At 34.9% G+C, this 144,179-nt stretch overlaps 7 protein-coding genes and 1 non-coding gene across 9 annotated transcripts; 3 read left to right on the top strand and 5 right to left on the bottom strand.

Moving 5' to 3' along the window:
* Positions 1-44,162: 44,162 nt before the first annotated feature.
* On the bottom strand, positions 44,163-45,206 carry LOC107940758 (uncharacterized). Its single transcript, XM_016874206.2, has one exon. It carries the CDS (start codon positions 45,024-45,026, stop codon positions 44,544-44,546), a length of 483 nt encoding a protein of 160 aa, XP_016729695.1. The 5' UTR covers positions 45,027-45,206; the 3' UTR covers positions 44,163-44,543.
* A 6,507-nt stretch (positions 45,207-51,713) lies between these two features.
* Positions 51,714-54,855, top strand: LOC107940757 (uncharacterized). The gene is made up of 2 exons (XM_016874205.2): positions 51,714-53,582; positions 53,716-54,855. The coding sequence occupies exons 1-2, from the start codon at positions 53,552-53,554 to the stop codon at positions 54,054-54,056; spliced, it is 372 nt and encodes a 123-aa protein (XP_016729694.1). The 5' UTR covers positions 51,714-53,551; the 3' UTR covers positions 54,057-54,855.
* A 137-nt stretch (positions 54,856-54,992) lies between these two features.
* On the bottom strand, positions 54,993-57,470 carry LOC107940753 (uncharacterized). The gene is made up of 2 exons (XM_016874201.2): positions 56,968-57,470; positions 54,993-55,397 (listed from the first exon to the last, which is right to left on the bottom strand). The coding sequence occupies exons 1-2, from the start codon at positions 57,145-57,147 to the stop codon at positions 55,224-55,226; spliced, it is 354 nt and encodes a 117-aa protein (XP_016729690.1). The 5' UTR covers positions 57,148-57,470; the 3' UTR covers positions 54,993-55,223.
* Positions 57,471-58,314: 844 nt separating this feature from the next.
* On the bottom strand, positions 58,315-66,859 carry LOC107907691 (aminoacylase-1). Its single transcript, XM_041095580.1, has 6 exons — positions 66,259-66,859; positions 65,929-66,191; positions 60,277-60,468; positions 59,380-59,517; positions 58,842-59,081; positions 58,315-58,738 (listed from the first exon to the last, which is right to left on the bottom strand). The coding sequence occupies exons 1-6, from the start codon at positions 66,857-66,859 to the stop codon at positions 58,625-58,627; spliced, it is 1,548 nt and encodes a 515-aa protein (XP_040951514.1). The 3' UTR covers positions 58,315-58,624.
* Positions 66,860-69,104: 2,245 nt separating this feature from the next.
* On the top strand, positions 69,105-70,609 carry LOC107940756 (uncharacterized). The gene is made up of 2 exons (XM_016874204.2): positions 69,105-69,642; positions 70,271-70,609. Exons 1-2 carry the CDS (start codon positions 69,272-69,274, stop codon positions 70,518-70,520), a joined length of 621 nt encoding a protein of 206 aa, XP_016729693.1. The 5' UTR covers positions 69,105-69,271; the 3' UTR covers positions 70,521-70,609.
* A 1,906-nt stretch (positions 70,610-72,515) lies between these two features.
* Positions 72,516-73,720, bottom strand: LOC107940754 (pentatricopeptide repeat-containing protein At1g62350). The gene is made up of 2 exons (XM_016874202.2): positions 73,319-73,720; positions 72,516-73,095 (listed from the first exon to the last, which is right to left on the bottom strand). Exons 1-2 carry the CDS (start codon positions 73,652-73,654, stop codon positions 72,667-72,669), a joined length of 765 nt encoding a protein of 254 aa, XP_016729691.1. The 5' UTR covers positions 73,655-73,720; the 3' UTR covers positions 72,516-72,666.
* Positions 73,721-91,737: 18,017 nt separating this feature from the next.
* Positions 91,738-100,764, top strand: LOC107940755 (brefeldin A-inhibited guanine nucleotide-exchange protein 1). Of its 2 annotated transcripts, XM_016874203.2 has the most exons (11): positions 91,738-92,974; positions 93,844-94,161; positions 94,713-95,046; positions 95,259-95,684; positions 95,944-96,236; positions 96,711-96,984; positions 97,314-97,816; positions 97,974-98,295; positions 98,380-98,740; positions 99,208-99,869; positions 99,976-100,764. In XM_016874203.2, exons 1-11 carry the CDS (start codon positions 91,926-91,928, stop codon positions 100,582-100,584), a joined length of 5,151 nt encoding a protein of 1,716 aa, XP_016729692.1. In that variant the 5' UTR covers positions 91,738-91,925; the 3' UTR covers positions 100,585-100,764. The 2 variants fall into 2 exon arrangements, with proteins under 2 accessions (XP_016729692.1, XP_040957530.1); XM_041101596.1 differs by lacking the exon at positions 91,738-92,974 and having other exon boundaries at positions 93,980-94,161; positions 94,703-95,046.
* Positions 100,765-142,781: 42,017 nt separating this feature from the next.
* Positions 142,782-142,887, bottom strand: LOC121225569 (small nucleolar RNA R71). Its single transcript, XR_005923427.1, has one exon. It is a non-coding gene; the product is annotated as a small nucleolar RNA R71 (small nucleolar RNA).
* Positions 142,888-144,179: the final 1,292 nt, after the last annotated feature.

Raw genomic sequence — 144,179 nt, 5'->3', positions numbered from 1 at the left:
TATGAGATATGTGTAAGTATACTAACAATGTTGCTGTTTGATGCTTATACAAGTGTCAAACTGTTGATTGAATGGTAATATATTTATTTATATGATGCATTGAATCGGTAAGTATTTAAATTTTTTTAGTGATCTATAAATGGTAGTAATGCTCCGAAACCCTGTTCTAGCAGCAGATACGGGTTAGGGGTGTTACATTTTGTGGTATCAGAGCTATGGTTTAGTCGGTTCTCGGACCAAACGTAGTATATGTGAAGTCTAAAAACACATGTCATTATAATATGTGATAATGTGATATCTCTCGACTCTGATGAGATTTGTTTTATTTATAGAAAGAGATGTTTTTCAACCAAGCTAATTCCGATAATGTTAAAAGCGATACTCAAGTATATGAGTAGAAAGTTGATTATGATGAATCGGTATAAAAAAATGGTATGAATAAATGTTTTATAATACATGTCGATGATGAATATGATGCTATATGTATTATTAAAAGCAAATGATATTACTACATGAAATATTGTGCTGATGACTAAATTACAAAATATATAAAACTAATATATGAAGTACATGATAAGGATTATTAGAGAATTATGAATGAATAGTGAATTTTGAAATATATTACATGTATCGAAGATACAGAAGATATAAGTATATGAATTATTGGTACAATGATTAAATTGTAAAGCACGTAAAAGTATCATGCGAAAGGTGTAAAAATGATATGCACGCATGAAATAATTTGCCCAAGTAGGCAAGATTAGAACTACTAGTATATTAATGGACCTCAGCATGCTTTCTGATTATTAGCACATTCAGCACATTTGTACTTTCTATATAGCACTTCAGTGTTCTCTGTTTAATAGTGCATAATAATGCACCTCTATATAAGTCCCATATATCCGAAGTGTTCTATCTAGTCTACTGGGCCTCTGCTAAGTAAAAAGTAAACAATTTTCATTACGAGGTAAAGGATTATCTCTGAGTAAAAATGTTAGTTATGATGAAGTAGAACTCGTAAAAGTACGAATAAATGTTTTATATTACTTGAGAATGATAAATGTTATATGAGTAAATATATGACAATTAAATTATGAGACTTTACGATCTATACCCCTTTACTAGTACAATTATATGCAATGAAATTCATGAGATTTATATTGATTAAGTTCAGAAGCGGAAAGTGAAAAGCTCAATGGTTGAACAATTGATAATGCAGTCGGAACTGATAATGAGTTAATAAGTAAAGATGGGTTCTGAATAAAAATATCAGATTTTTCTTAAACTAGTTGAGATATACAGTATCACTGTTAAAGAAAGAAGTTATTTATGGGAAAATCGATTTATTTAAATATGGTATTTACAGAATAGTTAACTGAAAATTTCTTTCGAAGTAGTTTTTTTGAGTGAAGTAAATGATGTGAAATTATTGATGACTATACTAGTCAATAGATTGGTGAATAGATTACAAAAATATTTGAATATAGTCGTTATAATTGGGTATATTATAGTAAATTTTTGGGATTTTATATTGGTATCATATATATACTGATATTTTCAGAGGCATATGGAACTGTTCATGTTTGGATGCTATAATCAATATATGAAAAGGTTGGATAAATATGCTAATAGACAGAAATTATCGCAAGTCTGATTGATTCACAAGTGGTACTACTCTATCTTTCTTTGGTTTTTCAAGCCAATATATGTGATAGAACACTTAATAATAAGATTTATATGATATTATTTTCTATTTCTGTTGGTAGAAGCTCTGAAAGGTAAATGTGAAATATTGTATTCAAAATAAATTATGAAATGAAAAGATAGAGAATGGATATAAATGATAAACAGGGTAAATATGTATAGAAAGAAACTATAGAATTATAGAAATAATGAAATTCATGATCAAAAGAAAACAAGGAAATTTCGAGGACGAAATTTATTTTAAGGGGGAGAGAAATCTAATACCCCGAAAATTTTTACAGTAAAATATTATCCGTGATTTAGTAAAATAAGGAAATAAAGTGACAAAAAGGGAATTTTTGAGTGATGTCAATATTGAGAAGTATATTATGATATATTAATTCAAGAAAGGACTAAATTGCAAAGATGAGAAAAGTCTTGTTGCACAAGAGTAAATACTCAAAATTTAAGGGGTTGAAGTGTAAAGATAAAAAAAGTTGAAGGACTAATGGTGCAAATATTTTAAGGGTGGAATGATCTAGAAACCAAGAAAAATTGATGAATTAGGACCAAATTGAATAGGTAAAAAAATTATGAGGGACTAAATAGTAATTTTACCAAATTAAGTGATGACTCAAGGATGGAATTCTAAAAGATCATGAAGGGCAAAATGGTCAATTAGTAAGAGAGAGAATTCTAGAATGTAATGATTATGTTGATGATATTTTAAATTAATTAATTAGATAAATATTATTTTATTAATATTTTATGAGATGTTTATTATTATTATATTATTATTTATTTAGTATAAAAGGAAGGAAAGATGAAGAATTATCAACACATTTCCTTTCCCATGCAAACTAACGTAAGATAAGAAGAAGAAAAGAAGTTTGCTTTCTTTACAATTTAGTCCTTCCACCAAAAATTTATTATTTTCACCTAAAAATTGAAAGAATTTCCATAGCCATCAAGAGAGAAAGATAGCAAGGAGATGATGGGGAGCAAGAATATCAAGTTGGATTCAAGAAATCGAAGCTGGAGGAGAGAGAAAAATCAAGTTAAAGATTGAAGTCAATAAGAAAAGGTAAGTACATCAAGATTTCAATATGTTTTTAAGTTTGTTATTATTGATAAAGCATGGAAATAATGTTATAGTAGAGTTTTCTTACATAAGGTCCTATGTTCTTGATATGTTAGTGAAGAAAAAATAAGAGAAAGTTATGAGAAATGGTGTAGAAAAAGAAAATAAGGATGTTATAACATGGTAATTAATATCTTGTACTAAAACAGTTTTGGACAGCAGCAGTAGTCTAACTTTGAAAAATCATAAAAAATTGTAGAAATATAATTATAGGATGAATAAAATATGAAATTAAATCTTATTAAGTATAGTTTCTTGTAGAAGAAATTATGTAAGCAATGGAATTCTAAATCATGAGATATGATGAATTTTGTGAGACAAGGTCAGATTGATTTCGGGTTCCCCTGTTCTGAATTTGTAAAATCATAAAAAAATTGGATAAAAATAATTAGGGGCTTAAATTTATATGTTTAGAATCCTTAATGAGTCTATTTTCAATAGAAACAAATATGAACATCATTCGAATTCTGTACAAGGAGATAATTAATTTTTAGTGAAGAAGGGTCACAACTGTCAGACAGCATAATAGGGGTAAATTTAAAGAATAAACTGTACTTATTGATTAAACCAAAAATTCTGAAAATTTTATGGTAAGAATATATATTAGTATAGTTTCAGGGAAAATTAGCGGATCTTGATTTGGAGTCCTATAGCTCCAGATATAAACAATTTAGTGACTATGACACAGATGGACAGCTTGAATATTCATAAAAGTAAATAATAAAGATTATAGATAATGTTACTTACAAGTGTGCTACATACATCAAGGATGTGGAATGGAGAGGAGGAGGAGGAAAACATATATGAATATTCATTAAGCATGGCTAATTTGCATATTTTAGGCTTAGGGACTAAATTGAATAAAAGTAAAACTTTATGGGTAATTTTGTAAAGATGTCAGAAATGACGAAATTGCATGAAATGGATTATTTTATTATTTAAATTAAAAAATTGAATGAAATTATTAATTTAGTTCAAGATCGGGGGGGGAAACATGTTTTAGGGATTAAATTGAAAAGTGTTGAAATTATGGAAAATTCTAATATTTTATAGAATTCATGGACTGTTATCAATATATATGAGGACAATAGCTGGAAATAAGGATTAAATTGCAAGAATTCTATTTTCCTGACCCTAAGGATGAAATCGTCATTAATTAAAAGTTTAAGGGTAAAATGGTAATTTTGCCTAGAGCATTAATTAAATGCATTAGAAGATGAAATGAATGAAAATGATGATCAAATTTATTTATAAAGATCCGGACGACTCAAATATGAGACTTGATCGTGGAAAAGAAAAAATATCGGATTAATGAAATTATAAACACAAACAAGCAATGAGGTAAGTTTGTGTAACTTGAATTGTATTTTAAATACTTGAAATATGTGGTTATGTGATGAAAATATGATTTGAATGTTCAATTCATGATATTTGATGAAATATTGATAATACTCGATATAAATTGAAAATAAATCCTAGTTGAATGGAAAGAAAAATTCGATGGATCTCTGAAAAGGAATTGACGGTAAAAAGGATCTAGCCTGGACGGGTGATCCTATTCTGATATAGCCCTCCTGAAGAATACGTGTAAAATGGATTTAGCCCGGACGGGTAATCTGAATTAGGGTCTGAATTTAGCCTGGACTGGTAATTCAGATCGAAGCTCATTAGAGTAATTGTCGTTGCAGGGGATTTAGCCTGGACTGGTAATCCCACTGTAAGGATGAGGTTCGCGGGAGTGTGCTCTCTGATATGAAATGTGTAAGACCATGGTTGAAAGACACCATGGCAGCCTGATATGAAATGTGTAAGACCATGGTTGAAAGATATCATGGCAACCTGATATGAAATGTGTAAGACCATGGTTGAAAGATACCATGGCAACGTGATATGAAATGAATAAGACCATAGTTGAAAGACACTATGGCAACATAACAGAAAATGAGTAAGACCATAGTTGAAAGACACTATGGCATCATGTCAAAGATAAATAAGACCCTGGATGGGAGACGCTCTAACATCTGTTGAACAATTGATATTCAGGTAATATGTATCAGATGACGAATGGTTATATGAAATAATTATGAAGATAGATAAATGAAATAAGTATAAGTACAGGGAATATAATTTATGTTAAGTTTGATATAAGCTATTACCGGAATAAATATACATAAAATATATGGAAATGATGGAGCATGAAATATTGATATAATGAAATGAATGATATATGCTTATGAAGAAACGGTTAGAGCATGATATGTTTCATGACATGTACATATATGATTATCTTTGATATGTTGATACAAGGAAATTATGTAAGTTGAGACTATTATTAAACTCGAGTGCGATATGTCAAGAAAATAGATATATCAATGTTGAATTTATATGAGATATGTGCAAGTATACTAACAATGTTTCTGTTTGATGCTTATACAAGTGTCAAACTATTGATTGAATGGTAATATATTTATTTATATGATGCATTGAATCGGTAAGTATTTAAATTTTTTTAGTGATCTGTAAATGGTAGTAATGCTCCGAAACCCTGTTCTGGCAGCGGATACGGGTTAGGGGTGTTACAGTCCTTACATGGGCTGGGTTGTGTATTGATGCAAGAAGGTCGAGTTGTAGCTTATGCTTTGAGGCAATTGAAGCCACATGAGAAAAACTATCCGACCCATGATCTCGAATTAGCTGCCATCGTATTTGCTTTGAAAATATGGCGACACTACTTATTTGGAGAGAAGTGTCATATATATTCGGATCACAAAAGCCTCAAATATTTGATGACTTAAAGAGATTTGAATCTGAGACAAAGACGTTGGCTTGAATTGTTGAAAGATTACGAGCTTGTCATTGACTATCACCCGGGAAAGGCTAACGTGGTTGCCGATGCTTTAAGTCGTAAGTCACTGTTTACTTTGCGAGCGATGAATGTACACTTGTCCATTTCATCCGATAATTGTTAGTAGCAGAATTAAAAGCCAAACCGTTATTGATTCATCAATTATGTGACATCCCTAATTTGACCCTAGTCGAGATGTGGTTTCGGGACCACAAAATCGAGTTATAAAATTTATTAAATATTAAAATTCATATCTACTATGTGTGATAGTGCATGTGTGAAATTTTGATGCTTAAATTTTGTTAGTTGAATGTGAATTTTAGTCAAAGGGCTTATGTGAGACATTTGTGAAATAGGTTAGGTAAATATAAAGTGATCTGTTAATGCATGTATTAAAAAATATGGACTTGCATGTCAAAATACCCATTTTTGGGATAGTGGCCGGTCATGATATTGTTTTATATATAATATTTATTTTTGATTTAACATTTTATATTACAAATGAATTAATAAATAAAAAGGAGATATTAGATAATAGTTAGTGGGAGGAGAAACCAAAGTTGGTTCATCCTTGTCCTCCATTGCCGTAGCTTAAAGTGAGGGAGAAGAAAGTTTTGTTGTTTGATTTTTGGCTTAGATGATGGCTAGAATGAGGTATGTATTGAATAATTCTTGAAAATTTATGCATAATTGAGATGATTAGTTCAAATTTTACTTATCCCATAGATTAAACTTAGGTTTTTGAGGTTGGAAATTCGGTCAATAAGCTTGAAACTCATAGTAGATACTTTTTTTTTGTGACATTAAATGGTTGGTTATATATTGACTTATTAGCTTTGAAAGTTGAATGACATTGGTTAATTTGTTCATGTGGGTATTCGGCCTTGTGAATGTTATGGAATAAGTTTCAATTATGTACATATGTGATTTTTGAATAATCGGTCATTTATCTAGTATATGTATAAATGGTAAATTGTTTTTAACTTGAAAGTTGAGATTAGTGTATTTAAAGAGAGTTTTCGAATGTGGTCCTTGAAGATGTTTTAATGAATAAAATGTGTAGTTGAGTTATAACATTCGGTTAAGGATTAAGAGTTCTAGCAAGTTGGTATAATGTATAGTTGTAAATCGCCTTGTATTTGACGTTTTTTAAGGATAGGAAACGGCTAATTAAGATGTTGTTGGATAAAATTCTAGTTAGGTTATGTTAAAGCATTCGGCATTTCTTATAGTATTGTATACGAGAGTGGGAAAAGATTAGTAATTATTCTAAGTGAGTTATGATCTTAATAGGAGCAAAATAGAATCGGCTATAATTATGATGGAGTGATTCGGTCATTGTTTGGCATAGGTGAAACCATTATGAAATTGCTACTTTGATCTTGGAATGAAAATTTTAAATGGAGGTTAAATTTGTTTGGTTAGGGCCGAATAGGGTTTATAAGTTAATGGTATGCTATATATATAGTTAAATTTGTGTATATGAAAACGTGGTAAGTAATGTGAATTTTTGTTTGTGCATGCGAATTAGGTATTGGTATAATAAGCATAAAAGTTAGTCATGGCATATTTTATAAACATATTATGCATTGAAGTTATATGATTGTCAAATGTGACTATTAAAGAAGTAATGTTGAATAAGTAATTAAACAAATTCATTTGTTTTAATTAAGCTCATGAGAAAAGAGGATCTAAATCAGATAAGGGAAAGGAGAAAGCAATCGAGTAGCCTATCCGCAGTTGTTCAAATAAATCCGAGGTAAGTCTTTGAGTAATGGAACTTAGCTTAAGATTTGATAAACGATGATATATATTTATATGAACATAATAAATAAAATGTGACCTAATGGTTCTACTTGAATTACATATTGAAATAAATAAGTTTCTAGCATATAAGTTTAGTTATAATGAAGAATGATATGGAATACGGGTAAAGATGGGACTATGAATTGGTGTAATTATCTATAGTAAAATGATAAGGAATAAGTTACTTCTATGAGCCTTAGCCGATTGGTTATTAGAAAAGTGATATTTAAATTATGATTTGTATTTGATAATAAGAAGTACTTATATATGATGATATGTTTTAAACTCAAATGGCAAGTTCTTAAGTGTTTGGACTTGGAAATTTAAGAGCAAATTGTAATAATCTGCTCAGGACAACAGCAGTAGCGTGATTTTTGAAAATCACCATAAATTGTTGGAGTGGAATTAGAGACTGAATAAAATATGTAATCAAAGATCAATGAGTGTAGTTTCTTATAAAATAAACAGTGCAAGCAAAGGAATTTCCTATAGAGAGATATTTAAAGTCGTGTGTGACAGTGTCAGAATAAATCTGAAATCCCCTGTTCTGTTTTTAGAAAATCATTATAAATAGTACAAAAATTTTTATAAGATAAAATTTATATTCTTAGACTCCTTAATGAGTCTAGTTTCAAATGAAATAAACAAGAACATATTTTGAAATCTGTACAATAAGAAATTTGATTCGTAGTGAAGAGTGGTCAGTATAGTCAAACAGTGAAATAGGGGAAACTTTAAGAAAATTCTGGTTTTGATTGGCCAAACCAAAAATCCTGAAAATTTTATGGATAGAAGATATATGAGTCTATTTTCGGGGAAAAATTACAGCACTTCATTTGGAGTTTCGTATCTCCAGTTACAAATAATTTAATGATTGTTGCTCAAGAAAACAGCTTGTAGTGAATTTGTGATTTTGTTGTAAACATTGATGAAACTAATTGAGTTGCTTATAAGCTATTGCTGAATTGATATACAAGATAAATATATAGGTGGTGAGGCCAAAATGGCTAAAATATAAATGTGTGCAAGTTATCCGAATGGCTATTTTATAAACGTAAGCAATGTATATGTAATATGTGTTGATAGTTTTATAAATTGAAGGTGTGGTGACTTATATGTTGTTTAGCCGAATGGTTGTCGTGAGAAGAATGTAAGTCATGTGTGTATTTTCTTATTTAGTTGAAAGTTTATTGAAAGGGATATATATATGTATATATAAATATGTGTTAAAGTCGAATGCTATTATGACATGAAGTTAAGGTACATGCTATACGCTTATATTCGAATGAGGTTAATGAATTACAATGGTGATAGTTTGTGTGAAATGTGGTAACATGTGATTAAATATACATGGAATTTGGAAAGTATCCGGGTTAAGACTCGCTGACTGCGTGATGTGGCCTAATGGCTCTTGTGAAATGAGACTAGCTATATTAAGATACGAATAAGTTCGATGAAGTGATACCTTATTAATGTTTTTCCGTGTTGGAAAAATCGAAGGTATGTGAATTGATGTGTATACAACTTTGTGAATCAACTACGATGATATATCCGGGCTTAAAGTCCCGCAGGCTTGGTACTGGTAACTGGATTCGGATTTTTTTTAAAACCTAGCAGGCTATGGCTAAGTGCCTTGAATTATTTCAAACCGAAGACCATTTGTATATCTTTAAGATAATGATTTAATTAGTTTCATAAAAAATTACTAATTTGAGTTGTATTCGGCAGGATGTGCAAATACAAGGTATGGATTGCGTTTGGTCATTTATGTATATGTGATAAGGAATATGTTTGGTCCTTTATATACGTATACGAAACTTTAATACTTGTCATGATTTGATTATTTGAAATATTAATGTGAATATGAACTAAAGAACTAAGCTCCTAAATACATATATACAATTATGTATGTGCACGAAATGAGTGCATATGATTAAGTGGTTAGAGGTATTGAAAGATTGAATTGGTAATTGGTAACTATGGAAACGGTAAGTGTACAAAGGTTAAGTATATGGTAAGTGATACTTACTTGCTATGTGAACTCGATTTCGTTTGTATTACAAATGTACTTGGGGAATCACTTATGAGATGGTTATAAGTTATATTCAACGAGTATTGACTCTATCAAATTGTTTATGTAAGATGAAAACATGAATATGTGCTTCCAAATATGGAAACTGAATGTGATTATAGTGTTATGTTTTAGTTCAACTGATTAAACTAAAAGTAGCATTGATGTTTTTAAATGCGAAGGGGTATATACTCTTAAATTTGGATGAAATAGATGAATTACATGTGCATACATAGGGTTTAATCTATTTGACCGAATGGTGATATATCTTGACATTTCAAAACGTGATTTGTGTAAGGCCTAATCTTAAGCGACTTAGTAATAAATCAACAATTACGGATGATCAGCACATTAAGTTGGCCAGGTATGTATTATGTACTTGTGTAGGCTTATTAAGCCCATCGAGACTTTACTTGGATTTTGTGTAAGTTATAAATGTATTTAATCCAGCAAAGTTAATTGTTTTACTTAAGACTTACTAAGCCTTGAAAGCTTACTCTGTTGTTACGTTTCTCTGTTTTATAGATTATCAAATTTGGCCTTTGCTCGGGGATCGTCAACAACTCGTCACACTATCACTATCCACTGTTTGGTACTGCTATGTTTTGGATTATTTTATGGCATGTATAGAATAAACTAGTAGCGGAATAATATTCTAGTTAATGTATATAAGCCATGCGAAAATAACATCTTTTGAATGTGTACTTATAGAAGTTTAATTTTATCCCTGGCTGTATTTAGCATTTATCTAAATGAATGATCTTTATTTCAAGAAAAAAAAGTAAAAAAAAATTTACTGTTCTGACATGAGTTACAAGTTTGGTAATACCCCTTTCCTATTCCGACAAAGGTTACGGGATAGGGGTGTTACAAATTATGTGAAACTCAGAAAGTCAATGATGAATTGGTTGCTAAACGAGCTGAATGCGTTTCGAATGTGGATTCAGAGTTTCAAATTGACGATAATGATTGTTTGAGGTTTAGAAGTCAATTGTGTGTTCCAAGAAATTCGGAACTTATTTCGATGATTTTGAGCGAGGCTCATACAAGCTGAATGTTAGTTCACCCGGGTAGTATAAAAATGTACAACGATCTAAAACGTCAGTATTGGTGGCATGGTATGAAACGAGACATTTCAGACTTTGTCTCGAAATGTTTGATATGTCAACAAGTGAAAGCGGAACATCAAGTGCCTTCGGGTTTACTTCAGCCGATCATGATTCCCGAGTGGAAGTGGGATCGAGTCACGATGGATTTTGTGTCTGGGTTACCTTTGTCACCGAGCAAGAAAGATGCGATATGGGTTGTTGTAGATAGATTGACTAAATCAGCTCATTTCATTCCTGTACATATGGATTTCTCACTTGATAAGCTAGCTGAGTTGTATGTTTCTCAGATTGTCAGATTACACGGGGTACCCGTTTCAATTGTGTCAGATGGAGACCCAAGATTCACATCGCGATTTTGGAAGAAATTGAAAGAAGTATTAGGTACTAAGTTGCATTTTAGCACCGCTTTTCATCCCCAGACCGATGGTCAATCCGAGCGGATAATTCAGACACTCGAGGATATGTTGAGATGTTGCATCCTTGAGTTTAGTGGTTCATGGGAACGATATTTGCCTTTGATTGAATTCGCTTACAACAATAGTTTTCAATCAAGCATTAAGATGGCACCTTACGAGGCTTTGTACGGTCGTAAATGTCGTACACCGTTGTTTTGGACTGAGCTTAGCGAAAGTAAAATCTTCGGGGTTGATTTGATTAAAGATGCTGAGCAGAAAGTAAAAGTGATTCGTGAAAGTCTAAAAGCAGCTTCAGATCGTCAGAAGTCGTAAAAGTGATCCGTGAAAGTCTAAAAGCAGCTTCAGATCATCAGAAGTCGTATGCGGATTTAAAATGAAAAGACATTGAATATCAGGTCGGAGACAAAGTGTTTCTTAAAGTTTTACCTTGGAAAAAAGTGCTAACATTTGGCCGTAAGGGCAAATTGAGTCCGAGATTCATCGAGCTGTTTGAAATATTCGAACGACTTGGGCCGGTCGCATACAGATTGATTTTACCCCCTGAGCTTGAAAAGATTCACAACGTTTTTCATGTTTCGATGCTTAGACGTTATAGATCCGATCCATCGCATATAATTAATCCATCTGAAGTTGAGATTCGATCTAATTTGAGTTACGAAGAAGAACCGGTTCGTATTTTGGCTCGTGAAGTAAAAGAACTACGAAATAATAAAATCTCATTAGTGAAGGTACTGTGGCTTAAGCATGGGGTTGAAGAAGCTACTTGGGAACTTGAAGACTCTATGAAAGATCGATATCCTAACTTATTCGCTGGTAAGATTTTTGGGGACGAAAATTCCTTATGTGGGGGAGAGTTGTGACAACCCTAATTTGACCCTAGTCGAAAAGTGGTTTCGGGACCACAAAACCGAGTCATAAAAATAATTAACCGTTATATTCTATGCTTATTGTATGTGTAAATGCATGTGTGAAAGTTTCATGCTTTAATTTTGTCATTTGTATGTGAAATTTACTAAATAGGACTTATGTGAGACAATTGTGAAATGTGATAGGTTAATTTTAAAGTAGTCTATTAATGCATGTTATAAAAAGGATGGACTTGCATGTCAAATATTCATTTTTTATGTAGTGGCCGGCCATGATGATGTTTTATATAGAATATATGTATTATTTATTAGTTAAATGGCTTTATATTTTATAATATTAATAAAAAATAAGAGAAAAAGGGGTGATGAAAACAAAGTTTCATCTTTGTTCTTCTTGGCCGAATTGAAAGAAAGAAAATGGGGCAAGACTTTCGGTCATTTTAAGCTTGAGGAAGGTTAGTAAATTATGTTAGTTTTTGAAAATTTAAGCTTGTTTTAAGTTAATTAGTTAGTTTCATACTTAGCCCATGTCAAAACTTTGAAATTTGGGTGATGATTTGAGCATTCAGTTTTGGTTGATAAGGGAGGGGATTGGATTATTGTCTTTATGTTTTGATGAAGAATTGTTGAAGAGAAAAGTTTGAGTTAGTTAAGGTTATAAATTGGTAATACTCATATGTATAATAGCCGAACATGGATTTGCTTAATGACTTGAACAAATGCCGTTTGGGTGTTTTGAAATGAATAAATTAGATGTTTGATCATCTAAGGGTTCGGCATTGTGCATGATTTTTAAGAGTATGATTTTGAATAATATGAGTATTGGAATGTGAGTAATGTTATGCATAGGTAAAATTATTATGTTCGGCTTTGGTAGTATATATGTATAATTAATCCATTTTGCTAATAATATATAAGGTGATAAATAATAAGATTATTGATGACTTGTGTTTTATGACATTCGGCCAAAGGTCTTATGTGCTAGCAAATTCGATATAAATGTTTAAGTATTATGCATTTTATATTTGATGTCTTGATGAATAAGTAGTGGTTTATTGAAGTGAAAAAGTTAAATTTTGAGTTTTAGTTAAGCATGTGCATTCGGTATTTCTTAATTAACATTAGAGATGAGTGCATGAAATCGACATGTGTATTTGTGAAAATGTTGAATGTGAACTTGAATAATGATTTGAGCATGATGTGTTGTATTGAGATTATGCTTAAGTGAAATTATAGATATATGTAATGAAATTGATTGGTGATATACATGTTTAAATAATATGAATGCAAAGAGTTGTGAAAAAGTAAATTGTAGTAAATCTGCTCGGGACTGCAGCTGTAACGTGAATTTGGAAAAGTCACCATAAATTGTGGGAGTGGAGTTAGAAGCTGAATAAATTATGTAATTAAATCTTAATGAGTCTAGTTTCAAATGAAATCAACGAGAACATATTTTGACTTCTGTACAATTAGAAATTTGATTCGATGTAAAGGGTGGTTAGATTAGTCAAACAGTGAAACAGGGGAAACTTTAAGAAAAATATGGTATTGATTGGCCAAACTAAAAATTCTAAAAATTTTAAGGATAAAATATATATGAGTCTATTTTCAGGGAAATTTTACGGAAATTGATTTGGAGTTTCGTAGCTCCAGTTATAAATAATTTAGTGACTGTTGCTCAGGAAGACAGCTTATTGTGAATTTGGGATTTTGTGGTAAACATTGATAAAAAAATTTGTTAATGAGTTGCTTAATGTTTTCTTACAAACTTACTATGATCTATATGTGTGAAAGTCGAATATATATTATATTCCTGAAGTAATGCTTGAATAGTCGAATAATGACTAGTTTAAAATTTTTGAATTTAAGCTCAAGAGCAAAGGGGATCAAAGTTGGATAGGGGAAAAGAGAAAGTAATTGAGTAGCCTTTCCGTAACCGTTCAAGTATATCCGAGGTAAGTTTTGAGTAGTCACCTTTAGTATATAATTGATGATGCTTTGATATGTATATATATTAGATGAATTGTGACCTTTTGGTTCTACTTGAATTAAGTTGTGTGATAAATAATTTATGTATATGACTTATAGTCGAATGGTCACAATGGGTTAAGCTTGAATGATGAAATGGATATGTAATATTTATGTATGACTTTTGAACCGAAATGTAAATGATGGTGTTCATATGGAGCTTATATCCGAATGTAGCAAATGACTACTAATGTGATATGTTGAATGAGATGTGTTGATATATGATTAAATATGCATGATATTTGATGTGTATCCGGGCTTAAAGACCCGCAGGCTATATGCTGGAATTATATCCGGGTTATATCCCGCAGGCTTCGTGCTGGTAATATATCCGGTTTAAATCCCGCAGGCTTCGTGCTGGTATTATATCCGGGTTAAAGTCCCTGCAGGCCTAGTGCTGGTATTATATCTGAACTTAAAGTCCCGCAGGTTTTGTGCTGGTGACTAGATTCGGGTTTTAAACCTAGCAGGCTTAACGCCAGTGATTCGAGTAAGATTATGAATTCAAAAGTTCGAGGTAAACTACTATTGATTATGTATGATACATTATGATATTCAGGTACGTATTAGGTACTCGTATGTGAATTGATTTTTTTTAAAGTGAATTATTAGTATCAAAGAATGATATATGTGTGTGAAGATTATTATATCTACGAATAAGAGCATGACCTATTCGGTCGATGTCTGTCATTACAGGAAAGTATGTAACTTAAATTAATTGTATGAGCTATAAAGTAAAGTAAAGTATGTGCTGAAATTTCTTTGTGTATTTATATATTTATATACATATATATTCGGCCGATTGTACTTGTGTATATTCGGCCAAGTGATTTGTAATTAGAATATTCGTTTTGTGATACTAAATGCTCGTTATAAATGACAAGTTTTAATTGTTTGAATTGCTTAAAACTTACTAAGCCTTGAAAGCTTACTCTGTTCTTTATTTCTCAATTTTATAGATTGTTGATTTTGGCCATCGACTCGGGGATCGTCAGCAGTTCATCACACTATCGATCATTTTGGTACTATTATATTTTGGAGTTGATGTGGCATGTATAGGTTAGACTGTTGGGAACGATATTTTGTAAATGTAAATATTTAGCCATACGAATATGGCATATGATCTTGAATGTTTGTATAGTTTTCAGCTTGATTTTGGATTGTGTTTAATGTCTATATGAATGTGATAATTAAATGTTTAGTTCGGTAATACCTCTTAACCTTAATCCGTCGATTGGATATGGGTTAGGGGTGTTACAAGGAAAAAACCTGTTACAATCTCTCATCCTGTAATACTCAAAAAGCCCCATAGCATGCAATAAAAGCAACTGGTACTTATGATGAGAACAAACAAGCATTATTGATAAATTCAGCATAAGAACAATAACTCATCATGCAGACTCCATTGTTTAGTTTCCAATGCTTTTTAAAACATTCTTTGCATCCAAGAATTGAAAGAAAAGATTATACATTTTTAGAATGTAACTCACAACATTTAGAAAATACTTTAAACAACAATACTCGAATAAAGAATACTATAATTTGAAACAAGATGAAGGGCATCATAACCGAAACAAGCACATGATTAACTTTATCCACAAAAATATCCAGTAATTAAATCTATTGCTTTTATCTCTAGATCATGTGGATTAAGAATAGTTGTATAAACCTCAAAGTTTGCCGGAGAGCCAGACAACGGTTGAACATTAATGCCCCACTTCTTTTTGTCGAAACCATTTTTTAAAAGGGATGTTTGAAAAATGGGAATCGACTTTTGAAAAACGAAAACGGGATTCACCACCAACCTTTTTAGGTGTGATTGGATCACCTTATAAAACGTTTTGGTCTACAAAAATTAAGAAAATAGGTTTGGGAGTCGGTTACGTACGAGGAAGGATTAGCACCCTCGCAACGCCCAAAATTGGTACCAAATTGAATAGTTTTCTGTCTTAATGTCAAAAATTTGAAAGGATTTAAAAATAGGATCCCTTTTTTAAAATTAGAATTACTTAAGTTGAAAAATCGAGATTCCTTAGCTCCGAAAGAATACAAACATCATATCCAGCATGATAGGACACGGTATTCTTAAACTCTCGTAACTGAAATCATCTCGTGATTTACAAAATCTATTTAAAAGGATACTTTAGGCATTTAGACAAACGGGAAATCGCAACCCAGCATGTTAGGGCACTATTTCCCGAATTCCTAACTACGAAAAACATTGCCTCATTTTTGAAAAACTTTTGGATAAAATATGACAATTAAATGAAATATATATATTTTTAAAATAATGATTTGAGTAAAATTTAAAAAAAAATTTCTAAGAGTAATACTAAAAAAATTATTAAAAATGAAAGAGTTTGATATGATACTAAAATTATTAAAAAATTAAAATATATAAAAAAAATCAGGGAAACATGGATTAAATCAAAATAAAAAGGGTTGAAAAACGAAGATGAACAAAGAATAAAATAAGAACAAACCGTAGAAAATAAGAACGTAAGAGGGAGAGAAATTTGAGTGAAAGCTCTCAAAAATTTTTATTGTTTCCCAAAACTCCTGTATGTTTACAATGAAGGGAGAGGCCTCTATTTATAGTTGAACCTCCTCAAATCCAACGGTACAGATCAATTACATCAACGGTTAAGATTAAAAGGTATCTACAAATTAAATCTCTAAGATTACAAAATCATATCTTCTAAGATTGCATATCATATATAAGATTGCAATCATATCTAAGATTGTATCATATCTAAGATTGCATATCATATCTAAGATTGCATATCATATCTAAGATTGCATATCATTGAAGATTATATTTCCATATGAGTCAAGCTTGTAGATGGACCTTAAATTTTTTCAAGTAATGGGCCATTCCGATCGGGCCAAATTATATTTATAATTCTGGATTGAACTAGGACTTCGTTTTTTTTGGGGTTTATTATTTTTATTTTTGGACTTATTTCTGGGCCCGGGCAAAATTGAGTGTCTACAGCTGCCCCTCTTTACTCATTACTGTGTAACAGGAATAGAGCAAAGACTATAAAAGGACCAATTTTGCCCGGGCTCGCCGAGTCTTGAGTTTTTTATCCTTGATCTTCTTTAAATGGCCTCTTGACGGCTTCAATCTGCTTCACTGCAACTCAGGAAGGCGATATTTGCTATCTTTGATCTGCTTCCCGTCTAATACAGAGACACCAAATCTGTTATCTTCGATCTGCTCCCCGTCTAATACAGAGACGCCAAATCTGCTTCTTCAATCTGCTCCCCGTCTAATACAGAGATGCCAAATCTGTTATCTCCGATTTGCTCCCCGTCTAATACAGAGATGCCAAATCTGTCATCTTGAATCTGCTTCGATGTAAACACATGAAGGTCAGATCTGCTATGTCTTCGATCTGCTCCCCGTCTAATACAGAGATGCCAAATCATCTTGAATCTACTTCAATAAAGGTCCAATCTGTTATTTCTTCGATCTGCTCCCCGTCTAATACAGAGATGCCAAATCATCGTGAATCTGCTTCAATGAAGGTCAGATCTGCTGTGTCTTCGATCTGCTTCCCGTCTAATACAGAGATGCCAAATCATCTTGGATCTGCTTCAATGAAGGTCAGATCTGCTATGTCTTCGATCTGCTCTCCGTCGAATATGGAGATGCCAAATCTGTTTCTTCGATTTGTTCTCTGATAGTACAGAGATGCCAAATCATCTTAGATCTGCTTGAGCGTAAACACGTGAAAGCTAAATCTGCTATGTCTTCGATCTGCTCCTTGTAAATACAAGGATGCCAAATCATCTTGGATCTACTTCGATGTGAAGACATCCGAAGGTTAGATCTGCTATGTCTTCAATCTGCTCTCCGTCGAATATGGAGATGCCAAATCTGTTTCTTCGATTTATTCTCTGACAATACAGAGATGTTAAATCATCTTAGATCTGCTTCAGCGTAAACTCGTGAAAGCCAAATCTGCTATGTCTTCTGTGACAGCCCTAATGTGACCTTAGTCAAGAAGTGGTTTCGAGACCACAAAACCGAGTCATAAAAATAATTATCCGTCATAGTTGATGCTTATTATATGTATATATGCATGTGTGAAAATTTCATGTTTGAATTTTGTTAATTGTAAGTGAATTTTATTAAATAGGACTTATGTGAGAAAATTTAGAAATGTGCTAGGCAAATGTAAAGTGGCCTATTAATGCATGTTATGAAAGTGATGGGTAGCCGTATGTGCATAGAGATCATGTCACAAAGCAAACCAAATCATGTTGTTTGTATGTGGCTAATGAGCCGAAAATGGGAATGCTTAATAATTGATTTGTGTTTGAATTCTAGTTATGCAAATGAAATAAAGATGTGTCATGATTTACTAATATGTGCATGAATATTCGGATGATAACGAAGGCATTTGTGCTAGTGACTAATCTCGGGCTAAGTCCCGAAGGCATTTGTGCGAGTTACTAATCCGGACTAAGATTCGAAGGCATTTGTACGAGTTGCTATATCCGGGCTAAGACCCGAAGGCATTTGTGCTAGCGACTATATCCCGGCTAAGTCCCGAAGGCATTTATACTAGTGACCGTATCCGGGCTAAGACCCGAAGGCCTTGTGCAAGTGGTTATATCCGGCTAAATCCCGAAGATACTTGGGTTTGGGAATGAGCAATCTTGCTGTAATAATTTCAATTAATACGCTCGTAAAATCCCAACGATGAGGTATGTTTCGTATGTGCATTGAGATAATTGATTCATTCTAAATAGTATTTGCTCAATCGATTAACAAGCTTCCGGCTTTTAGTCAGGTTGATTCCTTATGTATGAATATAAGGGTTGGAAATGTGAAGTAGGTATGATTGTGAGAATATGTGTATATGAAATTATTCGTTTAGTCGTATGAATGCTATACTTCAATTGTGCATGATTTCATTGCTCAAAACTTACTAAGCATTAAATGTTTACTCCGTTCTTTGAATCTCTGTTTTATAGATTTTGGTTCGTCAGCTATCGGACTCGGGATTGTCGAAGTCGAAGTCGTCCACACTATCAAAGCCCTTTTGGTACACTTTTGGTTGAACTCTGAAAATGGCATGTATAGGACTACCCTCTTTGTTGTTAGTAATGTACCCTTTGGTTTTGTATAAATTTGGATAGCCATGCGAAAATGGCTTATATATACTTTGAGCATAGCATTATAATCGTTTTGTATGTTGTTCCTTGAGAGGTATGGAAATGTTTGGTAACGATTAGCCATTGGAATGGTTAATCATGATCATTTTGGTGCTTTGTATGACAAATTCTAGTTGATTCATGGAAAACCATGAAATAGGTAAAGTTTACCTAAAAAAAAAACAGATGCTGACAGCAGCAGTGGTGTGGATTTGAAAAATCACTAAAAATAGTAGGAATGGAATTAAATAGTGAATAAATTATGTAATCGAACCTTGATGAATCTACTTTCATATGGAAGAAACGAAATGATCATATGAGTCGGATTTTAAGAGATATTTAAGTTTTTGTGGAACAGGGCCAGAGCGATTTCTGGATCCCCTGATCTGACTTTGGAAATTCACTATAAATTCACCAGAGATAATTAGAAGTCATGCCATATATGTATAGATTAATTTTTGAGTCTAGTTTCGTTAGAAACAAACGGCATAAGTATTGAAGCCATGTACAGGAAGATAGCTAAGTCGTATTGCATGAAGGTCAGAGTAGTTGAACCCTGTAACAGGGGAGACTTTAACTAATAAACTGTACTAATTGGCTTGACCAAAAATTCTAGAAAAAAATTTGTAGAAGGATATGTGAGTATAGTTTCAGGTAAAATTTACGAAACTGGTTTTCGAGTTTTGGAACTCAAGATATGGTTTTTAAGGTGACAGTGACGCAGTTAGCCAGCTTGTCTAGAAATTTTAAATGAACTGTGTTTTACAATGAAATAAGTCCGTAAATATCTCGTGTTCGACTCCGGCAACGGTCTCGGGTACGGGGTGTTACAATTTTATTGGTATCAGAGCTACGGTTTAGTCGATTCTAGGACTACCTAATACGTTTGGGTCTAGCTATACATGCCATTATGTGATTATTTGATAGTGTGGTGATTTCTGACAATTGAAAATGTGTTTATTTATAGTAATGGATCCCGATCCCAACCGAGTGGTAGCTGATGATCTTGAGAGTGTAGCGCCTGCTCCCGCACAAGGGACAGCGCCGGCGGACTCTCAACCTATTGCTAGTAATCCGAATGATGAGGCTAGACAAGCTTTTTATAGCGTGATGAATGATTGGTTCAACCAATACATTCGAACTAATACGGCTGTTCCACAACCTCCATTCCCGACTAATACCACCCCCGCACCTACAATACCTCCGGCAACTGACCAAATAAGGTCAAATAAGCCCCCAGTTGATAGAATCCGAAAACACGGGGCTACTGAATTTAAAGCTACGGACAGCGATGATGCCGAGCAAGCTGAATTTTGGTTGGACAACACTATTCGAGTACTCGATGAGCTATCTTGCACACCCGATGAGTGCCTAAAGTGTACTATCTCCTTGCTACGTGATTCCGCCTACTATTGGTGGAATACGTTGACTTCTGTTGTGCCCAGAGAGCAAGTAACTTGGGGGTTTTTCCAAACCGAGTTTCGGAAAAAGTATATCAGTCAGAGATTCATGGATCAAAAAAGGAAGGAATTTCTTGAACTTAAACAAGGTTCCATGTCCGTTACCGACTATGAACAAAAGTTTGTAAGGCTTAGCCGGTACGCTCGAGAATGTATTTCTTCAGAAGCCGTGATGTGTAAATGTTTCGAGGATGGACTGAATGATGATATAAAGCTGTATGTTGGCATTTTGGAAATCCGAGAATTTGTGGTACTTGTCGACCGAGCTTGCAAAGCCGATGAGCTCAGTATGGAGAAAAGAAAAGCTGAGGTGGGAGCAAAGGAGTTTCGTAAGAGGTCTTCGGGGAAGCCCTTCCAACAGTCATCGAAGAAATTTAGAGATGACTTAGGCCGGTCTAGATACACTTCGGGTTTTTCTAGACGAGATCGCGATCGACCCCCTGTGAGTGCACGAGTCACTTCGGTCGCCAATGTTGGAAATGATCGTCGAGACAGAACGGAGTGTCAATATTGTGGTAAATAGCATTCGGGGAGTTGTAGATTCCATGACCGCTCCTGTTATAAATGCAGATCAGCTGACCATTTTATTAAAGATTGCCCAAGATTGTCTGAACAGAACGTAAATCAGAGTGGGAAACCTGGTGCTACTACTGCTCGGGGTAGACCATCTAGAAATACGGGCAATGCTAGTGGCGGTCAGAGAGGATCTAGAGATGCTACAACCAGATCTGAGGCTCGTGCGCCTGCTAGGGCTTATGATATACGTGCACGCGAGGATGCTTCTTCGCCTGATGTTATTACCGGTACTTTCAATCTCTTTGATACTAATGTGATTGCTTTGATTGACCCTGGTTCTACTCATTCTTATATATGTAAAACCTTAGCAACTAGTAAGACTTTACTTGTTGAGTCTACTGAGTTCGTAATTCGGGTGTCAAATCCCTTGGGTCGTTATGTACTTGTCGACAAAATGTGTAAGAAATGTCCCTTAGAAATTCGAGGTTACTGCTTTCCGGCCAATTTGATGCTTTTGCCATTTGATGAATTTGATGTTATCCTCGGTATGGATTGGCTAACCGTTCACGATGCAGTTGTAAATTGCAAAAGAAAAACTATCGATTTGAGATGTGCAAATAATGAGATGATTCGAGTTGAGTCTACCGACTTGAATGGGTCGCCAGCTGTAATGTCATCGATGTTGGCTCAGAAATATGTAAGAAAGGGGTGCGAAGCATACCTTGCGTATGTACTTGATGACAAAGAGTTAGAAAAGAAACCTGAATCTGTACCGGTGGTTTGTGAATACCCGGATGTTTTTCCCGAAGAATTACCGGGTTTACCACCTGTTCGGGAGGTAGAGTTTGGTATTGAGCTTGTACCTGGGACTACACCGATTTCGATAGCTCCGTATCGTATGGCACCAACTGAGTTAAAAGAATTGAAAGCTCAGTTGCAAGAGCTGACGGATAGAGGTTTCGCTCGACCAAGTTTCTCACCTTGGGGTGCACCAGTATTGTTTGTGAAAAAGAAGGACGGAACCATGAGGTTGTGCATCGACTATCGTCAGTTGAATAAGGTGACAATAAATAATAAATACCCGATACCGCGCATTGATGATTTGTTTGATCAACTAAAGGGAGCCTCGGTGTTTTCAAAGATAGATTTGAGATCGGGATATTATCAGTTGCGAATTCGAGATTCGGATATACCTAAAACTGCTTTCCGAACGAGATACGGTCATTACGAATTCTTAGTGATGCCGTTTGGGCTCACTAATGCCCCCACGGTATTTATGGATTTGATGAATCGGATCTTCAGACCGTATTTGGATCGGTTTGTAGTTGTGTTTATCGATGATATTTTGGTCTATTCGAGAAATGAAACCGATCATGCTGAACACCTGGGATTAGTGTTGCAAACTTTACGGGATAAGCAATTATATGCTAAGTTCAGTAAGTGTGAGTTTTGGTTGAGAGAGGTGAGCTTCTTGGGTCATGTGGTATCCGCATCGGGTATTCGAGTTGATCCGAACAAAATATCGGCCATACTTAACTGGAAGCCTCCGAGAAATATTACTGAGGTTCGGAGCTTTTTGGGACTTGTTGGTTACTACCGACGGTTTGTAAAAGGTTTCTCGATGATAGCCACACCAATGACGAAACTACTTCAGAAAGATGTTAAGTTTGAATGGACAGAAAAGTGTCAGAAAAGTTTCGATCAATTGAAAACTCATTTGACGGAAGCTCCAGTACTAGTGCAGCCCGAATCAGGCAAGGAGTTCGTCATTTACAGTGATGCATCCTTACTTGGGTTGGGTTGTGTATTGATGCAAGAAGGTCGAGTTGCAGCTTATGCGTCGAGGCAACTGAAGCCACATGAGAAAAATTATCCAACCCATGATCTCGAACTAGCTGCCATCGTATTCGCTTTGAAAATATGGCGACATTACTTATTTGGTGAGAAGTGCCATGTATATTCGGATCACAAAAGTCTCAAATATTTGATGACTCAAAGAGACTTGAATCTGCGACAAAGGCGTTGGCTTGAATTGTTATGAGCTTGTCATTGACTATCACCCGGGAAAGGCTAATGTGGTTGCGGATGCCTTAAGTCGTAAATCATTGTTTGCTTTACGAGCGATGAATGTACACTTGTCTGTTCTATCCGACAATGTGTTAGTGGCAGAATTAAAGGCCAAACCATTGTTGATTCATCAAATTCGTGAAGCTCAGAAATTCGATGATGAACTGGTTGCAAAATGGGCTGAATGTGTTTCGAATATGGAATCAGAGTTTCAAATTGATGAGGACGATTGTTTGAGGTTCAGAAATCGTTTGTGTGTTCCAAGAAGTTCAGAACTTATTTCGATGATTCTGAACGAAGTTCATTGTAGCCGAATGTCAATTCACCCGGGGAGTACGAAAATGTACAATGATCTGAGACGTCAGTTTTGGTGGCATGGTATGAGACGAGACATTTTCGATTTTGTTTCGAAGTGTTTAATATGTCAATAGGTGAAAGCGGAACATCAAGTGCCTACAGGTTTACTTCAGCCGATCATGATACCTGAATGGAAGTGGGAACGAGTCACGATGGATTTTGTATCTGGATTGCCAGTGTCGGCAAGTAAGAAGGATGCGGTTTGGGTTGTTGTTGAGACTAACTAAGTCGGCTCACTTTATCCCCGTACGTACGGATTTTTCATTGGATAAACTAGCTGAATTGTATGTTTCTCAGATTGTGAGATTACACGGGGTACCTATTTCTATTGTATCGGATAGAGATCCGAGATTCACCTCGCGATTTTGGAAGAAATTACAAGAAGCTTTGGGTACCAAGCTGCATTTTAGCAATGCTTTTCATCCCCAAACCGATGGTCAATCCGAGCGGATAATTTAGATACTCGAGGATATGTTGAGATGTTGCATCCTTGAGTTTAGTGGTTCATGGGAACGGTATTTACCTTTGATTGAATTGGCTTACAACAATAGTTTTCAATCAAGTATTAAGATGGCACCTTACGAGGCTTTGTACGGTCGAAAATGCCGTACCCCATTGTTTTGGACCGAGCTCGGTGAAACTAAAATTTTCGGAGTTGATTTGATTAAAGATGCTGAGCAGAAAGTAAAAATAATTCGTGAAAGTCTGAAGGCAGCATCAGATCGTCAGAAGTCGTACGCAGATTTGAAACGAAAGGACATTGAGTATCAGGTGGGAGACAAAGTGTTTCTTAAAGTTTCACCTTGGAAAAAGATACTCAGATTTGGCCGTAAGGGCAAATTGAGTCCGAGATTCATTGGGCCGTATGAAATCTCCGAACGAGTTGGTCCAGTTGCATATAGGTTGCTTTTACCCCCTGAACTTGAAAGGATCCACAACGTTTTTCATGTTTCAATGCTTCGACGTTACAGATCTGATCCTTCGCACATAATAAGTCTCTCCGAGGTTGAAATTCAAGTCGATATGAGTTATGAAGAAGAACCAATTCGTATCCTAGCTTGTGAAGTGAAGGAGTTGCGAAACAAAAAGGTTTCTTTAGTAAAAGTGTTATGGCTCAAACACGGGATGGAAGAAGCCACTTGGGAACCCGAGAACTCTATGAAAGAACGATACCCAAACTTATTTACCGATAAGATTTTTGGGGACAAAAATTTCTTAAGTGGGGGAGAGTTGTGATAGCACTAATGTGACCCTAGTCGGGAAGTGGTTTCGGGACCACAAAACCGAGTCATAAAAATAATTAACCGTCATAGTTGATGCTTATTATATGTATATATGCATGTGTGAAAATTTCATGTTTGAATTTTGTTAATTGTAAGTGAATTTTATTAAATAGGACTTATGTGAGAAAATTTAGAAATGTGCTAGGCAAATGTAAAGTGGCCTATTAATGCATGTTATGAAAGTGATGGGTTTGCATGTCAAATTACCCAAAATTTGAGCTAGTGGCCGGCCATGCTATGGGGTGAAACATGTTGTGAACATGTTGTGTTAGTGTGTTATGTTAGAAAGAATAAAATAAAGGGTTAGTAATTAAGTAATGAAAAGGGAGGGGTGATGAAACCAAAGTTGTCTCCCCCTTACCCCCCCATTGCCGTGACTTGAAGAAAAAAAAAGAGAAAGAGTTCTCATGTTGTTCTTCTTGGCCGAAATGAAAAGAGGAAGAAGGGAGTGAAGCATTCGGTTATCCTAGGTCAATATTAAGGTAAGAAAGTTTATACTAGTTCTTGAAATTTTAGTTGATATGGAGTGAGATATCAAGTTATTTTTGTAACCCATGTTGAAACTTTGAGTGTGGAATGAGTAAGGTTTTCGGCTATGGAGATTAATAAGGGTGATGGTTGTTGTTTCATGCTAAATCTAGATGAACAATGGTAGTTGCTTACATCTTGATATTTATGAGTTCCTTTCTTGGTTCTACCTTAGACCCACGATGTATATTTTTATTTAGTGTTGTTTGAGATTGATGATAGAAGCTAATGAGTGAGGGTTGGATAGATATTATAAGGTTAAAATTCATGGGATTGTAAGCTTGCAAGTTGGATGATGAAATTCATGCTTTGTGAGGGTAAGTGGGTTAAAAGGAGCATTCGGCCATGATGTAAAAGCATGATGAAGTGATGTTAAATGCTTTGAATATTTAGTATATGTTGTTATAAGTTGAATTTAAGGTTTGTTAAATTGTCTTTGTCATTGCCGAATGTGTGTAGTTAAAGAAAAATTGTTAAAGTGCTTAGTTAATTGATATTAGGTTAATGTATGTGTTTTGAGTTGATGGAATGGAGAGGATGCTTTAATTGTGTTATGAACAATTATATGTTAAATTAAGGTTTGCTAAGCTAGCTATTAAGGTGAAGTACAAATGTTAGTATTTGATTGCTAGTGTATATATGGGTATTAGCCGAGTTTTGAACTTGAAACAAAATGGTATTTAGTCAATACAAGTAACCATATTTGTAGAATGTATTAAGTATAGAATTGGCCTCAACATAGGCATGCATATTCGGCCACATGAGGTAGATTGGTGTTGCATGTATTCGGTTAGAGGCAAGCATATTGATGCTTTTATCTTGGCTTAGATAATCGGCTAAAAGAGAGTGTGGGCTAATATGTTGAGTTGATTCATGATTTCATATATATGTGACTCTAATGTCTAATGTATATATGGGTTAAGTACCTTGAGTTTCTCTTTTTGATGTTCAAATGATTAAATCAATTTATTTGTTAAATTAAGCTCAAGAGCAAAGGGGAACTAAATCCGATAAAGGGAAGGAAAAAGTGATCGAATAGCCGTCGAAATCGTTCGACAACATCCGAGGTAAGTTTTCGAGTAATGAAACTCAGTTTACGATTTGATTAAGTCATGACGTATAATCATAACAAATATACGGTGATATAATGATTCTACTTGAATTATATGTTGAGTTAATTAGTCTATACATATGATGGGTAGCCGTATGTGCATAGAGATCATGTCACAAAGCAAACCAAATCATGATGTTTGTATGTGGCTAATGAGCAGAAAATGGGAATGCTTAATAATTGATTTGTGTTTGAATTCTAGTTATGCAAATGAAATAAAGATGTGTCATGATTTACTAATATGTGCATGAATATTCGGATGATAACGAAGGCATTTGTGCTAGTGACTAATCCCGGGCTAAGTCCCGAAGGCATTTGTGCGAGTTACTAATCCGGACTAAGATCCGAAGGCATTTGTACGAGTTACTAATCCGGACTAAGATCCGAAGGCATTTGTACGAGTTGCTATATCCGGGCTAAGACCCGAAGGCATTTGTGCTAACGACTATATCCGGGCTAAGTCCCGAAGGCATTTATACTAGTGACCATATCCGGGCTAAGACCCGAAGGCCTTGTGCAAGTGGTTATATCCGGCTAAATCCCGAAGATACTTGGGTTTGGGAATGAGCGATCTTGCTATAATAATTTCAATTAATGCGCTCGTAAAATCCCAACGATGAGGTATGATTCGTATGTGCATTGAGATAATTGATTCCTTCTAAATAGTATTTGCTCAATCGATTAACAAGCTTCCGGCTTTTAGTCAGGTTGATTCCTTATGTATGAATATAAGGGTTGGAAATGTGAAGTAGGTATGATTGTGAGAATATGTGTATATGAAATTATTCGTTTAGTCGTTTGAATGCTATACTTCAGTTGTGCATGATTTCGTTGCTCAAAACTTACTAAGCATTAAATGCTTACTCCGTTCTTTGAATCTCTGTTTTATAGATTTTGGTTCGTCAGCTATCGGACTCGGGATTGTCGAAGTCGAAGTCGTCCACACTATCAAAGCCCTTTTGGTACACTTTTGGTTGAACTCTGAAAATGGCATGTATAGGACTACCTTCTTTGTTGTTAGTCATGTACCCTTTGGTTTTGTATAAATTTGGATAGCCATGCGAAAATGGCTTATATATACTTTGAGCATAGCATTATAATCGTTTTGTATGTTGTTCCTTGAGAGGTATGGAAATGTTTGGTAACGATTAGCCATTGGAATGGTTAATCATGATCATTTTGGTGCTTTGTATGACAAATTCTAGTTGATTCATGGAAAACCATGAAATAGGTAAAGTTTACCTAAAAAAAACAGATGCTGACAACAGCAGTGGTGTGGATTTGAAAAATCACTAAAAATAGTAGGAATAGAATTAAATAGTGAATAAATTATGTAATCAAACCTTGATGAATCTACTTTCATATGAAGAAACGAAACGATCATATGAGTCGTATTTTAAGAGATATTTAAGTTTTCGTGGAACAGGGCCAGAGTGATTTCTGGATCCCCTGATCTGACTTTGGAAATTCACTATAAATTAACCAGAGATAATTAGAAGTCATGCCATATATGTATAGATTCATTTTTGAGTCTAGTTTCGTTAGAAACAAACGGCATAAGTATTGAAGCTTTGTACAGGAAGATAGCTAAGTCGTATTGCATGAAGGTCAGAGTAGTCAAACCCTGTAACAGGGGAGACTTTAACTAATAAACTGTACTAATTTGCTTGACCAAAAATTCTAGAAAAAAATTTGTAGAAGGATATGTGAGTCTAGTTTCAGGTAAAATTTATAAAACAGGTTTTCGAGTTTTGGAACTCAAGATATGGTTTTTAAGGTGATAGTGATGCAGTTAGCCAGCTTGTCTGGAAATTTTAAATGAACTGTGTTTTACAAAGAAATAAGTCCGTAAATACCTCGTGTTCGACTCCGGCAACGGTCTTGGGTACGGGGTGTTACATCTTCGATCTGCTCCTTGTAAATGCAAGGATGCCAAATCATCTTTGATCTACTTCGATGTGAAAACATCCGAAGGTTAGATCTGTTATGTCTCTAATCTGCTCCTGGTCAACCCAAAGATGCCAAATCATCTTGGATCTACTTCGATGTGAAGACATCCGAAGGTTAGATCTGCTATGTCTTCGATCTGCTCTCCGTCGAATATGGAGATGCCAAATCTATTTCTTCAATTTGTTTTCTGACAATACAGAGATGTTAAATCATCTTGGATCCACTTCAGCATAAACACCTGAAGGTCAAATCTGCTATGCTTTAGCCTGTTACCCTACTGCTTAGGGGGTTAAGGCGCATCAATATTCATTGTCCCTTGAAGGACATAACCTGTATAATGTGTATGAGTTCATGCCTAATGATTAGGATGCTATGATCAAAGTGAGTCAAATGCTTCTAATTAAACCCGTTATAATGCAAAATGTTTATGAATATGACCCCTATTCCAGACGTCACCACTCATTCTTTCGTCGAAGTTTATCCTTATTTCTCTCGAAGCATCATTCCTACTTAGCCTGTGGGTTTGTACCATTCTTCAAATGCTATGACCCACCAAAAATGTCTGTAAGATGATCCTCTCTTAGGATCGAACCGTTTGATTTGTCCAATCATCATTTTGGACTAAAGAAAGAATTTCTTCGAGTTCTTTCAAACCTCACTTACGTGAATTCTTCGAATAATTGTTCTGTTTTAGTTTCTTGTATTATCTAGAAATTTTCAGAGTAATGAGCAAAACTTCATTTGTGAAAATTATTTAGTTCATCTATCATTATTTTAATGCAACATACTTTAAGAATAATGGAAGATGAATTTAATCTTGAGAATAATTAGATTTGAATAAATTTGTCAAAAATACAAAGGAAATTAATCTGAAAGCCTATCTTTGAGAAGAAAAAGAATCTAAAGATAGCAAATAGGAAAAAAGTTAGATGCCCTAGATATCGCCGCTTGAGCGTTTATATGCCAGCTTCATGAAGACTTTCTTGAATTCAACATGTGTTTAAAAGATCCAAAGTACTTTTTTGATGCCCCGATATGCAACGCGCTTCACTCTTCGTTGAATCAGGTATAGCAAGATTACTGTGTGCTCTTCAAAATTTGAGCTGCCCTTTCGAGTTTTCAACTCAAAACCCCTTTGGTCACAAGGCGCCCTTTGCGGGTTTTCACCTTGGCCTCTCCGTTTTTTTTTCGAAAACTCAAGGCGCCCTTTGCAGGTTTTCACCCTAAACTCTTCTCTCCTTTAGACAAAGTATTTTTTGATTGAGTCTGAATTCACTGGATTAGGCAAACTCTTCCCATCCATTTCCGTTAAGATCAATGCACCCCCAGAGAAGGCATTCTTCATGACATACGGCCCTTCCCAATTTGGCATCCATTTTCCTCTAAAGTCTTTCTGAATAGGGAGGATCTTTTTCAGCACAAGAACCCCCTCGTGGAATTCTCTTGGTCGCACTTTCTTGTCGTAAGCTCGCATCATTCGCTTCTGATACATCTGACCATGACGAATGGCCTTTAGCCTCTTTTCCTCAATCAAGTTCAACTGATCATATCGCGATTGTATCCATTCAGCTTCATTCAACTTTATCTCTGACAAGACTTGAAGAGGCGGTATTTCCACTTCAATGGGTAACACTGCTTCCATCCCATAAACCAACGAGAAAGGAGTTGCCCCGATAGAGGTTCTGACAGACGTTCGGTAAGCTAAGAGTGCAAATGGTAGCTTCTCATGCCAGTCTCTGTAGGTTTCAGTCATTTTCCCCACTATCTTTTTGATGTTTTTGTTAGCAGCTTCCACTGCCCCATTCATCTTTGGGCGATACGGCGAAGAGTTATGATGCTTAATCCTGAACTGACTGCAAACTTCTGTTATCGTTTTGTTGTTCAAGTTCAGTGTATTTTCTGATATGATCCTTTCAGGCATCCCATATCGACAAATAATCTCTTTCTTCAAGAAACGACTTATAGTCGACTTAGTAACATTCGCATAAGAAGCAGCCTCTACCCACTTCGTGAAGTAATCAATGACCACAAAAATAAAGAGATGCCCATTTAAAGCTTTTGGTGATATTGGCCCAATGACATCCATGCCCCACATAAAAAAAGGCCATGGAGAAGTCATAACGTGTAGAGGTGAAGGTGGTACATGAATCTTGTCTCCATAAATCTGACATTTATGGCATTTTTTGGCGTAGTTGATACAATCCCCTTTCAAAGTAGACCAATAATATCCAAACCTCATGATTTGTCTAGCCATCGTGAAACCATTAGCGTGCGTCCCACAAACACCCTCGTGAACTTCTTCCAAGATTAACTTAGCTTCCACGGCGTCAACACATCTCAACAGTACTTGGTCCTTTCTTCTTTTGTACAAGATGTCCCCATCCAAAACGTAGTCGCAGGCTAATCTCCTTAAAGTTCGCTTATCATTTTCAGTTGCCTGTTCTAGGTATTTACGATTACTCACATATCGCAATATATCCTGATACCAAGGGTTATCATCCTTTTCTTCTTCCTCAATGTTACAACAGTGAGCTGGAGCCTCAAAGATACTCATCTGAATGGGTCTCATCTCCTCCTCTTTATTCACTTTAATCATTGAAGCCAAGGTTGCTAGAGCATCTGTCATCTGGTTTTCATCTCGTGGGATATAATTGAAAGTGATGTCATCGAACTCCTTAAGTAACCCCAAAACTACCTTTCGATAATTGATCATTTTAGGATCCCTTGTCTCCCATTCACCTTTAAGCTGGTAAATTACCAACGCGGAGTCTCCATAAACTTCCAAAGTTCTTATTCTTCGCTCTATAGCCGCTCAGAGTCCCAGGATGCACGCTTCATACTCGGCCATATTGTTTGTGCAATCAAAATCCAACTTGCACATGAATGGATAATAATCACCATTTGGGGATACCAAGACTGCCCTAATTCCATTTCTCACTGCATTGGATGCCCCCATCAAAGCTCAACTTCCAAGGATAATCCTTTGTAGCTGCTACACACATCAACTCCTCATTTGGGAAATCAAAATTCAACGGCTCATAGTCTTCTAGAGCTCTATTAACCAGAAATTCCACTATCGTACTTCCTTTTATAGCCTTTTGGCTCATATAAACTATGTCAAACTCTGAAAGCAGAATTTTCCACCTCTCCATTCTTCCATTCAAAGCTGTTGACTCCATCATATACTTCAGAGGATCAAGTTTTGAAATAAGCCAAGTAGTATGATACAACATATATTGCCTCAATCTTCGAGTCGCCTAGATTAAAGCACAGCACAATTTCTCAATTGGCGAATATCTCATCTCACACTCTGTGAATTTCTTGCTAAGGTAGTATATCACTTTCTCCTTTCTTCCTGACTCGTCATGTTGGCCAAGCACACATCCCATAGAATTGCTAAACACTGATAAGTACAGAATTAATGGTCCACATGGATTAGGTGGAGATAACACAGGAGCATTTAACAAGTATTGCTTAACTTTATCAAAAGCACTCTGGCATTCCTCATCCCAAGTACCTTGGTTGTGTTTTCTAAGGAGGCGAAATATAGGGTCACATTTCTCAGTTAATTATGAAATAAACCGAGCAATATAATTCAACCTTCCAAGAAAACCCCGAACTTCTTTCTGAGTACGCGGTGAAGGCAAATCTTGTATGGCTCTAACTTTGTCTAAATCAACTTCTATTCTTTTTTCACTGACCATAAAACCTAGTAACTTCCTCGACCTGGCTTTGAAAGTGCATTTTACCGGATTAAATTTTAACTGAAACTTCTTTAATCTCAAGAATAGTTTCTTTAAAACCTCAATATGTTCCTCCTTTGTCCGAGATTTGGCAATCATATCATCAACATACACCTCAATTTCCTTGTGCATCATATCGTGAAATAAGGTCACCATAGCCCTTTGGTATGTTGCCCCTGCATTCTTTAGCCCAAAGGGCATTACCATGTAACAGAAAGTCCCCCACAAGGTTATAAAGGGAGTTTTGTCCATGTCTTCAGGATGCATCTTTATCTGATTGTACCCTGAAAAACCATCCATGAAGGAGAACAACGAATATCTCGCTGTGTTGTCTACCAAAGTGGCTAGCTTTGTTCAGATCCCTGTAATCAACACACATTCATACCTTCCCATCCTTCTTAGGAACTGGTACAATGTTAGCTACCTATTCAAAATACTTCACCTCTTGTAAGAATCCTGCATCGAACTGTTTCTTGACTTTATCCTTTATTTTTAATACGATATCTGGTCTCATTCTTCGCAACTTCTATTAAACTGGTTTACAATCCTGTCTTATTGGAAGACAATGCACCACAATATCAGTATTTAACCTTGGCATATCTTAATAGGACCATGCGAAGATATCCTTGAACTCACATAACAACTCAATCAGTCCTTGCCTTATATCATCAGCAATATGTGTGCCAATTTTCACCTCTTTCCCTTCCTCTAGGGCTACATTCTCTACTGCCTCTTTCTCATGTGGCATGATTTGTTTCTCCTCCTGTTTCACCATCCTCAAAAGATCTAGAGACACATCACAATCCTGGACATCTTCAAAATCCTGTGATTTCTCTAAACACATATCTTGCTCACGAGAGAAATCAGGATTTGTAATATCAATGCTCATGTCATTGATATCTAGGGATCTGTGAAGTATAAAGAATATACAATGAATGAATGAATTTAAGAATGATTATTTATGTACTATGAATGAAAGAATAAGAATTGCCAAAATTTAACGGAATATTGGTTGATAAAGATGAAACAATACTCGTTCAAATTGATAAAAGTTATGCTTTATTAAAAAATAATAGATGATTGTAAGCCCATTTCACAAATGAAATCCTATTACTCTTAGGCTCTAGAGTAACAAGAATGTTTCGAGAATTACTCTGAAAAATTCCTAAAAACTACAGGAAGTTCCTCCACAGTCCAATTGTTCAGAGAGCTTCCCGGTTCGTAAGGGCGAATGTCGTTCTGTAACTGTTCAAATCTTTGGTCCATTTTCTTAGTTTTTGCACGAGTTCTGTAGTGATGTGTTGCTTCCAGATTTTCTTTCTCTTACTCTCTTTCTCCCTATTAATTTTAACTAATTAGGGTCTTTCTATAAACTTGAATGCATATGATACAATGAGATGCTATGAAATACAAATGCATGAATGAAAAAAGATGTCGATTCTGATTCAATTTCATTTTAGAAAATGTTATTTAAGGAACAAAAATCTTTTCATAAAACGGATTACAAATACGCTTTCGCCCGTAGGCCTAGAGTCTTAACCCTATCTAATAACAATGTTAACTCTCGTCCTCTGTCTGACGATGACTCATACATTATACTCAGCGCTCTAGCTTGTATTGCCAAATCCTGCAAGTGTTCAGCAACCTCTCGAATCTGAACTAAGGTTTCTCCCATGAGATAATCCCTATTTTAAACTTGATCCTGAAGATGGTGAAGTTCTCCCTTCCACTGTTCTTCTCTTGCCTCGAGCTGCTCAATTCGTAGCTCACAGCCCTGTAGTGTTGTTTCCAACCTTCCGATATCGTGTTTTATTTCCTCGATCTTATTCAAGCTTGCCTTTAACTCGATTGCAAGGTTACGACTTCGGTGATGATGAAGAGATCGTCCAAGTTCAGCCACCTTAGTTTTTAATCCTTGATTTTCCTTCTCTAGGGCCTGATTACGTGACTGCATCTCTTGGAACTTCTTCTCCCAATACTCGGCTTTGGTTCTTTCTTCCTGAATCTCTTGCTGCCACTGCTCTGGAGATCTCCCTAATCCGACCCTTTTCAACGTTACCTGGGCCTTTTTATAGTGCGTCTTTAAATCATTTCGATCTTCCTCGATCTTTCTCTTTTCCTTTTTCACCTTCTTGACTTCCATCTTTTGAACATCGACGTCGAGACTTAAGCACATTTTTCCTCTTCGAGCTTCTCAATCCTCTTTTCAATTTTCGAATTCTTTCTCCCAAACTTTTGCTTCATAACCTCCAACTCTGATGGAATCATTCGTAAGCTCTCCTCTAATGATCGAGCCACTCCCAAAATTGGCCTAGGGACATTATCGTTGACTCTTCTACTAAACCACCCTTTATACTTAAGGATTGACGTCGAACCTGCGGTCAAGATCTTCATACAGAAAAGCTTCTTCCAAGCCTCAGAAATCGCTCGCATATTCTTCTTATAGTGATCTCCTTTAAAAGAGAAATCACTTTGAGCTAGACCCAGTGTAACCGGTATAAACTGCCTCGCTCTATATTGCCTTAGAACAAGCAATGGTGCATATCCAACAACTCCCCAAATTCTTGGCAAAGGGACCCAATCAAAACTGCCACAGCGGTAAAGGACTTCACTAGGAACCAACCAAGGAGCCTTCCACATAACATCTTCCTCTCGAAGATTCTGAAGAATGTCTATCCACCTCTCCTCTGAAATGTCATCTCTCCTCGGCATGTCTACTGCTTCTTTTAAGGGAGAATAACCCTAAAAGAATACTCGGCAAGGAACCTTATCAAGTTTCCAAAAATGACTGTGGAACCAAACCAACAGCAACTGTGTACATTCAATGAATCTACCTTCGTCGGCTATCCGACATGCACTCAAAGATCTAAATGTCTCAGTTAAGATTACTGGTACCGGTGTATTCTGCTTACCAACGAGATCGAAAAAATCCGCAACTGCCTCATCTATGTGCCCCAACGCCTTTGGGAAAATCACCATGCTGTAAATACTTAAAGCTAGGACGTCAACCTTTTTCTTTACGTCTGGATGTGTCGATATCAAATCCCTCAAAACGGCCCATGGAACGCACTTACTATCACCCTTTTGCTGTATACGAGCTACAGCCCACTGCTCACTCATCCCAGTAATCATCACCAACTTCTTTGCAAAAGTTGGAAGACTAGCAGGCCTAACATAAGCCTTGTGACCCTGAATCCTCGGGCAACGCAGTAAAGTCGTATACTCTTCCAAAGTAGGTGCAAGATCAACATCACCAAATGTAAAGCAACTATAAGCAGGGTTCCAAAACTGTACCATAGCTCGAAACAAGTGTCTATCTACTTCGACGTCTAGCAAATAGAGAAGGTCTCCATAATTCTGATAGAAAAGCTGCTTAGCCTCGTCATCCCATTGGGCCCAAATGTTTTTCAACTCCTGAAACTCATTCTACATCGAATTAATACGGGTGAAGTCTCATAACTCTGACGTATATCCCTCAGTGACACTATCTCCTTTCTCTAACTGGGTTTTCTCTGACCAGGTACAGACAGAAGCATTGTCCTCCACTCTATCAAGGTATTCATTCCTCATTACAAAACTTTCTAATCTAGAAATCGAGCCGTGAATCGACACCGTTAAATGTTAAATGACATGCAATGACAGCAAAATAAAAATAGGTCAGTATCATAAAAAAAATGATAAACAAGTACTTACAAAGGTAGCTTACTGAAGGCTATCATTATCTTTCCTAAACTCTTTAAAGTTCACTATATGAGTTTTAGCTCTAAAGCCAGGGTACTTGAACCAGCAGATTCCTTGGTCTTCACCCATTATAGGCTCATATAGACCAAGTTCAATTCAGGGGGACACATTTCCCTATGGCCATACGGAGATGAAAATCTCACAAAGACATAGGTACAGTATCCCGGAAGCAATCCACTAGCTCATACGAAGATGAAAACCTTACGAAAGCGTAGCTTCTTACTCCCACTTAAGGGTGTGACCACAACGGTCATGCAAATGCAATGTACATCAATAAGGTAACAAACATATGCAGCAAACACATGTAAAAAGGATCCAATTTTAAATTTAAAAAACTTTTGACATTAAGACAAAAAATACTCAATTTCTTGGCTTGACTCTCTTAGGTCCCTAGTGGAGTCGCCAAGTTGTTGAAACCATTTTTTAAAAGGGATGTTTGAAAAATGGGGATCGACTTTTGAAAAACGAAAACGGGAGTCGCCACCAACATTTTTAGGTGTGATTGGATCACCTTATAAAACGTTTTGGTCTACGAAAATTAAGAAAACAAGTTCGGGAGTCTGTTATGTACGAGGAAGGATTAGCACCCTCGCAACGCCCAAAATTGGTACCAAATTGAATAGTCTTCTGTCTTAATGTCAAAATTTTGAAAGGATTTAAAAATAGGATCCCTTTTTTAAAACCGGAATTATTTAAGTTGAAAAATCGAGATTCCTTAGCTCCAAAAAAATACAAACATCACATCCAGCATGATAGGACACGATATTCTTAAACTCTCGTAACTGAAATCATCTCGTGATTTACAAAATCTATTTAGAAGGATACTTTAGGCATTTAGACAAACGGGAAATCGCAACCCCGCATGTTAGGGCACTATTTTCTGAATTCCTAAATACGAAAAACATTGCCTCATTTTAGAAAAACTTTTGGATAAAATATGACAATTAAATGAAATATATTTTTTTTAAATAATGATTTGAGTAAAATTTTAAAAAATAATTTGCTAAGAGTAATCTAAAAAATTATTAAAAAATGAAAGAGTTTGATATGATACTAAAATTATTAAAAAATTAAAATATATAAAAAAAATAGGAAAACATGGATTAAATCAAAATAAAAAGGGTTGAAAAATGAAGATGAACAAAGAATAAAATAAGAACAAACCAAAGAAAATAAGAACGTAAGAGGGAGAGAAATTTGAGTGAAAGCTCTAAAAAAATTTTATTGTTTCCCAAAACTCCAGTGTGTTTACAATGAAGGGAGAGGCCTCTATTTATAGTTGAACCTCCTCAAATCCAACGGTACAGATCAATTACATCAACGGTTAAGATTAAAAGGTACTTACAAATTAAATCTCTAAGATTATATAATCATATCTTCTAAGATTGCATATCATATCTAAGATTGCATATCATTGAAGATTATATTTCTATATGAGTCAAGCTTGTAGATGGACCTTAAATCTTTTCAAGTAATGGGCCATTCCGATCGGGCCAAATTATATTTGTAATTCTGGACTGAACTTGGACTTCATTTTTTTTTGGGTTTATTATTTTTGTTTTTGAACTTATTTCTGGGCTCGGGCAAAATTGAGTGTCTACACTTTTCATCCAAAAGAAATGCTGCCAAAGCCCTCTTCTAGTAAAGTATTTCAAGTTCATCAATGTACTCATTGTCACCATATACATGCAATAAACAAAAGATAATTGGCTGCTAAATCAAAACCAAAAATAGAATTAAGTCTCTTTTCACTTTGGTTAATTATACATAATATATACCTTTTACTAGGTAGTCCTTAGGAATACTTGCTTGTAAGGCATGACCCGACTGCCTCCATCACAACACAGGATGTAAACCATCAATTTGCCCTCTTAAAGCACACAATAACAGAAGCCTCTCATTTTACAAATTATAGAACCATAAATTTCCGTTATCAACATCCACGAGATAGTCAAGCATTGAACATTGCTTCTCACAGAAATGCAAAGTCTTAAGCAACTAGCAATTCTAATTTCAAAACACTGCAATTAGTAAAAGACCTAAACTGAAATTTCTTCATCTAAACTTGTATCAGGTAGTACAAACCACAACAAAAAGGTTTTTCTCAAATCTATAATCTATAATAACAACCACACAAACACTGAAACAAAAGGAATACAGATTGAATTTCGAATCAAATTTACAGCAAATTAAAACAACAAAAAGAATCAAAGAAGAATTAAAACAGATTAAGTAAGCCTTTCGAAGTGAAACAAATCTAAACAAGTTAAAAAGAAAAAAAAAAGAAGAAGATTAAAACGAGTTAAGATTATCACCTTGGCTGTCTCGGAACAATTCAAATCAAAATTCTAGGGTTTAATTTTCAGTGAAATGGAAAAGATGGATGCAGATGGGGAGGGTGACTCCAAATATATATGTCGATTGGTGGTGCAGTAACCATTTTGACAACAAAAGGGGAAGATGAGGAAAATCAAAGATGAACGTCGACGTCTAGTGTTGAGAATCATTGTTGGCTGACGGCAAGCAGAAGATCGGGTATCAAGGATGGGGGAAGGGGAAGGGGAAGGGAAAGGGAAAGGGAAGATCAGGTATTCAGAGTTCTTGGCTTCTTTTCTTGAAAATGTCTTACCGAAATAAAAACGGTAAGACATTTTCCCAAATTAAAGGCCTCATTTCCCGTGTTTTGTAATTCATTTTACGTTAGAAATTCTTTTCAGCCAAATAAACACTGGAAAAGGCTGAAAAGCTTTTCCGGAAAATGATTTCATGCCAAACAAACAGAGCCTAAGGTGTTCCCTACTGCTACATTTAAGAAGTTAATTTTTAATATTGGATTGCGTTGTCTCAAAGATCTTAGGTGATGTTTACATGAAGGGGAGTAAATTCGCACTAGATGTTTTTGGTTGTAATATAATATGTGTAGGAGTCCAATTTTGCTCGGGCCTAATAATAAAAAATCCAAAATACTAAAAGTCCAATTACAAAATTACAGGCTCACTAACACAAACTCTAAGGCCCACAACATTAAGTTTTTTTAGAAAACTAAAACAAAACCCTAGCCCCTTCGCGTCGCACCCCCTTGTCAACGTGCTCGTGCCCCGAGGTTTGCCACCGCTACTCCTCCGCCACCGCCACCGCCATCCTCTGCCATCCTTGCAAAGAAGAAGCAACACACAAGAATAGCAAACACACAATGGAAGCAATAACAATAGAAAAAATAAAAAAAATAACATTGTAAAACAACTATAAAAAGCCTGAAAAATAGATTGTAATCGCTCTTTTTTTTGAAAAATCGAAATAAAAAAAAAGCAATCAAAAAACAAGAATACAAAAAAAAACTCCTCAAGTGATTTATTCTTTTTTTTTCTTTTTGAAACGAATAAATAAAAATTGTAAAACCTTACCCGTCGGTTCGTCTCCCATCGCCGATGGAGACCACTGCCGGAATCTGGGTACCTCGAAACCCATTTGGGTTCTGATGAGGGTTTAAAAAGGTGGCAAGACTGAGTTTGTTTTTTGCATATTATTTTTATTTTTTGATTTCTAAACCAAAAATCAAGTTTTAAAGTTTTTTTTTAAAAAAAAAGGATCGAAAGAAGGTTTTTTTTTATCTCTCCGGCCACCGGAGGTGACGGTCGCTATCGCCGATGACCGGTGGCCATGGCGGTGGCTGTCGGTAAAGCACGGTGGCCCCTTAGGCCGAACATTGGAAGACTTTGAGAGAAAAATATTAGGCTTTAAGGTTTTTTTTTTAAATCTGAGCAGAATGAAATTTTTTTTAAAAAATTGATTTATATAGGGATGATTAAACGACGTCGTTTTGACTGGTGCTCAGAAGCCCCAAAACTGCGTCATTTCGGAGCAGGACCCGATTGCCCAACCCAGATCCCTGGAATCCGCGTGTTTTTGTAAAGTAGGCTATTTACGACTCGGTCCTTCCTTTTTTTAAAGGCTTTTCAATCTAGTCCTATTTTCATTTTTTTTTCTTTTTTAAATTTATTCACTTAAATTTATTTGTTTTTTAATTTTGGTCCTCTGGTCAATTGGTCCATTGGAACGGGGCATTTAGAGGGGTCTGGGAATAATTTCCCATTTGATCCCTACTCTTTTTCGTGCGTTCGGTCTTGCTCCTTGATTCTGCCTTTTTTTATTTACAATTTATCTCCTTAAATTTTATTTTAATTTCGATTTAGTCCTTATTTATTTATTAATTTATTACAATTTAGACTCTTAATTTTATTCTGATTTCGATTTAATCTTTAGCATATTTTATTTCAACCTTTCCACAAAATTTTTATTTTATTTTATTTTATTTATTTATTATTATTTCTTCATCCTTTTACACTAAAAAATACATTATTCATACTTTTTTTTAATTGTGCGTTTTTATTATTATTGTTATCATTTTAATGTTTTTGTTATTCTTCTTGTTTTTTTATTATTTTTTTTTATTTTTAATATCTTCATGTTATGTTTATTGATCTTTTTTTTAAATTGTGTATTTTCCATTTTCATTTTTATTTTAAGTTACTTTATTTATTTTATTATTGCAATCTAATTATTAATATTGTTAACATTCTACTCGTATAGCTATTTTACATTATTTAATTACCATCGTACTATACATTACGTTTAAAAAATATTTGTTGATTTTTTATACGATGCCCGAATAAATTGTATATATAATTTTAAGTGTTACATTAATTTTTGCACGACGCATAAAAAAGGAAAATTTTTAAACTAAGGCAATGTTTATTATTTTTGGAATTAGAAGAGTCGTGTTCCTAACTTATGGTATATGGTTTCTTTCTAAAATCGAGATAATCGAATACTCATTTCAAAAATATAAAAATGAGATTCAAGTAACGATCAAGTGGTGTTTATTTACTAAACCTGATCTTTCCTTTTCGATTAACTTGAAATAAGCGCTTTTCACGAAAATTAATTTAATAATGCCTCAATACAAAAAGGGATCATGTTTTAAACTCCCTTCAAATTTTCAATTCTCGACATTAAGACATGAAGTAATCAATTAGGTACCAATTTTAGGCGTAACGAGGGTGTTAATCCTTCCTCGTGTATAACCGACTCCTGAACTCATTTTTTGGATTTTTGTAGATCGAAAAACATTGTTTTAGTAAATCAAACATTTTATTAAAACGATCAAATTACTAGACGATCCGATCACACCTCATAAAAAGGATAGGTGACAACTTCCATTTTCATTTTAAAATAAAAAGTCAACTTAAAAAAAAAAGGTTTTGACGCTATGTATCAAAGGATTATGTACTCTTTTTTTCCTTCCCTAAGTTTTTGCCCCATAGGATTTTTTCTAGTAAAGTTTTTAATGAGACATATCCTTTATACAATGATCATCCAAAAGGGAGTGTTATGAATACTATTAAGTGGATGTTCAATCTTTCACCTTTCATCTACTTTAACAGTGAGCCTTTTATCTTCCTTAAACCTTTCATCTTCTTATAACCTCTTTCCTGTTTATGTATTAGAATATGAAGAGTCTAATCTCCCTATATATATATATATGAGGATTATGCTACTTGTAAAAATGATGAAAAATATAGAATGTAATAGAAATCTTCATATTCTCATATCTATCTTTTATCTATTATTTTTGTTTATAATACATACTTACTTTTATAATAACATAAAATTATTATATTGGAATTAAATTATAATATGTTGTCTTTTACTTTTAAAATTGAAGAGATAATTGCTTGCCTCGGTGAAGCGAGGGAGGCTGGCAGGGCCTACTCCTTAAAATAAAAAAATTTCCTTTTAGCCCTTTATAATTTATAAAATTTTAAATTAGTAATGATAAAATTGTACTTTGATCTCCCAAAATGATAGTAAATTGATTTACTTATTTTAAAATTATAAAAATATATGACATTAAAATAGTAAATTTATATTTTTACTATCGTAAAAGTATACAACGTAATTTCGCAACCTTCCAAAAGAAGTTTTTAATTTCGCCTCTGACTACTTGCCCTCTTTATAATTTTCATTTTGATTTATGGAGCTCATTTTTCTTAATTTAATGTCTCTAGAGCTATTTGGTTTAGGGGACCACTTTCAATCAAAATTCAAGCTTTCAACTTGATCGCTATCTTGGAATGAATCCCTCAACGGTTGCAATTTGATAACATAAATACAAAGCAGGCGAGAGACTTTGATACCATCCTCACATGCACATTGTGTGGCGATAAATGATGTCATCTTCCAAAAGGTCTTACAACGATGTGATTTATTATTGGAGAAACCTCATTTGAATGCTATCAGAGACAGCAGCAAACTGACAGAACTTGGGGTGGATGAGGGAAACGAAATTGAATGGGTTCTCTCTTTAAAAATCATGGAGGGGAACGAAAGTGGCAATTTGGCTATTCAACTATGGCGGAGGGTCAGTTTTAAACAGAGGAGCAACATCATTGCAGGAAGATCCAAGGCAGATTGGAAGCAAAACTTGGAAATGGAGAAGAAAATCAAAGGATGAGTGCTCTCCTTCAGTCGTTGACATGTAATGGGAGGTAGTATCCTTTTAAAATAATCTCAAAATAATGGGATGTATTTCTAAGGAATTGTTTAAAGATGGAATTGAAAATTAGTGACAAACCTTTCTTTTATCACTGATTTAATAATATTAGTGAAATGCAAATTATTTTTTTTCCAAATTTATTTTCTACATCAAAAGCATTTTCTTGCTATTTCTACAATGGTGTGACTTGAATTTGTTTTTGGTTTTTAAAATTTCTTTTATTTCTTTCATTTTACATTGATTTGATTTGATTACTTACAAATAAACATTTCTATTCCTTGACGCTAGTACCACATATATTAACAAATAAATAAGAGTATGTCGAATTTAGGAGCATAGCTAAGGGCTGGCAGGGGTCCCAGGCCCCCTAAAATGAATATTTTTAAAAAAATTTAAATTAGTAAAGGTAAACATCCCTTAAAAATGATAAAAATTTAATGCAATCCTTTAAAATTTTTAAAAATATAGACTATTAAAATGGTAAAATTATAATTTTATTATCATAAAAATTACAATTTAATTTTGGTTCACCTAAAAAAATTTTCTGACTTCACCCCTAGTCGAGCTAGTTGATAATAGAATAGGACAAGTTTTTTTTGGAAATTCAGTTTTTTTATTTACTTATAGATGAAAAAGGGCGAGTGACAATTAAATTTTTATTCATTAAACCCTAAAACTCAAAATAACCTTCTAAATTTAATAATACTAAATTATGTTACTAAAAAACTTTTAGTTCTTTTTAGAAGGTAGGAAGTTGCGATGGTTGTTATTATTATTATTATTATTATTTGTGTGAATCCAACAAAAAGCTGTTGTTGGTTGGCAAAGCTTGGCATGAGGCAATATGAAAGTAGAAGACACATGTAGTACCACATGAGATATCCTTTACCACCAAAATATTTCTTCATATTCACACTCTATTGTATTCAAACTCACAAATTAATAAATATGATAAATTACACTGGTTATATATTTATGGATACACATTATTCTAGTTGGTATAAACGAAATATGACAATAGTAAATAATAGAAGTTAAATTTTTATATTAAAAAAAAGTATGATTTAAAGTTTTTTATTTATTATTAAAACGAAATGTATCGAGTAATACAATAAATATCAATACAAATTTAATTATTACGGGTTCAACCCTAAACTTGAGATCATTGCAGATTTTTTACCATTATGACACTAAAAATTTAGATTATATTGAAAAATAAAAAACAAAGATTATTTCCTTTAAACTAAATTTTCACCCCGTTAGTGACGGTTATCAGTTACCATTTCGCAAATCGTCGCTAAAAATATTACTGTTCAACTCGTCGGTTATACTAGACCTCTATGTTATTATATAGCGGCCGAATTTACTCACCGACACTTTGCTGCTTGGTTCAAGGTGAAGGAAAGTGGTAACCCCACTTCGTAATCTTCCTAAGTTAATGCTTACCTTGGGAAAAACAGCTGATTTTTTTTGCCGACAAATTTAAATAACCGTAACGAAAAAAATGATATTATAGATTATAGTAAAATTTTGGGTGCAATTTGTGGTGGTAGCTTTGGTTTGATTTCGTTAATATAAAAATCACATGGAACATGGCTTAGTATCCAAAGCTCATCTCATCATGTGCTGCCAATTCTGGTCCATGCATTTTCACCGACGTTTGTGGAGAAAGCGACCTAATATTTTTGGTATAACTCTATTAACAAGTACACTTCTAAGTGAATAAATTGTTATTATTTATAGCGAGATAAAAAAAACCATATTTTACATTACATGAATAAATACAATACTTATACAATTGAACCCTGCAAAAAAATTTATAATGACAACCATTTTTGTAGCTAATAGCCATGGCTACAAGCAAAACCACTTTACATAACAGAGCAATATAAGCACAGGCCTTTTTTTTTTTTTTACGAATGAACATTTGCATTATATATATTGTAAACAAATTAATGAAAGCTGAAACACAAGTAAAGAACCCAGAATTCTACCGTCTTTGTTTGATCTGAATCTTGAAACAGAGAAGCTTATTGGTTTTTCCAGATCAGAGATTTCTTTTAGCAAAGCTCCATTGATGGTTTCAAAATTCCCCAAAAATCAACCATAGGTGTAATTCTTTCCATCATCGAAATTCTTGGAGTAATCTAAAGAATTGTACCTGTAAGTTTGTGGGAGGCCAACTTTATCAGATCCCACGAGTTTTCTGATCTCAGATCTGACTTTGTAAAACACATGCCTCCAACTGCCTTTGTTGTGGCACCCAAGGATCCTGGTTTCTTCTTCGTTCATTTCAATGTCTTTAGCGAACGAGGGCTTTTTGGAGAGAACCCAAGACCAACCCCAGTCCCACCATTTCCTGATGGAGCTACCGGCATATTCTCCCATGGAAGACAAGGACTTGGATCTGGGGAATGTCCATGACGTCGCCGGTGAAGAAGTGGGTTGTAGTTTTAGAGACAGAGATGAAAGCCTTCTTCGCAGCCGCCCTGGGCCAGCTGGTGGTGGAAAGTGGTCTTTTGATTCAGTTTGGGAGACGGGGAGGGAGCTGTTCTTTTGAAAGCTTTGAATGATGGAGCTCATGGTTGCTCTGTTATGAGAAACGCCCTAAAGAGATTTGGCAATGGCGGTCCTAAGAGAAAAAGGAAGAGGAAGGAAAATAAAAAGGTGAAATGTAGCGTTCACAGCTCTCTTACAGCCTGTTTTTATTCTCTTTTTCTAAGGGAAAATAGATGTGAAAGTTGGTGAGTGCTATACCAGCTGCATCATGGCTGGGTCGGGCCGGATTTTTAACCCGACTCGAATAAAATGTTTTTAATATAATTTTTAAAATTTTTAAATATTTTCATAAATTTTATATGATTTTAATTGATTTAATAATAAATTTAAGCCTTCAAAGTTTATAGATTTAGTCTCTTTATTTATATATTTTTGAAGCTAAAGTTTTATTTTATATTTTTTTGAATTTTTTAGATTTTTTATAATTTTTTTAGATATTTTTTTAAAATCTGAATCAAATTAATAGAATATGTAAGTATTAAAGGTTTAATTTATTATTATATTACGTATAATTGATGAAAAACATTAATTGCATTGATTGATTATCTTTAATTACTTATTTTTAGAATTGATAAGATTAAATTGCTTTGTTGGGACCAAGTTAGAGGAAATGGAAACTTGTTTTTATTTTTATTTTTTACAACATTTTAGTTGGAATTATTACATGAATTTTTACCAAAAAAATATGTGTAATATTAATATATATTTATAATTAAATTTAAAATAAAATATAATAATTTGGACGTGGTGAGCTTGGACGAAATTGAAATTCATGATTTATTCAATATTCAGTGGTAGTTTTATTTTTACTTCTTTAAATTTTTTTTTCATTTAAGTTTGAGAAATTATTCTTTATTTTTTGGGGGTGGTAAATTAAGTTGTGAAATTAGGTGTTTGATTAATCATTAGTCAAGGTAGATCAATTGTCTATTCATATATTATATATATATAGCAAGTGCAATTATACTATAATTCGAAGCAATGTAATAAAAGTGGAGACAATGCTACCCAAAACGTTGCAGATACAAAACTTCTTAGTCCAATTACAATTTTAATTATAAAATAATATTTATAAAATGGATGAAAAAAGTTCAATCATATAAACTTTATATATATTTATTAAAATCTCATTATTAAGGTGTCAACAAAATATATTAATCATTACTCTCTTATACGGTTGATGTATAAGCAAATTTAAAAAATTATGAAAACATCTTAAAAACAATAACCTAGTGTTGTTTTAGCATCATATTTTAATTATTTATTTTTCGTATAATTTTCATAACTAGAAAAACAAGCATAGGTGAGGGCGATGGACAAATTAGGGACAATGGGAACTGGGTGGATATTAATGTGGGAAACACAACATTTTGTGCTCATAATATATGTGAGGTTGCTACCCACAAACTCTAGGGACCATGCTGAGGTGAATGGGGGACCGGGGAAGCTCTTCATTTTATTTATTTACTATTTATTTTACATGCATCGATCACAACTCATGTTACTAGTTTTCACATATAATTATCGATTGTAACTCCAGTTTTGGACTTGGAAACCCTAAGTTTTGTAGGCTGTAACAGTAAGACCTGAAACTATGTTGTGTTGGATATTTGAGATATAGCAGCCTAGCCATCAGGCAAGAATTTATCAACCCGAAACATCATTGTATAGCCGTCCTCCGAGAAACCGTGGATAATGGTACAAGGTGATAAGAAAAAGTTATGCAGATAGCATCGGAAACTATTGCCATTCCGATCTTGAGCGAGTCGCACTTAAACTGGGCATAAAGATTAGTCTCTATTCCATGACCCTGCAAACACGTATATCAAATACGATGTTAAAATGAAAGAACCAGTATCTTAGTCGCAAATAGTTCATCATAAATGGTATTAACCAAGCATATGCCACATGACCCTGCTTAAAGAATAACGATCCATCGACCTATCCAACCAATACACGATAAAGATTTTTGGATCTTGTCACATTCTCAAGTCATGAACAACGGGAGCAAACGAAGAAATGTTCTCAAACACAAAGCTACCGGGCATAACTTCGTTAATGTCTCTGAGTACCGCAAACCTACCACGCCTTCCAAAATAACTAGGTCTGCTTCATTTCCAAGGTAAGCCAGCTCTTGTGATACTCTTGTAAGATCGATAACCTGCAAAAGCCAGGAGAGACTGATGTTTCATAACAAACATGTGAATTCTTTATTGAGTTTGGGATGTGTCTTAGGCAATTTGCCCATTTTTATTAAAGGAATCTAAATGCAATTTAACTCCTACTAGAGGAGTTTATATGGTACTTTTACCCTTTTTTTACATATAGAATTTAAACTTAGAGAAAAATATGCAAACAATGGGATATGAATCTAAAACATTAAACATCTTAAATCTTTAACTTTATCATTTCAACCAAAGTCTCATTGTTTACTTTTATATATATATATAAAACTTTGTCTCACGTTGTGTTTGATGTATCTATATTATATAAGTTATTGACCGAATTGATGTCACCAATCAACCAAATACCAACTTAGTTTGGAAATGACTAAAATTTCTTTACTTTTACAAAGTATCAAACAATCAATTCTCTCTATAACAACATTTCAATAGAACAATCAAGTTTGTCATAGAATTGATTTTTATGTTTTATTTTTACCCTATATAACAACATCCGTAAAGTATGAAGTACACACTTTACTAAATAAATTAATTCTCTATAACAATCTTTTGTCTTAAATTTTAGTAAAATTAGTTTTATTCCTAAATGGAATAAAAATAGTAAATTTTAGTTAAAATATTATTTCAATAAAATGTTTATAAAAATATGTTAATTATATTTTACGAAATGGAAATAATATTTAATAAATTAAATTACATTTGTAAATTTTATTAAATTTACGAACTAAATTCACTAATTATAAATAAATTATAGTTTTAAATTTAAAAATTAAAAAAATTAAATATGATATAAATCTTAAATGTTGCTATAAGTTTATAAAAACCATTTCTTTACAACATTCAAATTTTTGACAGATGAACAAGTTTGTTATAGAGAATATTGACGGTATCAAAATAAGAGTATTTTCTTCACCAAGTCATCATATTTTTTTTGTTGCCTGACAATGTAACAGCACCACTTAAAAAATTAATTTTTTTACTTGGAATGGTTGGGTAATGATGGGTTATTTTTAAGGCTTGTGTCACCTAACACATTAGCGGCACTTACGCATTGATGACTCTTAAATTTACTGTAAAAAAAATATACTATTTACATAAATAATCTACAACATGCCCCATTTTGTAAGCAATTTTTTATGGTCTTGTACCAAAATTATCGAATTAGCTATCTTTTTTCATCATGAAAAATTATTTTCCATATAAATAAAATAAGTTATCTATACTAACTAAAATACCTTTCACACATAAATTAAGTTAATTTTTTATGAAAATATTTATACTTTATATAATAAATTAATAAAATTTTGATAATAATTAGATTTAAACTTAGAACATCATCATACATAGAAACAATTAAATTTACCATAGTAATTAAAATAACAATTAATTTTTATATAAATTTTTAATAAATATATTTGTTACGTAATTGTTTTACACACATTCTGGTATTGCTATAAATCTATTAATATATTAAATGTTTTTTTTATGAAGCATGGATTTGAATTATCTTCGTGGAATTAAAATTATTTTACTGATAGCGTATTAATCACTAATAATTTTTTTTATTTATGGTAATAATCCTTATTGTTTTACATATATAATTCAATAAAAAGAAAAATAAGTCAAATTTTAAATTATTTTAAAAATATATTAACTAAAACGTTCAATTAATTTAATAAAACATGTAACTAAAAATTATTATTTTGGAATAAATGTAATTAAAAAATATTGAATATTTTAGTTTAATAAAAGAATATGAATCAAGAAAACGTTAATTACTTAAAAATATATTCTAACATTGATAAAAAAAAAAGATACTAGGCTTGAAATATAAACACCAAATTCTACTCAAGTCTATTGATACCTATAAATGACTAAGTCGAGTTCATTGAAGTATACATGTGTAATATTAAGCAACGCATTCTAAATGTAATGTTTTCTTTGTAGTTTTCATGGTGTATTGGGTAGTTTCCTCTAGTTTTTTTTTTTTCTTCTGGTTTTGTCCCTGGTTTTCTTCCGGTTTCGTATGGTTTTTCTAGTTTTGATCTGGTTGCTTCTGGTTTTCTCTGTTCTTTAGTCTTTGTCATGGAAAATGATATAGCGAGGCTTACTATTCAAAACGAAGAGGAGAATGTGTGGCAGATTTCTTCGAACGGGGATGATCCTGTACCGAATTTTGGTTTGTGTCTAGTTGGCTGCTTCTTAACGGCCAGCGTGGTTAATTTTGAAGCGATGCAGAATATTATGGCTAACTTATGACATCCACTTGGGGGAATATCCATATCTGATCTTGGAGACAAGAAGTTTCTTTCTGGTTTTTTTATGAAGTGGATGTTGTCAGAGTGGTTAATGGTAGTTTGTGAACTTTTAACAATCATTTACTGGTATTCCGTGGTCTTATGAAGGGGGAAGACCTGCTCTAGGTCCCGTTGTGTTTTGCTGAATTTTGTGTGCAAATTCATGATCTTCCCAATGGCCTTTTCTTGGAGCATATGGCGAAATAATTCGGGGAACTTTCAGACAAGTTTCTAGATTATGATCCCAAATCGATTTTCCTTGGTCTCAGGCAATTTCTGCGAGTGCGCGTCACTTTGGATGTTTGTTTGCCATTGAAGTGTCAAAAGCAAATTGCTCTGTTATTGTCTATTTCAATATGAAAGGTTGACTTTGTTCTGCTTTATTTGTGGTATGCTTGGACATGGGGAAAATTTCTGCCCAATTCGAATTACGTATGGACCAAAAGAGTTACCAATAGGATGAGATATCTCGCATAAGGCTTTGCTGAGGTGAGCACTAGCGTCGATTAGTGCGTGGCTCCGTGGTGAAGGTAATCAAGTTGAAGAGACACAGAGTGATGCTCCCAGTCCTAAGGTGGTTGTTCCGGCAACCTCTTATACTTCTAACATTGTGAACATGATTAGTAAGAATCTCGGGTTGCACATTAATGGGGTTGCGCCTAATTTGAAGGAGAAGGATATTGAGGATGTGGGGGGATCCCTGGGATGCTATGGACGAAATGGGTTTGATGCATGAGGAGTGACCTCTTCAATTGTTTGATGGGAATAAAAGGGCAAGAGTTCTTTCTTTAGTCTCTATCGTTTCTAATGACTTGGATTTGGTACGAGCTATAAACAATAATGAATCGGCTGATTCTGCATGGCAGGGGAACCGACAGCTATGACTCTCTTAAGCTGGAACGCCCATGGATTGGGGAATCCTCGGGCTGTTCTTCAACTTCAGCATACGCTGAAGACTAATAACCTTAAAGTTGTTTTTCTTATTAAAACAAATATTAGTGATCGAAGAATGGAGTGAATTCGTCGAAAGCGTGGCTTTGTGTTCGAGTTTGTTATGTCTGTTATGGGCTCTTGTGGCGGGTTGTCTTTAGAATGGAAACAGGATTGTACTATTCGTCTTTGCACTTATTCTAGTTTCGTATTAATGTAGACGTTTTGGACAAAGTGGCAGGGTACAATTGGCGCCTCATTGGTTTCTATGGTGCCCTTGAGAAAAATGCTTAATTTGCATTACGGGATTTGCTTTGACATTTTGGTGAAGATAAATCTCTGCCCTGGTTGGTTTATTGAGACTTTAATGATATTGCGTTTTCTTATGAGAAAAAATAGGGTCGATTAAAACGTGATAAACAGATGGAGGTGTTTCGGACTACATTGGCGGATTGTGATTTGAATGACTTGGGTTGGTGGGTCAGTAGTTTATGTAGGAGAGAGGTTGTCTCCTAGGGACAAACATACTGGAACGTTTAGATTGTGTTGTTGCTAATTCAAGTTGGGTGGATGGCTTCTTAGATAATTGTTGTAACTTTCTCTGATGTTGCAACTAGATGTCATGGTCTGTCTGCTCGTTGCTCCTTTCAGTTTGAGACGAAATGGGTTTATGAACAGGCTTGTGAGGATGATATTCGTTGTGTCTGGAATACTTGTGAGGGGGATGTTCCTTATAGACTGGAAAATTTGGGCAAAACTCTGTTAGATTAGTGGAAGACTCTCTATCGTGATCGAAAAACGGACTGCTCGGATAGCATCGGCTCCCTTGGTTGAATTGAATAATGAAAATCCTACTGAGGATATTCTGGCCGAGATTGTTGATGTCAAGCTAGCATTGAATATGGAAGCAGATAAGGAGGAAATTTATTGGGAGCAATGAGCTCATGCTAATTGGTTGAAACAAAAGGATTGTAACACTGCTTTCTTTCATAAATTTGCTTCCCATTGAAAATGTGTAAATACTGTTATTGGTTTGAAGGATCAAGATGGGTCTTTTGTTTCTTCAATGGACGCCATGGCTTCGATCACCAAACAATTTTTTGAAGTCTTATTTTCATCCACCAATCACAGTATTGATGAAGCCATAGCAACGTTCTCTATAAAATAATCTTCAAAGTGTTTGGTGAATAGATTTCAACGGGTACTCGATGTTTGTATTGATAAAGTTCAAAGTGCATTTGTTCTTGGCAGAGTTATTTCTAATAACGTTCTTATTGCCTATGAGATTTTGTTTTCCTTTAAGAAATGTAGCGTTGGTAAAGTGGGCTCCTTTGCTCTCAAGCTGGATATGAGTTAAGTAGAGCTTTTTGGAAACTATGATGCTTTGTATGGGTTTTCGTAGGCATTGGGTTTCACTGATTATGAGTTGTATTAACACGGTTTCCTATCTGATGGTGCTTAATGGTCAATTGGGAGAAATCGCCCATCCTTTGCGAGGTCTCTGTTAGGGAGACCCTTTTTAAGTCTTATCTTTTTCTAATCTGTGATGAAGGTCTTTCTTCCTTGCTCCAGCTAGCACAGCGGGAGGGTATTATTCGTGGCACACGTATTAGCAGAGCTGGTCCTCGTTTATCATATATATTATTTGCTGATGATAATGTTCCCTTTGGGGAGGCCATTGTTTCAGGTGCTCATAATATTTGATCCATTTTATGAGAATGCAAGGCATATTCGGGACAACAAGTGAATTTAGACAAGTCTTCGATTTATTTCAGTACGAATGTAGATGAGTTTGTGTGCCATCAGATTAGTACTAGTTTAGGAGTGAAGTTTACTTTTAACCCGGAGAAATATCTCGATCTTCCAACTATGGTGGGATGGCGAAAAAGAGCAGTTTTCCAACATTTCAATAACCGGCTCAAAAGGTATATTGATAATTGGAGTATGTGTTTTTTGTCATTAAGGGGGTAAGGATGTTTTTATATAATCAGTTCTACAGTCAGCTCCGACCTATGCTATGCAATGTTTTTTACTTCCGTCTTCTTTATGTAAAGAGTTGGAATCTATTATTTGTAAATTCTGGTGGCAAAATTCCAGCACGAAAAGAGGAATTCATTAGTGTTTATGGCCTTCTTTATGTGAGCCAAAATTGTAAGGTGGTATGAGTTTTCGGGATTTATCCAAGTTCAATATTGCACTATTATCTAAGCAGTTTTGGCATATTTTATTGATACCCGATTTTCTTTTGAGTAGGATTTTGAAAGGCAAATATTTTTCAAATTCAAAATTTTTAAATGCTCAGTTGGGTTCTTACCCTTCTTATACTTGGCGTAGCTTGTGGAGTACGCGTGGTCTTTTTGAAAAAGGTCTAGGCTGGCGTGTGTGCATTGGAACTTCGATTTCCATTTGGAATGACTGTTGGCTTCCAGGACCTGGTGGCTGCAAGGTACAACACACAACTGTTACTACTTCGGTTAGTTGGGTGAGTGACCTTATGGTACCAGATTTATACAAACGGGATGAGGTTAGAATCCGTGACTTTTTTGTAGTTGATGAAGTTGAGAGAATATTGAGTATTCCATTGGCCCAGTTTCCCCCCCCCCCCCCGATATTCTTGTCTAGAAGAGCTCTCCTACTGGGCTCCATACAGTGAGAAATGTGTACAATATGTTACTAAGGTCTTCTCACACAGATCACTCGTATGGTGTCTACAATGACATCTCGCTTACTAGTAGTTTTTGTGCTAAATTGTGGCATGCTTAAATTCCACCGAAAATTCGAATCACATGCTGGTGATTTTGTAACAATTATGTTCCTAAGCTTTCTAATCTTTATAATAGGCAGGTAATGAACAACAGATTTTGTCCCAAATGCTCTGTTGAACTAGAAACTGTGACAAATGTTGTACAGGAGTGTCCGATTGCTGCGACAGTATGGCAAGCGTTGCAAATTTCATTGAAGATTCTATCAATTTAATTCTTTTTACAATTTGGGCTTTGTGGATGGGGCGTAATAGAAGTTATCGTGAAGGACTTCCTCAATCGGTTTCGAATGTGGTGACTTTCATCCGGTCATACCTTCGGGAGTATTCCTTTCTGGGGGAGGGCTCACAGCTTTGTGTGGGGGTTCCGGAGGTGCGATGGTAGCCTCTGCTTGGGCCTTTTGTGAAAGTAAATTTTGATGCCTCTTTCTTGTCTCACTCTAGGCAATCTTATTCAGGGATTATTGTTTGGAATGAAGAGAGTTTGGTTTTGGGAGCAAGTATACAAATGCATAGTAATGTACCTAATATTTTTGTTGCAGAGGCTCTTGCTTTTTTCCAAGTAGTCTGTTTCGCGGCAAATCTAGAGTTCACGCATGTTATTGTTGAGGGGAACTCTTTGGCGGTGGTTAAGAAAGCCAACTCCTTGTCTGATGACAGATCAGAGATTGCGGTGCTCATTAAAGAAGGAACATACAGGCTTAGCAACTGTTTTACTGATACTATTGTTCAACATTGCTTTCGAAAGGGTAATAGAGTTGCTCACCATCTTGCTGCCATGGGTGTTGGTCAAAGTCTTGATCAGTTTTGGGTGGAGGAGGTGCCGCTATCGGTGGAGCCTATTGTCGCCGCTGATCGTTGGTGGGCAGACCCGCTGGATTAATTTATTGAAATTTTCGTTTCAGATAAGTAGGTTCACCGAATTTTATTCTGCTTCTAGGATGCTTTCCTCTGGCTCTCACTCACTAGAAGACTCTTCCAGTTCATGAGAGTTTGGCTGGTTTTTCTCTGATTTCAGTTTCATGCTCGGAAGGATCTTTTGTTTTCGTTGCGTTCTTCATGTTTTGTCTTTTGATTTGGTTTTGTTTGCTCTGTCTTTTCGTGTGCTGTCGGCTTGCTTTTAATTTTGCTTTCATAAAGGAAAGTCAACTTTTTTACTCAAAAAAAAAAGACATACTATTTTTTATTTTTTAAAAAATTTTATTAAATTTAATAATTTTTTTATAGAAACATTTAATAATTTTATAGACATAAATGAAAAAAAAAACTTAAAACCAAATTAGATCATGATTCTAAATTTTTTCTGTAAATCCATTTTTTGAACTTTCGTTTTATTTAAGATTTAACCCTTGAACTATTCTTATTTTTCACTTTGGCACTTAGACATAAATTTTGTTACACTTTAGTAGATGAACTATCATTCTGTTACCAGGGGATAACAAGGGCGAAGCCAGGGAAGCTGACACGAGCCTCGACTCCCCTTAAAATGTAAAATTGTTATTTAAACCTTTAAATTTATTTAAAAACTTTTAAATTAATAAAGATAAAATTACAATTTGAGCCCCCTAAAATTATAAAAATTTGATTTAATCTTTTACAAATTATAAAAATATAAACTATAAAAAATTAAAATTTCATCCCGCCGTCTAAAAATTGTTCTGGCTTCCTGTCTGTTACCAAAGTAGAAACAGGGTTATAATTAAGGTGTTCGCACCTTTTCAAGCTGTGAGATGTCTTTCAATGAACAAAAACTGTGTCCCCCAACGGGTGAATGCAGACAATACTTTGTAAGTTTTTGTAGACCGTGACACTAATCATAAGAATCATCAAAAGAAGATGGCAACCTTGTTTTCTTTTTTTCTTTCTTTTTTTGCCTTTCTTCATTGAAATGGAATCATACAGATACTGTCAACAGGATGTGTGTCTGGAAGCAAACCTACAAGTATATTTATCAATGCATATAGAATGAATAGATTCTAAAAAATAATAATAATAAAGCAAACTTGCTGCAGCAAATCTAGGAAAAGACATCAAAGCTTCTTCATCTTCTTTATTTCTTTGCCTTTGCGAACCTCAGGCATCTGTATTTCTCGCCACTTACAGTGATTTCGAGAGCCCCGTCTTGGTTATCTTGATTCGATGCTGTTCCCATCAGGACGCTTTTCTCTTTTTCGAGGTTTTCTTTTTCCATCTTTAGCCTAGCCTCTTGTCGGGCAATCTCTGCCTGGAAGATAAAAAATTATGTTCCGAAGAACAAAGATTTGTCAAGCAACTGCCGCAGGACAAAAGTATACACTTATGCAACCATGTACTTTTTATACTGCAATTAGGCTCAACTCAATCAGAATAGTTTAAAATCATTCATGTGCATGCTAAATATATTGGAAATTCCCTTACACCAGAGACTATACATCTACAGATAATTGAACCCTGACAAGTTCGGATTTGAATTCTCTGTAACTCAATCAGCATACTGAACACATCAGAAACAACCTTATAGTAGTGACTGTAGGTCTACAGATAACCAAACCACCAAGGATTTCGATTTGGAATTCTCTTTACTATGCCAAGGATATGAACTAATCAAAGTCAATTCATACACAAGCTCCCACTTTGATTCACGTATTAACAAAGATAAAAGCATGTCAAACCCTATGAAGAGACCACTAAACTCAAAAGGACTAGACATAGAAGAAACAACACCAACATCAATAATTTCATGAGCAATTTAGCTAATCAGCAACATGTCTTGATAAACAAACTATGTCACTTATTAGGAATGAGTATCAGCTACGAATGTGTCTTATATTCGAAATTTTGAAGCTTTTCAATGTATTTGGAAGGTTTTTAATGGGTCATATCTCATATCATTCTCCAAATATGCGCTGGCCAAAGGTGTTGGACATGGAAACTTCAAGACAAATAAAGAGTTGAAGCTAAATAGTAAAAACATAGCAAAGGAGGAAATGGTTCATGGCAATCTAACAGCATCACCCTAATCAAGGACGTTAAGGGTGTGCTTGGTTGGTTGGAAAACTGGAGGGATGGGAGGAAGGAAAGGAAAAGTGGAAAGAAAATGAATTTTGAGTGTGTAAGGTAAGGAAGAAAAGTAAGGGGGAAGAAAATAGGAGAGCAAATCATTTAACAACCTAACGCATAAAAATCAATCCTTCCAAATTGGAATAGTGAGGAGAGAAAATGAGAAAGATGTGCATGTGAGTTCAAAATTATGCATTTTTCAAATGTTTTATTTTCTTTCCTTCCATTTTTGCACCTCTACCGAGCAATGCATGAAAAGAAAAAGGTAATTTTCTTTCCATTTTTCCGTCTCTCCTACCAAGCACACTTATGGAAAGAAAAATTATGTCCTAAATGCTCATATGTAGTTCTCATCATCATTGCGACAATTTAAGAGCAAATGTATTCTCAACAGAAATTGAAGAACCTGTTTCTACAAACCATGAAAACTAAATGTTCATCATTATCAAAAGATACCAGAAATTTACCAGCATAAAGGCAAGAATTTAAGCAAATTAGCCACTCATTAAGAATTAACAAATAAAAACAACAAACACCCATTTTTAAGAACCCCCAATTCAAGATAAATAAAAACATAGTCTTCAATCTCTATGCTTATCAACCTCACTTTCCATTAACTGGGGAAAAAAAAGAGTTTAAAAACAGTCGTAACGCAGTGTAATCAAGAAACTGTTTTTATACCAATTAACGACAAACAATCAACTAAAAATTTCCCATTTTTCTTTAATTGCGAAAGAGAAGGGATAAAAGCAGACCTCACGGCGAGAAAGCTCGGCCTTCCAGGCAGCTTCACGCTCGGCGACTTCGCGCTCGCGTTCCTCGATGTAAGTTTGCATCTCTCTTTCCTTCATTTCTCTGTCATGCATGTCGGCCTCCAAGGCCTCTTTCAGCTCCTCCACGAACTTATCGACCACTGCTTTTATTCTCAGCGACATCTTTGTCTTTTCTATTAAGCTACCGCTCGACCCTTTTTTTCTTTTTGTAGTGAACCAGAGAACTGTTAGCCACTGCCAAACTCTTTCAGTAGAGTGGATCGAACATCGAATGAGAGGCCTTTGAACCCGTTATTTTCAAACGGATGCTTTCCGTTTTTTCTTTGTAAATAATAATGAAAACGAGAGAAGAGACCTAATAAAAACAACCCAGAGAAAGCAAGGTATTTCACCGTATCAAGGCAAAGTAATGATGATAATCGGCTAATCGCCGAAAAAGAAAATTTCTTTTTGGAGAAAAAAAATGGAAATAAAATGCGTGAACAAGGAAGCAACCAATTCATAACCTTTTGTTTTGTTTGTGGACTAGAAGGCCCACGTTGGGGCCTCATTTCATCCCAGCCCACCATTGATTCCTTCGGAAACGCTGCTTTCGTCCTTGTCGCTTCTCGTCGTGCTGCCAGAAATATGGAAAATGGGGTAATTTATGGTTTTGGTCCGTTTATTATTCTCAAATTTGAGATTGTTTTTATTTTATTTTGTATAATTTGATTTTTTTTATTTTTATAATGTTATTAGTCAGCCTGGTTAAATAATTATATGTATTTTTCTTAAAAACACCCTCTCCACTAAAAATAAATATTAATATACCATTTGGTATCTATATTTGACTTCAATATTCAATTTGATACCTGATTTTTTTTGTCACAATTTGGTACCTAAGTTTGATTTCAATGTTCAATTCGGTACACAAACTAAGCAACATCATGCGGTCCAATAAATATTTGACATTGTGCTCTAGTAAAAAAATATATGTACTTAATTGAAACAAAAAAAAACTCAAGTATCAAATTAAGCATTAAAGTCAAACTTAGGAGGTATTTGTATGGAACAAAGAAAAACCCAAGTATCAATTTGAAAAAACTCAAATACCAAACTGTATTGAAACCAAAATTAGGTACCAAATTGGGGAAAATAAAAACTCAAGTACCAAACTAAACATTCTAGGCAAATATAGGTACTAAATAGTATATTAACCCTAAAAAAATTTGATATTAGTTTGATGAGTTGGATTCAACATTTTAACTGGAATAACTAACAGTATTAATTATTTGGATTAAATATTGAGGTAACAAAAATAAAGAGATTAAATTATGTCAAATTAAAATATAAAGAATAAGATTGTTGATCTTGAATATAGTCATTAAAGCTTCAAACATGTAAGCATTCTTCAGAACATGATGATGGTTATCAAAACATCAGACGCTATTGTTCAACCACAAAGTAAACTGGCAAAATGAAATGCCATGACAAGAAGAAGACATGACACATCAGGCATGTTCAAATACCACATTATCCAGGAAGTTGCATGATGAACCATGTTCTCTTTAGCATAGATAAGTGGTAAAACTGTTTCCCTCATCATCGATACATCATTGAGGATATACCTTTAAGTATGAAGATGTACATTGCTGGTACCTTACAACTCATCTCGTGAATCTCCATGTCCTCCAGGCGGGATGTATGATGTGTAAGCTTTGATTATAGACTCATATACCTCGATTCCTCTCAAGTATTCGGCTTGGTTTAGGAACTGCAATAATAAGGTAGAAAAGAAAACAGTCAAATCACATGCCAGATAGTTGCTAGCAGCCTAATTTGCTATTGACATATGAGGGTAATCATACAAGATATACCTCATTATGGTCATGAAGCAAAATAGGAGTGTTAGCCATAGGTGAGAAGCCGATAGCCGGCAGGCCTAGTTTCCGAAAATTTTGAGCATCTGTAGAGGCAGGAAATATCTCAGGCTTTCCTATTTTTCCATTAGCTTTCTTGATAGCTTCTTCCAACAGAGTCCACCATGGATTAGAACTGTCGGTTGCAGTCACAAGGGGCCTTCCCAGGTCATCATGCAGTATACCCTTTGCCTTAAACTGCCAAAACAGATAACCGGTTCAAAAAGCAACAAAAGACCGCTTAGGTTTATGAGATAGAATTTGTGGCATGCAAATGGCAAACTACTATGCGAAACTCCTAGAAATGGATAGCTTTCCAACCCCTTTATTTTCTTCATTTAGTTATCTTTGTGATTCATGAGATCTCAAGCTGATATATATTGAAGTTTCTATGAAATGTGACAGTAATAGTTTACTAAAAATATTAACCATTCTTTTATAGTATTACCAAATATCCAATTTGCTTTCAAAGTGAGAAATGTTTCAATGTCTCTACCTCAAATGTCATGTTCCGCGAAGCAGGTGCCCATTCCTCAGCTATCTGTTTCTCCAGCGACTCTAAATCACCAATCGGTGGTATTCGAATATCAAAACCAGCCTCTGCTTCTGAGGGCTGCAAATTCATGACGAAACCCTGGCAGGCAAACAAGAAGAAGAACTGCAACTTAGAGGCTGAAATCAAGATATCACTAATAGTTTATATTAATGAAAAGAATACGTGTGTGGACTGCGACATACCAACAAAGCTATAAAAAGCAGACAGTATACTCGTCATTATTTGCCATATGAAACAATGCAATTATGCTACAGGCCTAGAGCTTTGCAAACTGACAGATAACACATCTAATTTCTAAAAAGCAAATTAATTTTCCAAATGTTAGAAGTTACTTATGCTCCAATAAAACTCATGAAAACAGCCTCAATATTCCATCCAAGCCTAGTAGGATGCCTCGTCTTTAGGCTTTGCAGAGTCTGCATAACTTGCCTTGTCTTACGACTCAGCTGTAAGTTTCAGACCCAGATATGTATCTAATCCGGGTATGTTTAATTTTTTTTCCTAATGTCCAAATATGCATTGACACGAGTGTTTCAATAAAAATGAAAGCTCATTACTAATCTTGGCAATTGATGAAAGGTATCTATGCACCAATCCAGCTCGAAAAAGCCAGTGAAGCCACCTTCTACATGAGACAATTAAACAATCCTTTGACAGATGCAATACAGGCAAATTCTTCAGTGATTTTTATGATTAAAATCAGGAACTAAACTAGAACCAGAAAACAACTTTAGCTAGGGAACTGTACAGCAAATATCAGATTGAAAGACGTAATCAAAGCAGTAATACCAGTACATGTAAAATACAAACTGAAGTGAGTTAAACCAAGAGACTTACTGTTGGGGAAGACGTGCCAGCCTTCAAAACGGCCATATTAACCGAGATGACTTCCCCTTCAGCCTTCAAACCTGCCTTCACCAAATCGAACTGAGAAGCCCTGAACCTCCTAATACTCTCAATGCTCTTGAAAAGGTTCTCCATGGCACTATTCTCATAAAGCTTCGCCCCATGTCCAGGAGCTCCATTTGACTTTATAACCAACCACCATGGAGCCCTCTCCCCATAGAATACCCTGTAGTTTGTTGTTCCAATAGGGTCGGAAGCGTGTAAATTATTGTACTAAAAAATCACACAAAGTTCAATTCCCAGGAAAGAGAGGTGGATCACATGGATCTCTTAAATACCAAGTCTTTCCTTAGACAGAATATCCCTTCTATAGTAATTTAATAGCACAATTAAATACTACTATTATACCCTCAAATATTGAAAGAAAAATAGGACAAGAAAGAATACAAGAGTTTTAACGAGGTTCGGTAAATTATACCTACGTCCTCGGGCACTAACACCAGATGATAACTTTACTATCTCCAAAGTATTACAAACAAATAGAATTCCTTAAGAATTCTCAAATGGGAGAAGAGAGAAAACTAAGAGAGAAAGATTGGTTGGGATGAATTGAAATGAGAAATGAGAAGGACTATTTATAGTTGAGGTTCAAAGACCAAACAATAAATAGCCCATTATCTCAAGGACCAAAAAAAAAATTATCCCTTGCCACTTTTCCAAAGTTGGTGGTTGTCATTATTGATTGTCTCCCGTTAATGTTAATGGCAACCATTATTAATTGTCTTCCATTAATGTTAACAATCTCCACCTTGAAGATTTGATTAGGATAATCACATCTTCACACACTTCCTTCAACTCTCCAAATTCGATAAAGCTATCTTTTGTAGTGCCTACAAATGCGCTCTCGAGCGCCATACACCTGAAGGTGCTCAAATTCTCAGGATGTTAATCAAGTTCAAACAATGATTAAACTTGATTGTTGTTACCACCTTGGTCATCATATCTGCGGGATTATCTGCTGTCGGAATCTTCTGAAGTAGAATTTTTCCTTTTTCAAAGACTTCCCTCACAAAGTGATATCTTACGTCGATATGCTTGGTTCTTGAATGATAGACTTGATTTTTCGCTAAATGGATAGCACTCTGACTGTCACAATATAAACTTATGTGACTTTGAACAACTCCTAAGTCTTTCAACAATCCATTAAGCCAAATAGCCTCCTTAACAGCTTCTGTAACTGCCATATATTCTGCCTCTGTAGTAGACACAGCTACTGTAGACTGTAAGTTAGACTTCCAACTCACTGGGGCTTTCGCAAGAGTAAACAGATACCCCGTAGTTGAACGACGTTTATCTAAATCACCAGCAAAGTCGGAATCAACATATCCAACTACAAACTGACCAAGTGCTTCATCCTGTTCAAAAATTAAACCAACATCTACGGTTTTTCGAAGATACCGTAGAATCCATTTCACAGCTTGCCAATGTCCTTTTCCAGGATCATGCATATACCTGCTCACAACTCCAACAGCTTGTGAAATGTCAAGCCTCGTACACACCATCGCATACATCAAACTCCCAACTACATTAGCATATGGGACTTTCGCCATATATTCTCTTTCATCTTCAGTCTTCGGAGATAATTGAGCACTAAGTTTCAAATGAGAAGCAAGTGGGGTACGTACATGTTTTGTGTTTTCATTTACACCAAAACATTGTAATACCTTTTTCAGATATTGCTTCTGATTTAAACAGAGCTTGCCTCTCGGTCTATCTCTACTTATCTCCATGCCGAGAATCTTCTTGGCCTCACCTAGATCTTTCATCTCGAACTCTTGATTCAACTGAGCCTTCAGCTTATCTATCTCATTTTGGCTCTTCGAAGCGATTAACATATCATCAACATACAAGAGTAGATAAATGAAAGATCCGTCATGCAGCTTCTACAAATATACACAATTGTCATATTTGCTTCTTGTATACTTCTACCTTCTCATAAAGCTATCAAATCGCTTGTACCACTGCCTCGGGGATTGCTTCAATCCATATAGCGATTTGTTCAGCTTACAAACCCAATTTCTACCACCAGCATCTGTGTATCCTTCGGGCTGAGTCATATAGATCTCCTCTTCTAACTCACCATGCAAGAAAGCCGTCTTAACATCAAGTTGAGCTAGCTCCAAATTCAACTGTGCTACCAAGGCCAACAAAATTCTAATGGAGGAATGCTTCACAACAGGGGAAAATACATCATTGTAGTCAATTCCCTCCTTCTGAGCGTAGCCTTTAGCTACCAATCTTGCCTTGTAGCGAATATCCTTCTTGCTAGGAGATCCATCTTTCTTTGCGAATACCCACTTGCATCCGATTGCCCTTTTACCTTTCGGTAATTGCGCCAACTCCCAAGTATTGTTCTTCCGGAGAGACTGTATTTCTTCATCCATGGCGCTTTTCCATTTATCACTTTCTAAGTTTTGCATTGCTTCTTGATAAGTGATAGGAATATCATCAACAACGGGAAGGGCGTAGGCCACCATATCAGTAAATCGAGCAGGTTTACGAATTTCTCTCCGTGGCCTTGCAACTGCAACTGGTTCTGGTGTACTTAGTGGTTCTTGGGTCAGAACCTCTTTAACCTCTAATTCCTCCATTGTGGCTGGAGAATTAGACTTATTAACTGGGCAAATCCCCATCTGCTCAAACTCCACCTGTTTTGGAGTACACTCCACCTGCTGTGGAGTATTGCTCGTCTGAATATCTTTATCTGCTACCTTTTTCAATGTGGCAGATTCATCAAAGGTAACATCTCTGCTACAGATCATTTTCTTTGTGCTTAAGCACCAAAGACGAAATCCCTTCACTCCAGAAGTGATTCCCATAAAGAGAGCTTTCTTTGCCCTCGGATCTAACTTTGACTCCTTCACATGGTAATATGCAGTGGTTCCAAACACATGTAAGGAATCATAATCTGTAGCCGGTTTTCCAGACCATACCTCCATAGGAGTTTTTCTTTCTAATGCAGATGATGGCAAACGATTAACAAGATGGCCAGCGTATGTCACAGCCTCAGCCCAAAATTGCTTGCCCAACCCAGTATTGGACAGCATACATCGAACTTTCTCCAGCAATGTTCGATTCATACACTCTGCCAATCCATTCTGCTGTGGTGTATCCCTAACTGTGAAATGTCGAACAATACCATACTCTTGGCACACATCGAAGAACGGATCACTTTTATATTCCCCTCCATTGTCCGTCCTAAGCCGCTTGATTTTCTTGCCAGTCTGGTTTTCGATCATAGTTTTCCATTTAAGAAAAACTCTAAGCACTTCATCCTTAGTTCTCATGGTATACACCCAAACTCTTCTGGAAAAGTCATCAACAAAAGTAACAAAGTAGTGTTTTCCTCCCAATGAAGGTGTCTTGGAAGGCCCCCACACATCTGAGTGAACATATTCCAAAATACCTTTTGTATTATGGATAGCAGTACCGAATTTCACTCTCTTTTGCTTTCCCAGAACACAATGCTCGCAAAATTTTAATTTGCAAGCCTTTGCACCTTTCAACAATCCTTGCTTTGCCAGAATTTGCAAGGATTTTTCGCTGGCATGTCCCAACTTCATATGCCACAACTGTATTGAGTCCAATTCTTTGTTGCCGGAAGCTGCAGCGACTGCTCCAATAACTGTACTACCTTGGTAGTAATACAAGTTATTTTTCCTGATGCCCTTCAATATCACAAGTGCGCCAAATGTCACTTTCAAAACCCCATCTCTCATAGTAACAACTGAACCATTGGATTCCAAGGCTCCCAATGAGATGAGATTTTTCTTCAAACTGGGCACGTACCGAACATCAGTCAGAACTCTAGTTGATCCATCTTTATTCTTTAATTGGATTGAACCTATCCCAACAGTTTTACAGGCATTGTCATTGCCCATATAAACAACTCCTCCATTTAGTTCTACTAAATCAGAGAACCACTCCCGGTTAGGGGACATATGATAGGTACAACCCGAATCCAATATCCACTCATCTGAATGGAACGACGATGATGATGCAACCAGTGATAGTTCAGAGTCACTAGTATCATGCTTAGCAACACAAGCATCTACAGTAGCTTTTCCCTTATTCTTCAGCTTTGGACAAATTTTCTTCCAGTGGCCTTTCTCATGACAAAAAGCACATTCATCTTTCCCGAGTCTGGACTTTGACTTTGATCTCCCCTTTTGAGTTTTCTTCCGAGTGTATGAACGACCTCGGACTACTAAAGCTTCTATATCTCTGATTGAGTTTTTCTGTTTGTCCTTCTTTCTCTGTTCATAACTGTATAAGGCCGCACAGACTTCGCTCAGAGATATATCACTCCTGCCATGAAGTAGAGTAGTTTCTAGGAACTCAAACTCCTCAGGAAGTGACCCCAACAGCATCAAAGCCAAATCTTCATCTTTGAATGTCTCATCCATATTCACCAAATCAGTGACTAACTGATTAAATTTGGTGATGTGATCATTCATTGTGGTACTTGGGACGTATGTGAAGCGAAACAGTCTTTTCTTCAAGTGGAGCTTATTTTGACTGTTTTTCTTCAAAAAATTTTCTTCAAGTGCCACCCACAACTTATTTGCAGAAGTCTCCTTTGAAAAAGCATACCTCTGCTCTCGAGAAAGGCATGATCGAATTGTGCCACATGCCAACTGATTGATCGCCTTCCAATCTTTCTCCTGTACATCATCTGGTTTCTCTTCATCAATGGCAATGTCTGGACCCTGCTGAAAAAGGGCATTTAGAACCTCACTTTGCCACATACCAAAATGGCCCGTGCCATCAAAGATCTCCACGGCCAATCTTGCATTTGTAATTGTCGGTCTTATCCACGTGGACGATGTTGAAGCTCCTACACCAACCGTTTTCTCCATAATCTTTCAATATACCTAAGGAAATCTTTTCTAATGTGGAAGATCAGTTTAAACTGCAACCACAGAGCATACTACGATTAACCTTCGGCTCTTGATACCACTTGTTGTTCCAATAGGGTCGAAAGCGTGTAAATTATTGTACTAAAAAATCACACAAAGTTCAATTCCCAGGAAAGAGAGGTGGATCACATGGATCTCTTAAATACCAAGTCTTTCCTTAGACAGAATATCCCTTCTATAGTAATTTAATAGCACAATTAAATACTACTATTATACCCTCAAATATTGAAAGAAAAATAGGACAAGAAAGAACACAAGAGTTTTAACGAGGTTCGGTAAATTATACCTACGTCCTCGGGCACTAACACCAGATGATAACTTTACTATCTCCAAAATATTACAAACAAATAGAATTCCTTAAGAATTCTCAAATGGGAGAAGAGAGAAAACTAAGAGAGAAAGATTGGTTGGGATGAATTGAAATGAGAAATGAGAAGGCCTATTTATAGTTGAGGTTCAAGGACCAAACAATAAATAGACCATTATCTCAAGGACCAAAAAAAAAATTATCCCTTGCCACTTTTCCAAAGTTGGTGGTTGTCATTATTGATTGTCTCCCGTTAATGTTAATGGCAACCATTATTAATTGTCTTCGACGTAATCAAAGCAGTAATACCAATACATGTAAAATACAAACTGAAGTGAGTTAAACCAAGAGACTTACTATTGGGGAAGACGTGCCAGCCTTCAAAACGGCCATATTAACCGAGATGACTTCCCCTTCAGCCTTCAAACTTGCCTTCACCAAATCGAACTGAGAAGCCCTGAACCTCCTAATACTCTCAATGCTCTTGAAAAGGTTCTCCATGGCACTATTCTCATAAAGCTTCGCCCCATGTCCAGGAGCTCCATTTGACTTTATAACCAACCACCATGGAGCCCTCTCCCCATAGAATACCCTGTAGTTCTCATTGGGAGAAGCCAACCCTGTTCCTCAAAACACAATATTATCCAACAATTATAAACAAATTTAAATGACTTAAAATATTGTTACCTTCATCAAGCACTATATCGACATTCATATTCTTGAAGACATCAGAGGAAGCAAGCATCTCAGCACCATCACGGCTATCAATCTCCTCATCAGGAACAAACGACAGGTAAAGAGATCGTTTTGGGCAAAACCCAGAAAACCTCAACCTACGAATAGCTTCTAGGTACTGCATGCCAACGCACTTCATATCCTGAGAGCCTCTAGCAAAGATATTTCCTTGTTCGTCGATGTGAGCTCCAAAAGGAGGATGAACCCACTTCGAATACTCAGAAGGGACGACGTCAGTGTGAGAGTTAAGGAGGATGGAAGGCAAGGAAGGGTCGGAGCCTGGCCATTGAAGGAGCACAATTGGCTTGCCTTGAACGAATTCGATGACTTGGGATTGTAAAGAGAGGGAATCGGCTTGGGATAGAATGAAATGGGTAGATTTTTGGTAGTCTGGGGATGGTTGGGAAGTGTTGATTTGGAGGTATCGTTGGAACCTTGATATGATTTCGGAGTGGTCGGTTTGGGCTGGTGGTGGTATCGAATTTGAGAGAAATGGAAGCAGTAAATAGAGGAAGAGTAGATGAAGAAGATTGAAAGTGTAAGGTTTCTCCATTGATTGAGTTCCCGGTCGGCTTTGACTTGGAGTAGCGGGCCTGAGTTTAACGTTAACGCTGAAATGACTGGAAAGTGGAAACATAACATTATTAACAGTCACAAACAGTTACGTTATGTTTTTTTACTGTTGAGTACGTTAACATTAAAAAATTAGACCGGTGGAACAACAACAAAATGAAAATAAAACTAACTGGTTTAGGGTTTTAGCGTAAAATTAGGTTCATAGAGTGATTAGATACTATAACTAGATTATAGTATGAGATAAAAATAAATTAAACCTGCTGTATAATATTTCACTTTCCATTCAAATTCAATTTAAATTAGAATTTAGAAATACATCTTTAAAATAGATAAAAATATTTATGATTATACTAAAAAAAATTCTATTGATTATAAAACTCATTAAATCATCATTTTTCAATTTAATTGATTTAATCATCAATCTTATGATAATGAAAAGATTCACCAAAATTAATAAGAAATTATAAATCAGCTGAGTTGTGGATTTTCCCCCAATTTTTTATTTTTTATTTTGTTCTCAATTCAACTTGTTTGAAATTATTAAAATAATAATAAATCAGTTTAACTGTTGACTTTTTTTCGATTTTTAAATTTTTACTTGTTTCGAATAGTTTATTTAAAGGTCGGTTCAATACTTGTTGATTCTTAATCCAATTATTTTTAGTGACTAGTCCGATTTGATTCCAACTACACTACTTTTTATCAAAAGGTGTAATTATGCTAGCATCTAACCAAACAATCCTTTAAACTCGAACCCATAACATGGGTTGTAAGGTGAATACTATAGTTTGAATTAGACTTAACCAGTTAGATAGGAAATCGAGTGGAGTGTCGATCCAAAGAGAGACATTAGATCAATTGTCATGAGAATTAGTACGAACTTATTGAACAAGGTAAACAACTAATAAAATTAGATTTTTTTTTACTTTTGATGAATTTTTAATAATTTATTTAATTAAATTAAATAAATCAATTAGATTAGTGAATCAATAATTTAACTGATTTGATCACTAATGGGTGAATAGTGGGAGGTAAGGTATCATTCATGTTAAGAATCTTATACTTTCATGTACAACATTTTTATTTTCTTATTAACTTTTTTACATAACATTAGTCAACTGAATAGTTTGTATTTTATTTTAAAATTTTTATATAATTTAATTGGAATAAATTTAAAAATTACACATGAACTTTGATTTAATGTATAATTGTATAGATGAACTTTAATTTGGTGCAATTATACGCGTCAAACTCTAATTATGGTTCAAATGTATACTTGAAACTTAATTTTGATTTAATCACACACATTTAAAGAAATAAATACATCAATTTATTTTTATATTGGATAAATATAATTATTTATGCATGCAATATATAAACATAAAATGATGTTATATCAATAATATTGTGTTAATTTTTTACAATAATTAGATCAAATCAAATTTTCATGTATTAAATTACACAAAATCAAAATTCATATATACGATTACACATTAAACTATAGTTCATGTATAATTTTGGGATTTATCTCAATTTAATTTAATGTAAGTCCTTGAATCCTATTATTAATCAAACTTTAATTATTAAACAAAAAAATAAAAGGATTAAAATTTGAAATTAAAAATAAAAGAATTAAATTATAAATGTAAACCTTTACAAAAAGTAGGGGTGAACATTTGATCGAGTCGAGTAAATTTTTTTTAATTTAGTCAAGTTAATGAATCCTATTTTAGTAACCAAACTCAATTTAAATTTTTTTTAATCGAGTCGATTCAAATAAAAAAATTTGAGTCAAGTTAACGAATCTAATTGTTTATACTCAATGTTGCGTTTAGATGGATTGATTATTTAACTATATAAGTAAGGTTGATGAGTAAACATTTATCAAAATAACGTAATTTTACCTTTTAGTTTAACAATTTTGACTTGTAATTTTAGGAAAAGTAAGCATTTATCAAAATGCCATAATCTTTTCCTATTTAGATTTTTAGATAACTCGAATGGTGTAATTTATATTTGAGTTAAACAAAAAAATTTAATTTCTTTATTCAAGTTGATCCGAATAACTCAATTAACTCGAATTATTTAATTTAAAATTTAAAATTTTTATCAAAAATTTTAAATTGACTCAGATTTTGCTAAAATTTTGATGTAATAATACTTTATTTACTTTCTTTTCTTGGATCAATCTTAAATATATTAGTGTTGTGATGAGAGAGTCCCAGAAATGATGATAGATGACTAATGACAGAAAGTCAGGTGTAAAATAAAAGAAACCCCTTTCCTTTCAACCCTTCGGCCTCCTAATTTCCCCCACTTCTCCTTTATAAAATCGAAATCTTTCCCACCATTCACACACAAATTAAAACCCTGTTTTTTTCAAAGCTCAATGGAAGATTGCATGAGACTCAGCATGAGAAAGCTAGCCCTTTGGTACACCAAAACCTTCAAACCTCTCATGACCCACGATGAGCTCGACCATATCATGGCTACCATGGGCTTCGTCGCCCTCCCTCCTGTCCAACCAACTTGTTCTACCGTCGCCTGGAAAGAATACGTTTACATGGCCTCACCTGGACGCTCCAAGTCTTCCTCCTCTTGTTTGAGTGGTAGTTGTGAACCGTCTACGGTGGAGCCGCCTAGACCAAAGTTGCCGTACCCAAGGATCGATGGGCTTCACATTTACACCTACCGCGCCTTCCTCGACGCCGTTAACTTTTATCTCGAGATGTGCGATATTTCTGAACTCTTCCACATTCGGTACTCATTATTTTTCCCTTCCTTTTTTTCTATTCAACCAAACAAGCAATTCCTTTTACTGTAAAATGATATTACTTGGGTACTTTTATTGATGTAAAATTGACAATTATATGTAAGATTAGAATTTTATTGTAGCAGGAATGTAAAGTTGGTCCCTTTGTAGTAATGGAATAAAAGAAGAAAGAAACTGAGATTTGATATCTTTTGGAATTAATCTTAGATTACCATATATGACATCTCCCTAACTTGCATTTTAAGGATATTTCACCTTTTTTTCCTTTTTTGAATTTTTTTTTAATAATATTCAACATAGATATTAAAAATCTGGGTTTCTTCGTGAGAAAGTATCTTGCTCAATAAAAATAAATAAATTGCAAGGTTCATCTTTATCTTAATGTTTAATTTATTCATATAGAGGTAGGCAGTGAGTGCATGTGTGACCCTTGCAAAATATAAAATAAACAAGTTTAGCAGGCTTTTATTTATTTATTTATTGAAGCATCTTAACAGACAAATTCATACTGAATCCTGGATATTTAAATTAAATACAGTTTCTCGAGCTCCATGACTATCTGTGAAACTAATAGTTTAATATTTGGTTCCCCTGTTTGTTTGTTTTTAAATTCAGGGGTATGCCGCTTCACCGGAGCAATGACCGGAGCCGGAAATGGCGATGCATGGAGGAAGACGATGGTGTGTTTGTATACAGGGAAGGAACATTGGAACAAACAACGTACAAAATGTACCATTTCAACAAGCTAAACTCCAACAGCTGCAATGGGTATAATGGTGCCATTGTCATTCGTGACAAAGGGAACAATAACAAGAACAATACCCCTGTTAGCTGTTTTGTTCCATTGAAGGATATTATAGTATGAGGGCTAGAAAACATGGAATAATATGTCCGTAAGGATCAAATTTTTGTTACATATTTGATGTAATCCCAAGCTTGGGTTTTTTTTTCTTCTTTCGAGATCTTGTTTTTTGAAACAATGATATAAGGATTAAGAAATATGAAAAAGAAAAGAATAAGGGATAGATTGTGAGGAAGTGGAAAGAACTAGATGAATATAGTATCGATGACATGGCTTTAATTTCGGCGCAGCCGAGATAATTTGACTCCATGATGCTGCATTGAACCGACAAGGTGAACTTCTAAAGAAAAAAACAGACTAGGTTGGTTCTCGGCCGCTCACACTTGGCATTGTCTTCGACGATGACGGTGATTGTGCCTGGATGACAACTGCTGGGCCCTCGTTTGTAACTTTCTTGGTTGTTGAGGTATGCATAAAACATACAAATTGCGAAGTTTTAAAAGTAACTTTTAAAAAATAATATTTAAAATTTAAGTATTTCTTACACAAATAGAGTTAATTGCATGAAAGATCCCTAAACTATGATTCTCATTTTAAATTAGCTTATAAACTTTAAATCATTCTAGTTACATCCTTACACGATTGAGACTATATTAATTGAGTCTTTTCATTACTAAAATCATGAATTTAGTTATTAAATGATACATAAGATCTTATGTCACTTGATTTAAAATGAACATTTTAAGAAAATGAATATAGTACAAATGGATGTTTCAAAAAATCTTAATTTTAAAATTTTCGAAGTTATTCATTCACTTATAAGTTATTTTTAGCTTTTACTTTTAAAATTTATGCTACAACATCCTATATATTTAAAATTTTCATTTTCATTTTACCTATATTAAAATTGACATGTCATTAATAGTTAATTTAACAATTTTAATAACAAAAATGACTTGATTAATAACATCGATATTTAAGGATATAATTAGAACATTTTAAAATTTGACTAATTTAAAATGAGAGTCATAGTTTGAAGATGTTTAGTGTAATTAACTCTTATTTTTAATTCTTAAAAAAAAAACAATGGAACCCAAATTTTCGTCATTGTTATAATAATGATGTCAATTGAACCTCAATTATATAATTTAAATATTTGTTAAATAAATGCTAATTTCACATATTGAGAGTCTTACTTAATACCCTATCGCAAAATACTCTCTAGAATTATCTTTTTAAATAAAAAAGCATCAACAATAAAAGTAAAGAAAGCTTTCACACTCTTTAAAAAAACGATTTATTTTCCTAAAAAAAATAAAAAAACGGCCTAAAAACCTAATAATAATAATAAGGCATATAAGCCTTGTTTAGCCGTTTTTCCCCCTCATTAATTTTTAGGGTTTAGATTTAAATTTGATGTTAGTCTTTTATAAATTTTGGTATGTGAAAGTATTGATGAAATAAGTAAATTATGGTTGGCAATGACATATAGTATGAAGTTGAAATAATTGATAAAGTAAGTGATATACTTAAAAAGATTCATTGGATAGGTTATAAAATGTTTTAGATTAGTAAGACTTGAGTATATTTAAGTGTATTTGCATTATTTGAATGTTGGCAAATTGTATTGGTTGAAGTTTTAATTTGCAGTGTTAGAAACATTTATTTTAATAAATGACTTTAATTGAATTGTACAGATTGGTAATGTCCTGTAATCCTGTTCCGGGGATAGATATGAGTTAGAGGGTGTTACATGGTATCACCAAATCTTGACACTGATCTTCACCTAAATATGAGAAATTTAGATAGCATGGGACTTGAGTCACAAAGCACCAAACATAGAATGTATACTGTATCATGATAAGAATGCTACCATAACCTTAAAATAATCAGACTGCAACCTCGAGACAGAGTAGCTGTTTTGAATACTCGGCAACAAATATTTTGCTCCACGTTAGAAGTAAAAGCTAATTAGCTGCAAAAATATGGAACTAAGCAAGGAAAGAATTGCCACCCAAAGGCACATACCCCTCTACGCTCTAATGGCACAAAGCAAAAAAAAAAAAAAGGATTCTATTATAGTCTACCAAAATCCTGCCTGTGTTACAATCTAAAACAACCCAAAATGAATGCTATTATAGTCTAATAATGCAGTGAATATCAACTATGGCGAAAATAATGACCGAACTATCACCTTGCAAACACATAATCAATCAATTGTCCGACCAAATCGACTAGTTACAATAGCTGAGACCTCTTCTTCCTCCTCCAAGAACTCCAAAGATTCACCATAGATTTTCTGAGCATCTTGTCTTAAAAGCCCAGATAACCCAGTTTCCCCTATTGATTCCAAACCATTTATGAGGATTCTAAAGGATGATCTATCGGGTTCACAATCCACAGCTTTCATCAAGCCATAGCAATCCATCACAAGGTGAGTGAGCTTAAAACTAATCAAAGCATTCAATAGAGCATTGAAACCCACGATATCAGAATCTAAAGAGTTTTCTGTTTTTAGATACGAGTAAATAAGCTCAACCTCTTTAAACAATCCATTGCTGGCAAGCACGGAAATCATATCAGTATATAACAATAACCGAGGCTTGTACCATACCTCCTTTCGAATATCGTCGAACACCTAGCTTACAATCAAATATTGAACCAAGTATCAATTTCATATGAACACAAACGCGAACCCTAATTAAGTTAATGATTGATTTTTGCTCTTTCATGTTCAATTAAAATAAAAATTGGTACTTCAAACCTGAATTTCAGAAATTAAGATGAATTAATGCAAAAATTTAGCTTCAATTTTCATATCTCTCAAGGAATTAAGAAAGAGGAGGAAAGAGAGGGGAAACCTTGAGAGCCAAAAGGCATTCGTTTTGACGGAGGAGTTCCCGGAGAACGGCCACCATATCGAACTTCAATAATCGCCGGAACTTGGAGTCGAAGACGCGCTCCAATTCCGAGAGCGAAGTGTTGGAAACGTTGCGGTTGGCTCGCTTCAACGACTGCACCGCTTGAATCGCTTCGATGCTAAGGTTCCTGCCTTTCTGCAGCGGCTTCCGGTTCTTGCTTCGGTCTTTCATGGTAATAACCATGGCTTTAGGGTTCAATTTGAGTCGCAACGAGGAGCCATTGATAACAGTAGAGAACCAAGCTGAAGGAGTTGACGTTGCAATCGTTCGATTCATTCCTTCAGCGATACATTCTATGGATACTTTCAACCGTTGGCCAAGAACATTGGATATCAAGGATGCATTTGGAAGGAGATTAAAAACGAAAAACAAGCGGTAAGATTAATGGGCAAAATTGCTTCAAGTCCCTTTACTTTTTGTTTATTTAGAATTTTGTCTCTTACTTTTTTTTAGATTTTAAAATTTAGATTCAGTTGTTAACTTTATTAAAATTTTGACATCTTAAAATAAAAAAATACGACCTTTCTAGCGATGTAATAAAAAATTACTTTTTTTGATTGAAAGAGGATGATACGATCATGGAGGTTCAATTTAAAAACACACATGAAAGGGGTGACTTTCATGATTCATGCTAACTATAGAGTCTCATGCAACTCAAGTTAACGAAAAAGGTAGGGGTTGGGTCACCAGAAAGGTTTTTAGGTTTGAAGAGGAGTCGTTAGATGAAGGAGGGTTGGAGGAAATTGTGAGGCTATTGCTTTGAAAGGGTTTAATGGTAAGAGACTCTCATTTAATGGTTCCCTTTTAGGTGCTTCAATGAAGGGTTTTGGTAACGGTGTGAATGATAATTTTGAATTGAAGGAGAGTGATACAATCATAGAGGTTGTTGATGGCGTTCCTTCGATTCATTTCTATGATAAGGTCTATGGTTTGATTGAGAAAAGTATGGCTCGATCAATGATCATTAAGTTACTAGGCAGAGAACGGGTTTCAATGCTTTATTCAATAAAATCCATTCATTGTGGAAGCTAGAGATGACAATCTAGTTAATGGATTTAGAGAATGAGTTCTACTTAGTTAAGTTTCAGGGTGAGAGAGATTACATGAAAGCGTTGATCGTAGGACCATGGTTGGTTTTTGGTCAGTGTTTGACGATACAACCTGTAACACTCCACACCCGACCCAATTGCTAGTTCTGATATGTAATATGCCACATTCATTGCCAAAGTAACTATGATTTCATTTTAATACCTAATAGATAAGTCATATAAGCAATTAAATATTAAAACATAATTAAAACACATTATTTAATCAAATCTAAGTTCTAAGCGAGCTTACAAAAGCTCTTATGAAACACCAGTAATAAATGAGGGACTAATGTAAGAACAGTTAAAATCAAAGTTTTATTGTGACATCAAAGGATGGATGTCGCTACATTGAGGGCAACAACATAGTGTCGCGACATCAAACCAAAGTGAGTCCCAACTATGAAAACAATAGCTTGGTGTCACGACTTCATTAGGGGGATGTCGCGAGTTGGAAGGGAGGGGGCTAAGTGTCATGACACCAATAGGAGAATGTCGCGACTATGAAGACAATTTCCTCCAACTTTGCATCTTTCTTTACAAACCTGCCAAACATCAATACCAAATGATCAAAGTGACCTAAAAACTCAACACATCTCATTTTAGGCATTAATTCAAATGCCAAACTACATCCTTGACACATTTAAACATCTTAAAACATATGATCATATACATATTCGAATTCATTCTAGTCTCATACATCACTGTAACCTCCCCAACCCGGCCTAGTCGTTAAATTCAAATTTGGGAGATTACATCGGCCACCGAAATGACCTAGTAAACTATCAGAGTTTATAAATAGTCATTTTAAAACAATTGTTTATTTTAGAAGAAAACTTAGTTTATTTTCAGAAAAACTCATGAGTGAACAAAAAATGATTAAGTAAAAATTTTTCCTTGTAACGGTGACTACTTTTGAAAACTTAGTTGTTCAATTTATTTATTCTTATAAAATTTATTCTTAATTTAGCAGCAGAAAAGTGATACTCTGTAACACCTCTAACTGGTATCTGTTGCCAGAAGAGGGTTATAGAGCATTACCAGACAAATGGAATAGTAAACCATTCAAACCATACATTAATACAACATAATCAAATTTCATTTGAATACATTCATAATAGAGACACATGACCATGTCCTAGCCCGTGTAACTCACTGACTTGGGTCACACATCCAAGCCACACACTCGTGTGCCAGGCTGTGTGCTAGGTCGTGCAACAACCTGACTTGCATGTCTTGAACGACACGGCCGTGTGTCACACATGACTGAGACACATGCCCGTGTCTTAGGCCGTGTAGACCTAAAATGTTCCTTAATCAACAAGTTTACCATTTCAAACTTACTTGGAACCTAAACAAACCATTTACCAATCAAAATACCTATCCAAATTGACTTAAATCATGCAAAAAAACATATCAAAATCAACCTAATTCAGTGCCTAACTAATGTACCTTCATTGGTACCACAAGTAAATATATATTATAACAAAACATAACATCAATTCAACCTATTAATTCGTTCAAGATTTCATCTATAATCACCAATTCAAACATATCATATCTTAGCTACTTAACAACCAATTCATCACATACACTTTTATCCATTCCAACAAGTATCAAATGAACATACTAACATATATTGATAAAATACCAAAAGTATCAAAAAAAAAATCAACCAAAGCAATTTCTACAACCAAATTCATATTTAACTATTTACATAACCAAAACATTATTATCATTATTTAACCTATTACATGCCATATAATCTGAAATAAAGGTTTCAAAAGCTACCGAATTAAGCTGGATAGTGTGACTTGAGTGTCGGTCCGGTCGTCCAACCTTCCGAGTAATTACAAGAACAAAGTTTAACACAAGTAAGCTCAATGAAGCTTAGTAAGTTCAACGTATTATATCGATAAATCTTACCGAAATGAATATAACAAATCAAAAAGTAATATAACAACCATGAAAGTTTCCTATCATCGACAATCTCAATTGGTAATTCATAACTTACCAATTCAAATTTCAAGTATATATGAAAAATTCATCAGAATTACTCAACAAGTTAACTTATTGAGATTTTCAACTCAAAGAACGGCTTATGAATAGAAGTACATCATCAGTTCAACCCAACACAATAGATGCTCACTCGAGCCAATCCATCCATCACACCAATGCTCATAAGAGCTAAACCAACCATCACACCAAAAAGAAAGTATAATACGAGAGTTCGCAACAAATGTTGAAGCTCTTGGGTAATATATAAATATATCCCTCCAATACCGTCTCCACTCCAAACCAACCTACTATCACACCAAATCCCTGTAACAGCCCAATTTTTAGTAGTGTCAGAACAGTGATTTGAGATCACTAAATTCGATGAAGAAGTTAGAAATATTTTTGAATTAGTGAATTTTGTGATTTAAAAGAAATTATTAGGTAAATTGGGTCGAAAACGAGGTATCGAGACCTCGATATTATAAACTGAGCCGTAAATATTTTTATAAATATTTACGGAGTGTCAATAGGATAATATTAAAGTTTCGTTAAGAAATTTTAATGTTTCGATAGTTAATTATGAAAAAGGATTAAATTGCAATAGGGATAAAAGTTTAATTATAGATTAAAGAAAAGTTAAAAGGACCAAATAGGCAATTATGCTTTTTTCCAAAGTTGAGGCGGCATAAGTATAAAAATATGAGATTTTTATGTGTTAAAAAAATATTATATTATAGTAATGATTATGTTTTTATATTATATTATTATTAATATATTATATTATATTATATATATACATAAAACAAAAGAAAGAATAGAAAAAAGAAAGAAAGAAAAGAAACAGAATAGAAGAGACGAAACAGAGAAAGAAACAGAGAGCAAAACGGGCAGAGAAGGAAGGAAAGAAAGAAAGAAAGAAAGAAAAAGAAAAAGGGAAATTTAAGGTTTTAAGGTTCCAAGCTCAATTGGTAAGTCAAATTAAGTCTTTTTCTTATAATTTTTGAGTTTTTGGAATCCTACAGATAATACTACTTTATTTATGTTGATATTTTGAAAGTTAGTAGATTGTTAGACATGAGTTATGTTGAATTAATAGATGAACTAGAGGTTAAAATGATTGAATTTTAAGTTAGAAGTTAGTAAAAGATTGATTTGTAAAATAAAATATAAGTTTTGAATTGATAGGGCTTAAATTGGAAAAAAATACCAATATTCATAAGTATATGTTAGAGTGTGATTTTGATATTGCCATAGAAGGGAAAAAATGATCAGCATGTCATAAAACATAAGAAAATAGGATGAAGTTTAATTTACGAGCCTTGGGGCAAAAGTGCAAATATGTGAAAGTTTAGGGGTAAAAATATAATTTTGCAAAAGTTTGGGTCAAGGACTGTTTTAATAAATTTGAATATTAAATAAGTTAAATTTGCTATTATAGATCAAGAAGAACGAAATTCGGGAGTAGATCGGGGAAAAGAAAAAGTAAAGGACTAAATTGTAAAGTTTAGTCACATTTTGTATCAAGGTAAGTTTACAGTAAATAAATGCAATATTCTTTTATTTTACATTATTATTGTCAATTTCCAGCATTTATATATTTATGTTATGAAAATATTTAAAGTCGAATTTAAGGTGAAGTGACAGAAGAAAAGTGTTAGAAAGCTCCGGTTGAACCCTAGGAATGTTAGGATATTAGGGTTGACAGGACAGAACAGAAATGAGCCATGTAAGTCCATATTAGAAATATGGCTTTGGAGACAGGATTGAGCCATGTAAGTCCATATTATATATGGCATTGGAGACAGGAATAATTCATGTAAGTCCATGTTAAAGACATGGCATTGGCAGGATATTGATAGACAGGAACGACCCTAGTATCCTTAGTATTCCGAGTGGTTCAACGGGTCAGGGTACGAGTTAAATTACAGTGAATTAACAGCAAAGGAAAAGTAGATTATATTTATGAAAACGGAAAGGTCAGGTAAGAAAGAAGGTAAGGGAATAAAGAAGAAGATAGAAATTGAGAAGTAAAGAAATTTATGATGTTAGATGATATTATGCATAATTATCCATTATGTTGAATGTTGTGATTTATTTGCTTGTAAGCTTACTAAGCCTAGTGCTTAATCTCTTTATTTTTTTCTTCTTATAGTACTTATCTAGCCACTCGGGGATCGAAGGAAACGTCGGAGGCCGATCACACTATCAAAGAAATAACTCGGTATAATTAGACGTTTTGTTTTGTGTATGGCATGTATAGAAACTTAGCTACTTTTGGTATAATATGAATAATGAGTGATGTGTAAGTAGTTGATGATGTATGGTTATTAAAATGATTAAGGATGAAGGTGTTTGTTGTTATGAAAGATTAGGTGATAAATTATGCATGGAAATCATAAAAGGATAAAATTTTGCAAAGAAACAGAATTCAGGCAGCACAGTGACGTGAATTTGAAAAATCACCCAAGATAGTATAAAATGAATTAGAGGGTTAATGATATATGGAATTAAAGCTTGTTGAGTCTATTTTCATGGAAAAATAACGGTGTAGGAAAAAGAAATTTATATTTTAAGATATGTGAATTTTAGTAAGATAGGGTCAGAACTGTTTTTGGAGTCCCCTAATCTGAGTTTAGAAAATAATTACAAATTGTACAAAAATGGTTATTAGTTGAAATTTACATGCTTAGATTCCTTAATGAGTCTATTTTCTATAGAAACAAGTAAGAACTTCATATGAAAATCCTATAGCGAGAAAACTTATTTTTAGTGACTAGAGGTTAGGGCAGTCTGGTGGTGACACAGGGGAGACTTTAACTAATAAACTGTACTAATTTGCTGAACAAAAAATTCTAAAAATTTTATGGTGAGTAGATATATGAGTCTAGTTTCAGGGAAAATTTACGGGATTAAATTTCGAGTTCTTTAGCTCAAGTTATAATTAATTTAGTAACTGCTGCGCGACTAGACAGATTTGCTGCGAATAATGAAATAAATTTTCAAACCTAGTTTTTTGCTCCGAACTGGTAAGATAAGCCAAGTAATGCCTTGTGCTCGACTCCAGAAACGGTCTCGGGTAAGGGGTGTTACATTTATTGGTATCAGAGCAGGTTTAGTCGGTTCTCGGAACAGTTAGTGTGAGAAAAAGTCTAGCTATACATGCCATACTTGTATTTTGATAGTGTGACGACTCCTGACAATTTTTTTAATAAACATTTTGTTTTATAGTAATGGATCCCGGGCGAGCTGGTGATGATGATGTAGAAAGTAATGCGCCTGCTTCCACAGAAGGGGCAGCGCCATCTGAGAATAGGCCAGTAATAGTTGATCAGGGAGGAGTGACTCGAGAAGCTCTCTTCCGAGCTTTGAATGATTTATTTGCCGAGTTCGTTCGTACGAATCCGGCAGTTAGACCTCCACCCCCTCATGATTCTCAGGCTACCCATGCAGCTCAAGCTTCCCTAGTCACAGGTACAATGGTAAGAGAAAAGCCACCAGTTGATAGAATCAGGAAACAAGGGGCAGAAGAGTTCCGAGCAACAAAAGATGATGATGCAGAAAGAGCAGAATTTTGGTTAGAAAATACTATCAGAGTCTTCGACGAATTATCTTGTACACCCGAGGAGTGTATGAAATGTGTAGTATCACTTCTTAGAGACTCAGCCTACTACTGGTGGAAGACACTTGTATCAGTTGTACCGAAAGAGAGGGTCACTTGGGATTTCTTTCAGGAAGAATTTCGTAAAAAGTACATCAGTCAGAGGTTTATTGACCAGAAAAGAAAGGAATTCCTGGAATTGAAACAAGGCAATATGACGGTGACCGATTATGAGCGTGAATTTGTCAGGCTCAGTAAATATGCTCAAGAATGTGTGTCCACAGAGGCTATCATGTGTAAAAGGTTTGAGGATGGGTTAAATGATGATATCCGACTGTCAGTGGGTGTCCTAGAAATAAAAGAGTTCGTTATTTTAGTTGAGAGAGCCTGTAAGGCAAAGGAGCTATTAAAAAGAAAAGGCAAAGTTGAGACAGAGACACAAGATACAAAGAAGAGACAGATGAGCAGATCATTTCAGGCTACATCCAAGAGGCCCAAAGAGTTTTCTACCAGATTTAGCTTTTCGGCAGGGCAATCTAGTCAGAATAGAGGTAGCAAATTTAAGGATCCGAAGGCTCAGACCACATCGACTACGAGTGTAGGTAATGTCAGACAGGGTAGATCAGGGTGTCCACGGTGTGGTAGACTTCATTATGGTCCTTGTCGGGCAGGCGAAAATGTTTGCTATAAATGTGGTGCTCCAGATCATTTTGTACGAGAATGTCCAGAAATGGCTAACCGAGAGGTAACACAGAGTGCTAGATTCGGAAATGCTCCTACTAGAGGCAGATCACCGAGGCAACTAGGAGTAGGAGCAAGTAACAGAGGTACCTCTGGAGATTCAATTGTGAGACCAGATGTTAGAGCCCCTGCAAGGACTTATGCTATTCGTGCACGCGAAGAGGCATCCTTCCCCGATGTGATTACGGGTACATTTTCTCTACATGATATTAATGTCATTGCTCTGATTGATCCGGGTTCGACTCATTCTTATGTTTGTATGAAATTGATGCCTAGTATAAGTATGCCTATAGAATCTACAAAATTTGTGATTAAAGTATCGAATCCATTAGGCAAGCATGTATTAGTAGATAAAGTATGTAGAAATTGTCCTTTAATGATTAGAGGCTACTGTTTTCCGGCCGATCTCATGCTATTGCCATTTGATGAGTTTGATGTGATTCTTGGTATGGTGAAAGGTGCCGGATATTTACCGATCATAAAAGCTTGAAATACTTGATGACTCAAAAAGACTTGAATTTGAGGCAAAGAAGATGGTTAGAATTGCTTAAAGATTATGAGTTAGTGGTTGATTATCACCCAGGTAAGGCAAATGTAGATGCTGACGCTTTAAGCAGGAAACTTTTATTTACATTGCAAGCTTTGAATACCAATTTAGCCATGTTAGATGATAGTTCTATTTTAGCTGAATTTAGAGCTAAACCGGTATTTCTTGAAGAGATTTGTGAAGCTCAGAAAGATGATAATGAGTTACAAGCTAAAAGAGTTCAATGTGAGTCAGGCATAGAATCAGATTTCTGGATTGGTTCTGATGGTTGTTTGATGTTTAGAGACAGAATTTGTGTACCAAAGAATGATGAGCTTATTCGAAAGATTTTACAGGAAGCACATAACAGTTCTTTATCTATTCATCCAGGCAGTACAAAATTGTATAATGATTTGAAGAAATTGTATGGGTGGGTAGGAATGAAAAGAGATATTTCAGAGTTTGTTTCTAGATGCTTGATTTGTCAATAGGTAAAGGTCGAACATCAGGTACCCTCAGGATTATTGCAACCTGTGCTAGTTCCGGAATGGAAATGGGACAGAGTTACTATGGATTTTGTGACAGGATTGCCGTTAACACTGAAAAAGAAAGATGCAGTATGGGTTGTGATTGATAAGCTAACTAAGTCGGCTCATTTTATCCCAATCCGTATGGATTATTCACTTGACAAGTTGGCCGAGTTATACATTTCAGAGATAGTTAGACTACATGGAGTGCATTATTGATGTTGAAGTATTGTTCTATCTATATGGTTGGAACGTCAGTTCTATTATGGCATTATGGTTTTTAATCTATCTGATGGTTGTGGCTTCGGTATAGTTTAAAGCTTCGATGTTAATGATTGAAATATTTTTATTATATATAATTCCTTTCTAGTTTTCGTGAAAGGGGTTGACATCGGCAAAAGTGTAGATGGAGGAAGATTGAGCTCAAACTTGCATTTTGGTTTTCACTTCTCAGGTAATTCTGAAATTATGTCAACAAGTCAATAATGGAATGTCAAAATTCGTTTGAGTTAAATGCTATTTGTGGAAATTTTCGATTGGTGTTCCGAGAGGATTATGATATATGGTATATCTGGATTGTTTTGACAACAAGAAGATTGGATTATTCTGAAATGTTATTATCTGATAGATAAAATCGACTCAGTTGTTTTAATCAGAGTGGGTTATTCATTGAAAAGTTAATTGAGTTATAATCAGTGATGGAATCAGTACATCTTGGGTCTCCACAATGGGTTTAAATTATCTGTTTTCTTATCGCTGGATGGGTTTCCAAGATCTTCGTTCAAAGGTATTAAATAAGATAATTCGGGTTTCTCAGTTATGTTTCGACAGACAATTACTGGACATTTCTTGGTAGTCATACTACTAGTGAAAAAGTGATGGCAAGAAAACATCAGAGCTGCTCAGTTAAGTTCAGGCATAGTATCAATTTCTAAAATGAGTTTTGGTATGAGTTCGGATGTGATATGAGTTATGATTAATTTTTATGGACTTCGATTGAAAGGGGTGAAGAAAGATTTGACTTAATAGCTTGTATCAGGTGAGAAATTTCGAGGACGAAATTTTTTTTAAGGGGGGAGAGTTGTAACAGCCCAATTTTTAGTAGTGTCAGAACAGTGATTTGAGATCACTAAATTCGATGAAGAAGTTAGAAATATTTTTGAATTAGTGAATTTTGTGATTTAAAAGAAATTATTAGGTAAATTGGGTCGAAAACGAGGCATCGAGACCTCGATATTATAAACTGAGCCGTAAATATTTTTATAAATATTTACGGAGTGTCAATAGGATAATATTAAAGTTTCGTTAAGAAATTTTAATGTTTCGATAGTTAATTATGAAAAAGGATTAAATTGCAATAGGGATAAAAGTTTAATTATAGATTAAAGAAAAGTTAAAAGGACCAAATAGGCAATTATGCCTTTTTCCAAAGTTGAGGCGGCATAAGTATAAAAATCTGAGATTTTTATGTGTTAAAAAATATTATATTATAGTAATGATTATGTTTTTATATTATATTATATTATATATATACATAAAACAAAAGAAAGAATAGAAAAAAAAAGAAAGAAAAGAAACAGAATAGAAGAGACGAAACAGAGAAAGAAACAGAGAGCAAAACGGGCAGAGAAGGAAGGAAAGAAAGAAAGAAAGAAAGAAAAAGAAAAAGGGAAATTTAAGGTTTTAAGGTTCCAAGCTCAATTGGTAAGTCAAATTAAGTCTTTTTCTTATAATTTTTGAGTTTTTGGAATCCTAGAGATAATACTACTTGATTTATGTTGATATTTTGAAAGTTAGTAGATTGTTAGACATGAGTTATGTTGAATTAATTGATGAACTAGAGGTTAAAATGATTGAATTTTAAGTTAGAAGTTAGTAAAAGATTGATTTGTAAAATAAAATATAAGTTTTGAATTGATAGGGCTTAAATTGGAAAAAAATACCAATATTCATAAGTATATGTTAGAGTGTGATTTTGATATTGCCATAGAAGGGAAAAAATGATCAGCATGTCATAAAACATAAGAAAATAGGATGAAGTTTAATTTACGAGCCTTGGGGCAAAAGTGCAAATATGTGAAAGTTTAGGGGTAAAAATATAATTTTGCAAAAGTTTGGGTCAAGGACTGTTTTAATAAATTTGAATATTAAATAAGTTAAATTTGCTATTATAGATCAAGAAGAACGAAATTCGGGAGTAGATCGGGGAAAAGAAAAAGTAAAGGACTAAATTGTAAAGTTTAGTCACATTTTGTATCAAGGTAAGTTTACAGTAAATAAATGCAATATTCTTTTATTTTACATTATTATTGTCAATTTCCAGCATTTATATATTTATGTTATGAAAATATTTAAAGTCGAATTTAAGGTGAAGTGACAGAAGAAAAGTGTTAGAAAGCTCCGGTTGAACCCTAGGAATGTTAGGATATTAGGGTTGACAGGACAGAACAGAAATGAGCCATGTAAGTCCATATTAGAAATATGGCTTTGGAGACAGGATTGAGCCATGTAAGTCCATATTATATATGGCATTGGAGACAGGAATAATTCATGTAAGTCCATGTTAAAGACATGGCATTGGCAGGATATTGATAGACAGGAACGACCCTAGTATCCTTAGTATTCCGAGTGGTTCAACGGGTCAGGGTACGAGTTAAATTACAGTGAATTAACAGCAAAGGAAAAGTAGATTATATTTATGAAAACGGAAAGGTCAGGTAAGAAAGAAGGTAAGGGAATAAAGAAGAAGATAGAAATTGAGAAGTAAAGAAATTTATGATGTTAGATGATATTATGCATAATTATCCATTATGTTGAATGTTGTGATTTATTTGCTTGTAAGCTTACTAAGCCTAGTGCTTAATCTCTTTATTTTTTTCTTCTTATAGTACTTATCTAGCCACTCGGGGATCGAAGGAAACGTCGGAGGCCGATCACACTATCAAAGAAATAACTCGGTATAATTAGACGTTTTGTTTTGTGTATGGCATGTATAGAAACTTAGCTACTTTTGGTATAATATGAATAATGAGTGATGTGTAAGTAGTTGATGATGTATGGTTATTAAAATGATTAAGGATGAAGGTGTTTGTTGTTATGAAAGATTAGGTGATAAATTATGCATGGAAATCATAAAAGGATAAAATTTTGCAAAGAAACAGAATTCAGGCAGCACAGTGACGTGAATTTGAAAAATCACCCAAGATAGTATAAAATGAATTAGAGGGTGAATGATATATGGAATTAAATCTTGTTGAGTCTATTTTCATGGAAAAATAACGGTGTAGGAAAAAGAAATTTATATTTTAAGATATGTGAATTTTAGTAAGATAGGGTCAGAACTGTTTTTGGAGTCCCCTAATCTGAGTTTAGAAAATAATTACAAATTGTACAAAAATGGTTATGAGTTGAAATTTACATGCTTAGATTCCTTAATGAGTCTATTTTCTATAGAAACAAGTAAGAACTTCATATGAAAATCCTATAGCGAGAAAACTTATTTTTAGTGACTAGAGGTCAGGGCAGTCTGGTGGTGACACAGGGGAGACTTTAACTAATAAACTGTACTAATTTGCTGAACAAAAAATTCTAAAAATTTTATGGTGAGTAGATATATGAGTCTAGTTTCAGGGAAAATTTACGGGATTAAATTTCGAGTTCTTTAGCTCAAGTTATAATTAATTTAGTAACTGCTGCGCGACTAGACAGATTTGCTGCGAATAATGAAATAAATTTTCAAACCTAGTTTTTTGCTCCGAACTGGTAAGATAAGCCAAGTAATGCCTCGTGCTCGACTCCAGAAACGGTCTCGGGTAAGGGGTGTTACAATCCCAACTATACTCTATCCCGAATTCAAAGCAAGGATCAAGTTCGATATTAAACCTCAATTTACCATTCATCATCAACAATTAAGACTGATTATATAAATTGTAACATGTTATACTACTTATTAAATTATTTTGATATTAAATTCTAAACCGTACGAACTTATTTGGACCAAATTGTAGGAGTTGCAGAAGATTAGGGGCTATTCTACAATTTTTCCTTTTCTACAAGTATCTACGAGATCGTGATCTAAAATGTAAATTTCTTTATTTATCAGCATATATTTCATTCCCAAACTATTTTATAATTAATACCCTTTTATTTTTCAAAATTACACATTTACCCCAAACTTTTACAATTTTTGCAATTTAATCCCTTAACCTTAAATTCATCAAATTAACCATTTTTTTCTCAAATCAATATTTTATTCAAATTTAATAGGTCCTCAATCGCCCTTAAAAATATCTAATTCACTATTAAACCCTAATATTTTGATATTTTCATAATTTAATCCTAAAATTAAAATCTAATAAAAATCACTTTACAAATTCATCAAACAACATAATCAAAGCTCCAAATACATGGTATTCATAAAAAAAATTTAATATTCATCAATGGAAACTTTCAAAACTTTTAACAGAATTAAAAACAAAGGTACGGACTAGCTGGACCTAATTGCAAATATCTCAAAAACATATAAGTTACAAGAAACGAGTAAGAGAATCACTCACATGCAAGGATATTAGATTGGGCGATCTTCCTAGCTTAGAAAAGCATGGACATTCGGTTAACAAGAATAAAAAATGAAGAAGAACAGTAATTAATTCTATTTGTTTTATTTTAATTTTAATTTAATTACAATTTTACCATTAAAATCATATTAGTTTATCATTTTCCATTATTTTTCCGTCCCACTATACTTATTAAGGCATAATTGTTACTTAAGTCCTCCCTCATTTATTATTTAAACCATGTGATCACTTAATTACTATAATTACTATATTTTGCATCTTCTACAATTTAGTCTTTTTTCTTTAATTAACTATCTAAATGTTAATATTTTCAAACCAAATTTTAATGCGACTTTAATAACTCTATAAATATTCTAAAAATAATAATTACGAGCAGACATAACGAAAATTTGTGGTCTCAAAACCACTGAAAATCGGGCTGTTACATATTCAGCTTAATATTAGTTAAGAAAAATTAGAATTATTTTATGCATATTTAATTCTATGTCTAGGTTTTATTATCCTAAATTCTAATTAAATACCATGCATGCTAAATAAACCCAAAATAGAAGTCTCATGACACAATTCAAATTAAGCTATACAATTCCCAAATTAATATAAATTTCAAATAGTAAATCTAAACTACTTTTGTAGTAAAAAGATCAATCCAAGCCGAGCCCTCCGTATGCTGAGTCCGCGTCCTAATCTGGTGGGTTATCTGTAAGAATGGAAATAAGAAGGGAAGTGAGCTTAGGAAACTCAATGTGAGTTCAATTACAAGAAAACTAGTGCAAACAGTAGACAAATCATACAAAATATCAACTCATAGAATGATCACTATCGAAACCTTTTTTTAAAATCAACTTTTTATTTAAAAACGAAAATAGGAGTCGCCACCAACCTTTTTTTACTTAGGTGTGATTGGATCACCTCAAAACTCTGCTATTTTAATAAAATGTTAGATTTGTTAAAATAGTAATTTTCAACCTTACAAATCCAAAAAATGGGTTCGGAGTCAGTTACGTATGAGGAAGGATTAACACCCTCATAACGCCTAAAATTGGTACTTAGTTGATTACTTGATGTTTTAATGTCAATAGTTGAAAATAGAAATTAAACTACGATCTCTCTTTGCATGATTTTTTAATTAAAATTATTTAGTTAAATCAAAATTTATATAAGAAGCTTTCTTATTTCGAGATAACCAAAACCAAAAGGACATGTTCCGTAAGTTAAGATACGGCATCTCAAATTCTTAAAAATAAAATTGCTCATTATGTGTTTTTTTTTAATTTTAAAAAGATATTCGGTTTTTTAGGTTCAAAGAGAAAATGAAACCCCATAAGTTAGGCATGACTTCTCGAGTCTCTAAATAAGAACGTTGCCTTAGTTTTGAAATTCTCCTTTGTATGCATCAAATAAAAATTAATGTGGCACTTAAAGTGATGTAGACTTAGTTTATTCAGGCATAGTATGAAACGGATAAATATGTTTAAACATAATGTATGATATAGTGATAATGAAATAATATAAAATGGCTACGCGGGTAGAATAGAATGATAAATGATGAATAAATAAAGGAATACTATAATAATAATGTAATAATAATATTAATAATCATATCTTAATGATAATAAGTAGATAAAATAATGATAATAATAATAACAGGGGTAAAATAAAAATAAAACGTATAAATAAAAAGAAATGTAAATGACATAAATTGTAAGTGTTAATATAAATGAAAGAGGCAAAATAAATCAAATGAGGGATTAAATTGAAATTAAACAAAAATTAAGCCATAAATCACAAAATAATTAAAGAAATAGGGCATAAAGGACTAAATTGAAGGTCCAATAAAATCTAATGTCTAAGTTAAAAAATAAGATAAAAAAGGCTAAATTAAAATGCGAAGCAAAAGTTCAGGGACCCAAGGACAATTAATCCAAAAAAGTACACGTACCATTCCCTGAAGGGTCAACGATATAAGGACTAAATTAAAAATGAATTAAAATCAAAAGGTATAATCTAAAAAGGAAAAAAAAAAGCGAAGTTAGGACTAAATTAAAAAAGGATCCAAAAGCAGAAGGACCAGGAAAGCAAATAGACCATTTCATGAAAACACACGGATCCTGCTGAATAAATGGGTTGGATATTCGGGTTGCGTCAAAACGATGTCGTTTTGGCATTTGAAAATTAAACCCAAAACAACCTCGTATAAGACCCTTTAAAAATAAAAAATGACCAAAAAAGCATTTTAAACTTTTTTTAAAAAAAATCTCTTCCCTTGTTTTCTCTCTCTCAAAACTCTATCCACTTTCGGCGACGAGGCTGTTGTTCGTTCGCCGTGCCTCCGATGGCCTAAGAAAACCAAAATGCCCCCCTTTTGCTCGTTACTTTGCGTAGAACTTTGATTTGGGGTTGAAGCCGTCAGAACTAAAGCCAATTTTTTTCTTAAAAAAGGGAAAACCTTTCGATTTCCTTCTCTCCAGCGAAGCCTCCAACAAATCTCTAGGGATTCGGAGGTCCTTTGCATCGGAGAAGACCATCCCTCCTTAGAGAATGAGTCATCGCCCACCCACGACGGCCGAAGACGAAGCTTCAGGTGAGTTTTCTTCTTTTTTATTTTATGTTGTGTTTCTTTTAAAAAAAAAAGAAAAAGAAAATAACAGATTTAAAAAAATAAATCACCTTTGAGAATTTCTTTGTATATCTTTTTTGATTGCTTTTTATCTCTCCTAAAATACATTTTGAATCCGACTTTTATATCCGATTATATATATATTATATATTTTTTATTGTATCTACTATTTTTGCTACTGTTTTCTTTTATTGTTTCTGCGTTTTCTGTCCTTTCGTTCTTTTTCTTTACAGGTGACGGTGCGTGGTCAACAGTGGGATGGAGGCCCTTGCCTTCGCCGTTTTAATGCAAGGGTGGCAGAGGTGCATTAGGCCTCGGGACGAGGAGCCTCGGGCGGCGTGCCTGTGAAGGGGGTGGGGCGTTAGGAACCCTAGGGTTTCTGGATTTCTGAAAAGTTTAGGTTCTTTTGGGCCACTAGTAGTTTGGGCCCCGGAGTTATTGGGTTAGGGTTTGTATATTTGGGCATTGGTTTTTTTTTGTATCATTGGACTTTGGACTCTTTATTTTATTTTGTTTATTTATTTTTATTTAGGCCGGATGAAATTGGCTTATTATAATCACAATTGAATAACAATTCAGAATATCGATATTTCAGATAAACTCATCACCATAATATCTCAATATTCATATTTATGCAAATGCTTATGAATGCAATGCAATTTCAATTTATCAGAAAATGTCCTACCTCACTGCTACACACCACAGTAAGAGTTCTTAGAACTCTTCTATCTTTACACCATGTTGTGGATAAACCAGTCATCGTTATGGATGTATCACTCGTTGTGGATAAACCACTAGTAAAAAAAAGGGCTGGAAAACCACCAACTTTTTTTATAAAAAGTTTTTTGCAAATAAATTGCTAGTAGGGTGTGGATAAACCACTCATTGGTGTAGATAAACGTTGCTAATACGGTATCGATAAACCACTCAATGGTGCATATAAGCTGCTCAAATGGTGTGGATAAATCATTCAAAAGTGCAGATAATTTGCTCACACTTCCTCTGTTCATATTGTCCCACATTATGCAATGGAACATGGCATACTAATAACAGATCAATACGGTAGCAATAACATGCTTATAGCAAATTGATACAGTAACAACTATCATGCCTATAAAAAATCATTACAGTAGCGATAAACTTGATTAACATGAGTTCGATTTAACAGTAACAGTAGGCATGTATGTCATGCAAATAGTAACATAGTGGTACGAAAAACATTATCAGTTCCTCAGAATTATTGTGGTAGTAAACATGTAATATTTTCATATTATGCATATATAGTAATAAATCAGTCAATCAAATCATGGATTCCAATATTAATCATATTATTAGGGGCTTAATTGAAAGAAATAAAACACAAAAAATAGTTTGGGAACTATTTTGAGACTAAATTGAACAATTTATAAAATTTTAGGTAAAATTGTAAAATAAAGGTCACACGGCTGTGTGGTCAAGCTATGCAACAAACTGTGGTCATGTGGCAAATGCAAAAATTAATCTACATGGAGACACAACTGTGTGGCAGGCCGTATGGAGGGTTCATGACCGTGTGAGATTCAAACTATCTTAGGTTTCAGAGGTACATGGCCTTGTGAGTGGCCGTGTGGCCTACTTGTGTGGTCCATACGCCCATGTAGCAGATCGTGTAGCCTTAATCCTAGGTACGGCTTGCCCCAGTCCGCTTGTAAAAGAACACACACCTTTCACCGTGTTGACGATCAACGTTCTTAGCAATCCAATCTGATCCGATTCACCTAAATTAGGTCCGTCAAACGACATTTACACGCGAAATAACGGTTGATTTCCACCTTTTACAATTTAATGATTTTCCTTTCATTAACTAACTAAACATCAAAATTACCTAACCAAATTTTAATAAACTTATATAATCACTCCATAAATATTTAATAAAAATATTTATGGGCTCAATTTTTAGAAACGAGGCCCCAATACCTCATTTTCTAAAATCACTTGACTTTAGAGATAACCCACTTGAACTTAACTAATCATTCAATTAACTAAAATTATAAATTTAAAATTTACTATAATACTATATTTGACTCGTAAATATTAAATAATAATATTTACAGACTCTTTTGTTGGATTTATGGTCCCGAAACCACTGTTTCCGATATTACGGAGAAACGGGCTATTACACATACAGTGATTTAACTTTTAATTTATATTTAAACTGATGATTTAATTAACTCGTCTTCCTATTTTATGAAAAAAAAAAGAAATTAGTCTTTACACTTTAATTTATCATAATTTGATCATTGAATTATATAATAATTAAGATGTAAGTCAAATAATTAGTAAATATATGAAACTTAAATTGTTAAATTCTATTAATTTATTATATATAAATCATTGAATTTTTTATTTTTACTGACTTGAATTATTGATTAATAGGTAAGTGATTTAAATGAAAATTTTAGTAACATTATCCAACAAGACTAAATTTTTATAAAAGGATAGAATTTTTTTTTACGAAAAAAGGGATGGAATTAATAAGTATTTATAAAATAAATTAATATTTTATTTGAAATAAAACCGTAAACAGAAATCATAATGACTTATTTAAGTGTAAAAAATAAATAAAAACTTGTCTAAAAAATAATAAATTTGAATGAATTTTTTTAATATTTAATTGGCCATAAAGCTCGATCAAGCACACATTTATCGCCTCTGCTCCCCTCAGGCAAATCAAATTCCAACCCCCATCAAGAAGAATTGGTCAGTGTCCAAAAAAGAAAAAAAAAAAAGGCTTATTATCTCACGCATTTTCAATTTCCGATGAATTTGCAGTGCAATTAACACTCGGATTTGATCCCAGAGATCTGAATAATCAAATTGTAATAATAATAACAGGGTGATGTTAGCTTCCCACACGCTCGGAGGACCGTCGCGGTGCGGCCGTGTGCTAGGCCCACCGCTCGACAAGATCATAAAAAATGCCGCATGGCGAAAACACACGCACCTCGTTTCCTCATGCAAATCCGCTCTCGACAAGCTCGAGACCCTCTCCGACACCGGCTTGTCCGATCCGACTTCACCGCTGCTCGGCATTTCATCTTCCGATGCCAACTTCGTCCTTAACCCGATTCTTCTCGCCTTGGAAACCAATTACGTCAAAGTTGCCGAGCCCGCCCTCGAATGCACCTTCAAATTATTCTCCCTCGGCGTCGCTCGTGGCGAGATCCATGGCAACGTTTCCAATCCGATCCTCTACAAAATCGTCGAAGCCGTTTGCAAAGTCGGCAGCATCGGCGAGGAATCGCTCGAGCTTGCCGTGCTGCGAGTTTTGCTCTCCGCCATCCGATGTCCTTGCGTTTTGATCCGTGGTGATTGCTTGCTCAACGTCGTTAGAACTTGTTATAACGTATATTTACGCGGTTTGAATGGAACCAATCAGATCTGTGCTAAGTCCGTTTTGGCGCAGATTATGCTAATTGTATTCACCCGAGCCGAAGAAGATTCCATTGATGTTTCTATCAAAACAGTGTCGGTTAGTGAGCTTTTAGAGTTTAGTGATAAGAATTTAAATGAAGGAAGTTCAATTTATCATTGTCAGAATTTTGTTAGCGAGGTTATGAGTGCCAGTGAAGGGGTTCCAGATTTGAAGCTATCGCAGCCGAGTAAGGATCAGGAGCTGCAAAATGTTGATTTGAAGACGTCGAAATGGGAGGAGGAGGAAATTGGGGAGTTAGAGGCGAAGGAAGGGGGGGCGGAATCGGGTTCCGGTGGGGTTAGTAAAATTAGGGAGGACGGCTTTCTTGTTTTTAAGAATTTGTGTAAGTTGTCAATGAAGTTTTCATCACAGGAGAATGATGATCAGATCCTTTTGAGAGGGAAAACGCTGTCTTTGGAGCTCCTCAAGGCTGTTATGGATAATGGGGGTTCCATTTGGCGCTCGAATGTTAGGCAAGTAATTTTATACTACTTGATTCACGTAGGGTTCTGATTTTTTATAAAATAATAATGGTTGTTCGCACGTCACCATATATACTTTGGGCTTTGTTATATTTTTTCCTAACAATCGTCACCATATATGCTTTGGGTTTGGGCTGTATTAGATTTAGTGAGTTTAATAGTAAAAATATCACGGAGGTTTTAGAGGTGTGAAATTATATTTTGTTTTTTATTAGAAATTTGAATAAATTATTCTTAGATTAAAAATTAAATTAGTTTTTATTAAAAAAATTATTCTTTTGTATTATTAAAAATTGGTGTGATTGATGGAATATTTATGCTAACATGTAAAAATTAATTTTTAACAACAAAATACACGAAATTTTTAATAAAAAAATTAATTTACTTTATAATACATTAATTTACTTATTTGTTAAGTAGAAAGAATAAAATGTAATCACAACCTAATATAATTATAAAACAAAAAAATTGTTAGGAAAAAAAAACATGTCGTGACCCATCCAACACCCCATATTTTATTATTATGGGGAGTCTTGATGGAGGGAAACTCAAAAGAAAAACCTGAATGAACCTGTTTCAAGCACATAGCTTTTAACAATACTCACTCCCGGTTCTGGGATATTTCTGCTCTAGTGCATGTACACTGGGTAGTGAGATCTTCATGAATAAATATGAAAAGGAATAATTTATTGAGGTAGTTTCAAAAATTAAGTGAAAGAGCTCCGAAAACCAATGCCAACTCATCATCATCATCATCTTGCTTGGTATGTCGTGTAGTGTTGGTGATAAATAACTCTTTTTTCTGCAGTCTTCAGTTAAATTTATTCTAATGTTCTTATATTCTGTGTTACAAAATGCAGGTTTCTTAACGTAATTAAGCAGTATCTCTGCTTATCATTGTTAAAAAACAGTGCATTGTCAGTGATGTCAATTTTCCAGCTCCAAAGTTGTATTTTTATGAGCCTGCTAACGAAATATAGAACAGGGTTGAAAGATGAAATTGGAATATTCTTTCCCATGCTTATCCTCCGAGTTCTAGAGAATGTTTTACAGCCAAGTTTTGTACAGAAAATGACAGTCCTTAATCTGTTGGAAAAGATTGCTGCGGATTCACAGATTATCATTGATATATTCGTGAATTATGACTGCGATGTGGATTCACCAAACATATTTGAAAGGTAATTTTCCCCCCTAATAATTTTTCGTATGAGTGTTTGACATGAATGCTGCTTTCATGAAATCAAATAAGTTTATGATGTCATATTTTCAAGATAAGTATCCAACGAATCATATGTGAAATCCTTTACGAATTCGAAACCTTGTCTCAATTTTTTGCAAAAGGTAGGTCAAATAGGAATTAACTCAAGAGGAAATTATTCTTTCATGTTCCCAGTTCATGCTTTAGCTTCTTTCTGATGTAATATTTCAATTCACTTTCCTTTTTCCTCAAATCAAACTTTAGTAAAATGTAGTATTAAAAATCTTTATATTCATTCATATGTAAAATGATCTGAATTTGAAACCAAATTCTCAAATTTTGCAAAAGAGGGTAGATCAACCCAGGAATTAACTCAAGAACCAGTCGTTTGGTGTTGTTCTCAGAGGTTGCTTTAGCATCCCTTCTAATGTATTTCGTTTTATTAAAAATTCCATTCTTTTTTTATTTATTAACGTGTTGCACTTTATAAAAATGTATTAAAACTCTTATAATTCCCTCAGATATTTGCAGGATTGTCAACGGCCTTCTCAAAACAGCTCTAGGACCGCCACCTGCTTCAGCAACTACTTTGTCTGCAGTCCAGGATATAACTTTCCGGCATGAATCAGTAAATTGCTTGGTTAGCATCATTAAGTCAATGGGAGCTTGGATGGACCAAAAGCTGACAATAGGTGATTCTGACTTGCGTAAGAGCTTCAAGAGTGACACTGCAGCAGAGGGCCATTCAACTTTGACTGCAGAAGATGGAACAGTCTCTGATTGTGAGTTGCAACCAGAAATGAATTCTGAATTGTCAAATGCTGCTACACTTGAGCAACGGCGGGCTTACAAGATTGAACTTCAGGTTAGCTGGGATCAAGCGCGACTGTGTTTTCATGTACCACATACTTATTAAGTATCCAAATTATTGGAGAGGGCTGCCTCAACATATCATGAGAATTTGCTATTATTGGCTTCTCTTCTGTCACGTATTTTTATATAGCTTAATATATGTTTAGTTTTCCCCTTTTCTTCACAAGCTTGGTTTTAGTGACAGTTTTACTTGGTTATATGCAGAAAGGTGTTTCGTTGTTTAATAGGAAGCCATCCAAAGGCATTGAGTTTCTTATAAATACCAAAAAGGTTGGCAACTCTCCAGAGGAAGTGGCTGCTTTTCTGAAGAGTAACACTACTGGGTTGAATGAAGCCATGATTGGTGATTATTTGGGTGAAAGGGAGGATTTTGCTTTGAAAGTCATGCATGCTTATGTGGATTCCTTTGATTTCAAATCTATGGATTTTGGTGAAGCGATAAGGTTCTTCCTACAAGGCTTCAGGTTACCAGGAGAAGCACAGAAAATTGACCGCATCATGGAAAAGTTTGCTGAGCGCTATTGTAAATGTAATCCTAACTCATTTACCAGTGCAGATACTGCCTATGTACTGGCATACTCTGTCATAATGCTCAACACTGATGCCCATAATAGCATGGTCAAAGATAAGGTTTGTTTCTTCAGCACGTTATCAAATTATGAGCTTTAGCTTACGTGTTTGCTTATGCATATACTTGTCTTTTGAAGAACTCTTTTATGATCTATTCTGGGACTTGTAAGCCATTCTGGTGCTTTAAATTCATACCGTCAGTAATATGGAATTTCCCACCTGTACTACTGCAAATTGTTTTATCAGATCTACATATAGATAAATTTACAAATGTTTTGTTTATGCTCTTATTTCTGTTTTATGTTGTTTCCGTATTCAGATGAACAAGTCTGATTTCATTCGAAACAACCGAGGAATAGATGATGGCAAAGATTTACCCGAGGAGTATCTTGGTGCTCTTTATGATCAAATTGTGAATAATGAAATCAAGATGAATGCAGATTCTTCTGCTCCTCAAAGCATGCAGGCGAACAGCTTAAATAAGCTATTGGGTTTGGATGGTATACTCAATTTGGTGACTTGGAAGCAAACAGAAGAAAAGGCATTGGGTGCAAATGGTCTTCTTATAAGACAAATCCAAGAGCAGTTTAAGGCAAAGTCGGGAAAATCAGAGTAAGTCTTAATCTAATTTCTTTTTAAGATGGTTGGTTTGGCGAATTCGGGAAAATCAGAGTAAGTTTTAATCTAATAATAGATGTTTGCCACTTTAATAGGTCAAATTTATGTCATGAATCGTAGTCTCAAATGGTTAGTTTTATGTTCCTCCATACCATACATCCGAGAGCTTCAGATGAGTTTTTTTACATGTTTTTGTATATGAGTAGAAATGTTGTAATACATTTTTTGCATGTCACGGGTTTTGATATATGTTAGTTGGGAAATGAATTCATATGATTTTTGTTTCTTGTCGGGAATAGAATTTGATAAGAGAATGACATGCATCATTAATCGAAGAAGATTCAGTCCTTGTACCTTCCTCGATATATGATCTCCATCCTGCTTTAATTGATCTTTGTTAATTTGTCATCCCAAATTTTCCAGAAGACCTGCATAATATTTAGTAACCTTTTGTCTTTGCTGTTGCAGGTCTGTTTATCATTCTGTTTCAGATGTAGCAATCTTGAGGTTTATGGTGGAGGTTTGCTGGGGACCTATGCTGGCTGCATACAGTGTCACTCTTGACCAGAGTGATGATAGAATTGCTACCACTCAATGCTTACAGGGCTTTCGACATGCTGTGCATGTAACTGCCGTAATGGGAATGCAGACGCAGAGAGATGCTTTTGTCACATCAACGGCAAAGTTCACTTTTCTCCATTGTGCTGCAGACATGAAACAAAAGAATGTTGATGCTGTAAAAGTAAGTAGTTTTCATTTGCACATGATAACAAAGAATCGAATCTTTCTCCTAGTTTTCTTATATGCTATATCACACAAGAGTTAAGAATTGCAGCATCACAATGTTTGCATGCACAGCCTCGCACCACGGATACAATACAATTCATATCCTGTACTTTATGTTTTTATGTTTTACAGTTACTTATTCTTGGCTTTTGCTTGGTTGTGGAACATTGATAGTCTAGTCACTTGAAGTAGAACCACTTGCCTAATTGTGAAAAATATTGCATCAAATCTAAGTTTCTTTGACGTGTTCTTTTTACTCACCTTTTGAAATATTTTACAATATAGGCAATAATATCTATTGCCATTGAAGATGGTAACCATCTTCAAGACTCCTGGGAGCATATATTGACATGCCTGTCCAGAATTGAGCATTTGCAACTGTTGGGAGAAGGTTCATCAACCGACACATCCATTTTATCCGTGCCTAACACTGAAATAGATGAAAAGGTGCCAAAACCTTCTGGTATTCAATCCCTGAAGAAAAAGGGATCACTCCAGAATCCAGCTGTAATGGCAGTTGTGCGAGGAGGGTCATATGACAGTGCCGCTGTTGGAGCAAATAGTTCAGGACTGGTAACCCCAGAGCAGATTAATCAATTCATTGCAAACTTGAATTTATTGGAACAGATAGGAAGTTCCGAGTTGAACCATGTTTTTGTACATAGCCAAAGATTAAACAGTGAAGCAATAGTGGCTTTTGTGAAGGCCCTTTGCAAGGTTTCTATAGCGGAGTTGCAGTCTCCAACAGACCCTCGAGTTTTTAGCCTCACAAAACTAGTTGAAATTGCGTAAGATTCTTAATCTTTTTCTTTTAGAAAATTTCATATAATGCTCTAGCTCCAACAGATCAGTTTTTGGCTTCAGAGATGAAATTGCCCTAGCCCTCTCTATATCCCTCCTCTATGTGCCTGTGGAGAATGCTTATTATAGAATCTTATGTTGCAGGCACTACAATATGAACCGCATCAGATTAGTTTGGTTTCGCATATGGAATGTTCTCTCTGATTTCTTTGTTTCTGTTGGACTGTCCGAGAATTTATCCGTGGCAATCTTTGTGATGGATTCGTTGAGGCAGCTTGCTATGAAATTCTTAGAACGTGAGGAGCTGGCAAACTACAATTTCCAGAATGAATTTTTGAGACCATTTGTGATTGTAATGCAAAAAAGCAACTCCATAGAAATAAGGGAATTAATAGTTCGATACGTTTCTCAGATGGTCCTCAGCCGCGTCAGTAATGTGAAATCTGGATGGAAAAGTGTCTTTATGGTATGCTAATTGCTCGTACATGATTTCTATTGTCATTGCAGCTGGAACAGTTTTTCTTTTCACACATGTTTATCATTTTCTCAGGTGTTTACAGCTGCTGCTGTGGATGAGCGGAAGAATATTGTCCTGCTAGCTTTTGGGACCATGGAAAAAATAGTTAGAGAGTACTTTCCTCATATCAGTGAGACAGACGCTTCTACTTTTAGTGATTGTGTACGATGCCTCATCAAGTTCACAAATAGCAAGTTTGACAGTGATATTAGCCTTAATGCTATTGGATTTCTCCGGTTTTGTGCTATCAAACTTGCTGAGGGAGGTCTTGTTTGCGCTGATAAGAGCCCAGATGATGGTTCATCTGTTTCAGCTGTAACTAAGAATGATAGAGATCTACAAAGTTTCGCTGATAGTGATGATCATGCATCCTATTGGGTTCCCTTGCTAGCAGGTAATCTGATAGTTTAGCTACTTGCTAACACTTTTGTTAAGAGTTATATGACCCGAATCCCGTAACTTATTAAAAAATAAAATAGAGAGGCAAAATAGGGGGATTTGTGGGGGCAAAGGACTGAGACCATAGCCCGCCACAAATCCCCATTAAGCACTAAACTCGACTGGGGTTGCGATCGTCTGCCCCCGCGGTATACACCATACCACACAAGTTGAATTCGTATAAGCTTCTTCTATTAGACTTCAATTATAACAGGGTTGTGTGTGTTTTTAACAGTTCTTTTTCTTATTATTTTGTGATCATTCTACTGCCATTATCGACATTTATTATAGCAATTTTTATGAATATGGATTGCAAAATAGGCTATTTGTTTCTCTCAGTTATCACCTTTAGTTTCCCCCAATGTTGCCAAAAATGAAGTTTGTTTCCTGTTTTAATGTTAGAAATTTGATATGATGTTCCAGGTTTATCAGAACTAACATCCGACTCGAAGTTAGCCATCCGAAAGAGTTCGACGGAAGTGCTTTTCAACGTCCTGAAGGATCATGGTCATCTTTTCTCACGAGCATTCTGGATTGGTGTTTTTAGCTCTGTTGTTCTCCCCTTATTTAATGGTGCATCTCCTGTAAAACAGGATTCACCAACATCGAAATCTACTCGTCCTGATGGAAGCACTTGGGATCCTGAAATTTCTGCCGCCGCAGTGCTGTCTCTTGTAGATCTTGTTATAAGGTTTTTCAATGTATTGAGACCTCAACTACCAAATGTCGTATCCATACTGGCAGGATACTTAAAAAGTACAAAACAGGGTCCTGCAAGCACTGGAGCTTCGGCAACATATCGTTTGACAGGAGAGTTAGGAAGCAGATTTTCAAAAGACGAATGGCAAGAAATCCTTCTAGCTATAAAAGAAGCTGCCACTTCAACATTGCCTGGGTTTATGAAGATTTTGAGAAGCATGGATTACATCAAGGTGCCTGAGAATTCTCGATCCTCTACTAATACTGAAACAAGCTCTGATCATGGACTGACCAAGGATGACCTTGAGGAAGATAATCTGCAAACTTCAGCTTATGTGGTTTCGAAAATGAAGAGTTTTATCGCGGTCCAGCTACTGATTATGCAGGTTCTCCCATACAGACTCTATTTGTTGCAATGCCAATAATGACTCTTCTCTATGCCTTGGAATCATTTTGACATGATCATACTTGTTTTGGCTTTCATCATTTCAGGTCATAACTGATATATACAAAGCGAACCTACAATTCTTGGTAGCTTCCAACATAAATATCATTGTCGAGATATTTTCTTCCATTACATCACATGCTCAGCAACTGAACTCCGAGACTGTCCTGCAAAAGAAAATAAAGAAAGTATGCTCGATCTTGGAGACCTCCGAACCGCCCATGGTTCACTTCGAGAACGAGGCTTATCAAAATTACCTCAACTTCCTCCAAGATTTAATCAAAAACAACTCATCCGCCCCAAAGGAGATGAACCTAAGATCACTAGTGGCAGTGTGTGAAAAAATATTGCTGATATACCTTAGCTGCACCGATTACAACTACGCACGGCAGCAGAAACCGGTTGAGATACCGGTGACTCATTGGATTCTCCCATTGGGAATAGCCAAAAAGGAAAAAATGGCAGCTAGGACTCCTCTACTTGTGTCTGCATTGAAGGCATTGAGTTGCTTGGAGAAGGATTCCTGCAGAAAGTACATTGCAGATATCTTTCATCTGTTGGTCGATCTGGTTCGAAGCGATCATAGCTCGAATGAAGTTCAACATGCTCTAAGCAACATATTCCAGGCATGTATAGGTCCCATAATAATGCCATAACTTCATTATGTTACATAATATTACATACTTATTTTAAGCCATCATCACAATTTTGATCATTATATATAGATTTTGGCTTTGATGAGAATCCAATAGCCAAGACCCAAGATACCATCCAATATTTATTTATTTTTGTAGCATATCCTGATGATATAAATTGAAAATTTCTTCTAATTTGAAGTGCTTGTGTCTTTACTTACTAAACTTGGATATGCCATCTTTTAAGCATATTTTAAATTATGGTTAAATCTTCACCTTAATAAAACTACTCTCCGCAGTCGTTTCAATTCTATCATACGAGTGAGCAGGCAAGTGAAAGACATTAGTTATGCCCTGCTGCGGTTAAATCCTATCCATTTATGGTTTGTCATATTAAAATTTAGGATTTAATTCCTTTAATTTGACATCATTTGGTCTCTCTAGTCTAAATTGATAACAACCTTGGTTGTTTTGTTTTTTCCTTCTATTGTTATTTGGTCACATAATTAGAGACATATAAAAATCCAATCAATCATATTTAATTAATAATAAATTTATATGTCAATAGAATAGTTAAGGGCATTTAAGCACAAAAAAAAAATAGGACTAAATTACACTAATTTAAAGTAGATGGAGTTTTGTATCAAAGAAAATTAAGTAGAGGGAGTTAAATATTTTTTTTTCTAATATAGTACAAGAATCATAATAAATTTATTTTTAAACACGTTAAGAAAATATACAATTTTTATGAAGAAAAACACTTGGTATTAATAGGAATCGTAAAGAAAGTGTACATAAACATGTTACTTAGTAGAAACGATAAATAAAACATTATAAATTGATGCACCAATGTCATTGTATGAAAAAAAATCACAAATGAAAGAGAGACAAACTGATAGTAATTGTAACACTAGAAAAATTCAAAAACAAATCAAAGATGCATCACTTTGATCAATTGTTGATAATTGCATCTTAACTCATCATCATTAAACCGCCTTGACAGTGAACACCAATCAACCAAGAAATCACTGTCAAAAGACCCATCACATTAGTGATACATGAAAAATCAAATCTCAAATGGTCTATTCTCCTCCACAACATCTTGAAGTCTAATTTTGTGAATACCATCCTAATGCTCTATCCCCACGAGGTTCTCTAAGAATAGTTTTCAATAAATCTAAGTGACACACTTTTTTTTTTGACAAATCCATATATATATATATCAAAACTAGGGGTGAGCAAAATTCAATTCGATTCAAAAAATTCAATAAAATTTTCAAATTTTGAATTAAATAGTTCGAGTGATTTGAGTTAATCAAGTTATTTGAATTAACTCGAATAAAAAATTAAGTTTTTCGGTTTAACTCGAATATGAATTACACAATTCGAGTTATTCGAAAATCACAAATAAGAAAAGGTAAAACTAAGCCATTTTGATAAATGCTTACTTTTTATAAAGTTAAAAGCCAAAACCATTCAGTTAAAAGGCAAAACTATTATATTGTTTATGTAGTTAAATAATTTTATACTTCGTTTACTAGTTAAATAATCAGTTCATGTAAACTCAACATTGAGTATAAATAATAGGATTCGTTAACTCAACTCGACTTGACTCGAAATTTTTTGACTTGATTCGATCTGATTCGAAAAAAATCAAATTGAGTTCGGTTGCTAAAATAGGTTTTGTCAACTCGACTAACTCAAAATTTTTTGACTCGATTCAACTCGTCTCGATCGAATACTCACCCCTAATTAAAACACAAGTAAAACCAAAAACAAAAATAAAAATAAAAACTACCAATACTCTTAAAAAAAAATATGTTGGACAATAACCACCATAGTTTTCAATGAAAACATAGTAGGCTAAAATTAAAACCATCACTATTTTTTAGAGAAAATAGTGCGGAAAGCACAAACTTTCATTAGGTGGAACTCTAAAATGTAGGGGTGAAAAACAGAATTATACTACAAATTTATAATAAAAAATTGATATATAAAAACAAATGAGACATCATTTGATATAATAATAAATTAAAAATTAAAAATTTGATTTAAATCTCATCATTTATATAGTTTCTAATCCTTTCTTTATCTAATTGATTTGGTGCTCAATTAATTTATTACAATGACTAATCCCTTCGTTATAGATATTTTTTAAAGAGATAGACGGCTAATCATGAAACATGCTTCATTCCATGGTGCTCCATTAACTTATAATAATACTTGGTAACAATAATTAATTCATTTGTCACGAATGTTCTCTGAAAAAGTAAACGACTAATCAAAAAATGTGTTTCATTCCTATAAATGAAAATCAAACCCTAACTTTTTAATTAAAGAACGAAATGATCAACCACAGCACAAAACCTCATAATTATTAAATATACATTTATAATAAACCCGATATAAAACAAACGTATTAACCTGTATTTTGATTATTCTCATATTTAGCTTAATAAAAGAAAAAAAAAGATTATTCACATATTTGAAATTCATCAAATTTCTTTTCTAAAAAAAGTCTTGGTCCTTGGTAGGTGGGAAATATTGACTACACTAGTTGCCTTTGACCTCTACATTCTTTTTAGTAAAATTTCTTCTTCGTCATGCCAAACAAAATACTATTATACTCAGACTCTTCCAGTGGAAGGCTGCTTGAATTAATTATCCTATTATAAAAGGGGAAAAAGTCAAAAGCAAATTATTATAAAAATCATGATTTAAAAATAAAATATATTCTAATTTTTGTTATTATCAGCTCACATAAATATTTTCTAAGGCTCAAAAAGGTTAGGGTTTTGAAAAATCTATTCCAACTAATACATTCAGTTCAATTTCGTTTTAAGTTATTTGGAGTTAAATTTTTCGTATAAAACTCATTTTATATAAATTAAATTAAATGAAAAAAACTTCAATTTAAAGAAATAGTGCTAATAGAATAATAAATAGATCAGTTCATTTAACCCGTTATTATTATGTTATTCAAAAAATTAAATATAGAAAGTTAAAATTATGAAAGTGTTCTATAAAAAAAGTCATGGAAATATAGCTTTATTTTTAGATTAGTGTAAGTAGATCAATCCTCAAATATAATAATTATAATTATAATTATAAGCATACTTCTAATTTAGAAAAAAAAATGGTTTGTAAAACTTATTAGTTAAACTTACGATAATTTTTTTAAATAGCATTGTGAATGGTTATGATATTAATTTCATTATTTAATTCACTTTACAAATGCACGTATTATGATTGTTGTGAACAAAAAAAAGTCAATAATTTGCATATTAAACTTTAGGGATAAATCTTAAAATTATACATGAATATTAGTCTAATGTTCATTTTTAAATATGAATTTTGATTTGGTACAATTTTATATATGAAATTTAGATTTGATCCAGTTCTCATAAATTATTAACACATTTATCAATATAGCATCGTTTTATTTTTATACATTGCATACACATATATAATTATATTTATCCAATATAAAAATAGATTAATGTATCTATTTCTTTAAATGTGTGTGATTGAATCACAATCAAAGTTTGTATGTGTATAATTACACACTATCAAAGTTTAAGTATCAAATTGTGAATTAAATCAAAATTTATATATAATTTTGAGATTTATCCCTTAAAAAAAAAGGAAAGTGAGTGGGTTTTTAATACATATTTCCATTTGATAAGTTTGTATATATTTTAACTAGTATTTTACTTAATTTAGGCACCATATAAAAATTCAAAAGTGATGCAACCCTAAGTGTAAAGCCAGCAAAAATGGCCAACATATGACATTGTAGAAATTAAATTTTATTATGTATTAATTTATGAGTTGATTATAGAGGTTTGAAGTTTTAGGTAAAATAATAGGCTTATAAAATAGAGTTGGGCAAAAAAAATAAGGTTTATTTAGAAAACGGTTGAGCCTTGGATAAGGCTTTTTTGCCTTAGTCTGACTCAAACCGAATTTGCAAAAAAGAAAATATTTTATTGTTTTGCTATTATTTATTTTCTTGTTGTTTTCTCACTATTTTGTTACCATTTTATTATTATGTTACTATTATTGTTTGTATATTCTATAACTCTTGTTTTATTATTAATTTTGTTACTATTTTAGAGATATTTGTTTATTAAGTTGCACATATCTTAGTGTTATTTAAGTAAACATATTTTTTAACTTATTTTTAATTTGTTGAAAAATATTTATTTTAATATTTTTAATATTTTTGATGTACTATATCTTTTATAAAAAATTATATAAAAAAATATAAAAAACTTTAATATGGGCAGACCGGGTCGGGTTTGGGTAAAAATTTAGACCCATTTTTTCAGCCACTCAGGCAAACAGGCTTAAGATTTTGGTTGGCCTTGATCCGGTCCATGGACACCTCTAATTCATTATTATTAAAAATATTTATGCGATACTCTAACTTTTAATTTTAAATTTTTTAAAGGGATTAAAAGGTTAATTTTTCATTTTTCAGGGCCCGAATTTGCCGCTGCCTACTTCTACATCACAGTTTTTATTGATTAAGGGTGAGTTTAGGGAGGCGGTGCGGTGCAGTGCGTTTAACTTACTTTTTGTCTCACGCTACAGTAGCCAATCTCACCGCTACCGCTGTTTTTACACTACCCGTAAGTAAATGCAGCACTCATCCAAACTCACTTTAATACTTCAATACGTTTTAGAGGCTCACGTTCTTTTTTTTGCAAAATGTTCAGCACAACTCACTACCAGAAGAATAGTACACAATTATAATTACAAATTATAAATTTTAGTCAAAAAAAAGAAAAGAAAATATATTAAATATAAATACTAAATCAAATAATGAATTAAAGGAATAATTAAAAAAAAAACAACTAAAAAGAGTGAAGTTTGGAGGCTCCCAAGATCAACCCGAAAGGCTCATCATTTCGGGTCAAATTTGGGTTGGCGCTCAAACCTTAGAATCCCTCTTTTTATTTTAATTTTGATTAAAATATGTCTATCATTATTTTTAGGAATTTAATCTTTTTTTTTTAATTTTAAATTTTAATTTAATTGTAAGAAATTTATTTTTTTTATTTTTTTTTCATATTTCAAAGTTTTTGTCTAATTGTTATAATCGAAAATTTATTTTGTTAAATTTAAGTCAATTGCATCATTTTTAATTATATAACTATTAATTGAATTTTTTTATGTCAAAATGTCATACCAATAAATTTAATAAAAAATTTAACAGTATTAGCTATTTCACCTAAATTTTGAAATATAAAAATAAATAGACAAAAATTCCTAAAAATAAAAGTACAACCACTAAATTCAAGTTTGTGAATAGCTCAAAGACTTATAACGTATTTTAACCTTCAACTTTGTTATCCTCCTTTTATCTTCTCAAAAATTTTCAATGTCATTAAAATCGGACTAGAGTGATATGTCAAACTAATCAAATCAAAAATTGATTGATACATCAAATTTAGATTAAGAGAATCAATTGACCCACAAATCGATATGAATCAAAATAAAAATTCGATTCAACTAGATTTTATAACTTTTAAATAAACATTTAATTTTTTAAATTTTTTTTAATAATTTATTTAATTAAAATATGGAGAAAACTAATGACTTCATTGATTAGGACCCAAAAACCATGGATTTCGCATACCATAGGCTTTACTGTCTGAAATTTCAACGCAAAAACCCAAACGGAACTTCGAACCTGGAATTTGACATCCGAAGATTCAAATTTTACAAAATATTCATGTTTTCCCAACATTTCTTTCTTTTAATTTGTAATTCCTTTCTCTGTTCTCCTTTTAACTATTTTTAATTTATTATCATAAAATATATTTTTTTAAAAATCATCTAAACAAAAAGAAAATAACACATGAAATAATATAAAATATATGAACTACTAACTTTAACAATTCTTTGAATTAAATCAAACCTGAATAACCATAAAATTCACTAGTTTATTAACACAAATATGCATACTAGATATGTTTTAATCAAATATATATATTATTTAATTATAGCGATATAAATAAAACAGTTAATATTCATTTTGGTGAACAAATGATATGTTTAAAATAATATGTACCCCATGTAATAAAAAAGAAGACCATCTCGAATATTTAAAACATATATCAAGTTGATTTAATATTTAAAGATGTACCCTTTTTTTTCTGCATTGAGTCTTGACGATTTTTATCAAGAATAAAGCAAATTTTCATACATAAGTTTTCTCTCTTTGATAAACCATAAAAGTAACATGTTTTAATCCCATGCTTGGCATGTTTTTGGATGATTTATTATGTGAATTAATGAATTTGATGCTCCTAATCCTTTAAATTTATGTTTCTATACTTAGGTGAGCATAAGAAAGTGAAAGGAGCGAAAAACGGGTCAAAATCGGACAAAAATAACTATCTTCAGGAACCACACGGCTTGGGCACTTCCACACGGCTGGGCATACTGTCTCGATTTCGAACCCTGTTTCTCTTTACGCAGAAAAACCCAATTTATAGGGTTTTTGAGCATTCTAAAGTTTATAAATATCTATTAGAAGAGGACTAAAGAGAGCACGCAAAGTAGAACGAAGAAATTACTTGAAGAACGCCGTTGGAATCAACTCAGAAATAGATCTCCTTCACGATTGAAGATCTCCAGTCAAATTTCCTTCGAAGTTTTATTGGATTTTTTATGTCTTGTTGTTATTTTAATTTTGAGATGTTGTCCTCCCAAATTATGAACTAAATTCCCTAGATATCTAGGGAAGATGAAACCTATGATGGATCTTATTATTTGAATTTTTGGATTATATGATAAATATTTGTTCTTGTTCTCAATTATGTATGCTTATTTCTTACTTTAATATTTTCAGGATATTAATTCAAGTGTGATGTGCTTATTTCAGTGGAGAAAAAGTCCTTGTTTAAGAGTAGATCTGGCATAATTGAGTGAAGTTGCATCCAATCCTAGAAATAAGATGACATAAATCTACCAGAGTAGAGTCAAATCTAACAAGGGAATCCATAAATTGAGTTAATGCAATAATAGGGGTTCTAATTAGAAAGAGATTTCAATTAATCAACTTAGAGTCAGTTGTTCTTACTATCGAAAGAGATATTAACATAATTTAGGAGTTTCTATGGATTAAGGCACAAGTGAATAAATCGTCTAATTCAGTTTCAGAATAATAAGTGAAGTCTAGGTGGATTCTTTTCTGGGTATTGTCTTTCTCTTTGGTTATATTCAAGTATTTTCTCTCTTTATTCTCTGTCGCATTCTTAACAATTAGTTTAGTTAAATTTAGATAATAAAAAAAATCCCCTTTAATCTAAAGGTTTGATAATAAAAAAGATAATAATTACTAATACTTTTAGTCCTCGTGGATACAATATTCCCGATGCACCATAGCTATACTATTATTAGATAGGTGCACTTTCCTTTGTCGTGATTTTAGTTAGTTTAGTGACTTATCAAGTTTTTGGCGTTGTTGCTGGGGACTAAGATATTAGGAACACTAAATTTTTATTATTTTGTCCATTTTTATTTTTATTGCATTTTTTTAGTTTAATTTTAATTTTTCTTTTGTTTGCTTCTGGCAGGTTCCTTTAGCATATGAGTAAAAGAAACCCATCAGGACCTTTAGTATTCAACAATAAGATTGAAAGCATAGCTCGCAGAAATCGTAGAGAAGTAAGGCAAAACCGACAGAATATAATGGAAGAGTAATAGCACATTATTACTATTAGTGAGGAGATGGCTGAAAATCAGAATAATCAACTACCTCTTGTGGTTACCGCAAATCCTGCTCCTCATACTATGTACGATTATGCCAAGCCCTCGTTAACTGGAGATGAATCGAGTATTGTGACTGTAATGACCCAAATTTTTTAGGTCATCGAAAAAGTGAGTTTTTGGGTCTTCGATTTTGAAAATTAGATTCGTAAATATTTGTTAGAAATATTTACGAAGTTAAGTGAGAGGTTAATTAGATTTTAACTAAGTAAATTTAGCTTAATCAAGGCTAATTTAGTGAAAGGACTAGACTGAATATAGTGTAAAAGTTTAATTATAAACTATAGAAAATTCAAGGGACTAAATTAGCAAATAAGCCTTAAGAGACAAGTGTGTGGTATGTATGAATACATTTGTATTTTTTTAATTGGTACAAATGTAAATATAAATAAGTATTTACTTATTAAATAAGAAATAATAATTATTAAAGTATATTATAATAATATAATATAATAAAGTAATTAAATAAAAAAATAAAAGAAAGAATGAAAACGAAACAGAGCAAGGAAAGAAAGAAAGAAAAAGGGAAAGAAAAAGAAAAGGAAAATTTAGGGTTTTGGAGTTCCAAGCTTGATTGGTAAGTCAATTTGATCCATTTTCTTATAATTTTGATGTCTATGGAATCCTAGAAAAGAATACTACTTGAGTTATGTTGAAATTTAGAAAATTATTAAATTTTTAGATGTTGATTAAGTTGAATAAATGGAAGAATTAAGTGTTAATTTGATGGAAATTCAAGTTAGAAGTGGGAGAAAGACTAAATTGGAAAAGAAAATATAGGTCTTGCAATAATAGTGATTAAATTGAGAAGATGTTATAATTAGTGTTTTATGCTGTAAATTTAAGAGTTGGAATGGTTTAAAATGATAATTGGATGAAAATATAGGATTTGTTTTGAAGAAAAAGAATGGTTATGGTAGAAGGACTAAATTGGAATTTAGATAAAAGATACATGGAAATACAAGAGTGTGTTATTCAATAATATATATTGATAATTTTAAATGTTAAATTTTATGTAGCCAACGTAGCACCGCAAACATCATCAAAAAAGGGAAAGGAGAAAGTGAACGAGGATATCGAGTAAACTCGAGAAATTCGGTTTGTATTTCTATAAACTATGCTTAATGATTTAATACAATGTAATTGCTATTCTTAGTAGTTAGAATGTATAATGAATGATATGATAGAAATTATTACTGCTTTTGTATTGAAATGTAATGATTTGTACACCCTATTAACAAGTGTCAGACTAGTCGGATATAATTGGCATGCCATAGGATTAGAAGTGTTCAGGGATATTCCGACTGTGTGTCGATAAGACACTATATGTGTCGTCTACTGTGACTGTTCCGGATTCATTCCAAAGAGGTACTCTGTACCTGACTATGACTGTTACTGCTACTGTTACTGTTACCCTACAGTGTATTCCGGTTTCGGCCGATGAAACACTGTACATTATCCCCGGTGTGTAGGTTGGATCCGTGTATCCGTCCAGGTCCGAGTTATGTTAATAGGGGTAATTGAAAGTACTAAAGACAAAGACTAACTGCTATTGATTATGTGACTGTGATTGTTATACAAGTATTGAAAGATATTGAATGATATAAAAAGTATAAAAAGAATTGCTTAAATACATTTAAGAGCTATAAGTTAAAGGTAAGTGATGAAGCTAATAAGATTATGAAATAAAAAGTTATGTTACAATGTATATACATAGTTTATTATTGTTTAAGTATTAGTTTATAGAAATACCACTGAGTGTATGCTCAGCGTACGTTATGTTTCTGTGCACAGGTCTAGGTACGAAAGAAAATTAAGGACTCAGCATCCAAGCCAATCTCGGACTCAAAGTGTTAAATACTTTTCTTTTGGTAAAATGGCATGTACCTAGGTTGTTAAGGTGTTATTTTGTATATGATAGTGTATAAACATGAAAGTTGTTGAAGCATGGTATGAAATATGCATATTTTGGAAGTTAAACTTACATGAGTTTGACTAGTATGATAATGTTCTATAATTTTGATATGAATTGTGGTACATAATTCTTAAGAGATATTAAAGTGAATGAATGAATATTTGCTAAGTTTGAATGGCATAATGAATGATATTTGATTTAAGAATTATCAGTAAATGTTTGGGCAAGAATTAGATGTGTTTAGCAAGTGAAAATAGCATAAAAATGGTCAAAAATCATGTTTTCACACGGCCAAGGACATGGGCGTGTGCTTAGGCCGTGTGGCCCTCTGTTTATGTCACACAGGCTGTTCCCACAGTCATGTGTGCAAGTCAGATCTGCCCACGGCCTAGCCCCACAATCATGTCCCAAGCCACACGGGCATGTCCTAGGCCACACAGGCGTGTGCCCCTATTTCCAAGGAAAAATTTCTAAAGTTGTCAGTTTAGTCCTGAATCACTTCTAAAACATATATTGGGCCCCGTAGGCCCATATTAGGGACTTTATGATGAAATTTGATGAATATTGATCTGGAATGTAAAGTGTATGACTGGGTTTTGTATAAATGTTAGTGTATAAGTCCAGTAATATCTCGTAGCCCTATTCCGGTGACGGTGTGGGGTTAGGGGGTATTACATTTAGTGGTATCAAAGCTACTCAGGTTTAGTCGATTCTAGGACTGAATCGAGCACAAAATAGAGTCTAGAGGTACATGTCAATATTATGTTAACTTTGAGTCTGATTGGATGCTGATTTATACACTGATAAATTGATTCTATTTTATAGTGTGTAAAAGATGTCTGACGAAAGTATCGAGGGTACCGATCAAGAAATGTACAGTAGAGATGAATCATATGATGTAAATGAATCTGAATCTGCAACCCCAAGTGTAAATCTGATAGGTAACCAACCACCGAATACTGGAAGGGATAATACAGAAATATTTAGAATGATTGCCGAAGCTCTTCAAAGAGCGGTAAGAAGTATGCCTGCTACTACTTCTACCCCTGCTACCCGAAGAGCCCCTATTAAGGAACTGCGAAAGTATCGAGCTACAGAATTTTTGGGATCAAAGGGAGCTGATTCAACAACAGTTGAAAATTGGTTTCTACTAAGAGGATTTTGAAGCAATTAGAATGCACACCTCAGGAAAGTTTGGTATGTGTTGTTTCTCTGTTACAAGAGGAGGCTTATATGTGGTGGAAATCAGTGATTTAGAATATACCAGAAGAACAGGTAAACTGGGAATTCTTTCAACGAGAATTTCAAAAGAAGTATTTGGGAGAGACATATATGGAAGACCGAAAACATGAGTTTTTGATGCTAAAACAGAGAGATATGTCCGTAGTGGATTATGAACGGGAATTTCTGAGATTGAGCAGATATGTAACTGAATTTGTACCGACTGAAGCTGACAGAAGCAAGCGATTTCTAAGAGGACTGCGAGATGAATTTCAACTGTAATTGATGCCTCTACGGATTACAGAATTTGCAGATTTAGTTGAAAGAGCTAAAATGATTGAGCAAGTATTGGGGAAGAGTAAAAAGTCTGAAACTGTCCGTTCAGCTAGAAAACGTCTTGGAACTGCTAGTTCAAGTTTGCAATTCAAACGATCAAAGGAATCTCGTAGTAGTGGAAGATTCAGTTCAAGATCAGAAAGAGGAGACAGAAGTCGAAAGAGAAAAACTACTGTATCTACTGGCAGTATCAGAAGCCCAGCTCAGAACACTGAAATTCCAGAATGTGAGTATTATGGAAACAGACATAGAGAAAAATATAGAAAGTTAACTGGGGGCTATTTCTGGTGTGGATCCACTGATCATTTTGTTAAGGATTGTCTGAAGATTGGTAAGTCAGCACCAATGGTATCACAAATATCTAAATCTGCTTCTCGAGGTCGAGGATCAGGCCGAAGCGGTCCAGTTGTTAGAGGAGGTACTAGAAGAACTAGTGAAAATGCTACCCAACAATCTGAAGTAAGAGCTCTAGCCCAAGCATATGTTGTAAGAACTCGAGACGGGATGCTTATGATGTAGTGACAGGTATATTCTTATTACATTCAGAACCCGTATATACTTTAATAGATCCAGGATCATCACATTCCTATGTTAATACAAAACTAGTTGAGACGAGAAATTTAAAATCTGAATTGTCTAGAATAACGATAGAAGTATCTAGTCTATTTCGGCAAACTGTGTTAGTAAATCAAATATGTCGAAGATGTCCGTTGATGATTCAGGATAGAATCTTTTCTGTTGATCTGTTGATTATGCCATTCGACGATTTTGACATTATATTGGGTATGGAATGGTTGTCAAAACATGGAGTAATTTTGGACTGTTATAAAAAGAAATTTACTGTCCAAAATAAAGATGGTAAACGGATTGAAGTAAATGATATAAGGACTAGTGGTTCAGCTCGAATCATTTTTGCAGTTAAAGCTAGCAAGCTTCTTTACCAAGGATGTGTTGCTTTCTTAGTATATGTTATTAACTCTGATTCAGCTGAGAGTCAGCGCAGTAAAATTCAGACTGTATGTGAATTTCCTGATGTGTTTCCTGAAGAATTGCCTGCATTACCTCCTGATCAGGAAGTTGAATTTGCGATTGAAGTATACCCGGGTACAGATCCAGTGTCAATACCTCTATATCGAATGTCACCTACTGAGTTGAAGGAGTTGAAGGTACAACTACAAGACTAATTGGACCAAGGGTTTATACGACCTAGTACGTCACCGTGGGGAGCTCCAGTGTTATTCGTTAAAAAGAAAGATGGTTCGATGCGGTTGTGTATTGATTATCGACAGTTGAACAAGGTGACTATTAAGAATAAATACTCGTTGTTGTAGGCCAATTTTAGCCCATTTACATCAAAACCCAATTTAGCCTTACCTAACCCACCAAAATTAAACCCAAAACCCAAAATCTTAACTACCCAAAGCCCAATTTACATCAAAACCCCAATGGCCCAAACCCTAAGCCCAAATCAAAATAAAAAAACCTAGCCCACAACTTAAACTTTTCTCAACTAGCCACTCCTTTTCCACCACCAACTCCACTAGCCACACCTTTTCCACCACCAACTCCACTAGCCATACCTTTTTCACCACCAACTCCACTAGCCACTCTTTTTCCACCACCAACTCCACTAGCCACACCTTTTCCACCACCAACTCCACTAGCTACTCTTTTTCCACCACCAACTCCACTAGCCACACCTTTTCCACCACCAAATCCACTAGCCACACTTGCTCCATTACCTATTCCACTAACCACACTTGCTCCACCACTACTTGTACCTATAAATGAAGACATAAACAATAAAAAATATTTTGTAAATGGCTATATAAGCCTTCTCATATTTTGTATATGGGGGATTTTTTTTGGAGAGTTTTTGGGAGAGAAAGTTATTGTAAAGGATTTTTGAAGAGGTTTCTTTTTAAAGTAATCAAGGAGAAGAGTTATTGTGAAGGCTAGTTTTTGGAGAAGTTAGTTTTTTTTTAAGATTAATCAAAGATCAAAGCAAAAGAGGTTTCTTTGTCTATTCTCATTTTAAGTTCTTTGTTTACTTATTGTTTTCCTTTCAATCTTATTTTGTTTCTTTTATACGAAAGTAAAAAAAAATAAAAGGAGGAAGCTTACCCATTTTTACCGAAAAAGTTTTTTTGAGGTCCGGCTGCCGTGTACGATGACGCCGGCGGCGGTCCGGCGACCGGACGATGGCCGACCTTGTGGCCGAAAATCATCCACCCTCTCCCTCTCTCTCCTTTTTTGTTATTATTATATTTCTTAATATTATATTATATATATTCTTTTAATATATTAGGTATATTTTAAATTCTATATTACGTATATATATATTTTATACTATTTTATGTATATATCTTTAATATTATATTATTTATATATATATTTTTTACATGTTATCTTATGTATATATCTTACCTATATTATGTATGTATTTTTAACACTATATTATGTACATATTTTAATATTATCACGTATTTATTTTTTTATATATGTACATATTGATGTAGTATTATTAATAGTATTGATTTTTAAACATCATTATTATTTCTAATATATATATTATGTACATTTTTTTATTTCTATTTTATTTTTTATTTGTCAATATTAATTATTATTATTCTAATATTTTGATATTTTAATATTTTATATTTTATATATTTTATTATTCACATCATTATTCGCATTTTTTTGACAATAATATTCTTGGATTTTTTTTTTACTATCATTTTAAAAGCTTTTTACATTTTAATTTTAAGAATAAGGCAATGTACCAATTTTAACATTAAGTCATCGATTTCATCGCTATGTTGGGTGAAATTAATCGGCTCGTGTTAAAAACGGGACGTCCTTCTAAAAAACAAAAAAACTTGCAACTTCTCATTTCCTTCAATCGGATCACACTTAAATGTCAAATTGAATTCGTATTTTTGAAAATCAAAACAACATGTGTTTAATAAGATACCAATTTTGGGCGTCGCGAGGGTGCTAATACCTTCCTCGCGCGTAACCGACTCCCGAACCCTAAATTTTTTCTGGATTTTAACGTAGACCTAAACTTAGCCTTTTATTTGTTTTAATAAGAGATCTAATAGGTGTCCGATCACACCTAGGAAAAAGGATCGGTGGCGACTCCCTGTTTATTTCAAAAATCAAACGTCAAATTTCAAACTTTTTTTCAATAAATCACCACAATTAGCGACCAAGCTAAGCTAAAATTTTTACCTCGCTACAGCTGGCGACTCCACTGGGGACCTCCATTTTTGAGAGTCGAGTTGAATTAAATGCGTGTTGTCAAAATTTTCAAATTTTCGTGTTCAAATTAATATTTAATCATGATCCTTAAGTTTTGTTTTTTTTAAAAATCATACATACGTATCTCCTAATTTGTTTTATCTTTCGTTTTAGTTTTGTAGTTTTAAAATAAATGGAAGGATTGCAAGTTTCTCCCACACACCGTGCACTTGCATTTTGCATAACATAAGCTCTTTACCCGGGCTCTATCCGTTTAAGTGAAAGTAAACGCTATGCCTTCGTGAGTTAACTCGTCCCTCCGCACAGGCTAGTGAATACTTTCGGGTTACATTTGACTTATGCTTTCGTGAGTTAACTTATCCCTCCGCATAGGCATAAGTAAATGTAATCCCTCGAATGGAACTCGTGAGCCTGTGATGGGTTATGACCGAGGCTTCGTGCTAATCTTAGCAGATGATAGTACGAGCAATTTGAGTACCTGTCTAGAACCAAAACCGCATATAGTGAACCATACGAGCCACCCAACTAGAGCCATGCCGAACCTCCGCTCGTTTAGTAGTCACCGAAATAAGTACACGGGAAAAGCACATCTTACCTTCTATTTCTTTTACATTTGTGCTTTCTAAGCAAGGGAATCGAGTCCACTGGACTAAGTAGCTTAATTTGTTAGATTTTCCACAGTTTTTCTCTGTTTATATGTGTTGCGCTAACCAAGGTCGTTTGTCTGTATTTTTATTTTTCATCATGCATCGAAGGCATCTTGTTAAGAAGGTGTTGATTAGAGATTGGTTGCCAAAAATGGGTTTCTAATGGAGGAGTCGATTATACGAGTGACCGAAACGTTGTGTTATACTCCTTTGATTAAGGAAATGCCTAAATAGGGGCTATCTTGAAATTAACACCAAATTTTTGCATATTCATTCATGACTGACATTCATTTGACATTCATGCATTCATTCATGCATTCATTCATACATTGCATATCCCATACTCGGTCGTTGAAGATAAAATATATAATTCGCAGTTGTAATACCACAAGACTGGAACCACGTCATCCGTATAAAACGCGCCGACAAGCTAGAGTAATGGAGGCTGAATTCAATGAGAGAATTAAAAGGATAGAAAGGGCTCAAAAGGAATTACAAGAGCAACTGGCCAAATCGCAACAAGAAACGAGTGACCTAATGGTGAGATCTCGAGAGGAATCACTCGAGCAAAGAGATCAGATGGCCAAAATGATGGAGATGATGACAACTTTGGTCAAAGGAAAAGGACCCGTGCAGAACCCCGATGTTATGGAACCTCAGTCAAGAATTCACCACGATCAGGATCCACTCTATCCCCCGGGATTCACTCCACCACCCGCATATACAACACAAAGAGGGTATACTCAAGGGGAACCCACAGTCTTGGAACAACGACCTATGCCACCTGCTCCACCCACTAATCTGGGGCAAGGAATATTCGTGTCGAACCCAGGGGCAAGCCCTGCTGATCCACTAGTTCCAGATCTGGACGACCCAGCAGAGGTAGCCAAGTTGAAATTGGATAATCATGATGCAAAATATAGAAGTCTAGAGGAAAGACTCAAAGCAATAGAAGGCACTGAAGTCTTCTCCGCACTAGGTGCCAAAGAACTCAGTTTGGTACCTGATCTAATCTTGCCTCCGAAATTCAAGGCGCCTGATTTTGAAAAGTATGATGGGACAAGGTGCCCAAAAGCACATCTCATCATGTTCTGTCGAAAAATGACCGGTTATGTGAACGAGGATAAGCTACTTATACATTACTTTCAAGATAGTCTAACAGGGTCAGCTCTTCGGTGGTACAACCAACTAAGTAGAGAAAAGATTCGATCCTAGAAGGACTTGGCGTCAGTATTTTGCGAGCAGTACAAACATGTGTCGGATATGGTGCCAGACCGGATGACCTTGCAAATGATGGAGAAAAAGCCATCAGAAACCTTCAGACAGTATGCGCAGAGATGGAAAGACGTCTCGGCCCAAGTGGAACCCCCACTAACAAAAACGGAGATAATCGTTCTCTTTATCAACACCTTAAATGCGCCATTTTATGACAAATTAGTGGGAAGTGCCACGAAAGAGTTTGCGGATATTGTAATATCTGGTGAGCTCATAGAGAATGCCGTCAAGAGCGGTAGAATGGAAGGCTCAGAAGGTTCAAAAAAGGCAACATCTATGAAGAAGAAAAAACCAGAAGCCCACATGGTGGGAATGGGAAGCCGTTATGCCTCTAATCCATATCCGAACCAACCCCGACCTCGAAATTATCCACCTCTAAATTTCTATTATCCCCCTCAAAACCCTTACTACCAAGCACCACCTCCTTCCTATCTCGTTTACGCCACGAACAACCAAAGACCCATCACCTCATTCCCACAAAACACTATACCCGCTCAAAGACAACCTAGAAATGAACCAAGACCAGCAAGGCCCAATCCCGAGAGACAGCAATTCACCCCTATTCCTGTGTCGTACGGGGAACTGTACCTAAAACTTCTGGAGAAGCAATTAATATCTCCCCATTACATGGCACCCCTTAAACCTCCATACCCGAAATGGTACGATCCAAATGTAGTTGTGCATACCATGCCGGGAACCAGGGGCACTCTACGGAAAACTGCCTGGCCTTCAAAAGGAGAGTTCAAGGACTTATCGATGCGGGTATTCTGCGATTTGATGGCACTGGCAGTACATCCGGGAACCCATTCCCAAACCACGCCGAAAGGAATGTGAGCGCAGTAGGAGAGGAGGACAAACGACGAAGTAGAAGACAGGTTTCTGAAATAAGAACACCTCTGCAGAAAATCTGGGAGGTGCTAGTTGAAAAGGGTTCGCTTTGTCATCTTAACAGAGTATTCGAGGGAAGGAATACAAAAGATCCAAGTTTTTGCGAATTCCATAGTATTGAGGGGCACGATATTCAATCCTGCGAAGAGTTCAGGAGATTACTGCAAAATATGATGGACAATAAGGAGATTGGGATTTTTTATAAAGGCGAAGAGGCCAATGAGAAAGAAGTATGTACCTCCGAAAATCAATCGTCAGGTTGTCCGTATAGCGCCGACCGACCGTTAATAATTTATTATGACGCGAAGAAGGAACCAGTGAAACCAAAAGTGATAATCGAGGTACCATCTCCTTTCCCCTACAAGGACAATAAAGCAGTACCATGGAAATATGACGTTAATATCGTCACACCTGAAGATGAAAAACCCAAAGCCATGACTGGAAGCGTTGGGGAAGTAGGTCATTTCACTCGTAGCGGAAGATGTTATTCAAAAGAGGTCGAATCTGTAAAGAACAGTGACTTGAAACAGAAAGGAAAAGCACCGATGCATGTGACTAAAGATGAGTATGAAACTGTGCCTGAACAAGAAGCTAAAAAGCCTGTGGACGAGGAAGAAGCACAGGAATTTTTAAAATTTATCAAGCATAGTGAGTACAACGTGGTAGAACAATTGAGTAAGCAGACAGCGCGAATCTCGGTATTATCTTTGCTGTTGAATTCAGAGCCACACTGGAACGCTCTGCTAAAAGTGTTAAATCAAGCTTATGTGGCAAACAATGTATCCGTTGAAAAACTGGATAGGTGGGTGAACAACTTGAATGCGGATAATTTTATTTCTTTTAATGATGAAATACCGCCCAATGGTAGAGGCTCAGTGAAAACATTGCATATCACAACCCGTTGTAAGGGCTATATAATACCGAATGTGCTCATCGAAAATGGATCGGCACTCAATGTCATGCCTTTAGCCACACTTTCTAGGATTCCGATGGATTTGTCCTATCTAAGGCCTTGCCATTCTACAGTAAGGGCATTCGATGGAACAAGACGAGAAGTTATGGAAAAATTGAGATCCCTTTAGAAGTGGGTCCCTACATATACGATGTTGAGTTTCAAGTCATGGACATTACACCATCATACAATTGTCTCGTGGGAAGACCTTGGATTCATTCTGCTGGAGCGGTCCCATCATCCCTTCATCAAAAGGCGAAATTCATCATGGATGGCTGTTTGGTCACTGTCGAGGGAGAAGAAGACATTGTAGCATCTATTTTTGCCGACGCACCATATATAGAAGTGAGTAAAGATGCTATGGAATGTTCCTTCCGATCTCTTGAATTTGTTAATGCCATATTTTTCGCTGAGGGAAACAAAATTCCCGAGCCAAAACTGTCGAGAAATACCAAGATGGGTGTCAAGTTGACTGTAGGAAAGGAAGCCCGAGCAAGGAAAGGTTTGGGAAGGTACCTGCAAGGAATAGTCAGGGCCCTAAAGCCAGTGCACCACAAGGCCCGATACAGTTTGGGGTTCCAGCCGGACATGCGTCAAAGAAGAAAATAGTGGAAGAAGGATCAGGAGAGAAGGATTGCCAGAACTTTGGGCCGAGAAATAGAATGGGGGCCCATAACGTACCCTCATTTGTCAAAAACATTTACATCTGCAAGAATGATATACCCCAGACAGGATAATATACAAAGCACGCTGTTATTAATTGAAAGGGGTCTTCAGAATGTCAGTATAAATGTCATTGACAAAGAAGCTAACGCAAGTAAAGACGTCTCAAGGATACGCCTTTGTCCCCTAGGTTTCAAGTTGAACAATTGGACTGCCGAGGATCTTCTTGTAGTTTATAAGTCTTCAGAGTAATGCTCAAACATTAACATTCTGTTATGTCCTTAGATATAATAGAATTCTTTTGTAAGAGCCTGCATTCGCTCTTTATCATTCAAATGAATGTCAATGAAGATGCATTTCGTCATAATCTTTCACATTATCACTAATTTCATAATCATTTTCTCATTTCATAGCCAATCCTTACATTTGCCTCATCCCATGCCATAACATTTCGTTTGTTGGTTTCAATACTTGGATGCCCCTCTATAGTTCCCTTTTCCATTCAACTTTCAGGTGCTCAGTTGTCAACAGCATGAACAAACCCGTTACGAGTCCTGAAATCGATTTTGAGAAGGCTGTTTGTTTAGGAGAATTCGAAGCCGAAGAAAACGCTGAAGACTATGTCTCGTCTCTTGATTTGCTAAGAATGGTGGAACAAGAGGATAAACAGATTTTGCCTCATCAAGAATCTGTTGAAACAATAAATCTGGGAACTGAAGAAAGGAGGCAAGAAGTGAAGATTGGGACTTCTATTTCAGGGGGCACCAGGCATAATTTGATTGGTTTGCTTCGCGAATACAAAGATGTATTCGCATGGTCATATCAGGACATGCCAGGATTGGATGAAGATGTAGCGGTCCATAAGCTCTCATTAAAGCCAGGATGCAAGCCTATTCAACAAAAGCTAAGACGAATGAGGCCTGAGATGTTGTTGAAGATAAAAGAGGAAGTCAAGAAGCAATTTGATGCTGGCTTCCTGCAAGCCTCCAAATATCCAGAATGGGTGGCTAACATAGTCCCGGTACCAAAGAAAGACGGCAAAGTACGAATGTGCGTGGATTATCGTGACCTGAATTGAGCAAGTCCTAAAGATAATTTTCCCTTACCACACATTAATACGTTGGTGGATAACACGGCAAAACATTTATTGTTTTCCTTCATGGATGGATTCTCGGGGTACAATCAGATCAAAATGGCCCCAGAAGATATGGAGAAAACTACCTTCATAACGATGTGGGGAACATTCTACTACAAGGTAATGCCTTTTGGGTTAAAGAATGCTGGGGCAACATATCAGAGGGCTATGGTGACATTATTCCATGACATGATGCATAAATAAATAGAAGTCTACGTCGATGATATGATTGCTAAATCTCGAGGAGAAGAAGAGCATGTAGTGAACCTCAAGAAGTTGTTCGAAAGGCTGAGAAAGTTTCAGCTAAAGCTTAATCCAGCCAAATGTACGTTTGAGGCTACCTCGGGGAAGTTGCTAGGCTTCATTGTTAGTGAAAGAGGTATCGAGGTTGATCCAGATAAAGTAAAAGCCATTCAAGAGTTACCACCTCCACGCACGCAAAAGGAAGTTAGAGGATTTTTAGGGAGATTAAACTACATCTCCCGATTCATCGCTCAACTTACCAACCAATGCGACCCAATCTTTCGGCTTCTTCGAAAACATAACCCGGGAAATTAGAATAAGGAATGTCAGGTGGCCTTTGAAAAGATAAAGCAATATTTGTCTAGTCCTCCAGTGCTAGTACCGGCAACTCCGGGGAGACCATTGATATTGTATTTGACCGTGTTCGAAAATTCAATGGGTTGCGTACTGGGGCAACACGACGAGTCAGGGAAGAAAGAAAAGGCGATCTACTACCTCAGTAAAAAGTTCACTGAATATGAGGCAAAGTATTCATCCATTGAAAAATACTGTTGCACTCTGGTTTGGGTAGCTCGAAGACTCAGACAATATATGTTGTATCACACGACATGGCTAATTTCAAAGCTGGACACAATAAAATACATGATGGAATCGCCGGCACTATCAGAAAGAATGGCACGATGGCAGATCCTCCTTTCGGAATATGACATTGCCTATGTAAGTCAGAAGTCGATAAAAGGGAGCGCAATAGCTGACTTCTTAGCAACTCGAACAACGGAGGATTACGAGCCATTGAGATTTGATTTCCCAGATGAAGACTTGATGTGCATTACGGTAAAAGAATGCGAGTCACCAAAAGAGAAGTCATGAAAGATGAGCTTTGATAGTGCATCGAACGCATTGGGGCATGGGCTTGGAGCAGTCTTAATATCGCCAGAAGGGAATCATTACCCACTCACTGACAGGCTGAATTTCTTCTGTACCAATAACATAGCGGAATATGAGGCATGTATCATGGGACTCCGTGCAGCTATTGAACGAAACATCGAAGTTTTAGAGGTATACGGAGACTCAGCCTTGGTGATTTACCAAATCCGTGGAGATTGGGAAGTGAGAGACTCGAAACTGGTTAAATACAGAGATCTAGTGGCAGAGTTGATTAAAGAATTCGAAGAAATAACTTTTAATTACCTCCCACGAGAAGAAAACCAATTGGCTGATGCCTTGGCCACTTTGGCTTCAATGTTCAAAGCAAACTGGGAAACAGAAATAATGCCTCTTCAAATGAGCATATATGAAGCCCCTGCACATTGTTTCAGCATCGAGAAAGAGACAAATGGACGACAATGATTCCATGATGTCTTAGAATATATCAAGAATCAAAAGTATCCCGAACAAGCAAACGAGAACGACAAAAGAACAATCAGAAGAATGGCAGCAGGATTCGTTCTTGATGGGGACATCCTGTACAAAAGAGGAAAAGATCAGATGCTTTTGAGATGTGTGGATGATGTTGAAGCTAGAAAAATACTTGAAGAGGTCCATGAAGGAATTTGCGGAACGCATGCCAATGGTTTCACTATGGCCAAGAAGATTATGAGACTGGGATATTACTGGCTGACGATGGAAAGCGACTACATTAATTTCGCACGAAAATGCCACAAATGTCAAATTTATGGTGATAAAATTCATGCAGCCCATTTGCCCCTTCACGTCATGACTTCTCCGTGGCCTTTTTCTATGTGGGGCATGGATGTTATAGGGCCAATTTATCCAAAAGCTTCTAATGGACACCGATTTATTTTTGTGGTCATTGATTACTTCACAAAATGGATAAAAGCCGCTTCGTTTGCCAATGTGACCAAGACTGCAGTTTGCAAGTTTTTGAAGAAGGAAATCATTTGTCGATATGGTTTGCCTGAAAGAATCATTTCAGATAACGCCATGAATCTGAATAACAAGATGATGAAGGAAGTGTGTGAGCAATTCCAAATAAAACATCATAACTCCTCACCCTATCACCCAAAGATGAACGGAGCTGTTGAAATAGCCAATAAGAATATTAAAAAGATTATTGGGAAAATGACCGAGACATATAAAGACTGGCACGAGAAGCTACCATTTGCTTTGTATGCATATCATACATCTGTGCGGACATCTACAGGAGCAACTCCTTTCTCTCTGGTCTATGGAATGGAAGTTGTGCTACCCATCGAAGTTGAGATCCCCTCTCTACGAGTCTTAATGGAATCTAAACTAGAAGAAGCAGAATAGGTTCGAGCTCGATATGACCAGTTAAACCTTATTGAAGAAAAACGTCTGCAGGCAGTCTGCCATGGACAGATGTACCAGAAGAGAATGATCGCAGCCCATGACAAGAAGGTACGACCAAGAGAATTCCACGAAGGAGAACTCGTGCTGAGGAAGATTCTCCCAATACAAAAAGATTTTCGAGGAAAATGGGCGCCAAATTGGGAAGGTCCATACGTCGTAAAGAAGGTATTTTCGGGCGGAGCTTTGATCCTTACCGAGATGGATGGGAAAGAGTTACCGAGTCCAGTGAATTCAGATGCTGTAAAGAAATATTATGCTTGAAAAAGGAAACCAAGATGAAAACCCAAAAAGAGCATATAAAAAAAAGAAAAAATGGTGATCAAGGTGAAAACCCGAAAAGGGCGTCTTAATTAAACACAAAAGATTAGGATGAAAACCCAAAAGGACATTCTAATGAAGCAAACCCGAGCTTAAAGAACAAGGCATTTTGAATGGTGGGTCAAATAGTGAGACTACCGTATTTGAAGCATTTCTGAAAGCTCAGAATCTTTTACGCAAGAAGCCATGCTCGAAAAGATTCTTGATTGAGGAACGTGGAAGAGTTCATGCATTGAATATCTAGAGCATTTGTATTCGTTGAATGCAATCCCTTTTCTCTTTATAACACTCTTTTACTATCATTGGTTAACTTTCTTTGTTTGCTACATTTGAAATGAATAAATGTGAGGTATCCTTTTGTCTCTACCTGACCATTTTCACGCATCTCATTATGTGATTCATTTACATGATAAATAGTGAAATGACATACTCTAAACGAAAGAAATGTTAAGCATTACCCGGGTAAGAATTTGATAAGTACAAGAGTCTCAACGCAAGGACAAAGCTCAACCAGGGGCAAAAGAGTGATATTTGAGAAACATTGATTACTCGTGAAACTTGAGGACGGGTACAGGGCCTAAAGAGAAAGTCAGGAGCCGAAGTAATGAATACAGATCATCACGAAAATTGTGATGAAAAAGGGCATACGACAAACATGCCTAAGACACATAGCATAATCATGTAGGCATAAAATCATTTACGAAAAACATGTACATATCATGATAACATCATGCATGACATATACTTAAGGGGAACCCACAGGCTTGGAACATCGACCTATGCCACCTGCTTCACCCACTAATTTAGGGCAAGGAATATTCGCGTCGAACCTAGGGGCTAACCCTGCTGATCCACTAGTTCCAGATCTGGATGACCCAGCAGAGGTAGCCAAGTTGAAATTGGATAACCATGACGCAAAATATAGGAGTCTAGAGGAAAGACTCAAAGTAATAGAAGGCACTGAAGTCTTCTCCGCACTAGGTGCCAAGGAACTCAGTTTGGTACCTGATCTAATTTTGCCTCTGAAGTTCAAAGTGCCTGATTTTGAGAAGTATGATGGGACAAGGTGCCCAAAAGCACATCTCATTATGTTCTGTCGAAAAATGACCGGTTATGTGAACTAGGATAAACTACTCATACATTTCTTTCAAGATAGTCTAACAGGGTCAGCTCTTCGGTGGTACAACCAACTTAGTAGAGAAAAGATTCGATCTTGGAAGGACTTGGCGTCTGCATTCTGCGAGCAGTACAAGCATGTATCAGACATGGTGCCAGACCGGATAACCTTGCAAATGATGGAGAAAAAGCCATCAGAGACTTTTAGACAGTATGCGCAGAGATGGAGAGACGTCTCGGCCCAAATGAAGCCCTCACTAACAAAAATAGAGATAATTGTTCTCTTTATCAACATCTTAAAGGCGCCGTTTTATGACAAACTAGTGGGAAGTTCCACGAAGGAGTTTACGGATATTGTAATATCTGGTGAGCTCATAGAGAATGCCGTCAAGAGCAGTAGAATGGAAGGTTCAGAAGGTTCAAAAAGGGCAGCACCTATGAAGAAGAAAGAACCAGAAGCTCACATGGTGGGAATGGGAAGCCGTTATGCCTCTAATCCATATCCGAACCAACCCCGACCTCGAAATTATCCACCTCTAAATTTCTATTATCCCCCTCAAAACCCTTACTACCAAGCACCACCTCCTTCCTATCTCGTTTACGCCACGAACAACCAAAGACCCATCACCTCATTCCCGCAAAACACGATACCCGCTCAAAGCCAACCCAGAAATGAACCAAGACCAACAAGGCCCAACCCCAAGAGGCCACAATTTACTCCTATCCCTGTGTCGTATGGGGAATTGTACCCAAAACTCTTGGAGAAACAATTGATATCTCCCCATTACATGGCCCCCCTTAAACCTCCATACTCAAAATGGTACGATCCAAACGCTAGTTGTGCATACCATGCGGGGAACCAGGGGCATTCTATTGAGAACTGTCTTGCTTTCAAAAGGAGAGTTCAAGGGCTCATCGATGCGGGCATTTTGCAATTTGTTGGTACTGGCAGTACGACCGGGAATCCATTCCCAAACCACACCAAAGGGAATGTGAGCGCAGTAGGAGAGGAAAATGAACGGCAAAGTAGAAGATGGGTTTCTGAAATAAGAACACCTCTGCAGAAAATCTGGGAGGTACTAGTTGAAAAAGAGTTGTTCTATCGTCTTGACGGAGTATTCGAAGGAAAAGATGCAAAAGGTCACAGTTTTTGTGAGTTCCATGGCATTGAAGGGCACGACATTCAGTCCTGCGACGAGTTCAGAGGATTACTGTAAAGTATGATGGATAACAAGAAGATTGAGATTTTTTATAAAAGCGATGAGGCCGATAGAGGAGAAATATGCGCTTCTGACAATCAATCATCGGGTTTCCTATATAGCACCGACCGACTGTTAATAATTTATTATGACGCGAAGAAAGAGCTGGTGAAGCCAAAAATGATAATCAAAGTACCATCTCCTTTCCCTTATAAGGACAATAAAGCAGTACCGTGGAAGTACAATGTCAATATCATTGCACCTGAAGGGGAAAAGCCCGAAGCCACAACTGAAGACATTGGGGAAGTAGGTCATTTTACCCGCAGTGGGCGTTGTTATTCGAAAGAAGTCGAACCAGTAAAAAAGAATAGCGATTGGAAGCAAAAAGGGAAGGCAGCGATGCACGAAGTCGAAGTCGAGCAAGAAATTCCACCCGTGCAAGAAACCAAAAAGCCTGTGAATGAGGAAGAAGCTCAGGAATTCTTGAAATTTATCAAGCATAGCGAGTATAGTGTGGTGGAACAATTGAGTAAGCAGCCAGCACGAATCTCAGTTTTATCTCTACTGTTAAATTCAGAGCCACACCGGAATACTTTATTGAAGGTGTTAAATCAAGCTTATGTGGCCAACAACATATCCGTTGAGAAGCTTGATAGGTGGGTAAATAATCTAAATGTGGACAATTTCATCTCTTTTAGTGATGATGAGATACCGCCAAATGGTAGGGGCTCGGTGAAAGCGCTACATATCACGACTCGCTGCAAGGGTTACATAATACCGAACGTACTCATCGATAATGGGTCAGCGTTAAATGTTATGCCATTAGCCACGCTTTCCAGAATACCGATGGATTTGTCCTACTTAAGGCCCTGTCATTCCACGGTAAGGGCATTCGACGGAACGAGGCGCGAAGTCATGGGAAAGATCGAAATCCCTTTGGAAGTGGGCCCTTACATTTATTATGTTGAATTCCAAGTCATGGACATTACACCCTCTTATAACTGCCTTTTGGGAAGACCCTGGATCCATTCTGCTGGAGCAGTCCCATCATCCCTCCATCAAAAGGTGAAATTTATCATGGACGGTTGTTTGGTCACTGTCGAGGGAGAAGAAGACATTGTCGCATCTGTCTCTGCCGATGCACCGTACTTGGAAGTGAACAAAGACACATTGGAATGTTCCTTCCGATCCCTTGAATTCGTCAATGCCACTTTTGTTGTTGAGGGAAACATAATTCCGATGCCAAAACTGTCGAGAAATACTAGAATGGGTGTCAAATTGACCGTAGGAAGGGGAGCTCGAATGAGAAGAGGTTTAGGGAGATATCTGCAAGGAATAGTCAGGGCTTTAAAGCCAGTGCACCACAGGGCCCGATACGGTTTGGGGTTCCAGCCTGACATGCGTCAAAGAAGAAGACAGTGGAAAAAAGATCAGGAAAAAAGGATTGCAAGAACTTTGGGCCAAGAACCAGAATGGGAACCAATAGAGTACCCTCCTTTGTCAAAAACATTTACATCTGCGGGAATGATGTACCCTGAACAAGATAGTCCATGAAACACGCTATGGTTAATTGAAAAGGGTTTTTAGAATATTAGTATAAATGTCATTGATAAAGGAGTTGACGCGAGTAAAGACGTCTCAAAGATACGCCCTTGTCCCCCGGGTTTCATGTTGAACAATTGGACTACAGAGGATCTTCTTGTAGTTTATAAGTCTTCAGAGTAATGCTCAAACGTTAACATTCTGTTATGTCCTTAGATACAATAGAATTCTTTTGTAAGAGTTTGCATTCGCTCTTTATCATTTAAATGAATATCAATAAAGATGCATTTTGTCACGATTTTTTTCGCATTATCGCTAATTTCATAATCATTTTCTCATTTCATAGCCTATACTCACATTTGCCTCATTGCCATGACATGACATTTCTTTGTTGATTCCAATACTTGGATGCCCCTCTATAGCTTCCTTTTCCATTCAACTTTCAGGTGCTCAGATATTGACGACATGAATAAGCCCGTTACGAATCTTGAAATTGATTTTGAGAAGGCTGTTTGCTTAGGAGAATTTGAAGCCGAAGAAAATGCTGAAGATTATGTCTCGTCTCCTAAATTGTTAAGAATGGTGGAACAAGAGAATAAACAGATTTTGCCTCATGAAGAATCTGTGGAAACAATAAATTTGGGCACTGAAGAGAGGAAACAAGAAGTGAAGATTGGGACTTCTATTTCAGAGAGTACCAGACATAGTTTGATCATTTTACTCCGTGAATACAAAGATGTTTTCGCATGGTCATACCAGGACATGCCAGGGCTAGATGAAGATTTAGTGGTCCATAAGCTCCCATTAAAGCCAGAATGCAAGCCCATCCAGCAAAAATTAAGACGGGTGAGACCCGAAATGCTGTTGAAAATAAAAGAGGAAGTCAAGAAGCAATTTGATGCTGGCTTCCTACAAGCCTCCAAATATCCAGAATGGGTGGCTAACATAGTCCCGGTACCAAATAAAGATGGCAAAGTACGAATGTGCGTGGATTACCGTGACCTGAATCGAGCAAGCCCAAAAGATAATTTTCCCTTGCCACATATTGACACGTTGGTGGACAACACAGCAAAACATTCATTGTTTTCTTTCATGGATGGATTCTCGGGGTACAATCAGATCAAAATGGCCCCGGAAGATATGGAGAAAACTACCTTCATAACGATGTAGGGAACATTCTGCTACAAGGTGATGCCTTTTGGGTTAAAGAATGCAGGGGCAACATATCAGAGGGCTATGGTGACGTTATTCCATGATATGATGCATAAAGAAATAGAGGTCTATGTCCACGATATGATTGCTAAATCCCGAGGGGAAGAAGAGTATGTAGTGAACCTCAAGAAGTTGTTCGAAAGGCTGAGAAAGTTTCAGCTAAAGCTTAATCCAGGCAAATGTACATTTGGGGCTACCTCGGGAAAGTTGCTAGGCTTCATTGTCAGTGAAAGAGATATCGAAGTTGATCCAGATAAAATAAAAGCCATCCAAGAATTACCACCTCCGCGCATGCAAAAGGAAGTTAGAGGATTTTTAGGGAGATTAAACTACATCGCCCGATTTATCGCTCAACTTACCAACCAATGCGACCCAATCTTTTGGCTTCTTCGAAAACATAACCCGAGAGAATGGAACGAGAAATGCCAGGTGGCCTTTGATAAGATAAAACAATATTTGTCTAGTCCTCCAGTGCTAGTAGCGCCAACTCCTGGAAGACCATTAATATTGTATTTGACTGTGTTCGAAAGTTCAATGGGTTGCGTACTGGGGCAACACGACGAGTCAGGAAAGAAAGAAAAAGCGATCTACTACCTCAGCAAAAAGTTCTCTGAATATGAGGCAAAATATTCGTCCATTGAGAAATATTGTTGCGCTCTGGTTTGGGTAGCTCGGAGACTCAGACAATATATGTTGTATCACACGACATGGCTAATTTTAAAGCTGGACCGAATAAAATACATGATGGAATCGCCGGCACTATCAGGAAGAATGGCACGATGGCAGGTCCTCCTTTCGGAATATGACATTGCCTATGTAAGTCAGAAGTCGATAAAAGGGAGCGCAATAGCTGACTTCTTAGCAACTCGAACGACAGAGGAATATGAGCCTTTAAGATTCGATTTCCCAGACGAAGACTTAATGTGCATCACAGAAATAGAATCCGAGTCATCAAAAGAGAAGTCATGGAAGATGTGCTTTGATGGTGCGTCAAATGCTTTAGGGCATGGAATTGGAGCAATCCTGGTATCACCAGACGGGAATCATTATCCGTTCACCGCAAGATTGAACTTCTTCTGTACCAATAATATCGCAGAATATGAGGCCTGTATCATGGGGCTTCGTGCAGCTATCGAACGAAACATCAAGATCTTGGAGGTGTACGGGGACTCAGCCCTAGTGATTTACCAAATCCGTGGAGAGTGGGAAGTGAGGGACTCAAAATTGATTAAGTACAGCGATTTAGTGGCTGGATTGATCAAGGAATTTAAAGAAATAACTTTTCATTACTTCCCACGAGAAGAGAACCAACTGGCTGATGCCCTGGCCACTTTGGCTTCAATGTTCAAAGCAAGTAGAGAAGCAGAAATAATGCCCCTCAAAATGAGCATATACGAGGTCCCTGCACACTGTTATAGCATTGAGAAAGAAGTAGACGGACGACCTTGGTTCCATGATATCTTAGAATATATCAAGAATCAAAGGTATCCCGAACAAGCGAATGAGAACGATAAAAGAACAATTAGAAGAATGGCAGTGGGATTTGTTCTTGATGGGGATATCCTGTATAAAAGAGGAAAGGATCAGATGCTTTTGAGATGTGTGGATGATGTTGAAGCCAGAAAAATACTTGAAGAGGTCCATGAGGGAATTTGCGGAACGCATGCCAATGGTTTCAATATGGCCAGAAAGATCATGAGACTCGGTTATTATTGGCTGACAATGGAAAATGACTGCATCAATTTTGCCAGAAAATGCCACAAATGTCAAATCTACGGCGATAAAATTCATGTAGCCCCTTCACCCTTTCATGTCATGACTTCTCTGTGGCCTTTTTCTATGTGGGGCATGGATGTCATAGGGCCAATTTCTCCAAAAGCATCAAATGGACATCGATTCATTTTTGTGGTCATCGATTACTTCACAAAATGGATAGAAGCCGCTTCGTTTGCCAATGTGACGAGGACTGCAGTTTGCAGGTTTTTGAAAAAGGAAATCATTTGCCGGTATGGTTTGCCTGAAAGAATCATTTCAGATAATGCCACGAATCTAAACAATAAGATGATGAAAGAAGTGTGCGAGCAGTTCCAAATAAAGCATCATAACTCCTCGCCCTATCGCCCAAAGATGAACGGGGCTGTTTAAGCAGCCAATAAAAATATTAAGAGGATCATTGGGAAAATGACTGAGACATATAAAGATTGGCACGATAAGCTTCCATTTGCTTTGTTTGTATATTGCACATCTGTGCGAACATCTACGGGAGCAACTCCTTTCTCTCTGGCTTACAGAATGGAAGCTGTGCTACCTATTGAGGTTGAGATCCCCTCCCTGCGAGTCTTAATGGAATTAAAGTTAAAAGAAGCAGAATGGGTTTGAGCTCGATATGATCAGTTGAACCTCATCGAAGAAAAACGTCTAAGAGCAATTTGTCACAGGCAGATGTACCAGAAGAGAATGATCGCGGCCCATGATAAGAAAGTATGTTCAAGAGAATTCCACGAAGGAGAACTCGTACTGAGGAAGATTCTTCCAATACAAAAGGACCTGCGAGGAAAATAGGCACCAAATTGGGAATGACCATACGTCGTAAAGAAGGCATTTTCAGGAGGAGCTTTGATCCTTACCGAGATGGATGGCAAGGAGCTACCGAATCCAGTGAACTCAGATGCTGTGAAGAAATATTATGCTTGAGATGAAAACCCGAAAAGGGCATCCAAAAAAAAAAGAGGGATCAAGGCGAAAACCCGCAAAGGGCGTCTTAATTAGCACTAAAGATTAGGATGAAAACCCGAGAGGGCGTCCTAATGAGGTAAATCTGGCTTAAAGAGCGTGGCGTTTTAACAGCGGGTCAAACAGTGAGACTGTAGTATTTGAAGCATTTCTGAAAGCTCGAAATCTTCTACGCAAAGAGCCAGACTCGAAAAGATTCTTGATTGAGGAACGTGGAAGAGTTCATGTGTCGAATATCTAAAGTATTTGTATCCGTTGAATACGATCCTTTCTTTCTTTTTGACATTTTTTACTCTCATTGGTTAACTTGCTTTGTTTGCCACATTTGAAATAGATGAATATGAAATATCATTTTTTCCTTACCTGACCTTTTTCATGCATCTCATTATGTGTTTATTTACATGATAAATGGAGAAATGACATACTCTAAACAAAAGAAATGTTAAGCATTACCTGGATGAAAATTTGATAAGCACATGAGTCTCAAAGTAAGAACAAAGTTCAATCGGGGGCAGAAGAGTGATATCTGAGGAACGTCGATTACTCGTGAAGCTTGAAGGCAGGTATAAGGCCTGAAGAGAAAGTCGAGAATCATAGCAATGAACACAGATCCTCAACAATCGTGGCTAAATGGACATACGACAAACATGCTTAAGGAGCATTGCATAATCATGTAGGCATAAAAGCATTTAAGACAAACATGTGCATATCATGATAACACCATACATAGCATATACAGGTACTCCAGCAGAGCAAGAAATCTTTAATAAGAGTCGCACTAAATCAACGGAAAAGACACCTGAGTTCTACGAAAGGACAGGTTTTGGTATTTTGATGTTTTTATTTCATACTTTTCAAGGAAAATCAACTCATATTGCGAGAGATGAGTTGAGCCTCAAGACACGTTGAGGTATTTTTAATTTTTGTTTTCAAAATCAACTCATATTGCGAGAAGTGAGTTGAGCCTCGGGGCACACTGAGGTAATTTTAATTTCTGTTTTTCAAAAAAATTCAACTCATATAGCGAGAGGTAAGTTTAGCCTCAAGACACGTTGAGGTATTTTCAATTTCTTTCTTTCAAAAAAAAAATCAACTCATATTGCGAGAGGTGAGTTGAGCCTCAAGACGCTGAGGTATTTTCAATTTCCGTTTGTCAATTTTTTTTCAAAAATCCAACTCATATTGCGAGAGGTGAGTTGAGCCTCGGCTCACGTGCTGAGGTATTTTCAATTTCTATTTTTCAATTTCTGTTCGTCAAAATCAACTCATATTGCGAGAGGTGAGTTGAGCCTCGGGACACGCTGAGGTATTTTCAAATTCTATTTTTATCAAAAAAAAAATCAACTCACATTGTGAGAGGTGAGTTGAGCCTCGGGACACGCTGAGGTATTTTCAATTTCTGCGTTTTCAATTTCTACTTTTCAAAAATCAACTCATTGTGAGAGGTGAGTTGAGTCTCGGGCCACACGCCGAGGTCTTTTCAAATTCCGTCTTTAATTTCTATTTTTTTTAATTTCTGTGTTTCAAAAAAATCAACTCATATTGCAAGAGTTGAGTTGAGCCTCAGGGCACGTTGAGGTATTTTCAATTTATGCTTTTTAATAATCAACTCATATTGCGAGAGGTGAGTTGAGCCTCGGGACACGCTGAGGTAATTTCAATTTCTGTTTGTCAAAAATTAACTCATATTGCGAGAGGTGAGTTGAGCCTCGACTCACATGCTGAGGTCTTTTCAATTTCTGTTCTTCAATTTTTGTTCGTAAAAAAAAATCAACTCATATTGCGAGAGGTGAGTTGAGCCTCAAGACACGCTGAGGTATTTTTAAATTTCTGTTTTTCAAAAATCAACTCATATTGCGAAAGGTGAATTGAGCCTCGGGACACGCTGAGGTAATTTCAATTTCTGTTTGTCAAAAATTAACTCATATTGCGAGAGGTGAGTTGAGCCTCGGCTCACATGCTGAGGTCTTTTTAATTTCTGTTCTTCAATTTCTGTTCGTAAAAAAAAATCAACTCATATTGCGAGAGGTGAGTTGAGCCTCAGGACGCGCTAAGGTATTTTTAAATTTCTGTTTTTCAAAAAAATCAACTCATATTGCGAAAGGTGAGTTGAGCCTCGAGACACGCTGAGGTAATTTCAATTTTTGTTTGTCAAAAATTAACTCATATTGCGAGAGGTGAGTTGAGTCTCGGCTCACATGCTGAGGTCTTTTTAATTTCTGCTTTTCAATTTCTGTTTTTTCAATTTATATTTTTCAAAAATCAACTCATATTGCGAGATGTGAGTTGAGCCTTGGGTTCACATGTCGAGGTATTTTCAAAATCTACTTTTGCGAGAGGTGAGTTGGGCCTTGGCTCACGTGCTGAGCTATTTTCAATTTCTGTTTTTAATGTCTAGTTTTACAGAGTCAATTCATATTGCGAGAAATGAGTTGAGCTCAGGATCACATGTCGAGTAAAGAATCAATATTAGAGCTGATTGAAGACACCAGATTTTGTCTCCCTGAAGTTGCAGTGGAGTTAATCGAGGATATCAGATCTTGCATTTTTAAAGTGGCAGAAGAGAAGACTCAAAACATTATCTCACTGAAGCGATAGAAGAGCATATTGAATTACATTGGAACAGATTGAAGCTACAAGGCATATCTCCGAATTTGCAGTGGATTGAACCAAAGCTACAAGATGCGATGGACTGGAAAAAGACTACCTGGATGAGAAGAGCACCAAAGAAGTCCATACTTAGCAAGACCGGGCAAAATTGGCCTTTCTTTATATCTTTGCTCTATTCTCGTTACTCGATAATAAGCAAAGAGGGGCAGCTGTTGTAGGCCAATTTTAGCCCATTTACATTAAAACCCAATTTAGCCTTACCTAACCCACCAAAATTAAACCCAAAACCCAAAATCTTAACTACCCAAAGCCCAATTTACATCAAAACCCCAACGGCCCAAACCCTAAGCCCAAATCAAAATAAAAAAACCTAGCCCACAACTTAAACTTTACTCAACTAGCCACTCCTTTTCCACCACCAACTCCACTAGCCACACATTTTCCACCACCAACTCCACTAGCCACTCTTTTTCCACCACCAACTCCACTAGCCACACCTTTTCCACTACCAACTCCACTAGCTACTCTTTTTCCACCACCAACTCCACTAGCCACACCTTTTCCACCACCAAATTCACAAGCCACACTTGCTCCATTACCTACTCCACTAACCACACTTGCTCCACCACTACTTGTACCTACAAATGAAGACATAAACAATAAAAAAATATTTTGTAAATGGGTATATAAGCCTTTTCATATTTTGTATATGGGAGATTTTTTTTTGGAGAGTTTTTGGGAGAGAAAGTTATTGTAAAGGATTTTTGGAGAGGTTTCTTTTTAAAGTAATCAAGGAGAAGAGTTATTGTGAAGGCTAGTTTTTGGAGAAGTTAGTTTTTTTTGAAGATTAATCAAAGATCAAAGCAAAAGAGGTTTCTTTGTCTATTCTCATTTTAAGTTCTTTGTTTACTTATTGTTTTCCTTTCAATCTTATTTTGTTTCTTTTATACGAAAGTAAAAAAAATAAAAGGAGGAAGCTTACCCATTTTTACCGAAAAAGTTTTTTTGAGGTCCGGCTGCCGTGTACGGTGGCGCCAGCGGCGGTCCGGCGACCGGACGATGGCTGACCTTGTGGCCGAAAATCATCCACCCTTTCCCTCTCTCTCATTTTTTGTTATTATTATATTTCTTAATATTATATTATATATATTCTTTTAATATATTAGGTATATTTTAAATTCTATATTACGTATGTATATATTTTATACTATTTTATGTATATATCTTTAATATTATATTATTTATATATATATTTTTTTACATGTTATCTTATGTATATATCTTAACTATATTATGTATGTATTTTTAACACTATATTATGTACATATTTTTAATATTATCACGTATTTATTTTTTTATATATGTACATATTGATGTAGTATTATTAATAGTATTGATTTTTAAACATCATTATTATTTCTAATATATATTATGTACATTTTTTTATTTCTATTTTATTTTTTATTTGTCAATATTAATTATTATTATTCTAATATTTTGATATTTTAATATTTTATATTTTATATATTTTATTATTCACATCATTATTCGCATTTTTTTGACAATAATATTCTTGGATTTTTTTTACTATCATTTTAAAAACTTTTTACATTTTAATTTTAAGAATAAGGCAATGTACCGATTTTAACATTAAGTCATCGATTTCATCGCTATGTTGGGTGAAATTAATCGGCTCGTGTTAAAAACGAGACGTCCTTCTAAAAAACAAAAAAACTTGCAACTTCTCATTTCCTTCAATCGGATCACACTTAAATGTCAAATTGAATTCGTATTTTTGAAAATCAAGACAACATGTGTTTAATAAGATACCAATTTTGGGCGTCGCGAGGGTGCTAATACCTTCCTCGCGCGTAACCGACTCCCGAACCCTAAATTTTCTCTGGATTTTAACGTAGACCTAAACTTAGCCTTTTATTTGTTTTAATAAGAGATCTAATAGGTGTCCGATCACACCTAGGAAAAAGGATCGGTGGCGACTCCCTGTTTATTTCAAAAATCAAACGTCAAATTTCAAACTTTTTTTCAATAAATCACCACAATTAGCGACCAAACTAAGCTAAAATTTTTACCTCGCTACACTCGTTACCTCGCATTGATGATTTATTTGATCAATTAAAAGGAGCTTCTGTATTTTCAAAAATTGATTTGAGATCAGGATATTATCAGCTGAAGGTAAAGGAGAGTGATGTACCGAAGACAGCATTCCGTACACAGTATGGACATTATGAATTTTTGGTGATGCCATTTGGGTTAACAAATGCTCCGGCTACTTTTATAGATCTAATGAATCAGATTTTCCAACCGTACTTGGATTAGTTTGTAGTAGTTTTTATTGATGATATTCTAGTATTTTCGAAGTCTGAAACTGAACATGAGCAGCATCTACGAGTTGTTTTGCAAATATTACGAGAGAAGCAATTATATGGGAAATTGAGTAAGTGTGAGTTTTGGTTAACGGAGGTTGTATTCCTTGGTCATGTAGTATCAGCAGACGGGGATTAGAGTAGATCCAAAGAAGATTGAAGCCATACTTCAGTGGAAAGTTCCCAGAAATGTGTTAGAGGTACGTAGTTTTCTTGGGTTGGCCGGATATTATCGAAGGTTTGTGAATGGATTTTCAAAAATAGCTTTACTGATGACAAAATTACTGTAAAAGAATGTTCCGTTTGTTTGGAGTGGGCAGTGCCAGCAAAGTTTTGAAATGTTGAAGCAAATGTTGACAGAGACACCAGTATTGACTTTGCCAGAGTCGGGAAAAGATTTCTTTGTGTACAGTGATGCTTCTTTAAATGGTCTCGGGTGTGTACTGATGCAAAACGGAAAGGTGATTGCTTATGCTTCACAGCAATTGAAACCGCATGAACGCAATTATCCGACACATGATCTAGAATTAGCAGCAGTGATATTTACCTTGAAGATTTGGAGACATTATTTATACGGCGAAAAGTGTTATATTTACACTGATCATAAAAGTCTCAAGTACTTTCTATCACAGAAAGAGTTGAATTTGGGACAGCATCGGTGGATAATACTTTTAAAAGTATTTCTTAAAGTTTCTCCTTGGAAGAAAATTTTGAGATTTGGTCGGAAGGGTAAATTGAGTCCACGATATATTAGACCGTATGAGATTATAGAAAGAATTAGACTAGTGGCATATCGTTTAGCTCTACCTCCTGAATTACAGAAGATTCATGATGTTTTCCATGTTTCTATGTTAAGAAGATACCGATCAGATCCTTCTCATGTGATTTCAACTGAAGATATAGAGATTCGACCAGATTTGTCATATGAAGAAGATCCGGTTAAAATACTGGCACATGAGGTAAAGGAATTATGTAATAAACGAGTTACGTAATAAACGAGTTCCTTTAGTAAAAGTGTTGTAGAGAAGTCACAATATTGAAGAAGCAACATGGGAACTGGAAGATACAATGAGATCACAGTACCCCCATCTCTTTTCAGGTAAATTTCGAGGACGAAATTTATTAAGGGGGGAGAAATGTAATGACTCAAATTTTTTAGGTCATCGAAAAAGTAAGTTTTTGGGTCTTCGATTTTGAAAATTAGATTCCTAAATATTTATTAGAAATATTTACGAAGTTAAGTGAGAGGTTAATTAGATTTTAATTAAGTAAATTTAGCTTAATCAAGGCTAATTTAGTGAAAGGAGTAGACTGAATATAGTGTAAAAGTTTAATTATAAACTATAGAAAATTCAAGGGACTAAATTAGCAAATAAGCCTTAGAAGACAAGTGTGTGGTATGTATGAATACATTTGTATTATTTTAATTAGTACATATGTATGTATAAATAAGTATTTACTTATTAAATAAGAAATAATAATAATGATTAAAGTATATTATAATAATATAATATAATATAATAAAGTATATTATAACAAATAAAATAAAAGAAAGAATGAAAATGAAACAGAGCAGGGAAAGAAAGAAAGAAAAAGGGAAAGAAAAAGAAAAGGAAAATTTAGGGTTTTGGAGTTCCAAGCTTGATTGGTAAGTCAATTTGATCCCTTTTCTTATAACTTTGATGTCTATGGAATCCTAGAAAAGAATACTACTTGAGTTATGTTGAAATTTAGAAAATTATTGAATTTTTAGATGTTGATTAAGTTGAATAAATGGAAGAATTAAGGGTTAATTTGATGGAAATTCAAGTTAGAAGTGGGAGAAGGACTAAATTGTAAAAGAAAATATAGGTCTTGCAATAATAGGGATTAAATTGAGAAGATGTTATAATTAGTGTATTATGCTGTAAATTTAAGAGTTGGAATAGTTTAAAATGATAATTGGATGAAAATATAGGATTTGTTTTGAAGAAAAAGAATGGTTATGGTAGAAGGACTAAATTGGAATTTAGATAAAAGACACATGGAAATACAAGAGTGTGTCATTCAATAATATATATTGATAATTTTAAATGTTAAATTTTATGTAGCCAACGTAGCACCGCAAACATCATCAAAAAAGGGAAAGGAGAAAGTAAACGAGGAGATCGAGTAAACTCGAGAAAATCGATTTGTATTTCTACAAACTATGCTTAATGATTTAATACAATGTAATTGCTATTCTTAGTAGTTAGAATGTATAATGAATGATATGATAGAAATTATTACTGCTTTTGTATTGAAATGTAACGATTTGTACACCCTATTAACAAGTGTCGAACTAGTCGGATATAATTGGCATGCCATAGGATTGGAAGTATTCAGGGATATTCCGACTGTGTGTCGATGAGACACTATATGTGTCGTCTACTGTGACTGTTCCGGATTCGTTCCAAAGAGGTACTTTGTACCTAACATGACTGTTACTGCTATTGTTACTATTACTCTACACTGTATTCCGGTTTCGGACGATGAAACATTGTACATTATCCTATGTGTGTAGGTTGGATCCGTGTATCCGTCTAGGTCCGAGTTATGTTAATAGGGGTAATTGAAAGTACTAAAGACAAAGACTGACTGCTATTGATTATGTGACTGTGACTGTTACACAAGTATTGAAAGATATTGAATGATATGAAAAGTATAAAAAGAATTGTTTAAATACATTTAAGAGCTATAAGTTAAAGGTAAGTGATGAAGCTAATAAGAATGAAGCTAATAAGATTATGAAATAAAAAGTTATGTTACAATGTATATACATAACTTATTATTGTTTAAGTATTAGTTTATAGAAATACCACTGGGTGTATACTCAGCGTACGGTATGTTTTCGTGCGTAGGTCTTGGTACGAAAGAAAGTTAAGGACTCAGCATCCAAGCCAATCCCGGACTCAAAGTGGTGAATACTTTTCTTTTGGTAAAATGGCATATACCTAGGTTGTTAAGATGTTATCTTGTATATGATAGTGTATAAACATGAAAGTTGTTGAAGCATGGTATGAAATATGCATATTTTGGAAGTTAAACTTACATGAGTTTGACTAGTATGATAATGTTGTATAATTTTGATATGAATTGTGGTACATAATTCTTAAGAGATATTGAAGTGAATCAATGAATATTTGCTAAGTTTGAATGGCATAATGAATGATATTTAATTTAAGAATTATCAGTAAATGTTTGGGCAAGAATTAGATGTGTTTAGCAAGTGAAAATAGCATAAAAATGGTCAAAAATCATGTTTTCACACGGCCAAGGCACATGGGCGTTGCTTAGGCTGTGTGGCCCTCTGTTTATGTCACACGGGCTGTTCCCACGGTCGTGTGTGCAAGTCAGATCTGCCCATAGCCTGGCCCCACGGCCATGTCCCAAGCCACACGGGCATGTCCCAGGCCACACGAGCATGTGCCCTTATTTCTAAGGAAAAATTTCTAAAGTTGCCAGTTTAGTCCCGAATCACTTCTAAAACATATATTGGGCCACGTAGGCCCATATTAGGGACTTTATGATGAAATTTGATGAATATTGATCTAGAATGTAAAGTGTATGACTGGGTTTTGTATAAATGTTAGTGTATAAGTCCGGTAATATCTTGTAGCCCTATTCCGGTGACGGCGTGAGGTTAGGGGGTGTTACAGTGAGACCTGTTATTGCTGCAGATAACTTCAAACTGAAGCCGAACACCATTCAAATGATCTAATAATTTGTTTAATTCGATGGTTTGTAAGATGAATATCCAAATACTTGTAAAGGCCCAAATTTGCCCAAGCCCAAGACCAAATAAATAAAACTAAAATTAAATAGTTCAAGTCCAAATTTTTCTTACAAGCCCAAAATAAAAAAAAAACTAAGCCCAATTAACAGGCCCAAGACCTAAACAAATTTTCAGTAAAAAAAAACCCTAGCCTCCTTTGTGCCTCGTGTCGCTGCTCCAGGTGCCTCCGCGGCGCGCATGCCGCCCGAGGTCTGCCACCTTGCACTAAAACGGTAAATGAGCCTTTTCTCTACCCTCCGTTGACCTCGCCAATGCCTGCAAAAAAGGAAAACACAGAAGTAGCAGCAAGGACAAAAAAACAGTAACGAAACAGAAAAAAGAGAGCAAAATAATATTATAAAACGGCTATAAAAGCCACCACCATCAATGTAATATTTTACACATACAAGATTAATCAAAACACAAAATCAAAACTTCAAAGGTGATTTTTTTTCTCTACTTTCGTTTTTCATCTTTTGTTTTTCAAAAAATATAAAATAAAAATAAATAAAAACAAGGTCTTTTACCTTTTTTGCCGGTGTCTCACCCTCCATCTTGGAAGACCGATGGACCTTTGGGGGTTCGTCGAACAGTTGCAACGAAAGTGAGCAAAAACGAAGGGTTCTTTGTTTCTTTTTTATTTTTGAGGGTTTTTTTGGTTATTTTTAACCCAAATCGGGGTTCTACTTGAAAAAAAAGAACAAAAAGCAAGACTTTTGGACTTTTCGGCCATCGTGGAATGTTTTTTTATTTTAGCCTGAAAATGTTTTTTTTTAAAAGGGCTGAAATGTTTTTTTTGTCAAAACGTGAACTTATATACCCATGCGAAACGACGTCGTTTTGGGATTCAAGTTTAGTTTTGACGCGACCCGCGCACCAACCCGACCCACTCTTGACGATTCGCATGTTTTTCAATAAAGAGTATATTTTCACGATCAATCCTTTCGCTTTTACGGCGTATTTCAATTTAGTCCTATCTCATTTTTTATTTTTAAAAATTTTACCACAAACTTTTAGTTTTGTTTCAATTTGGTCCTTGAACCGTTTTAATAGGTAAGCACCTGAAACGGTGCCATTTTGGGTCGACCCATGGTCCGACCCAACCCATTCTAAGATCTGCGTGTTTTCTTAGCGCATGAGTTATTTACGCATTAGGCCCTTCCGCTTTTGTAGCCTGTTGCAATTTAGTCCTTTTTCGTTTTGTTCTTTAAATTTTGCCCTATAATTTTATTTTTATTTCATTTTAACCCCTTTAAGGAACGACGCCGTTTTGGAGACAGGGGATAATTTCCCAACTGGTCCTCCCTCTTTTGTGTATGTTCTATTTTGGCCTGTATTTCTCCCTTTTCTTTTTATTTATTTGCAATTTATCCCTCCTATTTTATTTAAATGTCAATTTAGCTCTTATTTATTTAGTTTGAACTCTTCCTAAATTATTTATTTTTACGAATTATTATTTTTACTTTTCATATGCTATTTTATTTATTTATTTTCTATTATTTATATTATTTTATTTTTGGGGGGGTCTGTTCTTATATTCATTGCACATTTTATTTATTTTGGACTTTTTATATTATTACTAATGTTATCATTTATTATTGTTGTTTATTTTATATAGTATTATTATTATCACTATTACCATTTTCATTATTATTATTATTATTATTGTTCTAATATGCATATTATCGTCATTTTTTTATCATCATATTTTTATGCTTCGTTAGTTTATGTTGCATCACCATTCGCTAAACAAGGGATTTTCGCGTTTTAGCCATTTTTTTTATATACCATATTTGAATAGACTAAATACATATTGTTTTAAATATTACATTTTTTATTTTTTTTAAAAAGTGAAATTTTAAAAATAGGCAATGTTTCGTATTTTGAGATTCGAGAAGTCGTACCCTAACTTAAGGGGTTTCGATTTTCTCGTTGAACCTAAATGACCGAATATCCTTTTTAAAATTCAAATACATGAGATTTAAAAAAATAAATAAAAGACAAGCTTAATCTCGAGGATTCAAGGTGTCGTGTCCTAACTTACGGGATGTGACATTTTATTCTCTGGAGACGAGAGGGTCTTTAATATTCATTTCGATTTATTTAAGAATTTTTTTAAGTAAAATTAACATTCATACAAAGAGGGATCATATTTTAAACTCTTCCCAAGTTTTCAACTTTCGACACTAAGACATGAAGTAATCAATTAGGTACCAATTTTGGGCGTTACGAGGTTGCTAGTCCTTCCTCGTGCGTAACCGACTCCCTAACTCGTTTTCCTAAATTTTGTAGACCAAAATCGCTGTTTTAGTAAATCAAAATTGTTTATTAAATCGATTAAATTACAAGGTGACCTGATCACACCTAATAAAAAGGATTAGTGGCAATTCATATTTTTTCTTTTTTCTTTTTAAATAAAAGTCAATTTCCAAAAAAATGTTTCGACAATACTCATTTGTCTAACTTTTTAGAATTCTGCAACACTTTTAAGATAAATGGCTTTTCTGAAAATGTCATTCGGCTACGGTTGTTTCCCTTCTCATTGAGAAATAAGGCTAAACAGAGGTTGAACTCCCAACCACAAGGTTCTATCACTACATGGGAGCAAATGATCAAAAAGTTCTTATTAAAGTATTTCTCGCCAGTTAATACAGCTAAGTTGAGGATTGATATCTCTTCCTTCATGCAAATGGATTTAGAGACCTTATATGATGCATGGGAGAGTATAAGGATTTATTGAGAAGATGCCCTCACCATGGGTTACCTCTATGGTTACAAGTTCAAAATTTTTACAACGGTTTGAACCCTTCAATTAGGCAATTGATTACTGCAACCGCCGATGGTACTTTGAACAATAAAATACCTGAAGCGGCTTACGAGTTTATAAAGGAGATGCCATTGAATAATTATCAGTGGCAAGTCATGAGAATAAAGTCGATAAAAGCAGCCAGTGTTTTTAACATAGATGCGGTCACCATGTTATCAAATCAGGTAGACCTTTTGAATAAAAAGATTGATGGTTTATATGGTTCTACGCAGGTACATCCAGCGATGCAATGTGATACGAATGGAGGAGGGATGAACAATCCAAAATGTCTATCCTACAACCCTAGCACAAAGAACGAACAAGTCAACTATATGGGTAATAATTCTAGACCTCAGAATAATCTCTATAATAACACTTATAACGCAGGTTAAAGGAACCATCCCAATTTCTCTTGGGGTGGTCAAGGAAATCAGATACCATAACCCCCTTCAGGTTTTCAACCACTTTACTAACAAGAGAAGAAGCTGAACCTTGAAGAGATATTGACGAAGTTTATTTTGGTGTCAGAAACCCGCTTATAAAACACCAAAACAATACTTATAAATCAAAAAGCGTCGATTCAAGGGCTCGAGAATCAAATAAGTCAGCTTACTAAGCTGATTTCAGAAAGACCAGAAGGTAGCTTGCCTAACAACATCGAAACTAACCTAAGAGAGCAGCTTTATGCAATTACGGTTTGAGATAAAGAAATGTTAGTTGAACATGAACCAAAAATAAGGCAAGAAAGTGTGGTAAGTCAAAGTAAGGTTGAGTTGAGCCACAGTGAACAAAAACCGAAAGGTAAGGAGTATAAACCTTGTGTACCATATCTCAACGCGATAAAGAAAGACCACACAGATGAACAATTTGGTAAATTTCTTGAACTTTTTAAAAAATTTGCATATTAATTTACCGTTTATTGAAGCTCTTTCGTAGATGCCCAATTCAGTTAAATTTTTAAAGGAGCTTTTGGCAAACAAACGGAAGTTAGATGATTCGTCGCATGTGGAGCTAAATGCAGTTTGCTCAACTATCTTGCAAAATAAACTACCCAATAAGTTGAAAGATCCAGGGAGTTTTACTATTCCTTGTTTAATTGGTAGTTTAAATGTTAATAATGCTTTAGCTGATTTAGGTGCGAGTATTAATGTCATGCCCTACAAATGTTTAAGCAACTAGGTTTTGGGAAACTCAAAGAAACTAGGATGAGTATTCGATTGGTAGATAGAACCATTAGATTTCCTAAGG

Source organism: Gossypium hirsutum, chromosome A03, assembly GCF_007990345.1.
Source record: "Gossypium hirsutum isolate 1008001.06 chromosome A03, Gossypium_hirsutum_v2.1, whole genome shotgun sequence".
Taxonomy (NCBI): Eukaryota; Viridiplantae; Streptophyta; class Magnoliopsida; order Malvales; family Malvaceae; genus Gossypium; species Gossypium hirsutum.
This window is presented reverse-complemented; position numbering and strand designations above follow the sequence as displayed.

Excerpts from the sequence above, each read along its gene's own strand:
- LOC107940758 (XM_016874206.2), bottom strand. The coding sequence starts at position 45,026 with ATGAGCTCCATCATTCAAAGCTTTCAAAAGAACAGCTCCCTCCCCGTC.
- LOC107940757 (XM_016874205.2), top strand. The coding sequence starts at position 53,552 with ATGGTAGCCTCTGCTTGGGCCTTTTGTGAAA. Across the intron at positions 53,583-53,715 it reads TGCTTGGGCCTTTTGTGAAA|AGGCTCTTGCTTTTTTCCAA; the intron begins GTAAATTTTGAT and ends TTTTTGTTGCAG.
- LOC107940753 (XM_016874201.2), bottom strand. The coding sequence starts at position 57,147 with ATGTCGCTGAGAATAAAAGCAGTGGTCGATAAGTTCGTGGAGGAGCTG. Across the intron at positions 55,398-56,967 it reads CCGAGCTTTCTCGCCGTGAG|GCAGAGATTGCCCGACAAGA; the intron begins GTCTGCTTTTAT and ends TTTATCTTCCAG.
- LOC107907691 (XM_041095580.1), bottom strand. The coding sequence starts at position 66,859 with ATGGAGAAACCTTACACTTTCAATCTTCTTCATCTACTCTTCCTCTAT. Across the intron at positions 60,469-65,928 it reads CTGGCACGTCTTCCCCAATA|TCAAATGGAGCTCCTGGACA; the intron begins GTAAGTCTCTTG and ends TTGGTTATAAAG. Across the intron at positions 59,082-59,379 it reads CGCGGAACATGACATTTGAG|TTTAAGGCAAAGGGTATACT; the intron begins GTAGAGACATTG and ends CTGTTTTGGCAG.
- LOC107940756 (XM_016874204.2), top strand. The coding sequence starts at position 69,272 with ATGGAAGATTGCATGAGACTCAGCATGAGAAAGCTAGCCCTTTGGTAC. Across the intron at positions 69,643-70,270 it reads TCTGAACTCTTCCACATTCG|GGGTATGCCGCTTCACCGGA; the intron begins GTACTCATTATT and ends TTTTAAATTCAG.
- LOC107940754 (XM_016874202.2), bottom strand. The coding sequence starts at position 73,654 with ATGAATCGAACGATTGCAACGTCAACTCCTTCAGCTTGGTTCTCTACT. Across the intron at positions 73,096-73,318 it reads AATGCCTTTTGGCTCTCAAG|GTGTTCGACGATATTCGAAA; the intron begins GTTTCCCCTCTC and ends ATTGTAAGCTAG.
- LOC107940755 (XM_016874203.2), top strand. The coding sequence starts at position 91,926 with ATGTTAGCTTCCCACACGCTCGGAGGACCGTCGCGGTGCGGCCGTGTG. Across the intron at positions 92,975-93,843 it reads ATTTGGCGCTCGAATGTTAG|GTTTCTTAACGTAATTAAGC; the intron begins GCAAGTAATTTT and ends TACAAAATGCAG. Across the intron at positions 99,870-99,975 it reads TCCAGCTACTGATTATGCAG|GTCATAACTGATATATACAA; the intron begins GTTCTCCCATAC and ends TCATCATTTCAG.